The sequence below is a fragment of the Bos javanicus genome, chromosome 8 (genome assembly GCF_032452875.1).
Source record: "Bos javanicus breed banteng chromosome 8, ARS-OSU_banteng_1.0, whole genome shotgun sequence".
In the NCBI taxonomy this organism is placed as follows: Eukaryota; Metazoa; Chordata; class Mammalia; order Artiodactyla; family Bovidae; genus Bos; species Bos javanicus.
Genome location: NC_083875.1, coordinates 5,412,050 through 5,556,228, shown reverse-complemented (window position 1 = coordinate 5,556,228; position 144,179 = coordinate 5,412,050).

Sequence of the window (144,179 nt, the reverse complement as noted above, 5' to 3'; positions counted from 1 at the left end):
AAAGGCAATGCCAAAGAATGCTCAAATTACCCCACAATTGCACTCATCCCACACCCTAGCAAATGTAATGCTCAAAAATTCCAAGCCAGGCTTCAACAGTACGTGAACCATGAACTTCCAGATGTTCAAGCTGGATTTAGAAAAGGCAGAGGAACCAGAGATCAAATTGCTAACATTCGTTGGAATATCGAAAATGCAAGAGTTCAAGAAAATCATCTATTTCTGCTTTATTCACCATGCCAAAGTCTCTGTGTGGATCACAACAAATGGTGAAAAATTCTTCAAGAGATGGGATTACCAGACCATCTGACCTGCCTCTTGAGAAATCTGTATGCAGGTCAGGAAGCAACAGTTAGAAGTGGACATGGAACAACAGACTGGTTCCAAATAGGGAAAGGATATGTCAAGGCTGTATATTGTCACCCTGCTTATTTAACTTATATGCAGTGTGGATCATTCAAATGCCAGACTGGATGAAGCACAAGCTGGAGTCAAGATTGCTGGGAGAAATATCAATAACCTCAGATATGCAGATGACACCACCCTTATGGCAGAAAGTGAAGAAGAACTAAAGATGAAAGTGATGAAAGTGAAAGAGGAGAGTGAAAAAGTTGGCTTAAAACTCAACATTCAGTAAACTAAGATCATGGCATCTGGTCCCATCACCTCATGGCATATGGATGGGGAAACAATGGAAACAGTGAGAAACTTTATTTTCTTGGGCTTCAAAATCACTGTAGATGGTGACTGCAGTCATGAAATTAAAAGAAGAAAAGGTATGACCAACCTAGATAGCATGTTAAAAAACAGAGACATTACTTTGCCAGCAAAGTCTGTCTAATCAAAGCTATGGTTTTTCCAGTAGTTATGTATGAATGTGAGAGTTGGACTATAAAGAAAGCTGAGCACCGAAGAATTGATGCTTTAAAACTGTGGTATTGGAGAACACTCTTGAGAGTCCCTTGGACCGCAAGGAGATCCAACCAGTCCATCCTAAAGGAGATCAGTCCTGGGTGTTCATTGGAAGGGACTGATGCTGAAGCTGAAACTGCAATTCTTTGGCCACCTGATGCGAAGAGCTGAGTTATTGGAAAAAACCCTGATGCTGGGAATGATTGAGGGTGGGGGCAGAACGGGATGATAGAAGATGAGATGGTTGGATAGTATCACTGACTGGATGGAGATGAGTTTGAGTAAACTCTGGGAATTTATGATGGACAGGGAAGCCTGGCATGCTGCAGTCCATGGGATGAGAAAGAGTTTGACATGACTGAGCAATTGAACTGAACTAAAGCTTTGTACAGTTCTTCTGTGTATTCTTGCCACCTCTTCTTAATATCTTCTGCTTCTGTTAGGTCCATACCATTTCTGTCCTTTATCAAGCCCATCTTTGCATGAAATGTTCCCTTGGTATCTCTAATTTGTTTCAAGAGATCTCTAGTCTTTCCCATTCTGTTGTTTTCCTCTATTTCTTTGCATTGATCGCTGAGGAAAGCTTTCTTATCTCTCCTTGCTATTCTTTTGAATTCTCCATTCAGATATTCACGATGGTGTGATCACTCACCTAGAGCCAGACATCCTGGAATGTGAAGTAAAGTGGGTCTTAGAAAGCATCACTACGAACAAAGCTAGCGGAGGTGATGAAATTCTAGTTGAGCTATTTCACATCCTAAAAGATAATGCTGAGAAAGGGCTTCACTCAATATGCCAGCAAATTTGGAAAACTCAGCAGTGGCCACAGGACTGGAAAAGGTCAGTCTTCATTCCAATCCCAAAGAAAGGTAATGCCAAAGAATGCTCAAACTACTGCACAATTGCACTCATCTCACTTGCTAGTAAAGTAATGCTCAAAATTATCCAAGCCAGGCTTCAGCAATACATGAACTATGAACTTACAGATGTTCAAGCTGGTTTTAGAAAAGGCAGAGGAATCAGAGATCAAATTGCCAACATCTGCTGGATCATCAAAAAAGCAAGAGAGTTCCAGAAAAACATCTATTTCTGTTTTATTGACTATGCCAAAGTCTTTGACCATTTGGATCACAATAAACTGTGGAAAATTCTTAAAGAGATGGGAATATCATACCACTTCACCTGCCTCCTGAGAAATATGTATGCAGGTCAGGAAGCAACAGTTGGAACTGGACATGGAACAACAGACTGGTTCCAAATAGGAAAAGGAGTACGTCAAGGCTGTATATTGTCGCCCTGCTTATTTGACTTATATGCGGAGTACATCATGAGAAACGCTGGGCTGGAGGAAGCACAAACTGGTATCAAGATTGCTGGGAGAAATATCAATAACCTCAGATATGCAGATGACACCACCCTTATGGCAGAAAGTGAAGAGGAACTAAAAAGCCTCTGATGAAAGAGAAAGAGGAGAGTGAAAAAGTTGGCTTAAAGCTCAACATTCAGAAAACTAAGATCATGGCATCTGGTCCCATCACTTCATGGGAAATAGATGGGGAAACAGTGGAAACAGTGTCAGACTTTATTTTCTTTGGGCTCCAAAATCACTGCAGATGGTGACTGCAGCCATGAAATTAAAAGACGCTTACTCCTTGGAAGGAAAGTTATGACCAACCTAGATAGCATATTCAAAAGCAGAGACATTACTTTGCCAAGAAAGGTCCATCTAGTCAAGGCTATGGTTTTTCCAGTGATCATGTATGGATGTGAGAGTTGGACTGTGAAGAAGGTTGAGCACCGAAGAATTGATGCTTTTGAACTGTGGTGTTGGAGAAGACTCTTGAGAGTCCTTTGGACTGCAAGGAGATCCAACCAGTCTATTCTGAAGAACATCAGCCCTGGGATTTCTTTGTAAGTAATGATGCTAAAGCTGAAACTCCACTACTTTGGCCACCTCATGCAAAGAGTTGACTCATTGGAAAAGACTCTGATGCTGGGAGGGATTGGGGGCAGGAGGAGAAGGGGACGACGGAGGATGAGATGGTTGGATGGCATCACCGACTCGATGGTCGTGAGTTTGTGTGAACTCCAGGAGTTGGTGATGGAGAGGGAGGCCTGGCGTGCTGCGATTCATGGGGTTGCAAAGAGTCGGACACGACTTAGTGAGTGAACTGAACTGATTGGCCAAAAAGTTTGCCAGCTGAACAAAACTTTTGGCCAACACAATATATTCATGAGGAAAATTGGAGTGTTACTTACTTATAATGTTTTTGCCTAGTTTTAGAATCAAGGATAACGTTGGTCTTCTAAAATGAGTGGGAAGCAGTAAAATGTATAGCAACTATTGTAAAATGGGAGGGGCCTTATTTTAGGTGTACTGATACAAGACACTACTTCCAAATAAACTGTGATAAATCAAAGAGCTGTATTTAAAGTTTAAAACTATAAAAGTAAACAAAATTTAAGAGTTCATAAATCAATAGAAAAGACAATATGAAAACACTCAATCTGCAAGAAGTTAGGGAAAGAGAAGGGAATAAAGAACAGCTGGCTCAAAGAGAGAATGTTAAGAGGGTAGTTTTAAACTAAACCAGACTGAATTTTATATTAAATGAAAATTGTCCAAATACTCCCATTAAAAGAGATTATCTGATTGGACACAAGAAAAAAAAAAAAGCAATAAACCATATATTGTCTATAAGAATTGTACTTTAATGTAACAGATGCAAAAAGATTCGACATACAAAAAGCAAATCCTAAGAAAGCCAGAGTATTTATATTAATATCAAGCATAGTGGACTTTAGAATAAAAAATATCAGCTGACATAAATAAGAATATTTCATAATGATGAAAGGTCAATTAATCAAGGAGACATAACAATTCTAAATGTGTGTGTACGTAATAACACAACTTGAATACACATAAGAAAAATAAAACAACAGAAGCAAAAGAAAAAACTGGTAAATACACAGTTATAATTGAAGATGACATCCTCCTGTATCAGTACTTCATAGAGAAATAGGCAAAAAATTTAATGATACAGAATATTTGAATAATAGCATCAACCTTCTTGATCTGTCTTAAAGTTGTTTTTTGCCAATTGCATCTTTCTGGTTTTAATCCTATTAACTAATGTTCTTCTTGACTATAAATCACAATTTACTGTATCTTCACATTTCTAATAATTTTTAATTGGATGGATATTATGCTTTTCACATTGACAAGTATCTTAATTTTTGTTGTCTTCCTTTACCAAGGAGCAGGTTTTGTTCTGGCAGATATTTAAGTCACTCGGGGACCATCTTGACATTTTCAAGGCTGATTTTTAAGCTTTAATATAGTCAGTTTGGAGTTGCCTTTGCAACTCCTTGACATGTCTGTCCTAATGCCTGCATTTTTAATGAGGTTTTATCCACTTCAGTTGGCCAAGTGTGAATATCTCTTATGCCTCTGCCATCTTGGCAATTGTTCCCCTGACTGAGCCCTAGAATTAATAGTTGCTGTTTGCTTAGAATTAAGTTGTTTTTAAATTTTCTATTGGAGTATCGTTCATTGACAATGTTGTGGTAGTTTCAGGTGTACACCAAAGTGATCCAGTTATACATATACATGTGTCTATTCTTTTTCAAAATTTCCCATTTAGGTTACTACAGAGCATTGAGCAGAGTTCCTGTGCTATGTAGTAGGTTCTTCTTGATTGTCCATTTTAAATACAGCAGTGTGTACATGTCAATTCCAAACTTCCATTCTATCCCTTCCACCCACCTTCCCCCCTGGTAACCAGAAGTCCTTTGTGTAAGTCAGTGAATCTGTTTCTGTTTTGTAAATAATCATTTGTATCATTTTTTAAGATCCAACACATAAGCGATATCATATGGTATTTGTCTTTCTCTGTCTGACTTACTATGATAATCTCCAGGCCCATCTGTGTTGCTGCAAATGGCATTCTTTTTTATGACTGAGTAATATTCCATTGTATGTATATTCCAAATCTTCTCTATCCACTCATCTGTTCATGGTTATTTAGGTTGCTTCCTTGTCTTGGCTATTGTAAACAGTGCTGCCATGAACACTGGGGTGCATGTATTGTTTTGAACCACGATTTTCTCTGGATAAATGTCCAGGATTGGGATTGTAGAGTCATATGTTAGTTTTTTAATATATGTATATCAGCTGACTATTTGGCAAAATACTCACAAGAACCTCTATGCGGATTCTGGGGGGCTTTTCTCTGCACAGTTGTTTCTTTTTCTCCGTTATGCTACTCCTTAGATATCAGTCACTTTGATCTCCTTTAACCCTGATCCATCTTCCTTCAGTCCAGCAAACCTTCTGTACTGTATCAGGATCTCCCTTTCCTTCACTGTGGTTCTAAATGGGCTTCTAGGCAGAAAACAACGAGCTCACCCCATTAGTCCCTTTTTCAGGATCACAGCTCTGGGCTGCCTGTTTCCATTATTGAAACTCTTTCATGTATTTGTCCAGTTCTCTAGGTTTTATTTTTAAATGGCAGAAAGATAAAGCTAGTATTAGTTACTCTATCATGGCTATAAACCAAATGTATTTCAATAGGAAAACAACTTTTTAATGATATTTCCCATCATATACCACTTTGTTTTACTGGAAAAAAATAGGGTGGTCAAATTTTTAAAACATCTCTCCTAAGGCATTAGAGCCAGGAAAGACTTTAGAAATTTATCTCTTAACCATAAGAAAAAATTTAGACACTATATTTGAGAGCTGTTTTAAATAGGTTAACAGCATAATTAGCAGGAATATAGGTAGTTTTTCAATATATCCCTACCTGCACACATGCATAGCCTCTTCCATTATCAACCTCCCCACCAGATGGTATGTTTCTTAGAACTGATGAACCTACATGGACACACCATACTCTCCTGAAGTCTGCAGTTTGCTTTAGGGTTGACTCCTGGTGTTGAATAGTGCATGGGTTTAGATGAGTGTACAATGCAGGGATCCATCATTATAGTATCATACCATATATTTTTTGCTGCCCTGTAAGTCCTCTGTGCCCTGCCTATTCAACCCTTTTCTCACTGCTGGTAGCCACCTGATCTTTTTATTGTCTGCAGAATTTTGCCTTCCCTATTATGTCATATGGAGAAGGCAATGGCACCCCACTCCAGTACTCTTGCCTGGAAAATCCCATGGATGGAGGGGCCTGGTAGGCTGCAGACCATGGGGTTGCTAAGAGTCGGGCACGACTGAGCAGCTTCACTTTCACTTTTCATTTTCATGCATTGGAGAAGGCAATGGCAACCCACTCCAGTGTTCTTGCCTGGAGAATCCCAGGCATGGGGGAGCCTGGTGGGCTGCCGTCTATGGGGTCGCACAGAGTCGGACACGACTGAAGCAACCTAGCAGCAGCAGCAGCAGCAGCAGCAGCAGCAGGATGTCATATACTTGGAATCTTACATTATTTAGTATCTTCAGAGCTTTCACTTAGAAATATGTGTTTGTTTACTCCATGTGTTTTCATGGCTTGATAGTCTAATTCTTTTTAGCCCTAATGGGAATACTCCATTATCTGGATGTAAGGTTCCCTCGTGGCTCAGCAGTAAAGAATCCACCTGCAATGCAGGAGCCGCAGGAGATGTGGGTTCGATCCTTGGGTCAGAAAGACCCCCTGGAGGAGAAAATGGCAACCCACTCCAGTATTCTTGCTTGGGAAATTCCATGGACAGAGGAGCCTGGCAGGCTACGGTCCATGGGGTCACGGAGAGTCCGACACAGCTTAGCAAGTAAACAACAACAACAGTCTGGATGTAACACAGTTTATCTATTTGTTCACATACTGCAGGCCATTGTAGTTGCCTCCAGGCTTTGACCATTATGAAGAAAGCTGCTACAAACACAGATATTTGTGTGGACATAAGTTTTCAACTCGTTTGAGTAAATACCAGGGAGTAGGATTGCTGGGTAGTGTGGTAAGAGTGCGTTTAGTTTTTCTAAGCAACTGCCAACCATCTTCCAAAGTGGCTGCTCCTGTTTGTAGCCCCACCAGCAGTGAATGAGACTTCCTGTTGCTCCACAGTTTTGCCAGCATTTGGTGTGGTCAGCATTCTCAGAACTGTTCATTCTGATTGCAGTAGAGTGGTGTCTTACTATGTTTTACTTTGCATTTCCCTGATGACATATGACTGGAGCATCTTTTATGTGCTTATTTACCATCTGTATATCTTCGTTGGTTAAGTGTCCATTAAGGGTGTTGCCTATTTTTTTTTTGTTTACACAGGTAGTTTGTTTTCTTACTATTGACTTTGAGTTCTTTGTATATTTCACCTAACAGTCTTTTATCCAATGTGTCTTTTTCCCTGTTGATTTTGTTGTTTTCAAATTTTGCCTTGTATTGTCCCAAACTTTTAGTAGAAAATTCTTTCAGAAAAGGAAAAAGAGATTTCTTTTTAGAGACACTTTAATTAGCTGCTAAACTGGGTGAGAAGGAACACATCCATTATAGGCAGTGGCTAAATGGGGAAGTAATGTTTTCTAGCTTAGTGATGCCACGCTCAGATAAACCACACCTGCGTTTCTGAGAGGAGCAGAGTTAATGATCCTCCTTGCGGGCACCAGACACACTTGCCAGATGGTAGGGCTACAGTGAGCTTTACAGAAGAGAAATAGTGAAAATGCTAAGAAAGGAAAAACGTTCTCAAGAAGTCATAACTGTATCTTAAAATTTTTAAAGATCAGTATATGATTGGATTGGGCTTCCCCTTGTGGCTCAGCTGGTAAAGAATCTGCCTGCAATGCAGGAGACCTGGGTTCAATTCCTGCATAGGGAAGATACCCTGGAGAAGGGAAAGGCTACCTACTCCAGTATACTGGCCTGGAGAATTCCAGGGACTATATAGTCCATAGGTTGCAAAGACTTGAAACTTTCACTTTCATACAATTGGACTAATATTTAGATGATTAATGGAGATAAATTGTTGTTTGTTAATGATAGAATATGGAACAAGAAGAGTTTTATTCTTAACTCAGCTGTACTCCAAATTTCTTTACCAAGTTAGGCCATCCAAACCATCTTGTCTAATTTTTCTTTTGCACATGAGAGTCCTTTTTTTTTAAGAACCCCCATGTGTTGAGAGTTTTACATTTTGTAAGGATGATTTGTTGTCGTTCAATTGCTCATTCGTGTCCAACTCTTTGAGATCCCATGGACTGCAGAATGCCAGGATTCCCTGTCCTTCCTTCTCTCCCGGAGCTTGCTCAAACTCATATCCATTGGGTCGGTGATGCCATCCAACCATCTCATCCTCTGTCACCCTCTTTTCCTCCTTCCCTCAATCTTTCCCAGCATCAGGGTCTTTTCCAATGAATCAGTTATTTGCATCAGGGGCCAAAGTATTGGAGCTTCAGCTTCAGCACCAGTCCTTCCCGTGAATGTTCAGGGTTGATTTCCTTTAGGATTGACTGGTTTGATGTTCTTGTGATGCACCAGTGATGTAACATGATACATGATGCCAAAATAAGGTTTCCATTGCACTGTATTAATTACATAAAATCTGAATTTATAAAGGAGCAGTACATAATTTGTTTGGTCTAGTAGCACAGAAACCACAGATCCACTGGAATTAACTGGCTTGCCAGAGCTGGTGTGTTCATGAGCCCCATGTACTAAGGTTAATTGGGCCCATGGTTTTAAGAGAATTTCCAGGACTTCAAATTCAATACATACTTATTTTCTAAAATCGCCCATTCCCACTGCTGGGCATACACACTGAGGAAACCAGAAGGTAAAGAGACACGTGTACCCCAATGTTCATCGCAGCACTGTTTATAATAGCCAGGACATGGAAGCAACCTAGATGTCCATCAGCAGATGAATGGATAAGAAAGCAGTGGTACATATACACAATGGAGTATTACTCAGCCGTTAAAAAGAATACATTTGAATCAGTTCTAATGAGGTGGATGAAACTGGAGCCTGTTATACAGAGTGAAGTAAGCCAGAAGGAAAAACACCAATACAGTATACTAACGCATATATATGGAATTTAGAAAGATGATAACAATAACCCTGTGTACGAGACAGCAAAAGAGACACTGATGTATGGAACAGTCTTATGGACTCTGTGGGAGAGGGAGAGGGTGGGAAGATTTGGGAGAATGGCATTGAAACATGTAAAATATCATGTATGAAACGAGATGCCAGTCCAGGTTCGATGCGCAATACTGGATGCTTGGGGCTAGTGCACTGGGACGACCCAGAGGGATGGTATGGGGAGGGAGGAGGGAGGAGGGTTCAGGATGGGGAGCACATGTATACCTGTGATGGATTCATTTTGATATTTGGCAAAACAAATACAATTATGTAAAGTTTAAAAATAAAATAAAATTAAAAAATAAAATAAAATAAAATATCCATTATAAAAAAAAAAAATAAATAAAATCACCCATTTAGGATGCACAGCAGTTGTTAGATGGCTCCCTTTCACAAATGTCATTCTGCATTACAAAAGAAAGGTGTGGTTTTTATTCTTCCTTACGATTCATGCTTCTCTGGTGGCTCAGATGGTAAAGCGTGTGCCTATGATGCAGGAGACCTGGGATCAATCCCTGGGTGGGGAAGATCTCCTGGAGAAGGCAACGGCAACCCACTCCATTCTTGCCTGGAAAATCCCATGGACAGAGGAACCTGGTAGGCTACAGTCCATGGGGTTGCAAAGAATCAGACACAACTGAGCGACTTCACTTTCACCAGTGCGTGCTAAGTCACTTCAGTCATGTCTGACTCTTTGCAACCCCATGGACTGTAGCCTGCCAGATTGTCCATGGGGATTCTCCAGGCAAGAATTCTAGAGGGGGTTGCCATGTTATCCTCCAGGGGATCTTCCCCACCCAGAGATCAAACCTGTGTCTCTTATGTCTCCTGCATTGGCAGGTGGATTCAGCTCAGCCTTAAAGAATCCATCTGCCAGTGTAGGAGACATGGGTTCAATCCCTGGGTGGGGAAGATCCCCTGGAGGGGGGAATGGCAATCCACTCCAGTATTCTAGCATGAAAAATCCATGGATGACTCAGTTCAACACAATGTTAGTTGAAAAACTTGAGTCTTACTGTGGTACAACATTAAAAAAGGATCAATTTGAAATGTTGATAAAGTGATAAATGTTAATGACTAATATATTTTTGTTGCAGGTAGTAGGATAAACAATAGGCTTATAAGCAAAAAATTTATAAGGATATTGGAATCAAAAGCATAAGTAAGGAAGAAGAAAAAACTGTGAGATTTCTGATTGATTTTAAAAAAGAATTTGTCCAAGTATTTATTTTTTAAAAGGATGGTAGGTATCCAATTATTTAAAACTATTGAAACCCCTCCATGAAACTTAGAAATACTGGTGGCTCAGATGGTAAAGAATCTGCCTGCCATGCAGGAGACCCGGGTTTGATCCTTGGGTCAGGAAGATCCCACAGATAAGGAAATGCCAACACACTCCAGTATGCTTGCCTGGGAAATCCCATGGACAGAGGAGCCTGGTGGGCTACAGTCCATGGCGTTGCAGAAGAGTCGGAAATGACTTAGTGACTAAAACTTGAAGGAATAAATGCTGAGTGCTGCAGGAGACAGAGCGTTTAGCTGTTGATTGTTCATTCTGTGTCTCTTACAAGTGAAAGGGCCAAACTAGCCTTGGGCTCTGCATGATGGGTTTCTGGCTACTTAGCGCGGTAATCAAGAGCCTGGCATGCACGGTGCAGCCCACAGCCTATTTCTCATGGCAGCTATCTTCCAAATCCTCATTCTACTTTGCCGTTGGATGTGAGCCACTTGGAATTTGGAAAGCAAGAAATAATTATGAGTGTTATAGAGAGGTCACTTGTTTCAAACTTCTAAGGAAAAAAAAGAAGGGTGTGTCATTTGATTTTCCTCCCAACCCTGGGGTCGAATCCAGGTCTCCCACATTGCAAGCAGATTCTTTACCATCTGAGTCACCAGGGAAACCCAAGAAAGTGTTAGTTGTTCAGTTGTATCTGACTCTCTGCAATTCCATTGACCATAGCCTGCCAGGCTCCTCTGTCGATGGGATTTTCCAGGCAAGAATACTGGAGTGAGTAGCCATCCCTTCTTGAGGGGATCTTTCTGACCCAGGGATCGAACCCAGGTCTTATGCACAGCAAGCAGATTCTTTACCATCTGAGCCACCAGGGAAGCCCCAAGAAAAGTATAGAGATGTCACTTGTTTCAAACTTCTAGGGAAAAAAGACAGGTGTCTCAGCTGATGTTTCAAGGAAAAAAAAATAGCCACAGTCGGTATGTCTGGACCACGCATTTTAGAATTTTGCTGTTTTCAAATCTGTTTAGCTTAGCCAAAGCAGATGGTCTGTTTGTTTCAAAGAAGAAGCAGCTTTTCTATTGTTTAAATTATATATTGTGCAGCCAGAGATCATTTTTTCATGCAATCAGGCCAGGGAATTTGCCTTCTGTTCCTAAATACCAAAGGTGGTGATGTCATGACAGATGTGATTATTTGACAATGGAAGAAAATGCTATGGAGACAGAACATTTGAAGGAGCAAAATTTTCTCCAACATTCACAACTGAAATGTGACCCAAATATCCTACCTTAAAATAAAATAAAGACAGCAGCATTCAAACTAGGACTCTGATTGCCTGGGGCTTTCGTAAGTTTTGTGGAGGAAGGGGACATGTTAATAGAACAGTAAAGAATGATCAGATGCTTTTTGTGTGGCTTAATTAGCGTCTCTGCACTGAAGCAGTCTTATTGATAGTCTAGTGTTCTCTGAATGTGTGCTGAAAGGCTTCAAAGCCCTGTCTCTATGCTATGTTTTCAACAAATTAAATTTGACTGAATGTGGATATTCCCTTGTTGTGAGGTCTCAGTGACTCAAATTGCGGGCACTGGTTTATTTAGATGATCAAATCCTTCCTGACCAGAATTTTACTTCATAGAAAACTTGAACTCTGGCCTGCACTGTAATTGCTACATAGTTTTCCCCCAAAGCAAGATAATGTAAGCTCTCTTCTACCTCTAGCAAAGCACAAATAACTATTATTGAATGGCACGGAAGATGCTGAGCCTGAAGTGTTTCCTAACGTATGTCTCCAGGGTTGGTAAGAAACAAAAAGAACAACTATATTAACTCCAGTATAGAGATAACAAGGATTTTGATTAGTAACAGGCTTCACTACAGTAACTTGGTATAATGTAATTTGTAGAATCGGATGACAAGCAATCATGTTACAATAAAGAAAACTGGATAAGAGTGTGCAGAGAACGGAGGCAGTGTCACACCCCAGCAGTGGCCCTGGTGACAAATTCATTACTTTTGAGATTCCTGCCCATGTGGATGGATGCTAATGGGGCAATACCTTAGAACGTGAATAAAATCAGGCAATATTTGAGTAGCTAATAATCTCATTCATTTTTGCTAAATGGTTAGCATTGACTTAAGCAATTAATTTTTGGAGTTTTCACACAAGGTTAAAAGAAGATAATTTTTGCAAATTATACATTTGCTCCAATTGCTGTTTTTCATTTTATGAAAGAGCAATGTCAGTACTGAAAAAATAAAACCCAATTCAGTGATAATTATGTAAATTTTGCCTCAAATAAAAGTACTCAACTGAAAAATAATTCTGTAGAAATTTGAATAACAACATGTTCTATATATGTTTACTTGTTATTCCCCAAACCTACACACACATAATGAGGTAGGTAGGTAGCTAGGTAGAAAGGTAGGTAGCTAGGTAGAAAGATGGATGGCATTTTGATGGGACATGGAAAAACTAATTTGCAGTCGATTCATCACTAAAGACATTTATGAACTCTGCTGTTACCTTCCTTTCATGCACTTTATTAGCCTAAATGTATACTTTAAATATGGGCTTCCCGGGTGTCTCAGAATCCACCTGTGATGCAGGAGATGTGGGTTTGATCCCTGGGTTGGGAAGCTCCCTGGAGGAGGAAATGGCAACCTGCTCCAGTATTCTTGCCTGGAGAACTGCATGGACAGAGGAGCCTGGTGGGTTACAGTCCATGGCGTTGCAAAGAGTCAGACATGGCTGAGCAACTAAACAGCAACAGCATGCTCTATGTTTCTCTCTTAGCTAGGCTTTCTCTCTGTTGGTCTGGACCAGAGGAATGTCTAGATAGGGAGTATGTATACAGGGTTTTTTAAATGTGGTCTTTCACCAGATTGAATCATTGATTCCTATTCACAGGCCTTCGTATGTCAGTGGTATGAGGCCAGGGTCCCCAAGGACTTCAGGAGAAGTAGGTACGCTTAGTTTATAATGACTCATGTTTCTTAAAAGTCTCACTTAAAAAGGTATGAAAATGGGCATTTCTAACACTGTCCTGTGATTTCTCCATGGAATATTGTTTATCCCAAACCCACAAATAGTCAAAAAATGGTTTTTCCCCAGTGATATGAAATATATATGTCTCCTTTGATTTATAATATAAATAAACTGGATTTATATCTGATTTTTAAAATCTGGATAAAATTAAAACGTAATATGGGTTTCCCAGGTAGTGCAGTGATAAAGAATCTGCCTGCCAGTGCAGGAGGCACAAGAGATGTGGGTTTAATCCCTGGGTCAGGAAGAGCCCCTGGAGGAGGAAATGTCAACCCACTCCGGTATCCTTGCCTGGGAAATCCCATGGACAGAGAAGCCTGGCCAGCTACTGTCTATGGGGTCACAAAGAGCTGGACGTGACTTAGCAACTAAATACAACAACAACAAAAAACCCACAAGAGGCTGTTTTTAAAAGTAATCATGTTTTGAGATCCTTTGGCAAATAAAATTATTCTTTAATATGTAAGAAGATATACTAAATTGAGTAGGACTGTGGAAAAGAAAATTGAAATCTATAAAATTCTGAAATTTACATAGATAGTAAATATTTAGCATCAAAGTAGAACTAGGATTTAACACTTTACACTTGAAAAACTAGTTTTGAGCAAAAGTATTACAGTAAAGACTTTCTCAGACATTATGGAGGTCTTGCCATAAAAGTGATAAAGATGATGTACAGATATGTCATAGAAGAGTTACCATGAGTGGAGATAAAGAAATAGTCATTGATATAAGTTAAAATGTCTGACTCCTAACATTAAACACTTAAAGGTTTTTTTTTTTGTTTCTTTTAATGGAGTAAAATCTCGCTTTACCAAACACTTTCTGCTGCCATGCTGCTGCTAAGTCGCTTCAGTCATGTCCGACTCTGTGCGACCCCATAGACGGCAGCCCATCAGGCTCCCCCGGCCCTGGGATTCTCCAGGCAAGAACACTGGAGTGGATTGCCATTTCCTTCTCCAATGCATGAAAGTGAAAAGTGAAAATGAAGTCGCTCAGTCGTGCCCGACTCTTAGCAACCCCATGGACTGCAGCCTACCAGGCTCCTCAGTCCATGGGATTTTCCAGGCAAGAGTACTGGAGTGGGGTGCCATTGCCTTCTCCGTTCTGCTGCCATAGTAGGCAGGATATTCATCTACCTCAGAGTGGTGTCACTTCAGTTTCTCTTAAGAGCTGTTTCAAGGATGGTGAAATAATGCACGGGAGGCTTAGGGATCAGTGCGTCTGCCATTTGATAGAATGTATAAGTTATTATCTACCAGGAATCTCACATCATATTAACATTCATGTACATTATCTGATGTGTTGCTTAGTTGTTCAGTCATGTCCGACTCTGCAATCCCATGGACTATCGCCCACCAGGCTCCTCTGTCCATGGGATTCTCCAGGCACGAATACTGGAATGGGTAACCATGCCCTTCTCCAGGGGATCTCCCCGACCCGGGGATTGAACTTGTGTCTCCCGCATTGGCAGGTAGGTTCTTTACCACTAGTGCCACCTGGGAAGCCCAGATTGTAATGCAGAAGAGACCACAATTGAAGAAGGAGTGCCCTCCCTCCCAGAGAATGAAGGATTGTCTTGCAAAGGGTCTTGCTGCCCCTTCAGGGTGCAGGGTTTCCTAGGAATCTTTTGTCTAACAGACACCATTCCCAGCCCCCTTGCACCCATGGGACTACTATTCAACCGCAAAATAAAGAGTGAAGTGTCCTGAATCATTTCCAAGTCAAAGAGTTGAGCAGTGGTACACGATGGAGGTGATGGAGTCATGAGACGGAAGAGGCATTGGTTCCGACAAGCAAGTAACTTGCCACTGGGAAATGAATTTTCTGTCAATCAGGAAAACTGGTTTGGGACTTTATATGAATGAGAAATGAATGTCTATCAGATTGGCCATTATATACTTGGAGATTTAAGACAGTGGTCAATATCACTGTCATGCTAAGTATCATATCATTTTTCAAGAACCAAAAGGGAATTATTTAAACAAAGGGTATTCAGATTTGATGGTCTTACTCTATTGTTTTTATTGTGTTAGTTGCTCAGTCGTGTCTGACTCTTTGCGACCCCATGGACCATAGTCGGCCAGACTCCTCTGTTCATGGAATTCTCCAGGCAAGAATACTGGAGTGGGTAGCCATTCCCTTCTCCAGGGGATATTCCTGACCCAGGAATTGAACCCATATCTCCCACATTGTAGGCACATTGTTTACTGTCCGAGCCCCCAGGGAAGCCCCTTGCTCTATTAGGTAGTGAAATAACAATGCTTAAGGGTTTCTGAGAAAAGCTACCAATCAGGGTGTATCTGGCTGAGTTTTAATGCTAGTAACTTTTACTGAAGGCATAGCAGATTATCTGAAAATTTCATCATAACATTTATTTACAGACCTAGCAATTTTTAACTTTTGGATATTAATGTGTGTGCTAAATTGCTTCCGTTGTGTCTGATTCTGTGTGACCCCATGGACTGCAGCCCGCCAGGCTCCTCTGTCCATGGGATTCTCCAGGCAAGAACACTGGAGTGGGTTGCTGTGCCCTCCAGGGGATCTGCCCAACAAAGATCAAACCCATGTTTCTTATGTCTCCTGCACTGGCAGGCGGGTTCTTTACCACCAGGGCATACTTTATTAAAAACTGTATTATTGTGATTCTTTATGAAATCATGTACTGAGAACAGTGACTTCCTAAAAGTCAACTTTGATTTCTCAACGTTAAGCAACAATAACAAAGAATGAGGCTAAATCCTGGTTAAACCTATTACAGCAGAGGCATACCTTCACAGTGGTCCTCCGTGAGCAGCAATAGAAATTACACTGCTTTTTCTGAAACACTGACTGACTGTTTAGCTGTTTCAAGAAGCCAAGACATCCCGGAATTGTTTCAGCTGTCAGTTTTCAAAATGCCTTGCTAATGTGAATCTCTCTTTCCACACATTCGTGAAGCATTTCATGACGCAGTCATAGCAAACAAGAGACCACAGATTTCCCCGTACACATATCATGCACTATTGGATCAAACATCATTTGTAATATTATTGGATTCCACAGGAGCTATTATGACTCCCTTTTGTCAGGAAAGCATTGAGTTTTCCCAAGCAGAAATAAGTCTTGCAGCTCTTCATTTGCATTTCAGAAGCCTCATTTCCAGGCATTTACTCTTTGTAAGTAAACAGATGGATTTTAAATATTAAAAACCCATTTGGTATGACTGCAAACTTAACCGCCTACATTCCCCCCATTACAGAATCTTTGGGTGTGAAATTGAAAAGTAAATTATACTGTGTTCAGTCTGAACAGAGTTCATTGAGAGCTTTGTCTTTGTTAAATTGAGGGGGAGATTTATTTATGGACAGAGACCCCAAAAGGACCACCTTGCAGGCTAGATACTGACCCCAAATCACTAAGTGGTAACTGAAATTGATTTCAGAGAATGTAATTTGGGGACATCTGAGAATACCTTTTTTCCATGGGTCTGCTACAGGCATGGAAATGATAAATGAGTGGCAAAAGCCACGTGGGTTTCCCTCTTGTGAGCGTCCCCAAATGGGCATGTGGATCCACAGTCCATCTGCTAAGGCCTCTCCCTGCTGCCATTTCAGCAAAAGTTTGTTGAGAAGTTTTTGATGGGAAGTCAGCCAATTCTGATGGTTTATTGCCTTTTAAAAAGGCAGCACATGGGCACCTGGGTCATATTTTCCCCATTAACCAACTGTTAGGTCAGAAAATAGAGATGAGTGATTGGAGGTGGAGGAGAGTGAGCAACTGGAGTTGAGACAGGTTTAAACAAAACACCTGTTTTGTGCAAAGATGCATTACTAAGTAGCAAGAAGGACAGGTGCCATGGGCCTCCAGGTTCCCTTCCTCCACTGCTCTTTGGCTTAGAAGGGCAGATCTGATTGCACTATTAGATGGTAGACATTTCATCTAGAGTTACACAGGGTAAAAAATGTGTCTGTTACACACATTCTCAGAAGCAGTAAATTTTGCAAAAGAGACAGTACAATTAGAGAAAGAGAGATCGTGGGCAGTGACGCACAGAAAGACATTCAGAGTTAATAAAATGGGACAGGAAACAATGTCGTACTAAGACATGCATTTAAACTAATCTGCAAATTATCTGGAAACATAGTAAAGAGATATAGGAAAATATTCTGTTGCATACCACCAGAATTGAGTGGCATGCATTTAATTTTTCAGACTGCAGAGTTTAGATTCATGAATAAACTGCTGTTTTTTTTCAGTGAGAGCCAAGTTTCTCTTTCTGGGAGGTAAACATGCAGACCATGACTACAGATTCATTGGTGGCTGGCTCAGTTATTTAACCTCTCTGAGCCTCCGCATCCTGGGTCTCAAATGATGCCTCTTTTCCCCTAAAAAAGATTGTGAGATTGTTGTAAATTATCTAAGAGGTTGATTGGGAACTCAGTCAATGCCCAATTTACCTTTCCCTGTGAAGTGATCATATACCAATAAAATAGCCTTAAATTAAAAATAAAGCAGAAGCATTAAGTTCAAGTTTTTCAGTTTTTAAGAACTGGTAAAATTTATATACACACAGGTAAAAAAAATCTAAGGTGTATCCACTTTTGGGAGCTTAGAACTAGCTGCCGTCTATGGGGTCACACAGAGTCGGACACAACTGAAGCGACTTAGCAGCAGCAGTGTTGGTTTGACTAGCCTTGACAATTAGAAAGAAATGAAGAATTTTTCCCTGCTCAGTTTAGTAAGACTTGACTATTACTCACTGGGTGCCTAAATGTAAGACAAACACAGGTGATTAAAGTTCCATGAAGATTTTTAAATAGGCCAGAAAGAAGGTATAACTTTCTAAATTAGATAAAATAGCCAAATGTCTAGATGGAATCTTTAACTCTTTATTTACAAGTAATACATATTTCAAATCATGCCCATATTATATTCACTTAGAAATAATGCTTTTTCTAATATATCTGCATTTCAACACAAACTCCTGTCTACTTTCTAGATCACTCTCTTTGCTGTGATGAGAACTATAGAGTTACAATTTTCTACAGCTGGTCATCAAACCTGTCTCAGTAGTTAGAGATACAGAACTTTTAGGTTCCCTGTATATCAGGGCTCCCCTGATGGCTCGGATGGTAAAGAATCTGCCTGCCAGTGCAGTAGACCTGACTTTGATCCCTGGGTCAGCAAGATCCCCTGGAGGAGGAAATGACAACCCACTCCAGTATTCTTGCCTGGAGAATCCAGGGACAGAGGAGCCTGGGGGGCTACAGTCCATGGGGTCACAGAGTCAGAAGTGACTTAGTGACATCCCTGAAAGTGTACTCCCACATATTTGGAGAGTAGTTTTTGCTGAACTTTTTGGTAGCATTCATTTATGACTTACACATTGTAGCCACTTACTGTTTTGCTGTCTAGAGTGATCTCTGAGAAGATCATTATAAAGACACCCAACATGAAGGCAACCTTATAGTTTTCACTGACACTTTCTGGGGGGGCTTCTCTTAGGTGTCCACAGCGAGCCATGATTATGAGGTCTTTGTGATGAATCTCTGCCACATGCTATTTTATTTTTGAAATAAAAAAATAATAGACAAAATTGGCTGTGACAGGAGAATCTTGGTGAGAACTAGAATAAGTCTACTCTACTTTACCTTTTGGGAGCAGCAGGGGAGGGTACTACTATTTTGCATTTGGACACAGAGGGCAGCAAGGAACTTCTTAAAAAAAAACAAAACAAAACACCAATGTATCCTCCCCCCTGCATAAGAATTTTCACTATGCTGGGTTGCTTGGTCGGCCAAAGTCTGTTAGTATCAACCCAATCTTTGGTTTCCTTGTCAATCAGTTATTCACCTAAATATTCAGTAAATACCTTTTGAGGACCTACTATATGGACCAACCAAACCTCAAGTAGTTCATGATCTACAAGGAAATGAGAATTGGGTAATTATAATTTCTTGGATAAATGCCATAGTCAAGCATGGGCTTAGTGATCGGTCTATGTGTGTGTGTGCATGTTCAGTCATGTCCAACTCTCTGTGACCCCATGAACTGTTGCCTGCCAGGCTCCTCTCTCCATGGGATTCTTCAGGCAGGAATACTGGAGTGGATTGCCATTTCCTTCTCCAAGGAATCTTCCTGATCCAGGGATTGAACTCGAGTCTCTTACATCTCTTGCATTGGCAGGCAGATTCTTTACCAACTACGCCACCTGGGAATGATGGCGATAGGTAATAAAATGCAGTTTTGTGTGTGTGGACTTGATGCGTGTGCACACACATGCACACGTTCATACTCTTGCACACACATGAGAGTGGGTGGTGAGAGCAGTCATGTTTCACAGAAAGCTTCTTGGAGGAGGCATTGCTTGAACCAGGCCTCGGAGGATAAAGGGGAAACCATGAGTTGGAACAAAGTAGGTGTGGAAGATCTGAGCAGGGTACATGCGCTACTGAGAGATGCCAACTCCTGTTACCATTGAATGTAGGGTGTGTTTGGGTGGTGATGACGTCAGGTGAGAAAAGTTGGTAGGACACCACTTGAAGAGCACTTATGAGTCACAGGAATTCTGACTCTCTCCTAAACAGGGAGCCATCACTAATGGAATGTGGCAAGATCAGATAAGGTCTATGTTTAACAGAGATTGCTCAGCTATGTTGTGAAGGAAGGACAGGAAGGGATGGAACTGAGATGAGGAGATCATGTCACAAGTCAGGGATGTATGTGCTGTGTCTTTGTTGTTTCTATAGCAACCTCAAAGCCAGTGGTCCTTTAACATTCATCTCCTACGTAGCATCTGCACAGCTCAGGGCAAGGTCCAGATGCTCGAGCCTCCATCATCTCTGTTAGTGTTCTTATGAGAACATGAGACTTCACAGGTTTCTTTCAGATTTTTCACAGAACACAGATATTTCTGCACCTACACACATTCTGTTCTGCACCTGCACACATTCTTTTTTTTTTTTTTTTTAATTTCTAAGCCTATAGATGTTACACTAATTTTTCACTTGAGAGAGATAACCTTGTAGCTTATTAAAATAAATTTCTCCACTATACATTACATTATACTATATTTATGTTACAATCTATGTTGCATGACAAACCTAGAGAGCCTGTTAAGAAACAGATACATCATTTTGCTGACAAGGGTCTGTATAGTGATAGCATGATGGTTTTTCTAGTCGTCATGTACAGATGTTAAGAGTTGTATTCTAAAGAAGGCTGAGCTCCAAATAATTGATGCTTTTGAATTTTGGTGCTGGAGAAGACTCTTCAGAGTCCCTTTGACAGCAAGGAGATCAAATCAATCAATCCTAAAGGAAATCAACCCTGAATATTCATTGGAAGGACTGATGTTGAAGCTCCAATACTTTGGCCACCTGATGTGAAGAGCCAACTCATGGAAAAGACCCTGATGCTGGGAAATATTGAGGGCAGGAGGAGAAAAGGATGAGTTGTTTGGATGGCATCACCAACCCAATGGACATGAGTTTGAGCAAACTCCAGGAGATGATGAGGGACAGGGAAGCTTGGCATGCTATAATCCATGAGGTCGCAAAGAGTCAGACAGGACTTAGCAACTAAACAACAACAACAAAAATATCTTATATTGTAAAATGACCTTGTTAATTTCCATACAAAGTGTTGTGAGGTCTGCCTTCCAAATATGAAGGTCAAATTTTCAGCAAGGAATCAAGAGATGTTTTTAGGCTGACATTTGATCTCCCCAGAGTGGACATCCATTCACAGGATAGGAGAGCAACTTAGCCTCCATGCTCAAGTACTGTCTGTTGTTAAGTTCATATAACATCCCTGCACAATAGCAAGTGCTTAAACACTCTTTTAAACAATCACTGTCTTAAAAGTGCATTTTTTTCTGATCTAAACAAGGATGCAGAATGAATTAAGCAGTTTGAAGTTTCTTTTGGACTAATCTCATTGGTTTAGTCACCATTCCTGACAGCTAAACTGTGTTCATGCCTTCCTCCCCACCACCCTCAATGTCTTCCTAGAGATTCTCCAAAATACCCTGCAACAACTTCAGCCTGAGCTCTTTCAATAACTATTCAGAGTTGATTTCCTTTAGGATTGACTAGTTTGATCTCCTTGCTGTCCAAGAGACTCTCAAGAGTTTTCTCTAGCACCGAAGTTTGAAAGCTCAATTAGCATCTCAGTGATAATTCCCACACTTATATTCCCAGCTCAAATTTACCTTCTGAGCTCCTGAATCGTAAATCCAGCTACAGATTCACTTGGATGATTTTCTGTTCCTCAATCTCAACTCATTCAAAAAGGAATTCATTATTTCTCCTCCGAAACCAGTGACAGTTCAATGTTCCCTATTTTCATAAATAGCTCCCCTTAAATCTATTGCTAAAAACCTGAAATCTGGTAGTCTTTCTTGACAGCTCTGTCCATTTCATCACAGCAAATGAATCTCTTAATATTCCTTATCTGTCCCTTCTCTTCAAATGGAGTCACCACCCTGTAGGAGCACTTTTTAATTAGGCAGTTTCTATGTGATATTTTCCCACCTTTGTCTGTTTGGAATGAAAAATATTGCAGTCATAGCAGTAGACAAAGGATCATGTAGCCATCAAGTCTCTACATTGCTCCCTGCCCCCAAATGCACCCTGAAGAGACTCAGGATGAATAACAGGATGCTGTCCCAGAGAGCTGAGGTGTACTTCAAAGGAATGATTTCAGTCATCCTGACTCTTGTATCTTCCCATTAGTCGAAAATCACTAAATTTCTTAACTTGAGATGTCTGGTTTTCTTTAATTAATGGTAATCTGTTGATGTTATAATTACTTGATCTTTGTTGCAAAAACTCTTACATATCCTGGCTCCTCCCTTACCTCTTGGGAGCAGCACCTCAGACCTCTCTGAGATACTGTGTCTCAGGCTTATGCATGCTAAGTCACTCCAGTTGTGTCTAACTCTTTGTGACCCCATGGACTGTAGCCTGCCAGGCTCCTCTGTCCATGAGATTCTCCAGACAGCAATACTGGAGTGGGTATCCATTTCCTCTCCAGAGGACATTCCCAACCCATGGATCAAACCCATGTCTCTGCATCTCCTGCATTGGCAGGTAGATTCTTTAACACTGTGTCACCTGGTTAGCCCAGAACTTTGGAGAAATCTTCTCTAAATCTCAACAAGCTAACGTTTTCTAGTGGTATTTCCACAGACCCTTCATATCAATTATTCATATTTTATTGCAATTATTTGTCTCTGTTCTCCTTTCACTCTATGTTTTAGCTTATCTCTCATTTCCTCCTATATCCTAGGTCCTTACACAGATTCAGGTCCTTCAACAAACATTTGCTAAACATGAATAAACAAATGTTATTAGTCATTAAAATTTTCTACAGTTGTTACAAGAGAGCATATAAGGAGAACAGTTTCTGTTAGAGACAATGGAAGTTTTTCAGAAAGAATGGACCCTAAAAACAGATGAAAATGAAATGTAATGTTTCAACACAATCTAAAAGGAGTTAAGAAAATGGTAGTATGGAAGAACAGCATAAATCACAATAATAAAGACCCACAGCTGAGATCATCAGACAAGAGGTAGATGTGGGAAGAGAGGTGGCAGAAAGGATTAGACTTGGAAAATCTCATTTCAGAAACAAAGACTAAATTTGCAAGAAAACAGATGGATGAAAAACTGGAAAGTTTGCTTTAAATTTTTCTGTGCTTCCATGCTGGATAATTTCTTCCACTCTGTCTTGTTCTTGGGTTGTTGATGAGGTTACCAGTTAAGGGTCCTAGAATTGAGCATCAGTTCAGTTCAGTCGCTCAGTCATGTCCAATTCTTTTTTGCAAGCCCATGAACTGCAGCATACCAGGCCTCCCTGTGCATCACCAACTCTTGGAGTCCACCCAAACCCATACCCATTGAGTCAGTAATGCCATCCAACCATCTCATCCTCTGTCATCCCCTTCTCCTCCTGCCCTCAATCTTTCCCAGCATCAGGGTCTTTTCCAATGAGTCAGCTCTTTGCATGAAGTGGCCAAAGTATTGGAGTTTCAGCCTCAACATCAGTCCTTCCAATGAACACCCAGGACTGATCTCCTTTAGGATGGACTGGTTGGATCTTCTTGCAGTCCAAGGGACTCTCAAGAGTCTTCTCCAACACCACAGTTCAAAAGCATCCATTCTTCAGCGCTCATCCTTCTTTATGGTCCAACTCTTATATCCATACATGACCAGTGGAAAAACCATAGCTCTGTATTTGGACCTTTGTTGGCAAAGAGATATCTCTGCTTTTTAATATGCTGTCGAGGTTTGTCATAGCTTTTCTTCCAAGGGGCAAGTGTCTTTTAATTTCATGGCTGCAGCCACCATCTGCAGTGATTTTGAAGCCCAAGAAAATAAAGTCTGTCACTGTTTTCATTGTTTCTCTGAATATTTAATTTGTTATATCATCAGAAATGTGGATAAAATCTTCAAGTTGAACAAAGTTTGAGTATATACTGAGGCTATATTATGTAAAATAACCTGGTGTGAAGTTCACACTCAACCTACCTGATTTGCCTCTAAATCATGAAAAGTAGCAAAACTTCTTGATATCACTGCACAAACAGATTTCTGTCTCTACTGAGGAGTACATAATGTGTACACAATTGCACTCCTCTCACACACTAGTAAAGTAATGCTCAAAATTCTCCAAGCCAGGCTTCAGCAATACATGAACCGTGAACTTCCTGATGTACAAGCTGGTTTTAGAAAAGGCATAAGAACCAGAGATCAAATTGCCAACATCTGCTGGATCATGGAAAAAGCAAGAGAGTTCCAGAAAAACATCTATTTCTGCTTTATTGGCTATGTCAAAGCCTTTGACTGTGTGGATAACAATAAACTGTGGAAAATTCTGAAAGAGACGGGAATACCAGACCACCTGACCTGCCTCTTGAGAAACCTATATGCAGGTTAGGATGCAACAGTTAGAACTGGACATGGAACAACAGACTGGTTCCAAATAGGAAAAGGAGTACGTCAAGGCTATATATTGTCATCCTGCTTATTTAACTTATATTCAGAGTACATCATGAGAAATGCTGGACTGGAAGAAGCACAAGCTGGAATCAAGATTGCTGGGAGAAATATCAATAACCTCAGATATGCAGATGACATCACCCTTATGGCAGAAAGTGAGGACCTAGAGAGCCTCTTGATGAAAGTGAAAGAGGAGAGTGAAAAAGTTGGCTTAAAGCTCAACATTCAGAAAACGAAGATCATGGCATCTGGTCCCATCACTTCATAGGAAATAGATGGGGAAACAGTGGTAACAGTGTCAGACTTTATTTTTGGGGGCTCCAAAATCACTGCAGATGGTGATTGCAGCCATGAAATTAAAAGATGCTTACTCCTTGGAAGGAAAGTTATGACCAACCTAGATAGCATATTGAAAAGCAGAGACATTACTTTGCCAACAAAGGTCCATCTAGTCAAGGCTATGGTTTTTCCAGTGATCATGTATGGATATGAGAGTTAGACTGTGAAGAAAGCTGAGCACTGAAGAACTGATGCTTTTGAATTGTGGTGTTGGAGAAGACTCTGGAGAGTCCCCTGGACTGCAAGGAGGTCCAACCAGTCCATCCTAAAGGAGATCAGTCCTGGGTGTTCATTGGAAGGACTGATGCTAAAGCTGAAACTCCACTCCTTTGGTCACCTCATGCGAAGAGTTGGCTCATTGGAAAAGACTCTGATGCTGGGAGGGATTGGGGGCAGGAGGAGAAGGAGACGACAGAGGATGAGATGGCTGGATGGCATCTCCGATTCAATGGACATGAGTTTGAGTGAACTCCGGGAGTTGGTGATGGACAGGGAGGCCTGGCGTGTTGCGATTCATGGGATCGCAAAGAGTCAGACACGACTGAGTGATTGAACTGAACTGAACTGAACATAATGTGAATGTGCTGAAGTTAAAATTTTCCCCACCAAGAAAAAGTTCACTTTCTAATCAGCATCTCTGTGAAAATGCTAGTTGTTAAGTTTTACAAAATCATATCCTCACATTCAAGTCAGTTGATTTTCTATAACTGGGTGTAAAATCAAGTCATCAGCAGTTTTCTGAAGAATGCTAAGGAACATGTGTATCACTTCCTTGTCATTCAAGGAGATACCTTTGATTACAGTGTTTCAAAACCTCAGTCATCATTTGCCTTAATTAAAACAGGCTCATGGAAGTTTGCATTTCTTTGTCACTAATATGTAATCACCATATCCATAAGGAGAATCAGAGGGACTAACCCAGTATAGATACTGGTTAAGTGAGAATGTAAAAATGTGCTGGTTTATAATAAAATTAATTTAAAATTTGGTGGAGAAAAATGATTCTTTAAGGATTTTGTGAAGTCATGGAGTGTCAGAGGAAATCTAGCCATCAGGTCATTCAATAAGTGAGCTCTTTGTCAGAGTAAATAATTAAACACATAGACGTATTTCTTGTATAAAAACCACCCAAGTTACCCTTGCTATTGCAAACATGAAGGGATGAATTTGAGGCAGTATCTAGAGACATTTCTATTCTTTGGGCATGGTGGTGCTAGTGTTAAAAAACCGGCCTGCCAATGCAGGAGACTTAGGAGATGTGGGTTTGATCACTGGATATGAAAGATCCCCTGGAGGAGGGCATGGCAACCCATTTCAGTATTCTGGCCTGGAGAATCCCCATGGACAGAGGAGCCTGGTGGGGTACAGCCCATGGGATCACAGTCAGACAGGACTGAAGTGACTTTGCATGCATGCAAAGAACTGAAACATAGTAGCAGTATTTAAACATATATTGGTGGTTCTAATACTATATCATATGCTGCTTTTGAGACCAGAAGCCTGGGCTGAAAAACACATATCTTGTGTTTTATTCTTACGTTATTTAATAGAAAGATGCCATGTCCAGAGCAGCCTGGTAAATCTGAAATCAAGTGTGGTGAAAAGACCCCATTATTTCAATAACTGATAATTTAGCAACTGCGCAAAAGGTTTTAGTTTTATAAGTGAACAGGCACTAGGAATAAAATCATGTTTAGCTTTTGTGAGAAATCATCATTTTTTTCCTTATAAAAGACACAATCAGCCATTCTATGACATCGGAATTTTTACGACGTATTGTATTGAGTGTGTGTGTGTATGTATGCGGTCAGTCACTCAGTTGTGTCTGGTTCTTTACAACCCCATGGACTTGTAGCCCAGCAGGCTCCTCTGTTCATGGGATTCTCCAGGCAAGAATACTGGAGTGGGTTGCCTTTTCCTTATCCAGGGGAATCTTCCTAACCCAGGGATCAAACCTGTCTCCTGCATTGCATAGGATTCTTTATTACTGAGCCACTGAGGAAGCCCCAGGATATGGAATGAGGGTGGACAGTGTTTTACAGTAGCATCACCTGTGTCAGTTTCAGTCTCTTCAGAAGAAAATGTGTTCAAAGGGATATTATCTAGGAGGATATACCTAGGATATGTATCTAGGATAATAGTATGTCTAGGATAATATTACCTATCATCTATCTTCTTTCTGTAGAAAGAAGAAAGCTCCATAAAATTAGAGGGCAATGCTTCTGTCTTTGCCATGCTCTCGCTACGGCTTTCTTCCCCAGGAATTAAAAGACCAGCATATTATTTGTAACATGGCAGACTCCTGTATCCTGTGTCAGTGGCTGTGATTATTTTGGGAGGAGGGGAGGGGTTTATATGGATTGATTGATCTTGACTGACATTTTCTAATACCTGTGACTTTTTGTAATCCTTAGGATCTGAGCTCATGAGAGGAGACTGACTCCTGGTGCCTGGCATGGATTAACTCAGAGGTTCATCTCCTGAACTGAGACCACACGAAGGCAGAGGCAGCTTGCATTTGCTTGGGTCACGTGGCAAGCAGAAGTCTCCATTATGAAATGTCCTTGGTCGTTCAGTCCCTAAGTTGTGTACCTGCGACCCCATGGACTGCAGTTAAATAAGCAGGGTGACAGTATACAGCCCTGACATACTTCTCTCCCAATTTTGGGGATCCACGTAAACAGCCACCAGGAGAAACCACCAAAGGAGGATAAAGTTAACCACAGACCACCACCAACCAAAAGGAAACCATGGTCCACATACTGGAAAACCAGAGAAAGGCATTCGAGATTACAAAATGAAACTCAAAAAGGATGAGGTCTTTGGGGACCTCTTCATGTGGGGGCTTCCCTGGTGGCTCAGACAGTAAAGAATCTGCCTGCAATGCAGGAGACCCAGGTTTGATTCCTGGCTCAGGAAGATCCCCTGGAGAAGGGAATGGCTTCCCACTCCAGTACTCTTGCCTGGAGAATTCCATGGATGGAGGAGCCTGGCGGGCTGCAGTCCATGAGATCACAAAGAGGCAGATATGACTGTGTGACTAACTTTCACTTTTCACTTTCATTTAAAGAGAACAGTTGTATATTTGGCAGTCATTGTGTGCAGATCAATTTTCTGAAAACAGAAGCAGATCAGTGTAAGATGGGTTGCTATTTCGAATGCAGGAGAGGAAACGTACAAAGGGATCACCGAAATGCATAATTTCATGTCTTTTGGATTTTGAATCCCTGTCACTAAATTTCATGATCTCTTAACTTATTCTCAGAAACCTAGTTTTCAGAGTTGATTGTGGTGAAAGCCCACCCAAAATGACTTTCCTATGGAAACGGTTGTCTATTTCCTTGGGAAGAGAGATTAAAATATTCATTCAACAGTTGTTTTAGATGACCCAGGAAAATTAGACTTGTCCAAATCATCCAGCTGTTAGAAATGGCCTTTCTGGAGCCTGAGGAAATAGCCCTTCCTACTGGCCTTCTCTGGTTCTGGCGTTGTCTCCAGTCACTGACTGGACATACAGGCGGATTGACAGGCCATCGCCAGTGACAAGACTGTGATGCACACTGTTCTCTGCTTTGCTCAGGTGTGTTCTCCAGCCCACTCTTTACCTGTGTGTCCCTGAGGCAAGGGTGCTCTGACCCGCCAAACCCATACTGACAACCAGCCACTTTAAATTCCATGTACGGAACTTCTGTTCTGTCACTGCATCAGTGGTTATCCTGAACTTTTCCTCAATCTCCTTGGACAACAATTTCTTCATGAAGCCTTTTTGTAGTAATACAATTTATAATAGAAACCATTTTAAAAATTGTATTGACATATACTTGATTTACAGTGTTGTGTTGATTTCTAACCTATAGCAAAATGATTCAGTTATACATATGGTTTCCCTTGTGGTTTATCATAAGATTTTAAATATAGTTCCCCTGTATATATGTATATAAACAACAGTAGGACCTTGTTTTTTATCCATCCTATATATAATAGCTTGCCTTTGCTAATCCCAAACTCCTAGTCCTCCCCTTGCACACCCTCTTCTCTCCCTTGGCACCACAATTTCCTTCTGCATCTGTGAGTCTGTTTTTGTTTGTTAGAAAATTCATTTGTCATATTTTAGATTCCACATATAAGTGATATCATATGATATCTATCTTTCTCTGACTTCATTCAGTATGATACTCTTTAGATGTATCCATGTTGCTGCAAATGGCATTATTTCATTTTTTTTCTATGGCTGAGTAATATTCCATTGTATATATGTACCACATCTTTGTCCAATCATCTGTCAATGGACATTTAGATGGTGTCCATGTCTTGGCTATTGTGAACAGTGTACTATTGAACATCGGGGTGCATGTAGCTTTCTTTTCTAATTAGAGTTTTGTCTGGATATATGTGCAGGAGAGGGATTGCTGGATTAGACACCAACTCTATTTTTAGTGTTTTGAGGACACGTCATACAGTTTAGACTCTATTTCCTAAGTCTAGAATGTATCGGGTATTTTATTCAGTGCTTCATGTGTATTATTTCACCCCCTCAATGATTCGAGGAAGCAGATGTTTTTACTCATATCTTACAGATAAGGTTAAAACTCAGAGAAGCTCGGTCACCTATGTGTAATCATTGTATGTACTCAGTTCAGTCATGTCTGACTCTTTGCGACCCCATGGACTGTAGTCTGCCAGGCTCCTCTGTTTATGGGATTCTCCAGGTAAGAATACTGGAGTGGGTTGCCATTTCCTCCTTCAGGGGATCTTCCTGACTCAGGAATCGAACCCAAGTCTCCTGCGTTGCAGGCAGATTCTTTACTGCTGAGCCAAAAGCATTATAGTAAGGCTCCAACAGTTTTAAGATAATAAGAAATGTCACAGAGGTCAACACGAATGACACAGAATAAAACTTTGTAAAGGGAGAGGACAGTCTGAACCAGATGTGTAAGTCCTAAAAAGGGAACCCTCAGGAGGCAACCTGAGTATCTTCCACAAACATCACCCTCCAGCCTTAGCAACAGCAACAGAAAGGAACACGTTTGTTCAGCTTGTCGGGAGAGTAAAGGCAATAGCAATAAACTGAACGTTTCATGGGAGACTTTCTCCAAAACGCTCTATGGACAAATAAAGTAACTGGGATAACCTCCCCCGCTCCCCATCACCCAGTACTAGGAGCGAGTTAACCCACGCCATAAACTATAAAGATAGAGGTGAGTGCAGTATGTATTGGACGTCACTGAAGAAATTTGTATGTTAAAGTTCTGTTTGTTTCCACATTTATTTGGCTAGTGTATATCTTTTTGGTTTCTGAAATGTTAATGGCAAACTGAGTTTAAATTGCTAAACCAAAAAGCCAAGAGATACCCTGAAAAGACTACAGTTACATATTCATAGAAATTCAGAGAATCGGAATCCTGCAAGAGAGCATGTTGTAATTTTAAAATCCTAGTGAGTATATATCTTAAAGTATTAGGTTTTTTTTTTTTTTTTTTAATAATGTAGGACCATGGAAAACTCAGCAGTGGCCACAGGACTGGAAAAGGTCAGTTTTCATTCCAATCCCAAAGAAAGGCAATGCCAAAGAATGCTCAAACTACCGCACAATTGCACTCATCTCACACACTAGTAAAGTAATGCTCAAAATTCTCCAAGCCAGGCTTCAGCAATACATGAACCGTGAACTTCCTGATGTTCAAGCTGGTTTTAGAAAAGGCAGAGGAACCAGAGATCAATTTGCCAACATTCGCTGGATCATTGAAAAAAACAAGGGAGTTCCAGAAAAACATCTATTTCTGCTTTATTCACCATGCCAAAGCCTTTGACTGTGTGGATAACAGTAAACTGTGGAAAATTCTGAAAGAGATGGGAATACCACACCACCTGACCTGCCTCTTGAGAAACCTATATGCAGGTCAGGATGCAACAGTTAGAACTGGACATGAAACAACAGACTGGTTCCAAATAGGAAAAGGAGTACGTCAAGGCTGTATATTGTCACCCTGCTTATTTAACTTATATACAGAGTACATCATGAGAAACACTGGACTGGAAGAAACACAAGCTGGAATCAAGATTGCCGGGAGAAATATCAATAACATCAGATAAGCAGATGATACCACCCTTATGGCAGAAAGCAAAGAAGAACTAAAAAGCCTCTTGTTGAAAGTGAAAGAGGAAAGTGAAAAAGTTGGCTTAAAACTCAACATTCAGAAAACTAAGGTCATGGCATCTGGTCCCATCACTTCATGCCAAATGGATGGGGAAACAATGGAAATAGTGAGAAACTTTATTTTTTTGGGCTCCAAAATCACTGCAGATGGTGATTGCAGCCATGAAATTAAAAGATGCTTACTCCTTGGAAGGAAAGTTATGACCAACCCGAACAGCATATTAAAAAGCAGAGACATTACTCTGCCAACAAAGGTCCATCTCGTCAAGGCTATGGTTTTTCCAGTGGTCATGTATGGATGTGAGGGTTGGACTATAAAGAAAGCTGAGTGCTGAAGCATGGATGCTTTTGAACTGTGGTGTTGGAGAAGACTCCTGAGAGTCCCTTGGACTGCAAGGAGATCCAACCAGTCCATCCTAAAGAGATCAGTCCTGGGTGTTCATTGGAAGGACTGATGATGAAGCTGAAGCTCCAGTACTTTGGCCACCTGATGTGAAGAGCTGACTCATTGGAAAAGACCCTAATGCTGGGAGGGATTGAGGGCAGGAGGAGAAGGGGATGACAGAGGATGAGATGGTTGGATGGCATCACTGACTCAATGGACATGGGTTTGGGTGGACTCCAGGAGTTGGTGATGGACAGGAAGGCCTGGTGTGCTGCGGTTCATGGGGTCACAAAGAGTCGGACATGACTGAGCGACTGAACTGAACTGAACTGAGGATCATAAGAGCACACAGCTATCATTAAAAAATGGAGAAAAATTAACAAAACGTCTGCCTAGTTCTTCTTTTCAAATCTTCTAAAACAGGAGTACTTAATTAAATGAGTAAACACGTTGTTGTTAAGTTGTTCAGTCACATCCCACTCTTTGGGACCCCATGGACTGCAGCATGCCAGGCTAGTTTGTCCTTCACTATCTCCCAAAGTTTGCTCAAAGTCATGTCCATTGAGTCTGTGATGCCATCCAGCCATCTCATCCTCTGTCGTCCCCTTCTCCTCCTGCCCCCAATCCCTTCCAGCATCGAGGTCTTTTCCAGTGAGGCAGCTCCTTGCATCAGGGGCCAGAGTAAATACATCAGCCTTGACTAGAACTACCAGTAGTGAGCTTCCCTGGTTGTTCAGTGGGAAAGAATCTGCCTGCCAAAGCAGGAGACAGGGTTCAATCCCTAGGTGGGGAAGATCCCCTGGAGGAGGATGTGGCAACCCACTCCAGTATTCTTGCCTCTGAAATCCATGGACAAAGGAACTTGGTGGGCTGCAGTCCATGGGGGTCACTGAAGAGTCAGACACAATGGAGCATGCACGCATGCACCAGTAATGGAAACCATATTTACTGATTCTCTGTGAGTATGTGTGTCTATTTAGTTTCATCATTTTAAACCAGGCAGTCAAGTTGTACACTGTAGATTAATTGAACACTAATCAGAACAGACAAGCACTCTTTAACAAGAGTCTACAGAACTGGAAAGCTCTGTGTTTCCATAGATTAAGTCACAATGTCATTGATAATGATGTGTACTGTGAAGGAACCACTGCGTGGTTAAAAACCATTGTAAAAGTAGGTCAGCCTACAAAAGAACATCTTTCCCTCTGCCCAAGACCTTGCTTAATTTAAGTGGGGTAACACACTCCTGACACCACAAAATTCAGTTCTGATGGTCACACATCATGTCAGGGTTCCTTGAATCTAGGTATCTGTTAGAAACAAAAACCCCTTCTCAACAGTGCATGGCACTGAGAATGGAGACCACAGATGCCAGTTTCAGGTTTGTGGGACCTGCCACCAGCAACTCTGCATCACCTTGAAACTCATTTTTGTAATTCTGATGAATTAAGTGACATAAAATGACATCCAAGCACTCACGGGAATAAATTGACAAAATGTGAAATGCTCAGTCGTTGTTTGGAGAAGCATTTTCTAAATGAGGTAGTGTCTTTAAGAGGTAGTGTGGTTAAAACAGGTTACTACTTTAAAAGTTGTAACAGAGGCACAGCTGGAAATTCGTGTCAGGAAACTATGTAATCAAAATCACAGATCATGATTTGGCAACCCGGGCAATGCTTTGTTGTTGTTGTTGGTTAGTTGCTAAGTTGTTTCTGGCTCTTAAGACCCCATGGGCTGTAACCCACCAGGTTCCTCTATCCATGGGATTCTCTAAGCAAGGATACTGGTGTGAGTAGCCATTTCCTTCTCCAGGGTATCTTCCCGACCCAGGAATCGAACCCCAGTCTCCTACATTGGAAGGCAGATTCTTTGCCACTGAGCTACCAGGGCAATGCTACAGCCATCATATTAGAAAAGGCAACAATAAGCTGAGAAAGTGTTAGTTGCTCAGTCATGTCTGACTGTTTGTGACCCCACGAACTGTAGCCTGCCACGCTTCTCTGTCCATGGAATTCTCCAGGCAAGAATATTGGAGTGGGTTACCTTTTCCTTCTCCAAGGGGTCTTCCCAACCCAGGGATTGAACCTGAATCTTCCACATTGACAGGCAGATTCTTTACCACTGAGCCACTTGGGAAGCCCCAGTAAGCTGAGGTTTTACTAACATTTTGAAACAGATCCAGATGTCATGGCAGTTTGGGAGTCTCTCATAGCAGCAGGGAGGCAGGAGGATTTTGTGGAAAGCTCATTGTGTGGGTTTGGAGTCCGATTTCTTTTCAGATATCTCTGTCTTTGCTGGTCAGGTGAACAGGACAGTCTTCTTAAATTCTCTGGGCTGGTTTCCTTATTTATACAAGTAGGACTATCTCACAGGACCAGAAGGGACTGGTGATGGTTGATGTGAATTAGCTACATGAAAGTACATACCCCTCAAATTCCCTAAGTAACAGATGGGCGTTTCACTATGATTGTGAAATACCTGACCTACAATAGAACAATAAAAATGAGGTGTTACTGCTACTACAACATTGGTTGCCAGAAGTAAAACTCATTAAAGTGGATAAGCTTGAATCTAAAAACAAGTAAAGGTGATGCTAACTTTAATAAGTTAGCTCATTTAACTTTTAATAATTTAACTCAAAAATATTTCTGGAGTTAATTAATAATAGTATATGCCACATGCTTAATAAATATTTCATGAATGAAGACTTGAATTGGCAAGGCTAGGAATCCGCTAAGGAGTTTTTCTTCCCCACGCCCGAGTCTGCACTTGTTATGAGTGACGTGTGGGCGCACACAGTGGTGATGGCCCCCTGCCCCCAGTATCGTGTCCTCTCCATAGTGCAAGTCATCAGAAAAAAGAGGAGTCTTTCCATGCAAAGTGTGTATGGTTATACACGTGTACACCTCTTCAGTAATCTGCAGTACTGAAAACACGTCCACACAAAAGTCTGCACACTCACACTGCTATATTTTGAATGGATAACCAACAAGGGCCACTGCAGAGCACAGGGACCTCTGTGGCAGCCTGGATGGGAGGGGGTTGAGCAGAGAATGGATGCATATGTATGGCTGAGTCCCTTAGCTGTTCACAGGAAACTATCACATCGTTCTTTGGCTGTACTCTAGTATAAAATGGGCTTCCCTGACAGCTCAGTGAGTAAAGAATCCACCTGCAGTGCAGGAGACCCCGGTTTGATTCCTGGTTCAGGAAGATCCCCTGAAGAAGGGATAGGCTACCCACTCCAGTATTCTTGGGCTTCCCTTGTGGCTCAGCTGGTAACGAATCTGCCTGCAATGTGGGAGACCTGGGTTTGATCCCTGGGTTGGAAAGATCCCCTGGAGAAGGGGAAGGCTACCCACTCCAGTATTCTGACCTGGAGAATTCCATGAACTGTATAGTCCATGGGGTCGCAAAGAGTGGAACATGACTGAGCAACTTTCACTTTCAGTATAAAATAAAAAGTTTTTAAAAATTTGTAAATACTGAAAGCAGCATTATTCATAATAGCCCCAAAGTGGAAACAACCATAATGTCTATCAACTGATGAGTGGATCAAGATAAATATGTGTGGTACATCCACACAATGGAATATTATTCAGCAATATAAAGAAATGGAGTATTGACACATGCTACAACATGGATGAGCCTGAAAACATTATCCTACATGAAAGAAGCCAGTCACAAAAGATAACATATTGTACAGTTTCATTTCTATGAAATTCTGGAATAGGCCAATTGACAGAGATGAGACGTAGGTTAGTGATTCCTTAGGGATGGGGTAGAGAGGGGAGTGGAGTGATTGCTAATGTGCATAGGTTTCCCCCCACCTTTGGGGGATGATGAAAATGTTCAAAAGTTGTAGTGATTGTTGAATAATTCTGTGAATACAATTTTTAAATTTAATTGTATCTTTGAAAGGATAAGTTGTATTGCATGTGAATTAAATCTCAATGAAGCTCTTATGTTTAAAAGAAAAAAATATAGTATTTTTTCATGTAAACACAAAGAAGTAGAAACAGAAATAGGAGATGCATAGTTCTGTATATTTTAGATAAAATGCAAAGAGGGTAGATGGATTCAGCTATTCTTTTCCCTGCTGTTCAATTATAATTTATATCTGTTGGATCTAACCCCATCACTGAAACATGAGTCTGTAAATCCGTTAAGCTACTTAGTTTCTTTTTGTTGAAAGCTGTTTCAGTTTTGATATTGCTATTTATTAGTTTAATTTCTCCTTTATAGCCATCATTCTCTCTTAATTTTATTTTTGCATATTGTTTATGAAAGGCTTTTCCTTTTGTCTGCTATAAATTTCCTAATAACTATCACAGCATTGTTGATTGGCTATATTCCAATACAAATTTTTAAAACATATTGAAAGAGGGAGCAATTATGATATTTTAAAAGTAAACTTACTTTATCCCCCCAGAGCTACTTCTCGTTAGACATGTGAAATTGTACTGTGAGTGTGAGACGTGGTATGGTGGTGGAGAGCATGGACAGCCTACATTCCAGTAAAGGAGAGGCTGTGTCCTCTGCTCTGGTAGCTCAGTTTCAGGACCATCCTTGGAATGTGAGTATTCCTTAAACTAATCATGCCGGCTTACTTTCATAAGGTATTATTGGCTGCAATCCTGAAACTGAGGTTGTTTCAATAGTGCTAGATTATGCACCAAATAAAACATTTTACATTCTTGAAAATGTGATGTGTATCGTCCCAGTCCCCAGGCATTCTTGAGGACCATGGCTTATCCACATGTGAGTTTCCATCCTGAGAATAGCATGGAAACATATGCATTCCCGTGTGTAAAACAGATAGCCAATGAACTTTCTGCAAAGTTCCGCACATACCTTTATCTGAGGCTGAGTCTCGGATAGGTCAACACTCAGAAGAGGACTCGATGGAGGCGAAGCCTAGAGGGAAGCTTAGCTAATGTTTCCTACAGATTACCATACCACTTAATTGTTTATTAGAATAATTTAGTGAAATAATTCTTTTTTAAAGATTGTTTTTGATGGGGAATTTTTTTTAAGTCTCTGTTGAATTTGTTACAATATTGCTTCTATCATTTATGCTGGGGTTTTTTGGCCACAAGTCATACAACATCTTTGCTCCCCAACCAGGGATCAAACTCCCATGCCCTGCTTGGAAGACAAAGCCTTAATCATTGGACTGCCAGGGAGGTGCCACAATGGCTTCAAGCCCTTAGCTATGAGACATTCAGCAATAGTTTTCTCAATAGTTGATAGAAATATGAATCTATGTCTTCAAAAACCTAATTGAATGTTTATGAGAATCACTCACACAATGTTGATAAGTAGGGAATCCAAACTTTTCTTACATTCTAATGACCTTTACAAACTTTTGTGAGGAAAAAAGAATTTTGGCCAATAGCAACACAATCCGAACATGGTTATTTTTGTTTATTTCACTGTGTCAACAGTAAAGCCTAGTAGTTTGATGAGTGTGCATTCATGCAGAAGAGGGAAAAGGCCACATTTGCATGGAAATTCAATTTATAATTGTTTTTATTTTTCATCAATGCTTAGTGAATTGCATCTAAAAGGAGACTTTTTTTTCCTTTTAAGGAGAATCAAATTTGACAAATAACCTATCTGGATAAACACTTCCAGTGATTTTTAATGGTAATTAAACTCTGCTCTATTGAGTGATATAATGGGGTAAAAAGAAAACATCAGCTTCAACTTTAGTAGTTCTGGGATATTAGTAAGGAGAGGTAGAGAGACTTGTGTCATAGGACCTGGTTTACTCATTAACCAGAGTTAAGACGAAACCCAATTAGAAAGATTAAATTCAAGAAACTGAAGACTTAGTAATCAGGGAAAGAGCAACCAGTCCAACACACCTTGACTTTAGCAAGGTTTTGATAAAACTTAGACTAATACCTATGAATAAAGTGTGGTAACTTTTCTGTAACACCTTATGGAAAAACCTGAGTGAAATTTTTAGCCAATCCAAGAAAACAGCTCATGAGTTTTTCAGACAAACTATTAGGAAAACCTGGAACCGCAGCATGCATCACAGACCAGAAACAAGGAAATGAAGATAATTTGGAAAAGAGTAATTGGCTTGCCATGTTGCACCTTAGATTATACAGAGACAGAGGAGTTTAAGGGGTGACAGGAAAGGCTTTGAGAGTCACATGGAAGAGACTTTCTCAGACACTTTTACCTAGAGAGCTATGATGATCAAGAGTGAGAGGAAGAATACACAGCAGAGATTTAGTCTTCAGGGTCTGAAGTCAGACTTGAATCTCAGGTACATGCACTTAATTATTAATACGGTGTGACCCTGGTTAAGTTACAGAACTACTCTGAGTCCTAGTTCCCTATCTATAAAAGGGGATTGATAATCATTATTTCCTGATTGTGTTTTAGAGTTCAGTACAGCAATCCACATGAAGCCCTTAGCATTCTGGCTGTGTAGAATGCTCACCATCATTGGCATTATTACCTTTTAGAAGCATCACATGGAGGGGACGTGGAGACTAGATGCCAGGAAGGCTATACTGTGGGCAGAAATTGTGTCTGTGGGTCCATATTGAACAGAGAGCACAGACTGGCAGGGAGATGGGCCTGCAGAAAACAGAGGTGACGGACTTGGCGGCATCTAATGACTGGTTGCTGGGCTTCTCTGGTGGCTCAGACAGTAAAGAATCTGCCTGCTACTGCAGCAGATGCGGGTTTCATCCCTGGGTGGGAAAGATCCCCTGGAGGAGGAAATGGCAACCGACTCCAGTCTCCTTGCCTGGGAAATTCCACAGACAGAGGAGCCTGGTGGTATACAGTCCATGGGGTCACAGAGAGTCAGACACAGCTTAGTGACTGAGTAGCAAGAACATGATGACTGGTCAGCAAGGTACATATAGTGTTAGCCACGGTCACCATTCAGTCCAGGAGAGATAAGCGCAGGTCAGTCCAGAGATTCAGCCAGTGTTTGTGGAACAGGGCGAGAATCCATAGGAATTTTGACAGTCAGAGAGAAGAGCCAGTTCATGGGGGTGGAGGTAGGATGCTGATGGATGAGCCGTGTAGAGCAGAGAGAGGCCGTGAGAGAGCCAGGGACTGCAAACATGCCTGAGAAACTAATGCTGTCTGTGGGTGAATAAAAGGCCTGGCACGCTGCTTCCAAGAAACAGATGATGACAGTCTTTTATTAGAGGCCATAAAAACCTGTCCCATAATTTTTTTCATGTGGTCCTGAATTATTTAAAGGAGGCCTCCATAATATATAAAAGAAACATGATGGACGTTTTGTCTTCAGTCCAACAATAATAGTGGTTCTACCTTTCCCCCAACTATTTTGAGTTTCTTTTTAAAAAAACATTTGATTGGAGTGGAGTTGTTTTACAGTGTTGTGTTAGTTTCTGTTGCATACACATATACATATACACATGTTGTTGTTGTTTAGTCATGTCTGACTCTTTACGACTTGTGGACTCTAGCATGCCAGGCCTCCCTCTCCCTCACCATCTCCCAGAGTTTGCCCAAGTTTATGTTCATTGCATCAGTGATGCCATCCAGCCATCTCATCCTCTGAAGCTCTCTTTTTATTCTTCCCTCAGTCTTTCCCAGCATCAGGAACTTTTCCCATGAGTCAGCTCTTAGCATCAGATGACCAAAATCCTGGAGCTTCAGCACCAGTCCTTCTGGTGAATATTCAGGGTTGATCTCCCTTAAGATTGACTGGTTTGATCTCCTTGCAGCCCAAGGGACTTTCAGGAGTTTTGTCCAGCACCACAGTTCAAAGGCATCAATTCTTAGGTGCTCTGCCTTCTTTACAGTCCAGCTCTCACAACCACGCGTGACCACTGGGAAGACTGTAGCCTTGACTATACAGACCTTTTTCTTTTTGGCAGAATAATGTCTCTGCTTTTCAACACACTGTCTCAGTTTGTCATCACTTTCCTGCCAAGAAGCAATCATCTTCTGATTTCATGGCTGCAGTCACCATCCACAGTGATTTTGGAGCCCAAGAAGAGGAAATCTCTCACTACTTCCACCTTTCCCCCTTCTATTTGCCGTGCAGTAATTGGGCTGGATGCCATGATCTTAGTTTTTTCAGTTTAGTATTTAGTCTTAAGCTGGCTCTTTCACTTTCCTCCTTCACCCTCATCAAGAGGCTCTTGTTTTCACTTTCTGCAGTTAGAGTGGTATCATCTGCATATCTGAGGTTGTTGATATTTCCTGCCTATCTTGATTCCAGCTTTTAACTCATCCAGCCTGGCATTTCTCATGATGTGCTCAGCATATAGGTTAAATAGACAGGGTGACAGCAGACAGCCCTGTCCTACTCCTTTCTCAATCTTGAACCAATCAGTCATTCCCTACAGAGTTCTAACTGTTGCTTCTTGATCTACATACAGGTTTCTCAGGAGACAGGTAAGATGGTTTGGTAAACCCATTTCTCTAAGAGCTTTCCACAGCTTGTCATGATCCACACAGTCAAAGGTTTTAGCATAGTCAGTGAAACAGAGACAAATGTTTTTCTGAAATTCCCTTGCTTTTTCTATAATCCAGCAGATGTTGGCAAATATATACATATGTACATATACATATATCCCCTCTGTTGGATTTCACTTGGGCTTCCCTGGTGGTTCAGTGGTAAAGAACCAGTCTATCAATGCAGGAAATGCAGGAGATACGGGTTTGGTCCCTGGGTCGGGAAGAGCCCCTGGAGGAGGAAATGGCAACCCACTCCAGTATTCTTGCCTGGAGAATCGAATGGACAGAGGAGCCTGGCCGACTACAGTCCATGGGGTCACAAAGCATCAGGCATGACTGAGCACACACGCATGCGCTTCCCATTTGGGTCACCACAGAGCACTGAATAGTGCTCCCCGTGCTGAATGGTGGGTTCTCATTAGCTAGCTGTTTTATATGCAATTGGGATTAGCATATGCTGAGTTTCTTGAATTCAGTGGAAGCCTTTTAAGCCCAAGGGATTGAAATCCTAAGAAAATACTGCTCTTCTTGGCTCATTCCTCCCATCCTGCTTAACCCTGACTCTTCCTTCCATCAGGGGCATTTTTAAGACCTGGGCTGGCAACATCTGCTGGTTTTGGATCACCCACTTCCTTTTGGAAACCACAGCAGTCTCTTATCCTTTTTTAATTGTGTGGCATCAGTTGTAATACCTTCTCTTTCATTCCTAATTTTTTAAATAAGCATTCATTTTTAATTGATTGCTCTACAATATTGATTTGATTTCTGTCATATATCAACATGAATTAACCATAGGTGTACATATGCCCCTCTGTCTTGAATTTTCCTCCCATCTCCCAGCCATTCCCAACCCTCTCGGTTATTACAGAGCCCCAGTCATTTCTAACTTTATGTGAGTGTTCTTTCTTTTTGCCTTGTGCCAGATAAATGTTCGTCCATTTTGTCGATCACTTCAGAAGACAAACTCCTAGTTTTATTGGCTTTTTCTGTCCTTTTTCCTGGTCTCTATTTCATATTTCTGCTCTGATCTTTATTATCTCCATCTTCATGCCAAATTCCAGCTTGATGTGTTCCTTTCTAGTTCCTTGGGGTGAAACATTAACTAATGTGTCTGAGAACTTTCTTCTTTGTTACTGCATTTATTACTACAAATTTCCCCTCTTAGTAGTGCTTTTGCTATGTCTCGTAAGTTTGGTTATGTTGTGTTTTTGTTTTCAACAAAGAAATTTTCTAATTTCCCCTTTTGGGAATGTTCTTTTGCCTATTGGTTGTTCAGGTATGGATTGTTTAGTTTCCACATATTTGTGAATTTATCAGTTTTTCTTCTTTTGTTGATTTAGTTTCATTCTGTTGTGATTAGAAAAGTCAGCTGGTATGATTTCAATATTCTTAAGTTTGTTGAAACTTGTAATTTATCCTGAAGAATGTCCTGTATGTACTGAAGAATGTATTCTGTTACCTTTGCATGGGATGTTCAGTAGATGTCTGTCAAGTACATTTTGTCTGTGATAATGAAAGTGAAAGTGCTAGTCACTTAATCATGTCTGACTCTTTGTGACCCCATGGACTGTAGCCCACCAGGTTCCTCTGTCCATGGGTTTCTGCAGGAAAGAACACTGGAGTGGGTTACCATGACTCCTCCAGGGGAGCTTCCCAACCCAGGGATTGAACCCTCGCCTCCTGCATTGCCAGGCAGATTCTTTACCATCTGAGCCACCAGGGAGACCCACATTTGTCTACAGCATTGCTCAAAATAAATAAATAAACTGCGTGGGGCAGCAGGATGCTTCTGGAGGTGACGGATATGTTAATTATCTTGGCTATGGTGATAGTTGTACAGGTGATTACAAATGCCTACACTCATCAAATTGTATACTTTAAATATGTGCAGTTTCATGCACATCTGTTATACCTCAGTACAGCTGTTTCATAGAAAAAGAAGGAGGAATTGGCAAGGACGAAAGCACCCCGCAACAGCTGATGCCAGGGGACCAGAATAATTACAGAGCTGCAGGCGATGGCCGTTTGCCACCATTCATGTGTAGGACTTCCTAGCAGGTGATGCCAGGGTGAAATATGCACAAAACATTTTCTTTGGTGGGGGGAGGGTGCCAAGGAATAGCAACTTTATTTGCAAATCCAGCAGACCGAAAAGATGGTGGACTTGTATCCCAGAAAACTATTTTTTTTTAACTTTTTATTCTGTATTGTGGTATCACTGATTAACAACTTTGTGATAGTTTCAGGTGAATAGCAAAGGGACTCAGCCACACATATACATGGATCCATTCTCCCCCAAACTCCCCTCCCCTCCAGGCTGCCACATAACATTGAGCAGAGTTCCCTGTGCTGTACAGTAGGTCCTTGTTGGTTATCCATTTTAAATGTAGCAGTGTGTACATGTCCATCCCTAACTATCCCTTCCCACCATCCTTCCACCTGGCAACCATAAGTTCATTCTCTAAGTCTGTGAGTCTATTTCTGTTGTCCCTTGTGGTTCAGCTATTAAAGAATTCGCCTGCAGTGTGGGACACCTGGGTTTGATCCCTGGGTTGGGAAGGGAAAGGCTACCCACTCCAGTATTCTGTCCTGGAGAATTCCATGGACTGTTTGGGGTCGCAAAAGAGTCAGACATGACTGAGCGACTTTCACTTTCAAGTTTGATTAAGTAAAAATTATGGGGGAAAAAAATGACCGATAGTATAGATGTAAGTGTAGCTGGGGGTGTGAAGAGGGCAGAGCAGGTTCTTAGCTGAACCAGAAAATAAGGATGAGGGAGGAAAAATGAGCTGAGAGTACTTCCTCTTGGCCATACCTCCTTATGTTGCCAGGTTGCTGGGTTTAAGACCCTAATTTATTAGGTCGTCAGTATTTTCCTCCACATATTTGACTATGTTATGAATAGAAATTGTAAGCAATTTTATTTCAATTTTATTGTGGGACCTTCCCACCAACCTCTAGTCTGGTATTTTAAGCAGTTCCCTTTAGGATGAAAAAAACTCCCTGAAGCTTGTCTTTTCATCTACACAGATGACTTTCAAGGATGTTCTCAAATCCACCAAAGAAACTCCTGTCTGATTTAATTCAGAGAACCTTTGTTCTACACAATTGGCTTGTTTTGTTCTTTTGGTTACTAAGAATGATGGGATTGACTTGGTTTACTGTTTTAAGTCTTTACTGAATTTGTTACAATACTGCTTCTGTTTTAAGTTCTGTTTTTTTTTTTTTTTTTGCTGCAAGTCATGGGGGAATTTTAGATCCCCAACCAGAGATCTATCAAATCTCCCGCTGCATTGGAAGGTGAAGTCTTAACCACTGGACCACCAGGGAAGTCCCTGACTTTTTATTCTTTACAGTGCTGTCAAATGTCAAACTTACCAGAAGCAAAAACAAAGGTTGTCATGAGAGTATACTTGCCTCCACTTGGCCTAAATTTATTTTCATTCAACTTTTAATTTATACTAACCTGCTTATTAATTCCTGAGAAATTGGTATGCAGGTCAAGAAGCAACAGTTAGAACTGGACATGTAACAACAGACTGGTTCCAAATTGGGAAAGGAGTACGTCAAGGTTGTATATTGTCACCCTGATTATTTAACTAACATGCACAGTATATCATGAGAAATGCCAGGCTGGATGAAGCACAAGCTGGAATCAAGATTGCCAGAAGAAATATCAATAACCTCAGATATGCAGATGACACCACCCTTATGACAGAAAGCAAAGAAGAACTAAAAAGCCTCTTGATGAAAGTGAAAGAGGAGAGTGAAAAAGTTGGCTTAAAACTCAACATTCAGAAAACTAAGATCATGGCATCCAGTCCCATGACTTCATGGCAAATAGATGGGGAAACAATGGAAACAGTGACAGACTTTATTTTCTGGGGCTCCAAAATCACTGCAGATGGTGACTGCAGTCATGAAATTAAAAACACTTGCTCCTTGGAAGAAAAGCTATGACCAACCTAGACAACATATTAAAAAGCAGAGACATTACTTTGGCAAAAAGTAGTCATGTATGGATGTGAGAGTTGGACTATAAAGAAAGCTGAGTGCTGAAGAATGGATGCTTTTGAACTGTGCTGTTGGAGAAGACTCTTGAGAGTCCCTTGGACTGCAAGGAGGTCCAACCAGTCCATCCTAAAGGAGATTGGTAGCTGAAGCTCCAATCCTTTGGCCACCTGATGTGAAGAACTGACTCATTGGAAAAGACCTTGATGCTGGGAAAGATTGAGGGCAGGAAGAGAAGGTGGTGACAGAGGGTAAGGTGGTTGGATGGCATCACCAACTCAATGGACATGAGTTTGAGCAAGCTTTTGGGAGTTGGTGATGGACAAGGAAGCCTGACATGCTGCAGTCCATGGGGTCGCAAAGAGTCGGACACGACGGAACGACTGAACTGAAGTGAACTGAACTTGCTTGTTTTGAACATCTTTCTAATTTGCTTTAATATCCATCTGGAAAATAGTGGGAGTAAAACTGAGTAAAACTTTTTTCCGGCTTTTTATTTTTTTAATTTATGTCTTTATTGGAAGATAATTGGTTTACAATGTTGTGTTGGTTTCTGCCATACAGCAACGTGAATCTCTCATAATTACACATATATCAGCTCCCTCTCTGTTGAGCTTCCCTCTCCCCTACCCGTCCCATCCCTCTAAATCATCACAGAGCACCAGGCCGGGCTCCCTGTGCTGTAGAGCAGCTTCCCACTAGGCGTCTGTTTTACCCGTGGTGGTGTGTATATGTCAGTGACTCTCTCAATTTGTCCCGCCCTCTCCTTCCCCCACTGTGTCCCCATGTCCATTTCCTATGTCTGCGTCTCCATTCCTTCCCTGCAGATAGAGTCATCAACACCATTTTTCTAGATTCCATATACATGTGTTAATGTACAATATTTGTTTTTCTGACATTATTCTCAATGGTGAAAAACTGAAAGCATTTGCTCTAAGATCAGGAACAAGACGAGGGTGCCTACTCTCACCAAGGTTATTCAGTATAGTTTTGGAAGTCCTGGGCATGGCAATCCGAGTGAAACTTTAGGTAATAAATTCACTTAGTGTTCAGTTTCTGTATTTCTTTCTTGCTCAGTGGTCACATATATGAAATCTTTTCCCCACTGGATAGACTTTATAGATAAATGGGAAAGATGTGCTATATTAGCTATTTCTCTCTCCTTTTTTCCCCTCTGCACCGTCACTGAACCATGTATGGGTTAAAAACAACTGCTCAGAAATATAATAGCATGTTTCCTTTGGGAATATCAAATTAATTCTGTAATTTAGTATTAATTACTTGTCTGTATTACCAACAGAAATCAGAACTCTCCATAAAGGAAAGAACCATGAGATTTTCTTAAAGAATGAAAATATAATGACTCTTTTAAAACTACAGGGTGATAGACAATGTGGTCTAACAATAGAAAATAAAACTTAATGAAGCAGAGTTAACCACAAGGGAATCTAAATATCATCAGAGAAAAACAAATAGATTATAGTATTAAGAACAAGATTATAATCACGAGACAAACACATTTGCAAATATTGAGGAAGTCCAAAATGAAGTAGATCTGTAGAGACTTTGTTCCTCTCTCATCATGTGAAATATATAGATGCTTTCCACTTCCAAGACAGCAAATGGTTAGGGACTGAGGTAAATTCAATCATGGAAGCATATTCGAAGGGATGAGCCTCTGTAAATATTTTCAATTTTATTCTGCTATCCTCATTTGCCAATGGCATAGCTAGAACTCTAAGTCATAAATTCAGAATTATATTTTCCTCAAAACATGAAAAATGGAGGTCTGACTGTTGTAGTAGTGATTGTTTGATTGTTGACAACACACAGCCATGCCTTGAGATGAAAACTAATGCTTATTTTACTTTCTTTTCTTAACTTTATTTCTTTTCTTTTTTTTTTTTTGTTTCTGTATTGCTCCTTACCCTAACTCTGCCCCAGCCTTTTTGCTTTTCCTGTATTAGACAACTTCCACCCTTGGGACACTTCCCTGTTCCTGGAAGGCTCTTCACTGCACCCCATCTCCTTGGCTTCTTCTCTTTCTACTTTCAAGTCGTTGCTCAGGTGACACCTTCCTGGTGAGACCTTTCCTGATGCATCGTTTTTTAAAAAATTAATTTATTTTTAATTGGAGGATAATTGCTTTACAATATTGTGTTGATTTCTGCCATACATCAACATGGTATACATACGTCCCCCCTTCGCCTTGAATCCCCCTCCCACCCCTCTAGGTTTTCACAGAGCACAGGTTCCAGTTCCCTGAGTCATACAGAGAATGCCCACTGGCTGTCTCTTTTACATGTGGCGATGCGTATGTTTCCATGCTCCTCTCTCGGTTCATCCCTCCCTCTCCTTCCCCACTGTGTCCACAAGTCTGTTTTCTATGTCTTCCTCTCCAATGCTGCCTGCAAATAAGTTCATCAGTAACATCTTTCTAGATTCTAAATACATAGTTTCTAAACTTCCTGGTGCATAAGATGCATTGAACACTATCAAATTTAAGTGTAGAAACTAAGAATGATAGTAAAAAATGATGATAAATAGTAGTAAAAAGAAATTTTAAAGACTTAATAAATAGCCAAAATATCTTACAGGCTATGTTAACTGTAATATTCTTCAAAATGGAAGAATCATAAATTAAATAAAAAACCTCAAGATTTTCTAAAGACATATTTACCTTCTGACACTTTAACATAAATGATAATTAAGCCTTAAAAGCTTCTGTGGTAGACCAAGTCATTTCATATATTTCTTGGTGACCTTTTGTTACCCTGAAGAGTTTGATGTTCATCTTTTAGGCAGTAGCAGTGGTACATTATATTTTCCTTTCCGAAGGATCATGCTAGAGTCATTTCTCTGTTACCCTCAGCATTTGGTAAAGCAAGACATTTGTGAACTCACTCATCATGTTTGGTAGCCAGCCCCTCCTCTTTATCCACCACCAGCTGAGTTTAGATGCTAGTCATCACTTCTGGGTGATGGCGAGGATGTCCAGGAAGTATTACAGCATCCAGTCCTGCAGCATGAGAGTCTGTCTCCAGCTAAACCCCAGGATGACCTTTCTAAAATGAAAACACAGGACCTCCCTGATGACTCCGTGGTTCAGAATCTGCCTGCCAATGCAGGAGACACAGGTGTGATTCCTGGTCCTTGAAGATTCCACATGCCACAGAGCAACTAATCCTGTGAGTTCTAGAGCCCCCGAGCCACAACTCCGGAAGTCCACGCAGCCTGGAGCCCATGCTCCATGACAAGAGAAGCCCCCAAAATGAGAATCCCGAGCCCCGCAACTAGAGAAAGCTTGCACACAGCAATGAAGACCCAGCATAGCCAAAAATAAATAATTTGAAAAAATAAAGTGAAAACAAAATCTGGAACAGGTATTACCTAGAGGTAGAGCAGAGATAATGGGTCAGCCCACTCACTACCTGTAACCCACCATAACGTCCTTCTCTGCATACTATAGCAGCTGGAGTTAAAACCCTGCATTAGTCAGACTGCTTCAGCTATAGAGTAGCATGCTTAGCGTAGATTTCTCCAATTAGATGTGCATAGTCAAGGCTTTGATTTGCGACTGAATTTGATGCGAAGAAGAAAAACTGCCTTTTTGTAAGATAAAGACGTGGATGATCTATCCAGATTAGCATGATGATGGAGCAGGGACATGCGCTGGTGAATTCCTGAATTGGCGGAGTATTTCTTGAGGAAGCAGAATTCTTGATCAAGGCAGACAGAATACTTTTCCAGAGTTGGTAGTTGTGGTGGAAAATTCTTGACTCCAGCTTTCTGATCATGACAGAGGCTTGAATTCTCTTAAGTTGGGAAATAATTCCTGGAATGTAACATCTAGCATGTTTCTTCATACTAACCCTATAATCTAAATAAATCCTTTTGAGCTTAAACTATCTAGAATGGATTATTCTGTCTTCAATAGAAACCCCAGACTTTGATGGACATAATCACAGTCTGAGGGTGGGCAATGCATCTGGAAAAAAAAGTCTGAGATGAAGTATGTAACCTGGTTATGTTTCAGGGCAGCAAGTTTCATTATCTTTAGAAGTTGGGGCACTAGTATTCCATGTCTCACAGGACTAAATATTTACTAATTTTTTCAACTTGACATTATCTGTAATGAAATGTGTACTGAAAGGAAGTCTTGGCCAGAAAGAATGGCTATCAATGTAAACAGGATATAGGGCATAAGGTAGAGACATAGGAGATACAAGGCTGGCCAATTGTAACTACATTGGAGAATGTAAAGAAAAAGGTGACAGAATCCACATGTCATACAAACTCATCCAGAGAAACATGGATTTTCATGCCTACCCAGAAGGAGTAGCATATTATTTGTTCTAGCATAAGGATAGTGTAGTTAAAAACTAAAAATGGAATCTTGGTGTATCTTTATTAAAATGCAGTGCCAGTTGAATGCACAGTCGTAATGTGCTTCTTATGTGAAAGTTAGTGTAGATTAGGAGAGCATATGGCCCTTGGTTTTGAAGTGGTGATGATTACACAGATGACAGCCCACTGAAGGCTGTCTCTGAAACTCCAAGAGACTGTCTCCAAGTGACAAAACTTTGAGCAGTGTATCCGATCATGTACTTTATGTGTTTGATGACACAGATGTGCACTGATCCGCACGTGGCAGCTAAATATTTGGTTGGTAGGTCATGGTCTTGCAGGCAACAAAAGGAGATTTGGGGAAATGTTACTTGGAGGTCTTTTTAGAATAGGCCAAGAGTGCAAGGTTGTTAGGAGCCTGAGTGCTTAGCAAAAGATTCTCTTTTACAAAAGATTTTAATAATCAGAAGCATCAAATGATGCCCTCTGTGGATGCCACTTCTTTCTGAAGTCGCCTCTGTGCTTGCTCAATGGCACACCAACAAGTTGACCGCCGTGGTGGGAATGGAAATATAGAAAGACATAAGGGTGTGAAATGCCCTCTTGCTCGTGTTAGGGTATTTCTGGCTGCTGCTCTTCTGGCCATTCCTCTGTTGAGTGCCCAAGCTGCACACACAGAAGCCTAGGCCAAACCCAAGTAGAATTCCATTCTTTGGTGGGAGGAAAAGCTCCCAGCTTAATGGGCACAGGACAATGCCACTCAACTCGGTAGAGTCTGAAAGGGGCGGTGACTTGTCCTCACTGGCACAGGCACATATTTGAGGTGGGCTGGCCTTCCAGCTCGCCACTCTTCTTCAGAGCCTCTTCTTCAGCTTCCTACTCATGCCTGTGATAGCCACATATTATAGGAAAGTGAAAGGGAAGTCGCTCAGTCATGTCCGACTCTTTGCAACCCCATGGACTGTAGCCTATCAGCCTCTCCATCCATGGGATTTTCCAGGCAAGAGTGTTGGAGTGAACTGCCATTTCCTTCTCCAGGGGATCTTCCTGACCCAGGAAACGAACCTGGGTCTCCCACATTGCAGGCAGACGCTTTATCTTCTGAGCCATCAGGGAAGCCCGCATACTATAGGAACCTTACCAAAAACAGAAAGACATAGTTGTGTATATATATGTCCATCCCAATCTCCCAACTAATGAGACCCTGCTGTGTAGCACAGGGAACTCTACTCAGTGCCCTGTGGTGACCTAAGGGGAAGGATCAGATACATGATACCTCTTCTCTAAGGACGAGGATGCATGGGACAGGGAGTTAAGGGGTTAGAGTAGGACTAACACTTCTCACTGTGACTAAGAATCATTATAGATGGGTAGTTAATTCCATGCTTTTGAATGGAATCTGCTATGAAATTGTCTGAGAATCACAGACTGACCATCTAATATCTGTGCAAGTTACTTAACATCTGTGTGTCTTAGTATCTAAGGGGATCATAATAGTACTGTGGGTTAAATAAATCAGCATGTGTCAGTCACGTTGGAGACTACCCAACTCTACCTGAACATTGCTGTTGTTCCGTTGCTAAGCTACGTCCGACTCTGCAACCCCATGGACTGCAGCACACCAGCCTCCTCTGTCCTCCACTGTCTCTCAGAGTTTGCTTAACCTCATGTCCATTGAGTTGATGATGCTATCTAATCATCTCACCCTCTACTGCCCACTTTTCCTCCTGCCCTCGATCTTTCCCAGTGTCAGGATCTTTTCCAATGAGGCAAGGGGAGGGGCAGGAAGGGAAATGTACAAGGGAGCTCCTATGGGTCATGCATGAGAGCTTCCCAGGAAAATTCAAAAGATCAGGGAATCAAGCTAATTGATGCTTTAGCACAATTAACATCAGCAAGTGCCTTAGTTGAAGGTTGGGAGGGCAGAATATTTTGGTTTCATGTTAGTTTTCCTATTTAATTCTTATTAAAATTCAGAGAGGATAATTACTATCCTATTCCCTTTACAGATAAGGAAACTGAGGTTCATAACATGTGATTTTCTTAGGGTCACCAAGCTGTGAAATAGTCCAGTGGAAATCAGAATCACAGTTTGCTTGACCTCACTGCTAGGGAATGTTACCAATTCAGATAATTTAACACTTATACTTTGCATTAATATTCATGTTGGTAATGGAGCATTTGGGGCTATTCTACAGAGTTTACTAATTAAAATAATTCTCTAACACAGTGGCTCCCAAAGTTTGCCTCAGACTGAATTTTCTGGGTAGCTATAAAAAATAGTAATGCCTGAGTATCACCCCAAGAGATTTTTTTTTTTTTTTTTGGTCTGGTGTGCAGCCTGAATGGGCTTCCCAGGTGGCTCAGTGGCAAAGAACACGCCTGCCAATGCAGGAGATGCAGGTTTGATCCCTGGGTTGGGAAGATCCTCTCAAGAAGGGAATGGCAACCCACTCCAGTATTCTTGCCTGGAGAATCCCATGGACAGAGGAGCCTGATTGGCTACAGTCCATGAGGTTTTAGAGTTGGACACGACTTGGTGACTAAGCGCACAGACACACAGCCTGAATACTGGAACTTTAAAAGTTTTTCCAGGTGATTCTAAAATGTGACAAGTTTTGAGATCCAATGAAATAGTGTGTTGATGGAGGGAATGGAATAGCTTTTCTTTTCAAAATACTTTTCTGACTGAGCATTATGGCCAGCCTGCCTAGAGAGATGGTCTATACTGGCTAGAAGAATGGGGGCAGAGAGGAGTCTAAATGAAATGACTACTCAATAATAATAATAATAATGACTACTCAATAACTGGTAAATGACTGGAAGAAATAATACTCAACACGTGGTAGGCATTGCATAAGACTTGTTGGTTGAGCAAATTAGTCCATGGTGCTAGAAGTCTTCAACTCACGTCCCTTAATTGACAACAATGAATCCAGTTAAAGAACAGAGGGTAGGAATTAGGACCCCAGATTTAGGACCCAGGTTGCCAGGGTTCAGACCTGTCTCCTTCCACTTCTTAGCTCTGTGAACTTGGCATGTGTTTTCACCTCATCTGTAAAATAAAGGTAATACTAGTATTACCTTCTGATGAAGCAATCAAACATATTTACTTCATGAAGTTGTTGTGAAAATAAAAAGAGGTAAAGACTTGGAGATTGGGGAGGCAGCATACAAGAGCTTATTTCATTTCAATTATTTACATGTGAAAATCGTGGCAACTTTCCCTCTATAAGGACTTAAAGTCTGTAAAAAATTTTAAATTTCCTATTTTATTTTTACTAGTCATTTTATCATCACTTGATTCTATCATGTGTATAATCCCATCTTTTAAAAAATCTTACAAAGTACATATGCATTTAGTAAACTTTTTGTCTACATCACCCACCCTGAAACCCTGAAATCTGAAATACTTAATGATTTAAGTATTTCATTAAATACTTTTAATGACAAATTTTATTATCCTGAAACATCAACAGATAAACTTCTGAACAAGATAGTTTTCCTACCTCATGGTCTAAATTATAACCTATCTTGCTTCCCACTGATGAAGTATCAAGAAATGGTCATGCATTTATTTAAGCAAAAAGTGTGAAAGTGTAAGCACATGCCAAAATCACTGTTATGGGCAAAAAATATAAAATAAATTTTAAAGAAAAAAAGCTGACAGTTTCTATATTTTCTTTTATTACAGTAATTTTAACTGAGAAAAAGTAAAATCAAAAATGAAAAACCAAAGAGAATAATTAAAAATTAACTCATACAGCAGTTATCAAGGGATAGTCTCAGAGATTCTGTGAGAGAATTCTATATAAATATACAGGATGGCTCAATGTCAAGTTAAGTTTATTTGCACTCGTTTCTCTCTTCAATTCACAGCTACGTGCAGATGCTACCAAACACAACTTTGGTTCTTTTAAACAAAGTGTTAGTGTCAGAAAGGAGTCTTGAGGATGTCACAGATGTACTGACTGAGTCTGAAATTTTGATGGCTGCATTTCCGTACGATTGCAGCCATGAAATTAAAAGATGCTTACTCCTTGGAAGGAAAGTTATGACCAACCTAGATAGCATATTCAAAAGCAGAGACATTACTTTGCCAACAAAGGTCCGTCTAGTCAAGGCTATGGTTTTTCCTGTGGTCATGTATGGATGTGAGAGTTGGACTGTGAAGAAGGCTGAGTGCCGAAGAATTGATGCTTTTGAACTGTGGTGTTGGAGAAGACTCTTGAGAGTCCCTTGGACTGCAAGGAGATCCAACCAGTCCATTCTGAAGGAGATCAGCCCTGGGATTTCTTTGGAAGGAATGATGCCAAAGCTGAAACTCCAGTACTTTGGCCACCTCATGAGAAGAGTTGACTCATTGGAAAAGACCCTGATGCTGGGACTGGGGGCAGGAGGAGAAGGGGACGACAGAGGATGAGATGGCTGGATGGCATCACTGACTCGATGGACGTGGGTTTGGGTGAACTCTGGGAGTTGGTGATGGACAGGGAGGCCTGACGTGCTGTGATTCATGGGGTCACAAAGAGTCGGACACGACTGAGCCACTGAACTGAACTGAACTGAACTGAAGTGTCCTAATAAAGTTTCTCTAAAATCAGGATGTGAGTTGAATGTTAATTGCAAGTTGGAAAATATACATTTACTGATTCTAGATAAGTATGGTATTCATAATCTTATCCTTTACTATATTTGAATATCAAAATTTACTTATGTGAATGAAGCAGAATGTACTTCTGAGTAATAAACTGGCATCAAGTACATAACATCTTACATGGGGCCATTTTAGGAACAGGTGATGAAAGAAAGAAATGGCTACCACTGTCATGACTGTATATTCCTTAAAAATCAGTGTGATTAGGTTTGGGTAGAATTTTAAAAATTTGATCACTTATAACAATGATTTTTATCCATTTTAAGAAAAATATCAAGCTTAGATATCTGAAAGCATTTCAATTAATTGGTACTGCTAGATTCAGTGACAAGAGTAAAGACCTATAACTTCCTAGAAAATGCAAAAATATTATTACTATTTTAAATCATATTTTCCTAGGCTCCAAACTCACTGGAGATGGTGATTGCTGCCATGAAATTAAAAGACACTTGCTCCTTGGGAAGAAAGCTATGATAAACCTAGACAGCATATTAAAAAGCAGAGACATCATTTTGCTGACAAAGGTCTATAGAGTATAAAAGCTATGGTTTTTCCAGTAGTCATGTGTGGATGTGAGAGTTGGACTATAAAGAAAGCTGAGCGCAGAAGAATTGATGCTTTCAAACTGTGGTGCTGGAAAAGACTTTTGAGAGTCCCTTGGGTGGCAAGGAGATCAGTCCTTAATATCCATTGGAAGGACTGATGCTGAAGCTGAAACTCTAGTACTTTGGTCAGCTGATGAGAAGAACTGACTCACTGGAAAAGATCCTGATTCTGGGAAAGATTGAGGGCAGGAGGAGAAGGGGATGACACAGGACAAGATGATTGGATGGCATCACCGACTCAATGGATGTGAGTTTGAGCAAATCCTGGGAGATAGTAAAGGACAGGGGGGCCTGGTGTGCTGCAGTCCATGGGGTCACCAAGAGTCAGACATGACTTAGGGACTGAACAACAACAAAGATTCTAAGGAACATTATTCATATTCACAGATTATGAGAATTTATGGTAATATTATAGAAATCATCATCCAGATTGTGATGTTCTCATGAGAAGAATGACAATTTAGCAGCACCCTAACTTTGAAAGACGTTGGATTTTGGTACAGCAGCAGAGTTTATCTGCTTATTCATCCATTTGAAAATTTAGCCCAGTCAACCACATAAAAGTAAAAGGTCTCCACAGAACTATATAATTTCATCACCTGTGCCCTCAAACTGCTTTAAATTCACCATCATCTTCATCACCTTAATTATAATCTAAGGGAATTTATATAATTTGTTTAGCTCTACAATCTCATTCAGCAGGTAAAGAATCTGCCTGAAATGCAGGAGACACAGGAGATATAGGTTCAGTCCCTGGGTTGGGAAAATCCCCTGGAGGAGACAATGACAATCCAGTATTCCTGCCTGAAAAATCCAATGAGCAGAGGTGCCTGATGGGCTACAGTCCATGGGGTCACAAAGAGTCAGACGTGACTGAGTAACTAAGCAAGCATGATCTCAAGCCATTTAGGATTTCTCCATTGCAAAAGCATTGACCAGAGAAATAGTGTAAAAGGGTAGAATTTAGAAACATTTCCAAATCCCTCCCCAACTCTAAATATTATTATAGGAAACACAAATGTGTGTCATAGTTTTAATCAAATTCTCTTCTTGGCAACTGAGAGATGACATTACAACCTCTTTTCCATTTATTTTCATATTGAAGTCTAATTTGCATGCAGTGAAATCCCTGATTATGTTAATATGTAGAGAGATTAATGAGTTCTGACAAATATGTACCATCATTTAATATAAGATTTTCTTTCAAAAATTGTTTTCTTGACCTTTGGAGTAATTCAGAATATTTACATGACAAAAAGGCAAATACTGCTTGGTTTCCATCATCGTTTAGTCCTTGCCTATTACAGAACTCCATGTGAATGAGATTTTGTTTAGCAAAGTGTTTGTAAGATCCATCCATGTTATGCTGTGTTTCAGTCCTTTTACACGGTCTAGGTAGCACCGCGTTATGCAAACATACCATGATTTCTTTATCCACTCTTCCACTCTTGATTACTTAGGTTGTGTCTAGTTTGGGTGGAGAAGGCAATGGCAACCCACTCCAGTGTTCTTGCCTGGAGAATCCCAGGGACGGGGGAGCCTGGTGGGCTGCCGTCTATGGGGTCGCACAGAGTCAGACACGACTAAAGCGACTTAGCAGCAGCAGCAGTCTAGTTTGGGGTTTTTATGATTAAAGCTGCTAAAAGAGCATTCTAGTGCAAATTTTTCTCCCCCCCCCCATAGATATCTATCTTCATTTTGATAAATATCTAGAAGTGGATTTTCTGGGTCATAGGGTAGATACATGCTTAACACTTTTAAAAAACCTGCTAGGTTGGTTTTATTTTTTTCTTCAATGTAATTATACCATTTTATACTCCCACCAATAATAAGTGAGGAGTTCCATTGCTTCAAATCATTGTCAGCAATAAACACTGTAAGTTTTTGTAGTTTGGACTGTTATGGTATGTGTGTGGTGGTATCTCATTACGGTTTTAATCTGCAATTTCCTGATGACTAGTGGTATTACATAAATTTTCTTATTTTTAGACCCTCTATATACCTTTTTTGTGAAGTTTCTACTTGAGTCTTTAGTCCATTGTTCTTATTATTCTGTCCAAGTCTTTTATCTTTTTATTACTGAGTTCACAGAATTATTTATATACTCAGGATAACAATCTTTCATGAGATAGGGATACTACAAACATTTTTCTCCTAGTCTGTGCTGTGCATTTCCATTTTGTTAATGGCACCTCTGGATGGACAGGCATTTGTAAAATTGGGATACAGTTGCCATACAATGTTGCATTAGTGTCTGTTGTACAATAGAGTGAATCAGCTATGTGTATACATATATTCTAGGAAGCAACAGTTAGAACTTAACATGGAACAACAGACTGGTTCCAAATAGGAAAAGGAGTACGTCAAGGCTGTATATTGTCACCCTGTTTATTTAACTTATATGCAGAGTACATCATGAGAAACGCTGGACTGGAAGAAACACAAGCTGGAATCAAGATTGCCTGGAGAAATATCAATAACCTCAGATATGCAGATGACACCACCCTTGTGGCAGAAAGTGAAGAGGAACTCAAAAGCCTCTTGATGAAAGTGAAAGTGGAGAGTGAAAAAGTTGGCTTAAAGCTCAACATTCAGAAAACGAAGATCATGGCATCCGGTCCCATCACTTCATGGGAAATAGATGGGGAAACAGTGGAAACAGTGTCAGACTTTATTTTTGGGGGCTCCAAAATCACTTCAGATGGTGACTGCAGCCATGAAATTAAAAGACGTTTACTCCTTGGAAGGAAAGTTATGACCAATCTAGATAGCATATTCAAAAGCAGAGACATTACTTTGCAACAAAGGTCCGTCTAGTCAAGGCTATGGTTTTTCCTGTGGTCATGTATGGATGTGAGAGTTGGACTGTGAAGAAGGCTGAGCACCGAAGAATTGATGCTTTTGAACTGTGGTGTTGGAGAAGACTCTTGAGAGTTCCTTGGACTGCAAGAAGATCCAACCAGTCCATTCTGAAGGAGATCAGTCCTGGGTCTTCTTTGGAAGGAATGATGCTAAAGCTGAAACTCCAGTACTTTGGCCACCTCATGCGAAGAGTTGACTCATTGGAAAAGACTCTGATGCTGGGAGGGATTGGGGGCAAGAGGAGAAGGGGACAACAGAGGATGAGATGGCTGGATGGCATCACTGACTCAATGGACGTGAGTCTGAGTGAACTCCAGGAGTTGGTGATGGACAGGGAGGCCTGGCGTGCTGCGATTCATGGGGTCGCAAAGAGTCGGACACTACTGAGCGACTGATCTGATCTGATCTGATCCCCTCCTCTTTGGCCCTCCCTCCCATCCCACTCTTCGAGGTCACCTCAGAGCTCTCTTTTTCTGAAGAGTCTTCTCCAGCACTACATTTAGAAAGGGTCTTGTCTCAAGAGTCTTCTCTAGCACCAGAGGCTATCAGGCTATACTAATGCTAAAAAATGATGTTCATTTATTGAGTAAGTACAAAACAGAAGACGTTTTAGGAAACCTGTGGCAGTAATTGACTTGATAAGCCAGTGCTCTTCTCCTGAGCTCTTGTGGAGGGTAGAGCTGCCAGATAAACATGCAGAATAGCCAGTTACATTTGAATTGCAGATATGCAAATAGATTTTTTTTAGTATGTTTCATGAAATATTGGGAGTGTACGTATAATAAAAACTTGGCAAATTTGGCCTTGGAGTACAGAATGAAGCAGGGCAAAGGCTAATAGAGTTTTGCCAAGAAAACGCACTGGTCAAATCAAACACCCTCTTCCAACACCACGAGAAGACACTACACATGGACATCACCAGATGGCTAACACCAAAGTCAGACTGATTATATTCTTTGTAGTCAAAGATGGAGAAGCTCTACACAGTCAGCAAAAGCAAGACCAGGAGCTAACTGTGGCTCAGATCATGAACTCCTTATTGCCAAATTCAGACTTAAATTGAAGAAAGTGGGGAAAACCACTAGACCATTCAGATATCACCTAAGTCAAACCCCTTATGATTATACAGTGGAAGTGAGAAATAGATTTAAGGGACTAGATCTGACAAACAGAGTGCCTGATGAACTATGGACTGAGGTTCATGACATTGTACAGGAGACAGGGATCAAGACCATCCCCAAGAAAAAGAAATGCCCAAAAGCAAAATGGCTGTCTGAGGAGGCCTTACAAAGAGCTGTGAAAAGAAGATAAGCAAAAAGCAAAGGAGAAAAGGAAGAAAGAAAGAAAGAAAGTGAAGTCTCTCAATCGTGTCCAACTCTTTGCAACCCCATGGACACCAGGCTCCTCCATCCATGGGATTTTCTAGGCAAGAGTACTGAAGTGGGTTGCCATTTCCTTCTCTAGGGAACTTCCCGACCCAGGGATCAAACCCAGGTCTCCCACATTGTAGACAGACGCTTCACTGTCTGAGCCACCAGATGGAGACAGGGATCAAAACCATCTCCAAGAAAAAGAGATGCAAAAAAGCAAAATGGCTGCCTGAGGAGGCCTTACAAATAGCTGTGAAAAGAAGGGAAGTGAAAAGCAAAGGAGAAAAGAAAAGATATAGCCATTTGAATGCAGAGTTCCAAAGAATAGCAAGTAGAGATAAGAAAGCCTTCCTCAGTGATCATGCAAAGAAATAGAGGAAAATAATAGAATGGGAAAGACTAGATATCTCTTCATGAAAATTAGAGATACGAAGGGAAAATTTCATGCAAAGATGGGCTCAATAAAGGACAGAAATGGTATGGACCTAACAGAAGCAAAAGATATTAAGAAGAGGTGGCAAGAATACACAGAAGAACTGTACAAAAAAGATCTTCATGACCCAGATAATCACGATGGTGTGATCACTCACCTAGAGCCAGACATCCTGGAATATGAAGCCAAGTGGGCCTTAGGAAGCATCACTACAAACAAAGCTAGTGGAGATGATGGAATTCCAGTTGAGCTATTTCAAATCCTGAAAGATGATGCTGTGAAAGTGCTGCACTCAATATGCCAACAAATTTGGAAAACTCAGCAGTGACCACAGGACTGGAAAATGTCAGTTTTCATTCAAATCCCAAAGAAAGGCAGTGCCAAAGAATCCTCAAACTACTGCACAATTGCACTCATCTCACATGCTAACAAAGTAATGCTCAAAATTCTCCAAGCTAGGCTCCAGCAATATGTGCACCGTGAAATTCAAATGTTCCAGGTGGATCTAGAAAAGGCAGAGGAACCAGAGATCAAATCGCCAACTTCTGCTGGATCATCAAAAAAGCAAGAGAGTTCCAGAAAAATATCTATTTCTGTTTTATTGACTATGCCAAAGCCTTTGACTGTGTGGATCACAATAAACTGTGGAGAATTCTGAAAGAGATGGGAATACCAGACCACCTGACCTGCCTCTTGAGAAACCTATATGCAGATCAGGAAGCAAGAGTTAGATCTGGACAAGAAACAACAGACTGGTTCCAAATAGGAAATGGAGTATGTCAAGTCTGTATATTATCACCCTGCTTATTTAACTAATATGCAGAGTACATCATGAGAAATGCTGGGCTGGAAGAAGCACAAGCTGGAATCAAGATTGCTGGGAGAAATATCAATAACCTCAGATATGCAGATGACACCACCCTTAGGGCAGAAAGTGAGGACCTAGAGAGCCTCTTGATGAAAGTGAAAGAGGAGAGTGAAAAAGTTGGATTAAAACTCAACATTCAAAAAACTAAGATCATGGCATCCTGTCCCATCACTTCGTGGGAAATAGGTGGGGAAACAGTGGAAACAGTGTCAGACTTTGTTTTTTGGGGCTCCAAAATCACTGCAGATGGTGATTGCAGCCATGAAATTAAAAGACGCTTACTCGTAGACTTTTGGATCGCAGCCATTCTGACTGGTGTGAAATGGTACCTCATAGTGGTTTTGATTTGCATTTCTCTGATAATGAGTGATGTTGACCATTTTTTCATGTGTTTGTTAGCCATTTGTATGTCTTCTTTGGAGAAATGTCTATTTATTTCTTTGGCCCATTTTTTGATTGGGTCATTTATTTATCTGGAATTGAGCTGTAGGAGTTGCTTGTATAATTTTGAGATTAGTTGTTTGTCAGTTGCTTCATTTGCTATTATTTTCTCCCATTTTGAAGGCTGTCTTTTCACTTGTTTATAGTTTCCTTTGTTGTGCAGAAGCTTTTAAGCTTAATTAGGTCCCATTTGTAATAAATGCTGGAGAGGGTGTGAAGAAAAGGGAACCCTCTTACACTGTTGGTGGGAATGCAAACTAGTACAGCCACTATGGAGAACAGTGTGGAGATTCCTTGAAAAACTGGAAATAGAATTGCCTTATGACCCAGCAATCCCATTGCTGGGCATACACACCGAGGAAACCAGAATTGAAAGAGACACATGTACCCCAATGTTCATCGCAGCACTGTTTATAATAGCCAGGACATGGAAGCAACCTAGATGTCCATGAGCCGATGAATGGATAAGAAAGCCATGGTACATATACACAATGGAGTATTAGCCATTAAGAAGGATACATTTGAATCAGTTCTAATGAGGTGGATGAAACTGGAGCCTATTATACAGAGTAAAGTAAACCAGAAAGAAAAACACCAATACAGTATACTAATGCATATATATGGAATTTAGAAAGATGATAACAATAACCCTGTATACAAGACAGCAAAAGAGACACTGATGTATGTATAGAACAGTCTTTTGGACTCTGTGGGAGAGGGAGAGGGTGGGATGATTTGGGAGAACGGCATTGAAACATGTATAATATCACATATGAAATGAGTCACCAGTCCAGGTTCGATGCACGATACTGGATGCTTGGGGCTGGTGCACTGGGACCACCCAGAGGGATGGTACGGGGAGGGAGGGGAGAGGGGGATTCAGGATGGGGAGCACGTGTATACCTGTGGTGGGTTCATGTTGATATATGGCAAAACCAATACAATATTGTAAAGTTAAATAATTAAAAAAAAAAAGCATTAGAAAAAAAAAAAAAAAGACACTTACTCCTTGGAAGGAAAGTTATGACCAACCTAGAAAGCATATTCAAAAGCAGAGACATTACTTTGCCAACAAAGGTCCATGTAGTCAAAGCTATGGTTTTTCCAGTAGTCATGTGTGGATGTGAGAGTTGGACTATAAAGAAGGCTGGGCGCTGAATAACTGATGCTTTTGAACTGTGGTGTTGGAGAAGACTCTTGAGAGTCCCTTGGACTGCAAAGAGATCCAACCAGTCCATCGTGAAGGAAATCAGTCCTGAATATTCATTGGAAGGATTGATCCTGAAGCTGAAACTCCAGTACTTTGGCCACCTAATGCGAAGAACTGACTCATTTGAAAAGACCCTGAGGCTGGGAAAGATGAGGTCACGAGGAGCAGGGGTCAACAGAGGATGAGATGGTTGGATGGTATCACCTATTCAGTGGTCATGAGCTTGGGTAGACTCCAGGAGTTGGTGATGGACAGGGAGGCCTGACGTGCTACAGTCCATGGGGTCGCAAAAATTCGGACACGACTGAGCGACTGATTTGACTGACTGACTTATACAAAAGTGTTACTCTGAAATTCCAATTTAACAGGATGTCTCTTATGTTTACTTGTCGAACTAGGCAACCTTAGTTAGAGGGATAGGTGTGTATCTAGTACATGGGGAGAGAGCTTTTACTCTTTGATGTAAGACATCTATATCTTTAGGGTGAGCGTATGTCCCCTCTGCTGAAAGGTGATCCTACCAAGGAGAATAACATTGTGTTCATTAAAATGTTTAAAGATGTTCTAAGGCTATTTTGCACTCAAGTCTCCTCAGAATGGTGAAGTGCCTTATTATACTACATTACTATTGTAAGCATCAAGAAGGGATGGAGTGCAAGATGAAAATAATGCAGTAGTCTATATTAAAGCACATTTAAGTTTAAAATCATGGGATGAAACTTAATTAAGTGCCAGAAGGTATATTAACATAAATGTTGAGTTTGCAAACTTAAATACACAAAAGTGAAAATGTCTAGACACTAAAAGTTCCCTGGCAACATTAACTCACCTACATCATGCACCGTGCATAATAAAATTAACATTTAGCAGCCAGAAATGTCGTTTAGAGCACAAAATATGTGCAATTCAAGATCATTAACATTTTCCATATTTTCATACTTATTTCAAAGGTTCACTATTCTCATTAAACTAATGTAGAAAAAATTACTCAGTCTCAGAGTTAAAAATCATTTTAAAACATATTTGTTTATTTCACAGTGTTTCATTAGAGTCCTAATCAACCTGGGTTGCATTCTGTTATAGCAACACAGGAAAAAATCATTTTTACATCAAGAAAATGTTAAGTATAGTATAAATCTTCAGTGTACATGTCTTTAAATTATTGCAAACTTGCTCTCACTATAGATGTTATTCTAAAAATATATCTGTATGTATTATTCTAGTATAATTCCTGGTATTTTAATAAAACCTGGGGATTGTTTATAGCATGGTAAACCTGCCAACTTATTTCATCTCCCTGCACCTCAAATTCTTCCTCTGTAGAAGCAATCTAATAATAGTACTTGGTTCATAGTGGTGCCATGACAATTAAATCAGTTACTATCTGTAAAATGATGGCAGTGAAGAATGGTACGTGGTTATTGTTGTTGTTTAGTTGCTAAGCAGTGTTGGACTCTTTTGGGACCGTGTGATAACTACAGCCTGCCAGGCTCCTCTGTTCATGGGATTTCCCAGGCAATAATACTGGAGAGGGTTGCCATTTCCTTCTCCACGGGATCTTCCTGACCCAGGGATCAAACCTGTGTCTCCTGCATTGCCAGGTGAATTCTTTATAAAGAGCTAAAACATCATAGTGTTTATAAATTGCAAGATTCCAGATAAATAGGTACAAGGAGATTTTATATCACCATTCTTAGACTTCTACAGTAAAAATACTAAGACAACTGAAAGAATGTTAGTGAGTCTATAATATTTCAACATTTAAAGGCATCCTTTAAGCTTACAGTTTAGAGCAAAATAAATCTGTTGATTGTTCAGGCTAAAAAAAAATTTCTCAAATGAGTGTTCTTGACTAGTAAAATATGAAAAAACTATTCAAATTTATTAGTAAAAATTGGGGGAAAAGCCATGAAAATTAGTTGTTTTTGCAGGTGTATGATAGAATATAAACTGAATCAGACTGGCAATAGCAAGTGCTGGTAAGAGTCTGCAGCCAAAGGAATCATCAAAGGTTGCTGGTATGAATGTCAATTGCTACAACCATTTGGAACAACTGTTTGGCAACTGTTGCCTCCTAAATTTGCCACAGCTACATCCTGTAATTTTGCAATTCCAGAAATGCATGTACTTGTGCACCCAAAGAAATTACAGGGTGATCACAGCAGCAGTACTCAGCATAGCTAAGAACTGGAAACCACCCAAATTTCTGTCCACAGTAGAACTAATTGGACAAATTGTGGAATAGTCATACAATGAATTCCTGTAGAGAAATGAGAATTAAGGTGTGACAGCAGTGCTCACAACATGGATGATCTTCACGATGTTTAGCAAACTGTATAACAAAAGAGCATACATAGTGTGATTCCCATAATAAGAAGCTTAATATGGGGAAATTTAGTGTAGTGTGTTTTAAATGAAAATATTTCTTTTCCTGGATGTTGGTTACCACATGATGATTCATTGAGATGAAATCTTATCATTTGACCACTCTTCTGTATATATTACACTTCAGTTAAAATAATTTTTTAATTCAGAAAAGGATTTTAATTGGAGATGCAAAAAAGTACTGTGACCTCTATTGTTAATATGTCTAGTTCCCTGTGTTGTTGTTGTTTAGTCTCTAACTAGTGTCTGACTCTTTGCAACCCCAAGAACTGCAGAACGCCAGGCTTCCCTGTACACCGCTATCTCCCAGAGATGCTCAAACTCATGTCCATTGAGTCAGGGATGCTATCTAACCATCTTACCTTTGTTGCCCCGCTCTCCAGTCCTACCCTCAGTCTTTGCCAGCATCAGGGTCATTTCCACAGTGTTGGCTCTTTTCATCAGGTGGCCAAAGTTGATTTCCTTTAGGACTGACTGGTTTAATCTCCTCTCCAAGGGAGTCTTAAGATTCCCCAGCACCATAGTTCAAAAGTATCAGTTCTTCAGTGCTCAACCTTCTTAATGATATAATTCTCACATCTGTACACAACTATTGGAAAAAGTATAGCTTTAACTCTATAGACCTTTGTCAGCAAAGTGATGTCTCTGCTTTTTAATATGCTGTCGAGGTATGTCATAGCTTTCCTTCTAAGGAGAAAGCATCATTTAATTTCATGGCTGCTGTCACTAGCCACAGTGATTTTGGAGCCCAAGAAAATAAAATCTGTCACTGTTTCCACTTTTTCCCCTTATATTTACCATGATATGATGGGACTGGATGCCATGATCTTAGTTTTTGAATGTTGTTTTAAGCTACCTTTTCCACTCTCCTTTTTCACTAGACCCCTATAGGATGCTTAAAAACAACAACAACAACATCCATTTAGGAAAGAACAAAATGATCCTAATTGACATCTTTGCCATACCAATTTGTCAAAATAATTCATTAGAACTGGAAGAAAGATATGTAGTGCATTGATGAGAAATATAGGGTCTTCCCTGGTGGCTCAGAATCTGCCTGCAATGCAGGAGACCTGGGTTTGACCCCTGGGTTGGGAAGATCCCCTGGGGAAGGGAACGGCTACCCACTCCAGTATTCTTGCCTGTAGAATTCCATGGACAGACCATGGGTTTGCAATGAGTTGGACATGACTCAGCAACTACGAATGAGGTAAGTCTAATTTTTAAATACTTTCAGTTTTAGAATGATCCAAAGGTGAATCAGAATGGAGACTTGAAAACTGCAATTGGAAAGAGAGAAACTTGGGAATGGACCATTAGAGGTCATGACATTTAGAACAAGGGCAGGACAGACATAAGAAGCTGAGCTCAAGCTGCTCCTTTGGGAAACCAAGGCAACAGCAGAGCTTCTAAGGCTATCTCAGAGCTGTGCTGCAATGTCTTCCATTCTAAGTGTATTTCATTTAATATTACACTGTATAGTCAGGAAGATATTGTTAATAGAAGCACATAACTTGTATTAGTGAAAATTTGGGCTTCTCGGGTGGCACTACTGGTAAAGCACCTGCCTACCAATGTAGAATTCATGGGTTAGATCTCTGAGTCAGGGAGATCTGGAGGAGAGCACGACAACCCACTCCAGTGTTCTTGCCTGGACAGAGGAGCCTGGTGAACTATATCCACGGGAGTTGCAAAGAGCTGGACATGACCTAGTGACTGAGCATGAACATCTTGATATATACACAACTGTTCAATAATTGTTAATGATAGAAAACGATGGAAAATACATGCTGACCTCAGCGAAGGCAGTCTACTCTTTTGAGAAATGTGCCGACAACATCTGGTTTGCACACTAAAACACACTTGTTTCATACGCTTTACTGGTGTTGTGTATTTAATCCAAGATAATAAAAACCTTGAGGAAGGAAGTTTGTTAATGATGGAAGGAAGTTAATGATGCAACTTCACCCAGAAGTTACAGTGACATTTGCCTTACCGCTCATGTGATTGAGGGGAAAAGGATAGAGGGTTTTTTTGTTTTGTTTTGTTTTGTTTTTTACTTTAAAAATTGAGTCTTTAGATTAACTTGGACACCTAAGTTTTTCAGAAAGGGGTGCCTGATAGATTTAGAAATACATCTCATGAAATACTTCATACAAAAGAGAAGTTGATATATTTTGATCCTACAAACTTATTTTGTCATTCAATATTGATATTAAACAAACAAAACAATTATGAATTACGGGCTTCATTATTTCTAGTAAATGAAAACATCAGTGTTTTCTGGAATAAAGATTGTATGATAGAAAACCTTCAATATTAACTTCTCTTTTCTTGAATATTTAAAGGGCAATATTTCCTTGTTGTTGTTTAGTTGCTAAGTCCTGTCCAACTCTTTGCAACCCCATGAACTACAGCATGTCAGGCTTCTCTGTCCTTCACTCTCTCCCAGAATTTGCTCAATTTGCTCTTGTCCATTGAGTTGGTGATGCCATCCAACCATCTCATCCTCTATCGTCCCCTTCTCCTTCTGCCTTCAGTCTTTCTCAGTGTCAGGGTCTTTTCCAATGAGTCGGCTCTTTGCATTAGGTGACCAAAGTACTGGAGCTTCCACTTGAGCATCAGTCCTTCCCATGAAAATTCAGGGTTGATTTCCTTTAGGATGGACTGTTTTGATCTCCTTGCAGTCCAAGAGACTCTTAAAAGTCTTCTCCAGCACCACACTTTAAACGCATCAATTTTTGGTGCTCAGCCTTCTTTACAGTCCAACTCTCATATCTGTACATGAGTACTGAAAAAATCTTGGCTTTGACTCAATGGACTTTTATTTGTAAAGTGGTATCTCTGCTTTTTAATACACTGTCTAGGTCGGTCATAGCTTTTCTTCCAAGGAGCTAGCAATATTTCTAGGTTAACAGAAAAAAAATACTTTTACTTTGTTAACCCCAAAAGCTATTGTCCTTTGAACACCAAGAATCTTGGGCTATAGACGTTAATTACTTAGCTTCAGAAATTCTAAACAAAACAGTTTCAGATACCAAAGGAGACTGAATCTCCAGCTCAAGACATTGCATTTTGTTAAAAATACATGAAATATGGAGCTGAGCATTGGTGACCAATTTCTTTAAATGAGCTGTGAGCTGTACTGGAAAAAAAAAAAAAAAAGACACATATTTATTGAGTTCCCAAGGGCTAGATTATTCAATGGAGATTTATTCCTGCTAGAATATCATAATGGAAAATAGCCAGGCTAAATTAGGAAAATTCATGCTGCTGCACAACTCATTTATTCAATAATCATTTATCTCTTTAGAAAAAAGTATTTACATAGTGAGATAATTTGACTTAGGTTATAAGACTTCCTTCTTTCCATTTTCCTTTTTATTTATACACCTGATATACCAGCTTCTGTTATTTAAACTCTTATATATTTGAATTTCTCCTATCATTCCTGCATTAAATATTAGGTACAAAGCAATTCCACTGTTTACCCTATACATATCAGCCTCATTGACATCCTAGTAGAATCACTTGAAAATCCTCAAGTTATTGTAGCTTATTTGTGTATTATGGTACACATAAAGTGCTGGAAGGAAGACCTGGTGCCCTGAGTTCAGCAGAAGATGGTTCCTGTTAATGCAGTTCTCCCAAACAGCATTCCCACCACTGAATTACTGCTCCCAAATGAGCCTGTCACTGGATCCTCTGGTGTCAACAAACATTGATTAAAAATGGAAACTCAGACTTATGATCATATCCTCCATGCTTTTTTTTTTTTAATTTGGCATTGAATTTTAAATCATATTTAAGTGAGGAAAATAAACATATTTGAAATATAAAGAGCACACAGTACTGAAAAAATCCTTGGTCTTAAAACTAATTTCAAGGTATAGGTTCCTTCCCAAAACAAAATGAATTAAAAAAAATTAGACTCTGTATTATTTAAATAATCAAAAATTATACTTTTTTCAAGTCTGAGTTTTCTGGAGACTTAAAAAAAACAAGAATATATTATATTGAATTGTATCAACCCATTAAATGAGGTGGGTCCAATTTGATTCTGATGAAAAACAAATAGAAATTAGATCTCTATTGTTAAAAAAATGAAAATCCAGGTGGATTTATGATCTCTAAAAAATTATAAAGAGTATTAGAAAAAATACAGGATAAAATCAAGTTTTATAATTTTGAGCAGAGAAAGTCTTCTTTAGCAAGAACCAAAATCCAGACACCACTCATCCTTGCTACTCACCATATAGACTGTAGACCAGTGGTGTGCACATCTCCTGGGAGCTTATTAGAAATACAGAGTTTCAGGCTTCACCCCAGGACCTGTGCTTCAACCGAGCCCCCAAGTGATCTGTATGCACAGTACTCACTGCTTGTCAACTCGGTCTGTATATTGGCATCGCCTGGGGGACTGTGCTCCACGGTCACCCCAAACAAGTGAACTTGAACCTGTGCTTGGGGGGTAAGGGGCAGGCTGCAGTCTCATTATGAAGGCTCCACCATGATCGTAATCTGTAGCATGAACTGAGAATCCCTGCTCTTGAGAAAAACATGAATAATGGACTCACTGATGCTTGAATAAACTTAAAAGGAGGAAGGAAGATGGTGACAAAATATTTGTAACGTATGTATAACAGAGCACTGGTTTTCATAAAATGCAGAGGAATTCTTTAAATGAATGATGCAAAGGCTCATAGCCCAGTCAGCATAACTAGTCGCTGATCAGGTTCTGAGCCTTCACAGAGGAGTAAACACAAGTCCCTAACAAACTTCTAACAGATGTCAGCCTCCTTAGTCATGAGGAAGCTCTGACTTTATACAATAGTGATATCCTGTATTCTCCCAAACTGATGGGCTAAAATGGAAAGAATTGATGGCATCCTTTATTGCTTTCCAGGTGGCACTAGTGGTAAAGGATCCACCTGCCAATGCAGAAGACATGGGTTCAATTCCTGGGTCAGGAAGATCCCCTGGAGAAGGAAATGGCAACCTACTCCAGTATGCTTGCCTGGGAAATTCCATGGACAGAGGATCCTGCCAGAGTACAGTCCATGGGGTTGCAAAGAGTTGGACACAACTGAGCACACAGCACATCCTTTGTTGGGAAGGGGATAAGAAAGTGGGAACTCTCACAATACGGATGGGAAGAGAACCAGTATCTCCCTTTCAGAAGGCAAATGGACAAGACCTTCCCATATTTTAAGTGTTCAGATGATGAGTAACAACAATTACCTCTTGGGATCTTTACAACTCCAAATATTCATACAGTTGTATAATGTGTATCTGGGATGGAGGAAAAAAATCGAGGCAAACCCACATGTTCATCACTAATGTTAATTATGGCAAAACTGTACTATGGCCATCTGGATGTCTTCCTTGGAGAAATGTCTGTTTAGGTCTTCCACCATTTTTTTTTTTTTTTTAAATTGGGTTGTTTGCTTTTTTGATATTGAGCTGCATGAACTGCTTGTATATTTTGGAGATTAATCTGTCAGTTGCTTCGTTCTCAAATATTTTTTCCCACTCTGAGGGTTGTCTTTTCATCTTGTTTACAGTCTCCTTTGCTATGCAAAAGCTTTTAAGATTCACTAGGTCCTACTTCTTTATTTTTGTTTTCATTACTCTAGGAAGTGAGTCATGGAAGATAACTAGAGCCTACTATATAGCACAGGGAACTCTACTCCATGCTCTGTGGTGACCTACATGGGAGGGAAATCCAGAGGGGAGGGGATATATGCATACATATGGCTGATTCACTTTACCATCCAGCAGAAACTAGCACAGCATTGTAGAGCAACAATACCCCAAGGGCTGGGCAGTGGGGACTGTACTGTGGGAAACTCTTTAGTAATTAAGGGAATGTATAAGTCTAATGTTACTGACACAGAAAGATATTTATGACAAATCATTGAATTAAGAGAGCAATTTATAAATTTCACATTTCTCTTTTTCTTTCTGCATTCTGTTTACACATGGTATCCATAGATGGAAAGTCTGGCGGAATACTTACCAAATTGTTATTATCCATGTCTTCTGCAGTGGAAGGTGAAATGGTGGGCCAGGTACCCTCATTCCCAGCATTTACACCCCGGTCTGTCTGATTGCTAGCCTGCCTTTAATACTTCTGTACTTAAAAATATATCTATATTATTGCTTAGATAGTTGATTACTCAGAAGTAGCTTGTACACATGGCTGGAGAAGGTGATGCAGGAGACTGGGGTTTGATCCCTGGATCGGGAAAATCTGAGTGGCATGTCTAAGTTCAAAGAAGTGAAATTAAACCACAAAAAATACATGAGGTAGCAGATATTCTCATGGAGAGACTGAGGCCAGCAAGTTTAAGCTGCATCACAGCAGAGTGGGACTGGGGTTAGAGTGTTGGGGAGAGATAGGTGTGCAAAACTCACGTGAGTTACCCCCTACAGAGTACTCATCAGCCTTGAAACTAGTCATAATGCCCACTTTAATAATAGTATGAATTTTTAAGAATTATTCGGGGATCATATATGTTTTATTTTTTCCAATAATCTTGTTATTTATTTTTTTTTTGATCACACCATGAGGCTTGTGGGATCTTAATTTCCTGACCAGGGATCAAACCCATGCCCCTCACCACATTGGAAGCCTGGAGTCTTAAACACTGGACCTTCAGGGAAGTCCAATAGTATGAATTTTAAAACATCAGTGATTTCCAGGGTGTGGGGTTGGGAGAAAGATCTGACCTCAAAGAGGCATGAAGAAAATTCTTTCCATGATAAGAATATTCTATATCTCAGTTTTGAGGGGGGGGGTGGTTACATGACTAAGCATTTGTCAAAATTCCTAGAGCTATACTATTTACAAAAAGGAAATTGAAATCAATGTACTTGGCTTTAGAAATAAAATACCGAGACAGCAAAAGAGACAGTGATGTATAGAACAGTCTTATGGACTCTGTGGGAGAGGGAGAGGGTGGGAAGATTTGAGAGAATGGCATTGAAACATGTAAAATATCATGTATGAAACGAGATGCCAGTCCAGGTTCGATGCACGATACTGGATGCTTGGGGCTAGTGCACTGGGATGACCCAGAGGGATGGTATGGGGAGGGAGGAGGGAGGAGGGAGGAGGGTTTAGGATGGGGAACACATGTATACCTGCGGTGGATTCATTTTGATATTTGGCAAAACTAATACAATTATGTAAAGTTTAAAAATTAAATAAAATTTAAAAAAAATAAAAACAACAACAACAACAAAACTTCTACCTCATAGTTCAATATCTACTTAGTAAGTTGATATAACCTGAAAGGATTGAATGTTAATATTTTATACTATAAAACTTATTTTAAAAACAGTATGCCTAAATTCAGGCTTCCCTCATAGCTCAGTTGGTAAAGAGTCTGCCTGTAATGCAGGAGACCCCGGTTTGATTCCTGAGTCAGGACGATCTCCTGGAGAAAGGCTCATTATTACATTATTAGTGAAATTCCCCAGTGATTAGAACTCTGTGCTTCCACTGCAGGGGGCATGGGTTTGATCTCTGGTTGGGAAACTAAGATCCTGCAAGCCATGTGGTATGGCAAAAAAACACAAACAAATGTAATAACATTATTGGGGAAAATACCAAAAATATATGTACATGAAGATACAGAGGTCTTTGGATTTTCTCATTATTGACAGATGTAACAGTTTTTTTGATACTAGTTCCTGGAGACACTTGGCAAACTAAGTCTCAATATAAACAGAAATATGAATAATAATATGTATTGTATTTTTAAAATATGTTCTTCTGTATTAGCAAGGCAGTGTGGACTTAGGAAAGGATGTTATAAATAGAAACGCAATCATTGAATTTTTACTTTGTTTAAATTTATAGAGACTGAAATTGCATTTTCCTGGATAACGGTGTCTCAAGGATCACTAAAATGTAATTTAAACTTCAGATGACACCAAAATTAAACCAGGTACCAGGTATTTTGGCTTAAAATCATTTGTGAACACTGACAGTAGGCATTCTTGTAAAAATCTTGTTAATATCACTGTCCTGACTTTCATTCTCTTAAATAAACAGTTAATTTGTCCATGAATAGCCCATTTTATTATGTAAATGTGCAGTGATTTCCATCAATAGACACAGGTCACCTCAAGTGCTGGAGGTCTCGTACTTGCAGATTTTATGTTTATCTTTTATGAAGTTTATTGCTAAACTCTAAGAGCTTTGGAAAAATTAAAATATTTCCCCAGGGAAGTTCTAAGGTCGGAGCATATTTCTGTTGCGCCTTTCTGGATGATGATGCATTCAAAACCAAAACCACCAGAAGTTGCTTATGGGGCTTCCAAAAGAATGATTCTTTAGGAGTGATTTGACTTGGGGTCCTCACATCCCCTGTGGATGAATACAGCAGCCATTTCCCCTGTGTTATCTAGGGCAGACAGACAAAGTCATTATTTCCAAGACAGCAGGACAAGCCCTATCCCAAGTGACTGTTAATCCCCTGTAACCTGAACTGCACAGGAGCTCTTTACTGCCAGAGCATCAAGCCAACTTCAAGAGCAAGGGCACTTGAGAATGACAGATGAGCTTCTGGGAAGGCTGACTTAGCTCAGTGGGGAGCTGGCTTAAATACCAAGAGGCAACGCAGAAATACAGATTTCCCCAGATGAAAAGTGATTCTTCTATCTTTGTTGTGAAGGAGACAAAGAGCTATAGGGTCACAGACATTAGCACTAGAGATTTTTATAGCTCAGTTGAATAAAAAATGTCATAGAGAGATCAGATCACATTATTAGTTCTGGAGAAAGAAAAAGAGACGGAAAGTATAAGTGAGACTGCCTTCAGGATGAAATAAGAAGTGATACAAAGAGAGCTGAGTTACTCCTAAACTTTTTATGTGATGGTCGGGGAATAAAAATAGAAACCAATGAATCAGTTCATATATATCAGTGCGTACATATGTATGTATGTATGTGTGTGTGTGTGTATATATATATATATATATGTATATATAATCCCACTGACAGAACTTATAATTGAAAGGTACTCCTCAGATCTTTATTCTTTGATGAAGTACTTTTTATTGTTGTTGTTCTATCACTAAGTCATATCTGACTCTTTGTGACCCCATGGACTGCAGCACGCCAGGCTTCCCTGTCCCTCACTGTCTCCCGGAACTTGCTCAAACTCATGTCCATATCACTTCTGTCACTGAGTTGGTGATACCATCCAACCGTCTCATGCTCTGTTGCCCGCTTCTTCTGCCTTCAATCTTTCCTAGCATCCTGGTCTTTTCCGACGAGTTGGCTCTTTGTATCAGGTGGCCAAAGAATTGGAGCTTCAGCATCAGTCCTTCCAAAGAGCAGTCAGGGTTGATTTCCTTTAGGATGGACTGGTTTGATCTGCTTGCTGTCCAGGTCACTCTCAAGAGTCTTCTTCAGCACCACAGTTTGAAAGCATCAACTTTTTTGTGCTCAAGTCTTCTTTACAGACTGACTCTCAAATCCATACATGAGACTTATAGAGAAGAGCGTGAGGACTTGTATTTTGAAAAGCAAGCTGAGTTTGAGAAAAGTTTACTCATAATAAATGAATAGCCACAGGGAGGCATCTTTAGTCTGGCATAATGAAGAGAGAGCTGGCTCACACAGCAGCTTCTGACAGGTCTGAACTGGAGTCCTGGTCTCAGTCCTGTCAATACTGGTACCAAGTCTGGGTTTGACTTGGGGGCTGTCATGAGGGTATGGTGGCCATGGACCCCCCCGACAAAGCTAGTATCTGAGCTGCTGCTTACACTCCCACCCATGAGAGGCAACTAAATCCAAATGGGACACATGTGACCAAGTTGGCAAGAGCTAAACCCCATCGATGTTCCCTAATGGATGGCTTTCCTATGGAAGTTGCCTTGGTTCCTAGATGAGTCAAGTGCATGCAGACAAGAAGCAGATTGCGGTTGCCAGGAGTCAGGGGTGCAGGACAGGGAGGTTCAGTTTTGAAAGATGAAAAGTATTTCTGGATGTGGTAATGGTTGCACAGCCATGTGAGTGTATTTAATCCCAATGAATGGTACTTTTAAAAATGGTTAAGATGGTAAATTTTATGTTATGTGTATTTTACCACAATTTGAAAAAAAACTGCTGAAGTTGAGTTGAAAAGTCTATAAAGCCCTGTGATTTAAATGAAGACTCTTACTTTTTAAAAAATTTATAGAAGTATATTTTATGTTGAAGCTGAAACTTCAATATTTTGGCCACCTGATGTGAAGAGCTGACTTATTTGAAAAGACCCTGATGCTGGGAAATATTGAGGGCAGGAGGAGAAGGGGACGACAGAAGATGAAATGGTTGGATGGCATCACCGACTCAATGGACATGGTTTGGGTGGACTGTGGGAGCTGGTGATGGACAGGGAGGCCTGGTGTGCTGCAGTTCATGGGGTTGCAAAGAATTGGTCATGACTGAGGGACTGAATTGAACTGAACTGATTATGTTATAGGCGTACAACAACGTGAATCACTATTTTCAAGGTCACACTCTATAGTTATAAAATATTGACTATAGTCCCTGTGTCATACAATATATCCTGGTAGCTTATTTTGTACACAGTAGTTTCGCTTAACCCCTGACACCATGTTGCCCCTCGCCCTTCCCTGTCCCCACTGGTAACTACTGATTTGTTCTCTAGTAATCAGTATTTTGTTTTTATATCTGTCAGTCTGTTTCTTTTTTGTTTTATTGACTCAGTTCAGTCACTCAGTCGTGTCCAACTCTGTGTGACCACATGGACTGCAGCATGCCAGGCCTCCCTGTCCATCACCAACTGCTGGAGCTTCCTCAAACTCATGTCCATCAAGTCAGCGATGCCATCCAACCATCTCATCCTCTGTCATCCCCTTCTCCTCCAGCCTTCAATCTTTCCCAGCATCAGGGTCTTGACTAGTTCATTTAATGTTTTAGATTTCACATGTAGGTGATATCATACAGGATTTCCTTTCTCTTTTGGACTTACTCCATTAGCATAATATTCTCTAAGTCCATCCCTGATGTTGTAAAAGGCAAGATTTCATTCTTTTTTAAGGCTGAATAATATTCCACTGTATATATGTATCACGTCTTCTTAATCTATTCATCTGTTAATGGACACTTTTGTTGCTTCCGTATCTTGGCTATTGTAATTAATGCTGCTGTGAGCATTGAGGTGTACGTATCTTTCAGAATTTGTATTGTCATTTTTTTCAGATATATACCTAGGAGTGGAATTTTTGGGTCATATGGCAGTTCTATTTTTAGTTTTCTGAGAAACCTCCATACTGTCTCCACAGTGGCTGCAACAATTTACATTCCTACTAGCACTGTAGGAGGGTTCCCCTTTCTCCATGTCCTCGCCAACACTTGCTTTACTCTTCTTTTTGCTGATAACCATTCTTACAGATGTGAGGTGCTTTGTCATTGTGATTTAGATTTTCATTTCCCTAATGATTAAAAAAAAAAAGCCATGCCATGTGGGGCCACCCAAGATGGACAGGTCATGGTGGAGAGGTCTGACGGAATGTGGTCCACTGGAGAAGGGAATGGCAAACCACTTCACTATTCTTGCCTTGAGAACCCCATGAACAGTATGAAAAGGCAAAATGATAGGATACTGAAAGAGGAACTCCCCAGGTCGGTAAGTGCCCAATATGCTACTGGAGATCAGTGGAGAAATAACTCCAGAAAGAATGAAGGAATGGATCCAAACCAAAATCAATACCCAGTTGTGGATATGACTGGTGATAGAGGCAAGGTCTGATGCTGTAAAGAGCAATATTGCATAGGAACCTGGAATGTTAGGTCCATGAATCAAAGCAAATTGAAAGTGATAAAACAGGAGATGGCAAGAGTGAATGTCGACATTCTAGGAATCAGCGAACTAAAATGGACTGGAATGGGTGAATTTAACTCAGATGACCATTATATCTACTACTGTGGGCAGGAATCCCTAAGAAGAAATGGAGTAGCCATCATAGTCAACAAGAAAGTCCAAAATGCAGTACTTGGATGCAATCTAAAAAATGACTGAATGATCTCTGTTTGTTTCCAAGGCAAACCATTCAATATCACGGTGATCCAAGCCTACGCCCCAACCAGTAATGCTGAAGAAGCTGAAGTTGAATGGTTCTATGAAGACCTACAAGACCTTTTAGAACTAATACCCAAAAAAGATGTCCTTTTCATTATAGGGGACTGGAATGCAAAAGTAGGAAGTCAAGAAACACCTGGAATAACAGGCAAATTTGGCCTTGGAGTACAGAATGAAGCAGAGCAAAGGCTAATAGAGTTTAGCCAAGAGAATGTACTGGTCATAGCAAGCACCCTCTTCCAACAACACAAGAGAAGACTCTACGCATGGACATCACCAGATGGTCAACACCGAAATCAGATTGATTATATTCTTTGCAGCCAAAGATGGAGAAGCTCTATACAGTCAGCAAAACAAGACCAGGAACTGACTGTGGCTCAGATCATGAACTCCTTATTACCAAATTCAGACTTAAATTGAAGAAAGTAGGGAAAACCACTAGACCATTCAGGTATGACCTAAATCAAATCCCTTATGATTATACAGTGGAAGTGAGAAATAGATTTAAGGGACTAGATCTGATAGATAGAGTGCCTGATGAACTATGGACTGAGGTTTGTGACATCATATAGGAGACAGGGATCAAGATCATCCACAAGAAAAAGAAATGCAAAAAAGCAACATGGTTGTCTGGGGAGGCCTTACAAAAAGCTGTGAAAAGAAGAGAAGCGAAAAGCAAAGGAGAAAAGGAAAGATATAAGCATCTGAATGCAGAGTTCCAAAGAATAGCAAGGAGAGATAAGAAAGCCTTCCTCAGCGATCAGTGCAAAGAAATAGAGGAGAACAACAGAATTGGAAAGACTGGAGATCTCTTCAAGAAAATTAGAGATACCAAGGGAACATTTCATGCAAAGATGAGCTCGATAAAGGACAGATATAGTATAGACCTAACAGAAGCAGAAGATATTAAGAAGAGGTGGCAAGAATACACAGAAGAACTATACAAAAAAGATCTTCATGACCCAGGTAATCATAATGGTGTGATCACTCACCTAGAGCCAGACATCCTGGAACGTGAAGTCAAGTGGGCTTTAGAAAGCATCACTACGAACAAAGCAAGTGGAGGTGATGGAATTCCAGTTGAGCTCTTTCAAATACGGAAAGATGATGCTGTCAAAGTGCTGCACTCAATATGCCAGCAAATTTGGAAAACTCAGCAGCGGCCACAAGACTGGAAAAGGTCAGTTTTCATTCCAATCCCAAAGAAACGCAACGCCAAAGAATGCTCAAACTACCACACAATTGTACTCATCTCACACACTAGTAAAGTAATGCTCAAAATTCTCCAAGCCAGGCTTCAGCAATACGTGAACCGCGAACTTCCAGATTTTCAGGCTGATATTAGAAAAGGCAGAGGAACCAGAGATCAAATTGCCAACATCCGCTGGATCATCAGAAAAGCAAGAGAGTTCCAGAAAAACATCTATTTCTGCTTTATTGACTATGCCAAAGCCTTGCCTGTGTGGATCACAATAAACTGTGGAGAATTCTGAAAGAGATGGGAATACCAGACCACCTGACCTGCCTCTTGAGAAACCTATTTGCAGGTCAGGAAGCAACAGTTAGAACTGGACATGGAACAACAGACTGGTTCCAAATAGGAAAAGGAGTACGTCAAGGCTGTATATTATCACCCTGCTTATTTAACTTACATGCAGAGTACATCATGAGAAACGCTGGGCTGGAAGGAACACAAGCTGGAATCAAGATTCCTGGGAGAAATATCAATAACCTCAGATATGCAGATGATACCACCCTTATGGCAGAAAATGAAGAGGAACTCAAAAACCTCTTGATGAAAGTGAAAGAGGAGAGTGAAAAAGTTGGCTTAAAGCTCAACATTCATAAAAGCAAGATCATGGCATCTAGTCCTATCACTTCATGGGAAATAGATGGGGAAACAGTGGAAACAGTGTCAGACTTAATTTTTTGGGGCTCCGAAATCACTGCACATGGTGATTGCAGCCGTGAAATTAAAAGATGCTTACTCCTTGGAAGCAAAGTTACGACCAACTTAGATAGCATGTTAAAAGCAGAGATACTACTTTGCCAACAAAGGTCCGTCTATTCAAGGCTATGGTTTTTCCAGTGGTCATGTATGGATGTGAGAATTGGACTGTGAAGAAAGCTGAGCACTGAAAAATTGATGCTTTTGAACTGTGGTGTTGGAGAAGACTCTTGAGAGTCCCTTGGACTGCATGGAGATCCAACCAGTCCATCCTAAAGGAAACCAATCCATGGTGTTCTTTGGAAGGACTGATGCTGAGGCTGAAACTCCAATCCTTTGGCCACCTCATGCGAAGAGTTGACTCATTGGAAAAGACTCTGATGCTGGAGGGATTGGGGGCAGGAGGAGAAGGGGACGACAAGGATGAGATGGCTGGATGGCATCACTGACTTGATGCACATGAGTTTGGGTGAACTCCTGGAGTTGGTGATGGACAGGGAGGCCTGGCGTGCTGTGATTCATGGGGTCACAAAGAGTCAAACACGACTGAGTGACTGACCTAAACTGAATGATAAAAAAAGGAAGAAGTAAAAATGTCAACAATTTGCAGATGATATCATACTATATATAGAAAATCCTAAAAGTGCTACCAGAAAGCTACTAGAGCTCATCAGTGACTTCAGTAAAACCTCAGGATACAAAGTTAATATACAGAAATCTGTTGCATTTCTTATACATTAACAGCAAACTGTCTGAAAGAGAAATTAACACATTTTTGACTGGAGACATATTACAGCCAGTCACTACTTTCTGCAAAAATCCCCTGGTCAATACTGTGTTAAGGAAACAATCCCATTTTGCATTCCATCAAAAAAAGACCAGTATTCAGAAAACTATAAGATGCAGATGAAAGAAATTGAAGATGACACAAACAGATGGAAAGATACACCAGGTTATGGATAGGAAGAATTAATATTGTTAAAATGACCATATTATCCTAGGTAATCTATAGATTCAGTGCACTCCCTAGAAAATTTCACAAAATTGAAGCCTCCTACTTTTTTTTTCTTTTTATATCAGTTTTTATTTGTTGCTATACAATGTTGTTAGTTTCTACTGTACAGAAAATGAATCAGCCATACATATCCATATATATCCCTTCATTTTCTGGACTTCTTTCCCATTCAGGTCACCACAGTACATTAAGTAGGGTTTCCTGTGCAATATAGTAGATTCTCATTAGTTACCTATTTTATACATAGTATCCATGTGTCAATCCCAATCTTCCAATTCGTCCCAACCCCTGCTCCCTCTTCCTATCCATATATTTGTTCTCTACATCTGTGTTTCTATTTATGCTTTGCAAATAAGGTCACTTATACCATTTTTCTAGATTCCATATGTATGTTAATATGCAATATGTTTTTCTCTTCTGATTTACTTCACTCAGTATAACATTCTCTAGGTCCATCCATGTTGCTATAAATGGCATTATTTCATTCTTTTTAATGGATGAGGAATATTCCGTTATATAGATGTACCGTTTCTTTATCCATTCCTCTGTTGATGGGCACTTAGGTTGGTTCCATGTCTTGGCTATTGTAGACAGTGCTTCTGTGAACATTGGGGTACATGTATCTTTTTGAATTATGGTTTTCTCAATTGGTGCTAGTGGTAAAGAAGCCACCTGCCAATGCAGGAGACATAAGAGATATGGGTTCAATCCCTGGGTAGTGGAGATCCCCTGGAGAAGGGAATGGCAACGTACTCCAGCCAGTATTCTTGCTTGGAAAATCCTATGGACAGAGGAGCCTGGCAGGTTATAATCCATAGTGTCACAAAGAGTCGGACACAACTGAAGCAACTTAGTATGTGTGCTGGGTATATACCCAGGAGAGGGATTGCTGGATCATATGAAGCCTCCTACTCTTAACACACTTTTAAGGGATTCATTTGTTCAAAACAAACCTTGTTGAACTTCACAAAATATGTGTGAAGGAAACAGGAAAGAAAGAGATCTGGCTGGGAGCTACCCCCAGAAAGCAGTTCTCACCCAGGTTGCTGTATTAGACGGATGCTGGAGGTCAGAGGCAGCAGCAATTATGGGCTCTGCAGTCATCTTTCAGGAGGAAGAAATCCTGTTGTTGTTTTATCAACATTGTTTCCTTCCAGCTAGCATAGATGTTGGAACATGGTCAGGTCTCAATAAAATTTTGCTATATAAATAAGTAGATTTGTCCTATGGTGGAACATGGCTCTGTTAAGGGCCTGCAATTTTCTAATCTAATCACGTTAGAAAGGACCTGTGTCCTGTGGAGATGTGGGACTAAATCGCTCTGTTTCTGTGAGACTCGTTTCATCATCCACAGAATGTCCACCCTCCACGACCACTCTCAAGGTTGTCACATTTTATGTGTGTGTGTGGGTCTGTGTGTTTCTGGGCACATATAAAGATGCATTTAAGACATCTAGAAAACCCAGAAAACCTCTCCACAAAGGTGATAGTGGTGGTGGTTTAGTCACTAAGTTGTGTCCGACTCTTTGTGAGCCTGTGGACTGCAGCCCACCAGGCTCCTCTGTCCGTGGGATTCTCCAGACAAGAATACTGGAGTGGGTTGCCATTTCCTCCTCCAGGGGATCTTCCCAACCCAGGGATCGAACCCACATCTCAAACCCAAGTCTCTTTGATTTTAGGCAGATTCTTTATAGCTGAGCCTCCAGGTAATCCCTGGTTCCGTGTCCTTATGAATATACATTTGAAACATATACTTTAAATAATGTATTATAAGGACATTATGCCTCCTTAGGGGCTTCCTGGTGGCTCAGATAGTAAAGAATCTGCCTGCAATGCAGGAGACCTGGGTTCTATCCCTGGGCCTCAATAGACATACACCTCATTTCACACATTATAGGTACTGAATACATAGTGAGTACTATTATTTCTTCCTGTTGCTATTGTAACAAGCTTATTTTAAACCAGTGTGATATAGATCTTGTCTCGTTCTTTTTGTTTATTGGAGTTTTTTTTTTTTTTTTTAATAATGTCGTGTTAGTTTCTGCTGTTCCGTGAAGCGAATCAGCTATATGTATACATACATATTGTCCTTCTTGGACCTCCGTTCCCCGCCCCCCAACCATTCCACCCCTCACATTCCACCCTTCACAGAAACCAAGCTGAGCTCCGTGCTATACAGCAAGTTTCCGGTAGCTATTTTGCACGTGGCAGTCTATATATGTTAATGCTCCGCTCCCAGTTTATCCCAGCCTCTCCTTTCCCAGCCTTTGTCCACAGGGCTGCTCTCTACCTCAGCATGTCTATTCCTGCCCTGCAAATAGGTTCATCTGTACAATTTACTTAGCTTGTTATGAAAAGGCTTGGTCCTTCTGCCACTCTTATGCAGTCCGCAGGTTTATCCCTGATCTATAAACAGTTTAGGGTCACAGCTCTAATGATAAACCTGCAGAGTGAATACAGGTCAACATGTACACCAATTCACTGATGTCTTCACTCGTCCACCTTCCACCCTTCTACCAAAGGCCCACTGTGTGCTGGCCTCCACGCTACGATCTAAGTGGTCCTGCTCTCCAGGTGTTTAACCTGAGGAAAGAAACACAAAGGCAGAAGACTGTGGTTAGAAGTTCAGGCTTTCATCTCTGGAATAAGGGAGGGGTCAGAGTTGTGGAGTCCTCCGATTCCAGGGTTGTCTGGGAGCTCAGTGCACAGGCTGCAGAGATCCATACAGGCTTCTTCGGCTGGCATATAGCGGAACTGTGGGGGTTAACTGGGCAGATTTCTTTCCAAATGGAGAGCAGAGAGGCTGGGAGATTATAACTTCTATCTTCTGGCACAAAGTTAGTAGCACTTTGGTTCACTTGCTTTCGCTCCTCCCACACATCGTCCTGTTTCTCCTTCACAGCTCCCATGAGTAGTATGATAAATTACATAGTGATGTACAGAAGGGAACTTGGTAGCCTCAGGTACTGTGAACCGCCATGGCATTGTCGTATTCCCTAACTGGGTCCTCATTACTTCCCCAGTTGTATACTTAGTAATGGCTGTGCTATCCATGCAACACTTATTTTTTCAAACTAAAATTATTATAAATTGCATTATCAATATTGAAGCATTTTAAAAACTATGTACTGTAGGAAGAAAGAATTCAAGATGGAAATGCAGGTTCAGCAAAGATATATCATACATACGTAAGTGGCAGACCACACAGGCACGCATAAATCTTGTCTCCCTCTGTGACTATACATTTACTGATAGAAGTGTTGGGGATAAATCTGGAGGACTTTTGCATGAGTATAATTCATGATTCAATGAACAAAAATCAAAATCTCAGGAATGCAAAACTTCAAGAATCCCTTGAGTAGTATGTAACAGATTTCTAGCTAGATTTCACAGGCCTCTGATTGTATGTGTTGAGGTTTTATTGCTTCACAGTACGATTCCACAGCTACGGCTTACCTCCTCACTGCACATTTGGTAGAGCTAAGATGCTTGAAGAATCATTAAGATCTATGCATGTCAGAAAAGCAAAAATAACCTGATTTTATTGAAAGTAGGTCACATTTTAAAAAATAACAGAAGGATCTTCTGGGGAAAATATTTGCATTTTTCATAAATCCTCTTCTTAGATGAAGAGGGAGATAAAACATATGTATGGTAGGAGAAGGAGAGAATATAAGGTGAAAGTGTCAGCCACTCAGTTGTGTCTGACTCTTTGCCACCGTGTGGACTATAGCCCACCAGGCTCCTCTGTCCATGGGATTCTCCAGGCGAGAATACTGGAGTGGGTTGCCATTTCCTCCTCCAGGGGATCTTCCCAACCTGAAGATCAAACCCAGGTCTCCTGCATTGCAGGTAAATTATTTACCATTTGAGCCACCAGGCAAGTCCCAGAGAATGAAAACTACTCCTTTAAAAGGTATTCTGCTCACCCATCCAACTGTCCTCCCCCGAGGCACAGTCCCAGCTGGGTGGGATGACAAGTGAGTCTGAATGTGGACTGTGGCAGGTGGTATGGACTGTGTGGGGATATGAGTTGGTCAGAGAGGAAGAGAACACTGAAGACTAGTTGTGTCTGATTTTGCCAGGCTCCTCCGTCCATGGGGATTCTCCAGGCAAGAAGACTGGAGTGAGTTGCCATTTCCTACTCCAGGGGATCTTCCCAACCCAGGGATCAGACTGGCATCTCCTGCATGCAGGCAGATTCTGTACCACTAGCATCACCTGGGAAGCCCCACACAGGGAGCCACCGTGTGAAAACTTAACATAGTGATGATACTAATAACCTTGCATTAGGATTGAGATTGGATCAGGAAAACCAGAGAGGGCAAGAGGCAAGGAGAGAGAATGGATCTCAATCCAGTTCCAGAAAACCTTCCTCCTGAGTCCTGTGGAGGAAGAAACCAGCCTTGACTGTCAGGAGCCACGTGAAACAGCAGCTTCCAAGAGCTGTTGGAGGGGATGGCAACATGGGCACAACTCCCTGGAGCTAGGAATGCCGTCTCCTGGAGGGGCGCGCCTGGCTGTACCCCTAGGTGGAGAGTCATGCCTGCTTGTATGTACTTCCACTTATGTATGTGTGACAGATCCCTAATGAACTTGCATTTCCGTCTTGAATTCTTTCTTCTTCCAGTGTATACATTTTAAAATGCTTCCATATTGGTAATATGATTTATAATAATTTTAGCTTTAAAAAATGTGTTAAGTGGATAGCACAGTCATTACCCTTACTCACCTGAATCTGTTTTTTTGCATAAAAATAGGAATAGAAAATAACAAAAGGAAGGTGGTTTTATCATTTTCACAGGGTGGTGAGAATCCAAAAAAATGTATACATGCTAGCACTTTGTAACATGCAAAATTCTTTACAAGTGCAAAGTAATAGTATCATCTGGGCAATGTATTACCCTCACCTGCAGCCTCTCCCTTAATGTCTTTCTGACAGAATGGGGAAGCAGGCGGCACACTTCTGGATAGCTTCTCCATTTCCAGTATTGGTGGTGTGGACAGTGTCAAGGAAAACAGAAAAATAAGAGGGTTAGTTCTGCCCGTGAGAGATGAGGGAGGAGACCCTTGCCAACCCATCTCTCTGTCCCCTGCCTTTCCTAAGAGCATCTTCTCTGTCTCTTTGAAATGTGTCCAAATCTTTTCCAAAGCTAAATAAGCCTCTTGTCAGCTTCAAGACCCAGGAAATGTCTTTATCAGGGATCTGAAAAATAGCTCTTGAAAATGCAATCATGGGAAGGATAAGGCCCTCAACATTCCAGATTCCTTGAAGGCAGAAGCCTAGCCTTGAAGAACAGCTAGCTCTGTAACTGCCTCCTGTAATAAAGAGGTGGAAAGGTGACTTTTCCTTTATATAAAGTCAAGTGGCTAACACCAGTGGTCACCCCATCTACCAAGCAGATTTAGAATGAGCTGTGTGTATGCCAAATAGTACTGTCATATCTTGAACGCTCATTACTGTCCGTCCTGAGAACTTGATATAATGGATCACACCTGTTGACCATGTTGCTCTTCCTTGATGGAGTTACATTCCAATAAACCCATCATGAACTGAATATCATAAATTAATATCATTAATTCTAAAATGCACTGAGTATACCTAACATACAGAACATCACAGCTTAGCCCAGCCTACCTTAAATGTGCTCAGAACATTTATGTTAGCCTCTAGCCATGCAAAATTAACTACCACAAAGCCTATTTTATCATGAAGTGTTGAATATCATCTGTAATTTATTGAATTTTGTACTGGAAATGAGAAATAGAATGGTGGTAGGTGATTCAGCTGTTGACCCTCATGATTGTCGGGCTGTGGGAGCTGCCCAACATCACAAGAGTATTATACCCTGGATCACCAGCTGAGGAAAAGGGCAAAATCTAGAATTCACAGTATGGTTTCTAGTAAATGTGCAGTACTTTTACACGGTAAAGTCAAAAAACTGTAAGTGAAACCACTGAGTCCTGTACTGTCTGTGTAATAAAAGGGTGGGATTTCTGTCTTTGAATCTCCTTTGAGACTTGCCTTGGTGCCCATCACATTCTGATTTAATAGTTATCCAAGAGAAAAACTGTTTTGTTCCCTCCCACCTTTGTGGAGGAGGGTTCCCTGGTGCCTCAGGGATAAGGAATCCACCTGAAATCTAGGAGACATGGGTTCGAGGCACTAATCCCTGGGTCGGGAAGATCCCCTGGAGAAGGAAATGGCAACACACTCCAGTCTTCATGCCTGGAGAATCCCATGGACAGAGGAGCCCCGGGCTACAGTCCATGGGGTTGCACAGAGTCAGACACGACTTAGTGACTAAACCTCCACCATCTTTGTGGAGAGGTTTTCTGAGTTTAAAGGAGATTTTGTTTTTAATTCTCTTTCCCGGCAATAGCACAGTGTTTAATATCATGGAGTGGTACTGGGCTGCCTGGGTTGAGGGGCCTAGTATTTATTTTCGCCCCCAAATTCACAGTGCAGCATGTGGGATCTTAGTTCCCTGACCAGGGACCAAAGCCCTCTGCGTTGGAAGTAGAGTCTTAACCATTGGAGCACTGGGGAAGTCTCATAAACTGGGTAGGTCTAAGTCATAGCTCTTGCCATGACTCGCTATATGATCATTGCCAAGTCACCTAACAGCTCTCTACCCAAGGTTGTGGATTTCTAAAATGAAGATACTGACATCCAGCTCACAGTGATAGCATAAGAATTATTAATAAATGGGATGATACCTATCAAGCATTTTAAACAGTACTTGGGACCATGGATAGAACATATGGCTTAGTTATCAATGTATCTCCAATTATGGCACATGGTTTATTTAGTTATGACTGTGGTAGGCTAATTCAACTGTTCATGAAATTTCAGAATTTGAAAGGACATCAGGAATTGTCAGATCTAACTTCTTTCCTAATAGTGAAATTATTGGAAGAAGGTTGTGCGGTTGGGCTGAGCTGGGAATGATACATCATCTTCTGACACCAGCCCAGGCCTGCCACCCTCCTTTTCTCTGGTGGTTTGTTGCAGGCTGACATAGGGTTGAAAACACTGAAGTAGAGAGGCTGATCTTTCCCTTCCACGTGTGCTCAGTTACTAAGTTTTGTCCGACTCTGTGCGACCCCATTGACTGTAGCCCGCCAGGCTTCTCTGTCCATGGCATTTCCCAGGCAAGAATACTGGAGTGGGTTACCATTTCCTCCTCCAGAGGATCTCCCCCACCTGGACATCACACCTATGTCTCTTGCCTCTCTTGCACTGGCAGGCAGATTCTTTAGCAGTAGTGCCAATATTTTTCCAGATTAGCAGAATTATGCTGAGTGAAGAGAAAAAGAATGTTGAAACATAAAAAAAAATCCATCCCACTCACCCTTGCTTTTTCCCATGTCAACAGCAGTTGGTGGAAATTTAGTAGCAGATCTATATAAATCAATTGATTGCTAATAATAATGATCATATATATTGATAAGGGTGGTGGTGCAGTTGATGGGGATAAGTTGCAGTGATTAGAAAGTACTCCTGGAAAGAAAGACAAAGAATCATTTATGTACAGTTTTCCTAGTTTGGGAACCTTCACCAATATCCATTACAGATTATCTTTCTGACCCTGATGATATAGTTCTGGTGAATCTAAGGATCTCTGAATGAAGTCGTTTAGGTAATATTTCCCCTCTCCTTTGAGCTTTTTCAGGTACAAAAAAAATCTTCCCTGGATTACACCTTTAATTCTTTTTTTGAAAGTTGGACTAGAAGTTGCTTTAAAAATTATTTTAGTTTCTGCTGTACAACAATATGAATCAGCTGTGTGTATACATATATATATATATATATCCCCTGCCTCTTGTGTCTCCTTCCCACTCCCCCATCCCACCCTTCTGTGTCATCACAGAACACCAAGCTGAGCTCCCTGTGCTGTTCAGCACGTTCACACTAGCTCTCTGTTGTACACAATTAGTGTATATGTGTCGATGCTACTGTCTTTATTCGCCTCACTCTCTCCTTTCTCTACAGTGTCCACAAATCCATTCTCTACATCTGCATCTCTATTCTTGCCCTACAAAGAGGCTCATATGTACCGTTTTTCTAGATTCCACATATATGCATTAATATATATTTTTCTCTTTCTGACTTACTTCTCTCTGTGTGACAGACTCTAGGTCCGTCCACATCTATACAAGTAACCCATTTTCATCCCTTTTTGTGGTTGAGTAATATTCCATTTAAGCTGAAACTCCAATACTTTGGCCTCCTCATGGGAAGAGTTGACTAATCATTGGAAAAGACCCTGATGCTGGGAGGGATTGAGGGCAGGAGGAGAAGGGGACGACAGAGGATGAGATGGCTGGATGGCATCACCGACTCGATGGACGTGAGTTTGAGTGAACTCCAGGAGTTGGTGATAGACAGGGAGGCCTGGCGTACTGTGATTCATTGGGTCGCCAAGAGTCGGACATGACTGAGCGACTGATCTGATCTGATCTGAACATTAGGGTGCACGTGTCTGTTTGAATTATGGTTTTCTCAGGGTATATGCCTGTGTAATTCTGTTCCATCTTTGGGGCCACTAAGACAGCTTTCATTGATTCCTTTTCACATAACAATACTTTTGGGTGTTTTTAACCTCTATGACTATTATTGTAATTTATATAGACATCATATATTGGAGAAGGAAATGGCAACCTACTCTAGTGTTCTTGCCTGGAGAATCCCAGGGACGGGGGAGCCTGGTGGGCTGCCGTTTCTGGGGTCGCACAGAGTTGGACACTACTGAAGCGACTTAGCAGCAGCAGCAGCAGCAGCAGCAGCAGCAGCATCTTTATATGGTCCCCTACATCCCAAATTTCATAGTCCAGCTTGTGGAATGATAATTCTGACTTTCACTCTTAGAAGGGAAGTATAGTTCCATCTATACTTTGAGTTCTGGACCTTACTTTGACTCTTTGAAGTTTTATATGATATCTAGATCTATATCCATATCCATATGTACCTATATTACTCTCAGTAGAAACCGATGGCATTGAATATCTGTTCCTTAAATTATTCCACTGACACTTCAGAACCACCTTGAGGAGATGCTTTTCTCCATCTGGGCGTCTTCTGCTCACCATGGTTTGAAGTCTTGCTGTTTGTTCTGTTTCATTTTTCTTAGGTATCTAAATGTAGCCAGTGATATAATGTTAATCCTTTTTCCTTGAAGGTCTATGTCTTGCATGTTTGTTACCCTTTTCATCTCTGCTGCTGCCCCTCATTCTGATGTGAGTAATCTGCATCTCCTGCAGAGTCTTCTCATTTATTTCCCTGACTTGGTCCTCCCCAGCCCTAAACTGGTCCATGAACCATTTACTGACCACTTATTCAATCCCTGGGTTGGGAAGATCCCCTGGAGAAGGAAATGGCAACCCACTCCAGTACTCTTGCCTGGATAACCCCATGAACATAGGAGCCTGGTGAGCTACAGTCCATGGGGTTGTAAAGTCAGACACAACTGAGGTTATTTAGCACAACACAGCATGTGTCAATGAGGCTTTCTAGAAAAAGTTGTATAAAATAATCAGTGGCCCCTTTTGCTTATATATAGTCACTTTGGGGTCCTTGTCAAGGTCTTCTACTATCTTGGTTCCAATAGGTTTGTATGATCTGATTTCCATTATTTTCTGAAACACAGTAGCCTCAGTATATTCAGACTTTTTATTGTTGTTTCCTTTTTAGAACTCTCCAATACAGATTGTTCATGACTAATCTTACATCCTGTATAACAACAGCAAAACCCACACAAACACACTATCTGTTACTAGTACACTGAATTGTAACCCTGTTGATGAGTCAAAATCTCATAATTGTTCAGGGTTCAACCTGAGTGCCACCTCTCCCATGAAGCCTTCTGTGAGTGTTCCATGAGTGCTGAAACTGTTCAAGAACATTCTGTGAAGGAATTAGAGAGATATTTCTTTCTTAAAATTTTCCAGAATATGGTCTTTGCTGATTGATTCATATACAATAACACATTTTAAAAATCAAAGTACTGAAATATTTGTATCAAATATGTATTGTCTTCTCTAAAATCATTCAGGAAACTATATAATGATATGGCTATTGTTCAAATGCTTCCCTGGTGGCTAACTGGTAAAGAACCTGCCTACCAATACAAGAGATGCAGGTTCAGTCCTTGGGTTGAGAAGATCCCGTGAAGGAAATAGCAATGCACTCCAGTATTCTTGCCTGGGAAATCCCATGGACAGAGGAGCCTGGGGAACTATATAGTTCATGGAGTTGCAAAAAAGTTGGACACAGCTGAGTGACTAAACAACAAAAACAAATTGTTCAAACACATACCATTTTAATATTGTGAGTGATAAAAATCATCTCTTGAGAATGGATAAGATTTTTGAGCACAATGACAGTAATTCATAGTTACATCTGTGGAACATAGGTGATTGGCTTGGCTGACACATTTCTGCAGGGTAAAACAAAGTGTCATGCTGAAGCAATGAGTTTATTTAGCTAATTTTTTGCAGAAATTTTAGACCAGCTCTAAAGCTGAATTCTGAGTGGCAGAGTCGCTGGAACGAATAAACTATTTCTGTATGCCTAGTTAGAAGAGGATTCTTCCTCATCCCCGGGCTGGCGGTACCACTGTGCACTCCGTGGGTCACCCAGCAAGGCTGGGACTTTTAGATTCAGGTCCTGAGTAAAGCCTTTGGCAGAGGTCCCCATCCTGGGCATCATTCACCCACCGGCTTCTGGTGGGAGCCGAGGCAGGGCGAAGACTGGCTTGACTGGGTCGGGCCAGCCAGCCACTGTCCCCTGACAAGGGAGTCAGGTGGGAGGATGTGTCAGCCTGTGGGTGGCAAGCACCAGGTTGGGGGCCAGGGTCCCCAGGGCCTGCAAGGGTCTGTACCTGTTTAGAAAGTATACTGAGGCATGAGGGGTATAAATAGCCAGTAAAAAACTGCCATCACTGGTACCAGTGGAAGAAAGGAAAATGTTTATGTTTTAATTGAAAAAAGAATTTTAGGAATCCCTTTTTCTTGTCTTTTGATGAAAGAGTCTTATATTTTTGTTTTGCACTGGGCAAGACAAGTGAGGTAACTGGTTCTGCTTTAATCATTACTGTTAAGTGGCTTTCCAGGAATTCACTAGTTTTTTTTTTTTTTGGTAGATTTTTACCCATTTGGACTAATCTGGTCGCTATTATATTTGGCTCTCAGTTAAGTACCTGATGACTGATGGTAATATATATATTTTAAAAAGACAGAAAAGAAAAAATACAAAAGCACATGAGAAACAAAACACAGCACTTAATGTGTGCGTTAGTTGCTCGGTCTTGTCTGACCCTTTGCGACCCCATGGATTGTAGCTCCCCAGGCTCCTCTGTCCATGGAATTCTCCAGGCAAGAAATACTGGAGTGGGTTGCCATTCCCTTCTCCAGGGATCTTCCCAACCCAGGGATTGAACCTGGGTCTTCTGCATTGCAGGCAGATTCTTTACTGTCTGGACCATGAAGAAACTGGTAGTAAAGGGAAATATTTTGGGTATTCTGAGTACTTCAAGAGCAGTTGAAATGATCACTCTCAGAAAGTTTTGCTTAAACTGTGTTAGTTGTCAAGACTGTTTGAGGCTGACCTCTGAGAAAGCAACAGATAAACAGATTGCTTAGGAATCACAGACGTGTTTACATACACATTAGATAGAATGTTCCAATAGACAGAATAATCCTGAATTCTGAAAAAAAAAATCTACATTGTAGAGATTCTAAGAATCCATTCATGCTAATAGTGTTAAAGAAGTCTATCATATTGACTAAGAAAGAAGCAGACAGATTCTCATAAGCTAAATTGCATACCAGCTGTCAAACTAAAGTAACATGTTAGCTCCAGTTTTCAAAGTCAGTTCTTTACTCATAGATAATTTTAGTGAATTAGGACAGGAACGTGAGTTTTTTTCTTTTTAAATTTATTAATTTTTAATTGAAGAATCATTAATTTACAGTAATTGTGTTGGTTTCTGCCAAACATCAACATGAATCAGCCATAGGTATACCAATGTCTTCTCCATCTTGAACCTCGCTCCCACCTTCCTCTTCATCCCACCCCCTAGGTTGTTCCAGAGCCCTAGTTTGAGTTCCCTGAGTCAGACAGCAAATTCCATTGACTATCTATTTTACATATGGTAATGTATGTTTCCATGTTACTCTCTGCATACACCCCACCCTCTCCTTCCTCCCCCCACCCCATGTCCATAAGTCTTTTCTCTATGTCGTTGTCCCCATTGCTGCCCTGCAAATAATTTCATCAGTGCCATCCTTCTAGATTTCATATACTTATGCATATACAATTTTTGTTTTTCTCTTTCTGACATACTTCACTCTCTATAATAGGCTCTAATTTCATCCACATCATTAGAAGTGAATCACAAGCCTTCCTTTTTATGGCTGAGTAATATGCATTTGGAAAACTCAGCAGTGGCCATAGAACTGGAAAAGGTCAGTTTTCATTCCAATCCCAAAGAAAGGCAATGCCAAAGAATGCTCAAACTACCACACAATTGCACTCATCTCACATGCTAGTAAAGTAATGCTCAAAATTCTCCAAGCCAGGCTTCAACAAAAACCGTGAACTTCCAGATGTTTAAGCTGGGTTTAGAAAAGGCAGATGAACCAGAGATCAAATTGCCAACATCTGCTGGATCATCAAAAAAGCAAGAGAGTTCCAGAAAAACATCTGTTTCTGCTTTATCGACTATGCCAAAGCCTTTGACTGTGTGGATCACAATAAACTGTGGAAAATTCTGAAAGAGATGGGAATACTAACCACCTGACCTGCTTCCTGAAAAATCTGTATGCAGGTCAGGAAGCAACAGTTAGAACTGGACATGCAACAACAGACTGGTTCCAAATAGGAAAAGGAGTACATCAAGGCTGTATATTGTCACCCTGCTTATTTAACTTATATGCAGAGTACATCATAAGAAACACTGGGCTGGAAGAAGCACAAGCTGGAATCAAGATTGCTGGGAGAAATATCAATAACCTCAGATATCTAGATGACACCACCCTTATGACAGACTCTGAAGAAGAACTAAAGAGCCTCTTGATGAAAGTGAAAGAGTAGGGTGAAAAAGTTGGCTTAAAATTCAACATTCCAAAAACTAAGATCATGGCATCTGGTTCCTTCACTTCATGGCAAATAGAGGGGAAAACATTGGAAACAGTCAGACTTTGTTTTGGGGCTCCAAAATTACTGCAGATGGTGACTGCTGCCATGAAATTAAAAGACACTTGCTCCTTGGAAGAAAAGTTATGACCAATCTAGACAGTATGTCAAAAAGCAGAGACATTACTTTACCAACTAAGGTCTGTCTAGTTAAAGCTATGGTTTTTCCAGTAGTCATGTATGGATGTGAGAGTTGGACAGTAAAGAAAGCTGAGTGCCGAAGAACTGATGCTTTTGAACTGTGGTGTTGGAGAAGACTCTTGAGAGTCCCTAGGACAGCAAGAATATCAAACCAGTCCTGATTTTCTTTGAAAGGATTGATGCTGAAGCTGAAGCTCCAGTAATTTGACCACCTTATGGGAAGAACTGACTAATTGGAAAAGACCCTGATGCTGGGAAATATTGAAGGTGGGAGGAGAAGGGGATGGCAGAGAACGAGATGATTGATTGGATGGTATCACTGACTTGATGGACATGAGTTTAAGCAAGCTCTGGGAGTTGGTGATGGATAGGGAAGTCTGGTGTGCTGCAGTCCATGGGGTTGCAAAGAGTCAGACATGACTGAGCGACTGAACTGAATATTCCATTGTGTAAAAGTATCACAGTTTCTTTATCCATTCATCTAGGACATCTAGATGGACATCTAGGCTGTTTCCATGTCCTAGCTATTGTAATAATGCTGCCATTAACATTGGGGTACATGTGTCTTTTTCAATTTCAGTTTCCTCAGGGTATTTGCCTCATTGCTGGGATTGCTGGGTCACATGGTGGTTTTGGGCTTCCCTGGTGGCTCAGAGAGTCAAGAATCTGCCTGCAATGTGGAAGACCTGGGTTTGGAACATCCGCTGGTGAAGGGAATGGCAACCCACTCCAGTATTCTTGCCTGGAGAATTCCACGGACAGAGGAACCTGGAGGTCTATATAGTCCATGGGGCTGCAAAGAATCAGACACGACTGAGCAACTTTTACTCACTCACATGGTGGTTTTATTCCTAGTTTTTTAAAGCATCTCCACACTGTCTTCTATAGTGGTTGTATCGATTTACACAGGAATGTGATTTAATTGATCTGGTTATTTTTCCTTAGGCTTCCCAGGTGGCAGTGGTAAAGAATATGCCTGACAATGTTGGATATGTGGGTTCAAACCCTGGGTTGGGAAGATCCCCTGGAGTAGACAATGGCAACCCACTCGCATATTCTTCCCTGGGAAATCCCATGGACAGAGGAACCTAGCAGGCTACAGTCCATGGGGTAGTAGAAGAGGCAGACACGACTGAGTGACTGTGGACTCGTGCACATCCTTGTCCTTAGGAAAGTTGACTCTGCAGAAAACGTGACATGACCAGAGTTTTAAGACTTGCAAACTTCCTCTAGCAGATAGGGTTCTCTGAAAATGTGCAACCCTCTGGCCAGAACAGAAAGAAATCACATAGCCCTTTAAGTTGTGAAGCAGCTAATGAAAGCTGGAAGAAGAGTCTGGTTTTTGATTCCATGCTGCACTTTTCAGTGCTGTGGAGAGAGCCCACACAGATGGCCATTAGCCTTTTCATTTACTCTTGCATGACCCTTTTTTTTTTTTTTTTGCTGGCTGCTACAGCTCCACTCTGCTCTGAAGAGTGCCTTCTCCACAGACAATTGCAGTAAGTGGTGTTCCTGAGAAACAGTTGGAACTCTCACTGAAATATAATGGAATTTCTAAAAACCTATCAAGGTCTCTCATGCCATTTCTGGGCTCTTCTAGTGTTTAAAGTCTATTGATGACCATTGGTATTCATTTAAATACAGACTAGCCAAGTGGTTGATGCCCACAAACCAAGGGCTTCCTGTATCTAAAATTGTGATGAGGTTTTTTTTTGGGTCATTATCAGACTTACATTCTGTTCCTCCTCATTTGTGCCACACAGCAGGTGTGATTACAGGTATTTAGATTTTCTAGGAAAATCGTTTACATTCAGAAAACTTTTATAAGTTCGCTAACATGTTATCTTTCCTTAAAGCAAGATACTTTCATGACATTAGAAAGGATGTTTTCATAAAATTGTCAATATTATTTCTATTTGTAGAGAGTAAATCTATACATTTTTTTCTTAAGTTCCCATTGTTTCATTTATACTTAAAGAAGGAAACATACCGTATATAATTGAGACACTGAGATTATTATCAACAACAGGAAGCTACGTGTGTGCTCAGTCATGTTCGACTCTTTGGGACCCCATGGACCATAGCCCGCCAGGCTCTTCTGTCCATGGGATTTCCCAGGCAAGAATACTGGAGTATGTTGCCATTTACATCTCCAACTGGAAGCAATGGATGCTTTATAATAAAAAAAAAATTTAAGGCCATCTTAAGCATTGAATCTTCTGATATCCATGAGGAAACACTAGTATTCTTATTTACAAAAAACTGTGATTCAGAAAAATAAAGGCCATCTGTCATAGAACACAGGGATAGGAAGTAGTAGGTAGAATGTAACACTTTAGTTTGTCTTATTAAAAGCCAAGAATTGATGACTTAGAAACATAGTTATAGATTAGCAGCATTAATTACATAATAAAGGTAAGATGACATCTACATGCTAGAGGCAGAATCAAAATACAGAATGAAATAAGTCAGAAGAGAAAAAGAAGAAAACTGTACATGCTTGTATGTATGTGGAATCTAGAAACATGGCACAGAGGAACCTATTTGCAGGGCAGGAGTAGAGACACAGATGTAGAGAATTGACGTGTGTATACAGAGGGGAAGGGGAGGCTGAAACCAACTGGGAGAGCAGCATTGACACGAAGAGACTACCTAATGTGGGACGCTGCTGTGCAGTCCAGGAAGCACAACTCAGTCCTGGGGGGAAGAAGTGTCAAGATGGAGGGGATATATTCATGGTTTTGGTTGGTGATTTAGTTGCTAAGTTGTGTCTGACTCTTATGACCCCGTGGACTGTAGCCTGCCAGACTCCTCTGTCCATGGGATTTCCCAGGCAAGAATACTGGAGCAGCTTGCCATTTCCTTCTCCAGGGGATCTTCCTGAACCAGGGGTTGAACCTGTGTCTCGTTCCTGCTTTGCAAGTGGTTTCTTTTCCACTGAGCCACCTGGGAAGCCCAGATATATGTATCCATATAGCTGATTCACATATTATACAGCAGGAACTAACACAACAACATTGTAAAACAACTATACTTTAAAAAGAAAAGAATGGTCTTGGACCAGAGAGGATAGGCAGATGAATTTTCCCTTAATACATAAAGTGAATATTTGGTCAAGATAGAGAAGCATTTTGTGTAGGTGACCTGCAAAGGGCTGAGGCTCTGAAGATTAATTCTGGGAGGAGGCATATCTTGGACTGGGCGCCTTTGCCTGGGGGGTTGTTTTGATTCTGTGATATCAGTTAGGACAGGATGGACACGGTGGTCGAGTGTGGGGTGAGCTCTGGGCTAACGGAATTGTTTTAGGTGGGAAATCCACACCTCGCTCCAGCGTCTCTAGCCCAGTGACCTGGCGTATGGAGGGAGTTGGGGTTTCCAGTCCTGTATGTGTGCTGCCTCTTTCTCTGGACACGCAGGACCAAAGACAAAGAAATCCTTCAATTTCTTGTGAGAGCAATATATATTTTAGAAACCTAATTATTAGAGGGTACATTTTGCAAGAAGAAAAGTGCTGTCAAAACATTCTGTGATATCACACATACACACACATCTCTTTTATTTAAAAACTAACTGGTAAGCATCACACAGAATGAAAACAACAATGTCATCAACACGTCTTACATTACTGATCATTATTTAACAGTATCATGGTCTAAGTCATATGGAGAGTAACTTAATAGTTATCAAACAGTCAACAGAGAAAATGTTATTTAAAATGTCTAAACTAAACCACTGTGAAAGTGAAAGTGAAGTCGCTCAGTCGTGTCCGACTCTTTGCGACCTCATGGACCGTAGCCTACCAGGCTCCGTGGTCCATGGGATTTTCCAGGCTAGAATACTGGAGTGGGCTGCCATTTCCTTCTCCAGGGGATCTTCCCAACCCAGGGGTTGAACCCGGGTCTCCTGCATTGCAGACAGACACTTTACCGTCTAAGCCACTGTAATATACCACGTATATTTTTAAAATTAATTAATTTATTTTAATTGGGGAGGCTAACTACTTTACAATTTTGTGGTGGTCTTTGCCATACATTGACATGAATCAGCCATGGGTGTACATGTGTCCCCCCATCCTGAACCCCCTCCAACCTCCCTCCCTACCCCATCCCTCTGAGTTGTCCTAGAGCACCAGCTCTGAGTGCCCTGCTTCATGCAACTTAGATGTCCATCAGCAGACAAATGGATAAGGAGGTTGTGTACCACATATATTTCAATGAAATATACCAGGTATATTTAAAATCGCTCAGTTTAGAAATGCTATCTTTTAGATTAGTGATGTGCTCAGCTGCTAAGTTGTGTCTGATTTTTTGTGACCCCATGCGCTGCAACCCACCAAGCTCCTCTCTCTATGGGATTTTCCAGACTAGAATACTAGAGTAGGTTGCCATTTCCTTCTCCATAGATTACTGATAACTCCAGCTAAAAATGTATTTTTTTCCCCATTTCCTCACTCAGTGTTGGGCATGCAGTAGACGCTTAACCAGTACTCAAGTCAACAGGCATTACTTATCTACATTAATATCTGAATGTCATATGAATGAAAGGCCATTAGACTTAAAATTTTAAATATGGGTTAAAATCCTGCCTCTGCTGTTTGTTAGATATGAGCCTTTGGATAAACACTTAAAAATCTCCGAGGCACGATTTCCTTACCTTCAACATGAGGATAAAAGAATATTAGGGTGCAGGGTTCTTGTGATGATTAAATATTACTTCTCTTAAGTATGTGAAGGTGCCCAGTATCGTAAAGGAGTCAGAATAGGATTTCTGTAAATCTTTATTAAGAACACAGTAAAACAGAAAGCATAAAAGGCTTAAATTTCAAAAACATTTTCAATTCTATACACATATCACTTTCTAAAACATGACAGTTTTTCAGCAAATTCTTAAAAAGAAAACAAAGTGGATTGGCGGAATGTTTGTTTGGGTTTTTGGCCAACCGCATACGACATGGTAACCTTTTTTTTGTGGCGAGCTTGATATACTTTTGTATTGTGTCACCTTTTGTCCTTCCTCACATGCTGTTACCAATGACTAAAAGCTGAATCCTGGAAATGAGAGCAAACCTAAATTCAGCTTCCACAAAGTGTTGGTCTATGAGTCAAAACTCAGAAAATGGTTTTGTTCTTTTTGAACTTTGAAATTAAAAGATTTCTAGTAAAGAAGGACCAGAGCTCTGAATCTTATAGCTGATTGAACACTTTGTACTTTCACAATTAGGTACTATCTATAAATTATTTAAATACCACGTGCCTGTTTGGTTTAAATGAACATTGACGATTAAAATCATATACAATTATATCAGAGAAATGTAAATTTAGTAACTGAATAGAAATTTGAGTTTTCTTTTAATTAACTAGAAATCTATGAACATTTAGTACCAGGCTAAACTGCTGATGACAGAAATAGCAATCCCACTGCTAATAGGCTGATATACCCAATTTGTGGAAAATAATAAAGTTATTGTCTAAGGCTCCTTGAAAAAGCCTGAAACTTGTTCAAACACAGTGGACATTTATAAGAAAAATAGGAGAAAGGTAGCAAACCTCTGTTTTGGATTTGCCCTAGAATTATAACTTATTAAGTCAGATACAGAAATGAATTGGGTTTAAATGCCCAAGATTAAAGTGTTGCAATGGACTCTTAAAGGCAAGAAGGCTATAAAAGCAACTCACAATGTGATTGTATGAAAAGCAGTGTCGTGCATTGAGAGGAGAACATTGCACGGGCTTCCCACGCCCTGAGAAGCTGTGCTTGTGTTGTGGTTGTTTAGTCACTAAGTTGTGTCTGACTCTGTGGCCCTACGGACTGTGGCCCTACGGACTGTAACCCTCCAGGCCCCTTCTGTCCATGGATTTCCTAGGCAAGAATACCAGGGTGGGTTGCATTTCCATCTCTGGGGGATCTTTCTGGACCAGGGATCGAATCCGCATCTCCAGCATTGGCATCTGGATTCTTTACCAATGAGCTATCTGGGAAGCCTGAGAACATGCACAGGCTACTTAATAGATGACACAGAATCACCATGGTCCTCGTTCACTTGGCTAGCAAATCTGCCATCATCTCCTAGGACGTATCTACATATCTGTTATGGTCAACTGTCTTTCAGTCTTTACCAGGTCAATTATGCAAACATAATTTATAAGAATTGTAAGCAGACCAGTCAATATGCTAGTGGCAATCAACATATTCCCTCTAACCCAGGGTCAGCGCCCACAATCAGTTCCCTCCCACCCTGGCCCCTTGCATCAATAGAAGGAAAAGGTTCTCTGTAGGATCAGAATTCTAAATAAGATGTGTCTCCATCAAAAAGTACTTTACATGCACAAGTATCCCCACTAAGATCTTATTATGATTCTTCCTTTTACCTCACATACAAAGAAATTACTTTAAAATTACCTAATTTGCCTTGCATGTCACTCTTACACTGCTGTAATTCAGACTTGTGGTTATTTCTGTCTATAATTACACAGCAGCAAAAGGAAGGGTTAGACATCCATCAAAACCCTTGTGAAATCATGAACATAAGACAATGGAAGCTTCCTGTAGTGACTGCATGCATCCGGGCGCCATCACTGACAAAATAATGCAGTGTTGGCTCTGGATTCTAGTGACGTTTTACTATAAAGTGAAGCCAGATCTCTCTCCTTGTCAGGCCAGCTTACCAAAGTGCTGGCTCATGTATAGGGTAAGGAAGGGGTGGAAGGATTCTGGTTGAGTGGAAGGATGGGGCTGAGAAGGGAGAAAGTGAGAAGTGGTGAGGGACCTAACTTCCTTGAATATATGCTGTGCTGTGCTTAGTTGCTCAGCCACGTCCTACTCTTTGCCACCCCATGGACTGTAGCCCAATAGGCTCCTCTGTCCATGGGATTCTCCAGGCAAGAATACTGGAGTGGGTTGCTATGCCCTCCTCCAGGGGATCTTCTCAACCCAGGATTGAACCCAGGTCTCCCACGTTGCAGGCAGATTCTTTACCTTTGAGCCACAAGGGAAGCCCATAATAAAGACAGATAAATACAGAGCAAAGCATGCAGAAACAGGATTCTGGATAAAAACCCTTACAAGAAATTCTGCTTAACTTCTACACAGGCCACAGCCTTCACTTCTCCACATGTTGGCATGGGGTTGGGTTAAAATCTTCTCCTTTTAGATTCCTTTAAAACCTGGAAATAAAAATGCCATGTGTGACCTAGCAATCCCACTACTGGGAATTGACCCTGAGAAATCCATAATTGAAAAAGCTGCATGCACCCCAGTGGTCATTGCAGCACTATTTAAAATGGCCAGGACATGGACACAACCTATATTCTACGACAGATGAATGGATGAAGACGATGTGGTGCATATATATGACATATATACACATATACAATTAGCCATAAAAAAGGAAAAAATTCTGAGTCAGTTGAACTCAGGTTGATGAACCTAGAGCCTGTTATATGAGTGAAGCAAGTCTGAAAAAGAAAATCAAATATCATGTATTAATGCATATATATATATATGTATAGAATCTGGAAAAATGGAGATGCAGACATAGAGAATGGACTTTTTGACACAGCAGGGGGAAAACAGCATGAGACAAATTGAGAGAGTAATATTGACATATGTGCACAGTGGTGGTGGTGGTTTAGTAGCTAAGTTATGTCTGACTCTTGCGACCCTGTGAACTATAAAGCCTGCCAGGCTCTGCTCTGTCCATGGGATTCTCCAAGCAAGAATACTGGAGTGGGTTGCCATGCACTACCATGTGTAAAATAGCTAGCTAGCAGGAAGACGCTGTATAGCACATGGAGCTCAGCTTGCTTCTCCGCGATGAAATGGACAGGGGGTGGTGGGAGGGCCGGGCTCAAGAGGGAGGTGATACATGTATGCATATGGCTGGATCACGTTGTTGTCTAGCAGAAACCAACACAGCATTGTAAAGCAACTATCCTCCAATTAAAATTTTAAAAAGAAAAGGTTTCTGTTGAAAAACCAAAGACTTATTTAAAACAAGTTAAAGCAAACCTTGCTAACAGGTTCACATAGTATTTTCATGTGAATGTATACAGTATGTATGTGTATTAGTCCTTCAGCATGTCTGACTCTTTGTGACCCAATGGACTGTAGCCCGCCAGGCTCCTCTATCCATGGGATTCTCCAGGTAAGAATACTGTGTGTAACTATTCCCTTCTCCAGGGGATATTCCTGACCCAGTGGTCAAACTCAGGTCTCCTGCACTGCAGGCAGATTCTTTACCATCTGAGCCTCCAGAGAAGCCTGTAAATATGTAGATGGTCTTATCCAAATAGATGTGGAGGACTTAAGCCATCATAGTTAAAAGGGAGGAGCCAGGGTGGACTGCCAGAGCTTGTCCCAGCTCCACCACTGACTTATGTTGTGACCTTCAGGATACTCTTAAAATTGTCTGATTCTCAATTGCCTCTGTTGGGCTTCAATTATGAGATGGGACTATTAAAACATCTTTGCTTATAGAGTTACAGTGAAGCGGTACAAGAAGCCCCAATAATGAGTAATATTGAACCTGTCAATGACTGTGCTGAGTTCAGCAGGATTTTACTTAGGAAAAAAGTAATAAATAAATAAAAACTAAATATGACATATCTTACAACATAAATTTTTACATACATAAAAGATATAAATGTGTATTTGGTATTTATTGAAGATAATATTACAACTTACTGTTAAAAATAATGAGTTATTGATGAGTTAGTTTCTGCCAAGCAGAGAACTCTTACTAAACTGCACACAACATAGCATCAAGGTAATAATACTTCTGTTCAGTACTGCAACAAATTTAAGAAAAAGAAATGCATAAGAACGTGAAAGGAACAACTAAGACATTATTTGCGAAATTGATAGATGGCTTGCTATGTAATCAGAAAATCCTAAACAATCCAAACCTGAACTATTATAATTCTTAGAAGTAAAATGCTGGATGCAAGCTCAATATATAAAAATCAATTGTTTGTATTCCAGAGACTAGTAATTTAAAAATTAAAAAAGTTTCCAAGCCCACTATCTATAATAGCATCAAGTCTAGCAAAATTTTACAAATAAAGAAGACATAAACAAAATGAATGCTGTGCTTACAGATCGGGAGATTCAATACTATAAAGATGTCAAGTTTCTCCAAATAGGTTTTGGGGCTTGAAAAGGTGCTCTTAAAATATTTGTGTGGACACATAAATGGTCCTTCCTCAGTGATCAATGCAAAGAAATAGAGGAAAACAATAGAATGGGAAAGACTAGAGATCTCTTCAAGAAAATCAGAGATACCAAGGGAACATTTCATGCAAAGATGGGTTCAATAAAGGACAGAAATGGTATAGACCTAACAGAAGCAGAAGATACTAAGATGAGGTGGCAAGAATACACAGAAGAACTGTATAAAAAATATTTTAATGACCCAGATAGCCATGATTGTGTATTACTCACTTAGAGCCAGACATCCAGGAATGGGAAGTCAAGTGGGCCTAAGGAAGCATCACTATGAACAAAGAGTGTGGAGGTGATGGAATTCCAGTTGAGCTATTTCAAATCCTAAAAGATGATACTGTGAAAGTGCTGCATTCAATATGCCAGCAAATTTGGAAAACTCAGCAGTGGCCACAGGACTGGAAAAGGTCAGTGTTCATTCCAACCCCAAAGAAAGGCAGTGCCAAAGAATACTCAAACTACCACACAATTGCATTCATCTCACATACTAGCAAAGTAATGCTCAAAATCCTCCAAGCCAGGCTTCAACAGTACATGAACCAAGAACTTCTAGATGATCAAGCTGGATTTATAAAAGGCAGAGGAACCAGAGATCAAATTGCCAACATCCACTGGATCATAGAGAAAGCAAGAGAGTTCAGAAAAACATCTAAGTTTGCTTCACTGACTATACTAAAGCCTTTGACTGTGTTGATCACAACAAACTGTGGTATATTCTTAGAGACAGGAATACCAGACCACCTTACCTAATTCTCTCCTGAAAAATTTATATGCAGGTCAAGAAACAACAGTTAGAACTGGACATGGAATAACAGACTTGTTTCAAATTGTGAAAGGAGTATATCAAAGCTGTATATTGTCACCCTGCTTATTTAACTTATATGCAGAGTACACCATGGGAAATGCTGGTCTGGATGAAACACAAGCTGGAATCAAGATTGCTGGGAGAAATATCAATAACCTCAGATATGCAGATGACACCACCATTATGGCAGAAAGTGAAGAAGAACTAAAGAGCCTCTTGATGAAAGTGAAAGAGAAGAGTGAAAAAGTTGGCTTAAAGTTCAACATTCAGAAAACTAGGATCATGGCATCTGGTCCCATCACTTCATGGCAAATAGATGGATTAACAATGGAAACAGTGACAGAGTTTATTTTTTGGGGCTCCGAAATCACTGCCGATGGTGACTGCAGCCATGAAATTAAAAGAAGCTTGCTCCTTGGAAGAAAAGCTATGATCAACCTAGATAGCATATTCAAAAGCATAGACATTACTTAACTATAAAACTCCTAGAGGAGAACATAGGCAACACACTCTCCGACATACATCACAGCAGGGTCCTCTATGACCCACCTCCCAGAATATTGGAAATAAAAGCAAAAATAAACAAATGGGACCTAATTAAACTTAAAAGCTTCTGCACAACAAAGGAAACTATTAGCAAGGTGAAAAGGCAGCCTTCAGAATGGGAGAAAACAATAGCAAATGAAGCAACTGACAAACAACTAATCTCAAAAATATACAAGCAACTCCTACAGCTCAACTCCAGAAAAATAAATGCCCCAATCAAAAAATGGGCCAAAGAACTAAATAGACATTTCTCCAAAGAAGACATACAGGTGGATAACAAATACATGAAAAAATGCTCAACATCACTCATTATCAGAGAAATGCAAATCAAAACCACTATGAGGTACCATTTCACGCCAGTCAGAATGGCTGCGATCCAAAAGTCTACAAGCAATAAATGCTGGAGAGGGTGTGGAGAAAAGGGAACCCTCTTACACTGTTGGTGGGAATGCAAACTAGTACAGCCACTATGGAGAACAGTGTGGAGATTCCTTAAAAAACTGGAAAAGAACTGCCTTATGATCCAGCAATCCCACTGCTGGGCATATACACTGAGGAAACCAGAAGGGAAAGAGACACGTGTACCCCAATGTTCATCGCAGCACTGTTTATAATAGCCAGGACAAGGAAGCAACCTAGATGTCCATCAGCAGATGAATGGATAAAGAAAGCAGTGGTACATATACACAATGGAGTATTACTCAGCCATTAAAAAGAATACATTTGAATCAGTTCTAATGAGGTGGATGAAACTGGAGCCTATTATGCAACGTGAAGTAAGCCAGAAAGAAAAACACCAATACAGTATACTAACGCATATATATGGAATTTAGAAAGATGGTAACAATAACCCTTTGTACGAGAGAGCAAAAGAGACACTGATGTATAGATCAGTCTTATGGACTCTGTGGGAGAGGGAGAGGGTGGGGAGATTTGGGAGAATGGCATTGAAACGTGTATAATATCATGTATGAAATGAGTCACCAGTCCAGGTTCAATGCACGATACTGGATCCTTGGGGCTGGTGCACTGGGATGACCCAGAGGGAGGGTATGAGGAGGGAGGAGGGAGGAGGGTTCAGGATGGGGAACACAGGTATACCTGTGGCGGATTCATTTCAATATTTGGCAAAACTAATACAATATTGTAAAGTTTAAAAATAAAATAAAATTAAAAAAAATAAGCTACAAAACAAACAAACAAACAAACAAAACAAAAGCAGAGACATTACTTTGCCAACAAAGGTCCATCTAGTCAAGGCTATGGTTTTTCCAGTGGTCATGTATGGATGTGAGAGTTGGACTATAAAGAAAGCTGAGCACCGAAGAATTGATGCTTTTGAACTGTGGTGTTGGAGAAGACTCTTGAGAGTCCCTTGGACTGCGAGGAAATCAACCAGTCCATCCTAAAGGAGATCAGTCCTGAGTGTTCACTGGAAGGACTGATGATGAAGCTGAAGCTCCAATACTTCGGCCACCTGATATGAAGAACTGAGTCACTGGAAATAGTATAGTATAGTCACTGGAGTATACAGTCCATGGAATTCTCTAGGCCAGAATACTAGAGTGGTAGACTTTCCCTTCTCCAGGGATCTTCCCAATCCAGGGATCGAACCCAGGTCTCCACATTGCAGGTGGATTCTTTACCAGCTGAGCCATAAGGGAAGCCCAAGAATACTGGAGTGGGTAGCCTATCCCTTCTCCAGAAGATCTTCCCTACCCAGGAATAGAACCAGGGTCTCCTGCACTGCAGGCAGATTCTTTACCAACTGAGCTATCAGGGAAAGTGTCATAGTAGCACTATTTACAATATTCCCAAACTGGGAAATCTAATAATCTCTATAAATAGAAGGAAGAACAAGTGCACTGTGTGATATTCATTCAATGAAATGCTACCCAGTAATAAATGAGTAAAATACAGCTATTCACAAGCAATATGTTGAGCAAAACTTTTCCAATAGGGTAGTACAGTTACTGTGTAACTTCATTTATATAAAGTCTAAAAAAAGGCAAAACTAAATGATAGATTTGAGGCATGTTCACTTATGTGGTAAAATGATAAATAAAACTAAGGATTTACTTGCCATAGGACTCAGATTGCTTTGAGCAGAGTGAGTGGCAGTGACTTGTGTGGTCAGAAGTAGGTGTTCAAAGTGGTGCCCTGGTGCTGCTTCTTGCCCTGGGTGGTGTTCCCCTAAGAATTCTTTTTATGATAAATTATGGAATGGAATATTTTGGCCACCTGCTGTGAAGAGCTGTCTCCATGGAAAAGACCCTGATGATGGGAAAGGCTGAGGGCAGGAGGAAAAAGAGGCAACAGAGGAGGAGATGATTGGATAGCATCACGGACTCAATGGACGTGAGTCTGGGCAAACTCCACAAAATAGTGGAGGACACAGGAGCCTGGCGTGCTGCAGTCCATGGAGTGGCAGAGTCAGACAGGACTTAGTGACTAAACAACAAGTGTATTTGCACATCATTCTGAATGTATATTATATATATTTTTAAATTTTTATTGGAATATAGTTAATTTACAATCTTAGTTTAAGGTGTAAACCAAAGTAGATCAGCTATATATACACATATATCTACTCTTTTTAAAGATTCTTTTCCTATATAGGTCATGAATGCATATTATATTTTGCAGTACTAAGAATCTTAAAGAAAATGATGTAAAGATGAGTTGGAGAATGCGCAGATACCAAGAAAGGGCTGTGCTATGGGCACGACTGTGTCCTTCCTGGATTTATACATTGACATCCTAACTTCCTAATCCCTAATGTCAGGGTATTTGCAGATGGAGACTTTGGGAGGTCATTAGGTTTAGATAGGGTCCTGAGGGTGGGGACCTCATGGCAGGATTATTGCCTTCATGAGATGAGACACCAGAGGGTTTGGTGCTGCCCCTCTCTGCCATCTGAGGACACAGTGAGGAAGCACCATCTCTAAGCCAGGAAAAGAGAAATCCCAGAGACTGAGCCCTCCCAGAACCCTGACCTCGGACTGTCCTGTCTCTGGACTGTGAGAAACCAAGGTCTGTCGTTTGAACCACCCGCATTGTCTTATGGCAGCCCCAGCCGCCTAGTACAGACTGTGAGAAGATAACTGCAATACTCAGGCCATATGACAGCCTCAAGTCTAGAAGAGAAAAAGAATGTTTACAAAACCAGTAAGAAAAAGATGAACGATGCCATCAAATGATGGAGTGAAGGCACTTCACAAAAGGGAGTATATCGATGGCCAATGAAAATGTAAAGTTGTACTTAAACGGATTAGTCATCAGGAATATAAATTAAAACACACTACCACGTGTGAAATGAATGGCTAGTGGGGAGCTGCTGTGTAGCACAGGGAGCCCCGCTCAGCGCTCCGTGATGACCTAGAGGGTGGCATGCGGGTGGGTGAGAGGGAGGCTCAAGAGGGAGGAGATACATGTATGGTGGTGGGGGTGTAGTCGCTAAGTCGTGTCCGACTCTTGCGACCCCATGCACTGTAGTCCGCCAGGCTCCTCTGTCCCTGGGATTTCCCAGGCAAGAACACTAGAGTGGGTTGCCATGTCCTTCTCCAGCGGATCTTCCCAACCCAGGGATTGAACCCATGTCTCCTGCATTGAAGGAGGATTCTTTACCTCTGAGCCACCAGGGAAGCCTGGACACATGTATACATACAGCTGATTCACTTCATTGTACAGCAGAAATGAACACAGCATTGTACAGCAATGATACTCCAATAAAAAATGCCATGTTATAGCTCTGTACTTCTATTAGGAGGCCTAATTAAAAAAAAGTACTGCAAGGACTGGAAACAGTAGGACACTAATAAACTATGAGTGTGCTTGTAAATTGTTTCAAACACTTTTTAAAATTGATTTGACATTATGTTCCTATCTTATATTCTATGTTATGGCCCAGCAATTCCAATGTTAGATAGGTATTCAACAAACATGTATTAACCTATGAACGAGAGACAGGCACAAGGTTATTTTCAACAGCATTATTTATAATAATCTCCAAGCAGGAACCACATACAGACGCATCACTAGTCACAGTCCCGACCCATACCATGTGTGGGGTCCAGGGCCAGAGTACAAGCAAAGATGTGATGCACTCCGTGTCTAAGAAGTTAAAAGCTAAAATCAAGATACCATGTGGTGTTAGTTTTTACTGCTGTGGAACAAATCACCACAAAGTTAGTGGCTTAAAAACTAGTTCAGAGTGTTGCAATCAGAAGTCTGGATTGATATGCATGGACTCTGAGTCTCACTGGCCTGATACCAACTGTTGCTGGGGTCATGTTTCTTTTAAGGGAATCAGGGTTGTGTAAACTCACTGGTCATTAGCATAATTTGTTTCCTTGAGGATGCAGGACTGAGGTCCTGTGTCCTGCTGATTGTCAGCCTGGGCTGTTCTCAGCCCCCAGGGGTGGGTCACCACGTGTCCTGCTCCACTTCAAGCCTGCATCGTGTTTCAGGTCCTTCTTGTATTCTGAATCTCTGACTTCTTTTTCTGCAACCAGCCAGAGAAAACTCTCTGCTTATGTGATGGGCAGGCCCACCTCGTTAACCTCCTCCTCATAAGGTGAACTGTGTGCTGTGTAACAAAAATGAGTTTAGGCAGTAAAATCCACATCGACAGCCCCAGGGTTACACAGCGAGTGTACACCAGAGGCGAGGGAAGGATGGGGAATCTGATCCTGCACACGACAGTCTGTCCTTCGGCCCCCAAAGATTCATGTACCTTCCAAATGTAAAATGTAATCATCACCTCCCCAGAATCCCCAAATTTTCATCAAGTTGCTGTATCCATTTGAATCCAAAATCTCATCAGTGTAATAGTCTGAAATCTCATTATCTAAATCATCTAAACCAGGTATGGATGAAGCTCCTGGGTATAGTCTGTTGAATTAAGGATCACTCCTGGGATACACTTACTCTTCCTCTTTAGACCATAAAGTGAAATAGATAACCTACATTCCTCCCGTACTCAGCATGCAGTGATGAGATAGGAGTAGTTAAAACGGAGGGAATGAAAAAGCAAAAAGTAAAAGGAATTCATTGGTCCAAGGCATTTTGTTTTTGAGATGTATTAAATTGTTTTGACTGTGCTGGGTCTTCACTGCTGCGCGGGGGCTCCTCTCTAGTTGTGGTGTGCAGGCTTCTCCTTGCAGGGGCCTCTCTTCTTGCAGGGCACAGACTCCAGTTGCAAGAGCTTTAGCAGCTCCAACAGGTGGGCTACAGAGCACGTTGCTTGGTGTCATGCGGGATCTTCCAGACCAGGATTGAACCAGTGTCCCCTGAATTGCAAGGTGGATTCTTAACCCCTGGACCCCCAGGAAAGCTTCTCAAGGCTGTTGTCAAATGCAGCCTGCTCACCTCTAGCCCTTGTCCCTTGATTAGGTGTCAAGGTCTGCTAATTCTGTGTCTCTCAGCTCTGTTGTCTCATTCTTGGCTTCTGATTCTTCCATCTGAGTAGTTCTTCTGTTTCCATAACACTCAGCACATGTTTGCTGCTGAGAAGTTTACTTCACCTGCTAGTATTATCTGTATCCTTTTTAGCCCACGTCTGTCAGTATTTATGCTGACATAATATTCTCCAGAACTATATAAACCTTGCATGGATTTCGCTGGTTTTCATTCTGTTAAGCAAATATATCTCCACAGCTATTTTAAAGATAATTCATTCTTTATCTTTGGCTTCTGCTGAGATGTCTGAAGAGCAAAGCCCTTGTTTCCTAAGAAGTAGCTCTCTAGGTTCTGTGTCTCCAGTTCTGTGAGACACACCCTTAACTCTAGAGACAACAGTACATAGGATTGAATACCCTGATCTTTGATTTTTCTCAAGTTTTACCAGAAGGTCATATAGTCATGGAGAATTCCATGGACTCTATCCATGGGGTTGCAAAGAGCTGGACATGACTGAGCAACTTTCACTTTCATACAGTCATAGTCTTGGCTTTTTCTCTGTGCATGCTCTCTGAATCAATCTCATCGTTTCTGTCTGTTTTCCTTTTGAATAATATATATTCCCTCACATCACTAACTATACCTGTGCCATTAACTGTACATGTATCCTCAGTCACTCAGTTGTGTCTGCCTCTTTTGGGACCCCATGGACTGTAGCCCACCAGGCTCCTCTGTCCATGGGATTCTCCAGGTAAGAATACTGGAGTGGGTTGCCATTTCCTCCTCCAGGGGATCTTCCTGACCCAGGGATCCAACCCACATCTACTAAACCGGCAGGTGGATTTTTTACCATTGCTCAACCTGGGAAGCCGGCAGTTAACTGTGCTGCCCTATGATAAAACCTGATTATGGGAGTAAAATCCATCACATCCATGAGGATTACACCAGGCAAGGACACCAGGGTGCGATGGGAAATAATGGGTCACCTTAGAGTTCCGCCTCTCAGGTACAGTGTTGAGAAACAGATCCCGTCCTTTCCCTGCTGCCCTTGAGTCTCTGAAGCCTCAGGAGGGTCTGAGCAGGTGCCATTCCTGCTCAGGAATGGGGAGTGCTGCTGGGCAGTAGATGCAAAAACACACCTTGTACACTCAATAAAATAGTGTTTAGCTTCCCTGATGGCTCAGATAAAAAAGAATCTGCCTACAATGTAAGAGACCCTGGGCTCGATCCCTGGGTTGGGAAGATCCCCTTGAGGAGGGTATCACAACCCACTCCAGTACTCTTGCCTGGAGAATCCCATGGACAGAGGAGCCTGGTGAGCCACAGTCCATAGGGTCGCAGAGTGTCAGCATTAATTCTAAGCATTAATTCTGATTGAGCACTGAATCTGAATCTGATTCTGATTCTGATGTCTGTGTGTGTGCTAAGTTGCTTCAGTCATGTCCGACTCTTTGTGACCCTGTGGATTGTAACCCACCAGTCAGGCCCTGGTGGTCGCCCAGTAGGTGGTGATCTAATATCTAAGTGATAAAATTGCAAATAAAAGCAAGAATTTATTATCATGAATTCCAGATAGCAGTTACCTGATGAAATGGTTAGAGAAGTGTTCCTTCTTAGAAGCAGTCAAGAGAGGGATTGAGAATGCTGTAATGTTCTTTGTTTTCTTTTTTAAAAAAGTGTATTTCTCCTAAGTTATGAACTTACAGAGAGGGGAGAGAGTGAGAGGGAGGGAGAGGGATAGAGAGAGTGTGTGTATGTATGTCTGTGTATGTGTGTTATATGTGTATGTGTGTGTATGTCCACGCGCACGTGATTTTTTTCCCTATTTTTTTGGTTGCACCATGAGGCTGCGTGAATTTAGTTCCCTGATCAGGGACTGAACCTGGGCCCTCAGCACTGAGAGCTCTGAGTGCTTACCACTGGACAACTAGGGAAGTCCCTTTAAAATTTAACTTCTTGACCTAGACAGTAGTTATACAAGCATTAGGTATACAATAAGTTATTTGCTGCTGCTGCTGCTGCTGCTAAGTTGCTTCAGTCATGTCTGAATCTGTGCGACCCCATAGATGGCAGCCCACTAGGCTCCCCTGTCCCTGGGATTCTCCAGGCAAGAACACTGGAGTGGGTTACCATTTCCTTCTCCAATGCATGAAAGTGAAAAGTGAAAGTGAAGTCGCTCAGTCGTGTCCAACTCTTCATGTCCCCTTGGACTGCAGCCTAAGTTATTTAGCTGGACACAAAACAAAACTTCTATACTGTTCTGTACCCATGTGTCATAATAAGAAAGGTTAAGTCATATAATTGGAGAAGGAAATGGTAACCCCCTCCAGTATGCTTGTTTGGAGAATCCCGTGGACAGAGGAGCCTGGCAGGCCACGCTCCATGGCGTTGCAGAAGAGTATGACACGACTTAACGACTAAAAAAATCATATAATGAATTAAAAAATACATTGTAAATGACAAATGATTTGGTAATGAATCACACCGAATTAAAACTCTCATTCTCATAATTAGGTTGATTATAGTCAAACAAACTGTATCCCTGTGACTGGAGGAAAAAGATAAACCTCTAAAGAGAATAATAAGTTACAAATTAAGAGAATGCAAGTTTTAAGGTATTCTGATAAAATTATGCTTGTGTCTTTTAAAAATGACTTTTTTATGAAAAGTAAATCAAATGCAATTTCGTTAGTGTTTCTGTTAAATCTTTCTCTGTAGAAGTATATTTGTTATGGTTTTAATCATCTTTTTTGGATACATTTAATCAACATTTCACTTGTGACACAGAGAACTGTTTTTTTTTTTTTCCCCTGAAAAGTCTGTTTATTTTAAAAAGAAGAATTCCCTGTGTTGGGTCTAACTGCATATTTGAATTATCTGATTTAACGTAACATGTACAGCTGAGTCTCAGGGACACTTCATTTGAGTCCTTTTGGGGAAGTCCCATAGAAATGAAATGCCAGTTTTAAAATTCTGTTACACCCCACATGGTATAATTGTCCTCCTATAAATGCTAATGAGTATGATCACATAGAGAGGACTTCATTGAAATTTTTTATCTTCTACTACACTGACTGTGCCTTATAATTTAATTTCACTTTATTTCAGTCCCAGATAAAATGAAGAATTCTATTGTCTGCTTCGCTGCCATTTCTCTTGATATTTCAAATATATTTAATTATACAAGGTCACATCTGAAGAGATAAAACTCTGGAGAGCATGCAAATGAACTGTCCTCTATGGGATCACTTATGAATTCTTTATGACCCTAGAATTACATGATGTGTTATTATCCTAAAGTGACACAGGATGTCTTACTTCTTGTCTTGCCCATTCTTGAAATAAAACTGGAGTATTAAAGAAAACTAATGACTCTGAGAATTGGCTACTCCGGAGGGTACAGTTTTTCGTTACTCATGCTTTGTAAGTGACAGGGCGCAGCAGGAAAGCAGTGAGAATGTGCTGGTTACAATGGAGACTAGATTTATGGGTTTTCTTTTATGACAGGGTATTAAAGACTATGGCAGATTGTAGCAGCTGTTTGCAACGTGTGAGAGATGCCCAAGATCTGTTTATGAAAAATGTTTCCTACTGTTTTTTTTTAACCTTCTCAACATTTTTAAAAATTATTTTTTTATTGGAGTATAGTTTCTTTGCAATGCTGTGTTAGTTTCTATTGTATAGCAAAATGAATCAGCTCTACATATACACACATCCCCACCCTTTTGGACTTTTTCCCATTCAGGTCACCATAGAGCATTGAGTAGAGTGCCCTGTGCTATACAGTAGGTTCTCATTAATCATCTATTTTATACACAGTATCAATGGTGTATATATATTTCAATCCCAATCTCCCCATTCTTCCCACCCTCCCATCACCAACTATTACTGAGAAAACTTTATGGATCATTCAAGTGCTGAGAGGCTCTTTGCAGATGGTCTTTGAAAACTGCAACAATGCCATATACAACATAGCTCTTTCAGAGCTTAGTATTCACATCGTAAATACTGAATGATGAATAAAATGTGCCATCTCTTTATGCTTTGGTCTATGCCATACATTTGGTATATGCTTTACATTCTTATTCCATGTATTACAATCAATATTTCTCTATTCTTAGCAAACAGCTTCCTTGAAACTATATGGACTTTGAGAAAAATTACAGTCTTGCAAATGAAGGCAACACCTTTTCAGTTTTCTTTTTCTCTATACTCCTACAGCTTTCAGTTTTTTATGCTTGTTTGGGAAAGAAATTAATTTTCAGCTAATAAGTTCTTAATGGAACTTTCACTCAAAATGAATGTTTGAAAATAACACTTTGCTGCTTCGGTGTGTTTGTGCGGGTGTGTTTGTAAATATAGGTAAATAGAACATCTGTAAAATATCTCTATTGGACAGCAAGTTAGACTATTTCACAATAAAGGAAGTAATTGGATCTATAATATGACCAAATATAGGAATACCTTAGTTGAATTTACACATTAGAGTACTGAACATTCATTCACCAAACTACTACTGCTTCCTAAGAAAAAGTTTAATTTTGAAATCAATATGAAACTCTGATTATGCAGAGTTGGCAGTTTTGTTTTTTACAAAACTAAAAGTACTCTTGACCTATGTTGTAGCAATCATTCTCTCCGATATTTACTCAGAGTGGAAAATGCATGTCCACATAAAAACCTGCACACAGATATTTGTAGCAGCTTTATTCATAATTGCCAAAACTTGGAAGTAGCCAAGATGTCCTTTAGTAGGTAAGCAGTACATCCAGACATTGGAATATTATTCAGAGCTAAAAAGAAATGAGCTATCAAACCATGGAAATACATGGAGGAAACTTAAATGCATATGACTAGGTGAAAGAAGGGAATCTGAAAGTGTATATACCAAATGATTCCAACTATAGAACATTCTGTAAAAGGCAAGTCAGGGGGACAGTAAAAACATTAGGGGTTGAGGGATCTTTGAGTGTTGATCATGTGCTACTTTGGTTCATCAGTTGTAACAAATGTATTATCTGGTAGAGGATGTTGATTGTAGGAGATGCTACTGATATATACGGGGTAGAGGACCCATGGAAAATCTGTACCTTTCCCTCAATTATGCTGTGAGCCTAAAATTGTTCTAGGTACATAATGACTTAACAACAATAGCAAACCCCCTGCATTTAGGGTAGGATAAAGGTAAGTTTTCATTCCAATCCCAAAAAAAGGCAATGCCAAAGAATGCTCAAACTACTGCACAATTGCACTCATCTCACACGCTAGCAAAGTAATGCTCAAAATTCTCCAAGTCAGGCTTTAGCAATACCTGAACCGTGAACTTCCAAATGTTCAAGCTGGTTTTAGAAAAGGCAGAGGAACCAGAGACCAAATTGCCAACATCCACTGGATCATCAAAAAAGCAAGAGAGTTCCAGAAAAACATCTATTTCTGCTTTATTGACTATGCCAAAGCCTTTGACTGTGTGGATCACAATAAACTATGGAAAATTCTGAAAGAGATGGGTGTACCAGATCACCTGACCTGCCTCTTGAGAAACCTATATGCAGGTCAGGAATCAGCAGTCAGAACTGGACATGGAACAACATACCTGTTCCAAATAGGAAAAGGAGTATGTCAAGGCTGTATATTGTCACCCTGCTTATTTAACTTATATGCAGAGTACATCATGAGAAACGCTGGGCTGAAAGAAGCACAAGCTGGAATCAAGATTGCCGGGAGACATTTCAATAACCTCAGATATGCAGATGACACCACCCTTATGGCAGAAAGTGAGGAGGAACTAAAAAGCCTCTTGATGAAAGTGAAAGAGGAAAGTGAAAAAGTTGGCTTAAAGCTCAACATTCAGAAAACTAAGATCATGGCATCTGGTCCCATCACTTCATGGGAAATAGATGGGGAAACAGTGGAAACACTGTCAGACTTTATTTTGGGGGGCTCCAAAATCACTGCAGATGGTGATTGTAGTCATGAAATTAAAAGACGCTTACTCCTTGGAAGGAAAGTTATGACCAACCTAGACAGCATATTCAAAAGCAGAGATATTACTTTGCCAACAAAGGTCCGTCTAGTCAAGGCTATGGTTTTTCCAGTGGTCATGTATGCATGTGAGAGTTGGACTGTGAAGAAAGCTGAGCACTGAAGAATTGATGCCTTGAACTGTGGTGTTGGAGAAGACTCTTGAGAGTCCCTTGGACTGCGAGGAGATGCAACCAGTCCATCCTAAAGGAGATCAGTCCTGGGTGTTCATTGGAAGGACAGATGCTGAGGCTGAAACTCTAATACTTTGCCACCTCATGTGAAGAGCTGAGTCATTGGAAAAGACCCTGATGCTGGGGGAGATTGGGAGCAGGAGGAGAAGGGGATGGCAGAGGATGAGATGGGATGGCATCACCAACTCGATGGACATGAGTTTGGGTAAACTCTGGGAGTTGGTGATGGACAGGGAGGCCTAGCGTGCTGTGGTTCAAGGGGTCGCAAAGAGTGGGCCACAACTGAGTGACTGAACTGAGCTGAACTGAATGTTCACAAAAGGGGTTTCCTGGTGGCTCAGATGGTAAAGAATCCTTCTACAGTGCAGGAGACTCAAGTTCAACCTGTGGATCAGGAAGATCCCCTGGAGGTGGGCATGTCAGCCCACTCCAGTATTCTTGCCTGGAGAATTCCATGGACAGAGGAGCTTGGCGGGCTACAGTCCATGGGGTCACAAAGAGTTGGACATGACTGAGTGACTAAGCACTCATGCAGTGTTCACAGAATGCAGTTTATTTTATATTGGTGGTGGTGGTTTAGTTACTAAGTCATGTCTGACTCTTGCAACCTCATGGACTGTAGCCCACCAGGCTCCTCTATCTATGGGGTTTCCCAGGCAAGCATACTTGAGTGGGTTGCCAATTCCTTTTCCAGGGGATCTTCCCGACCCAGGGGTCAAACCAGGGTCTCCTACATTGGCAGGCGATCTCCTGCATTGCAGGCAGATTCTTTACTGACTAAGAATATCCAGAAAGGCCCTAGTTAATATTAAATTGATGTAAGTAATAATTCACTTTATTGGTATTCAGAGTAATTTCCATGAACAATAGTCCAGAGAGGACTGTGTATAAAAAGAAAAAAAAACAGAATTAAAATGAAAAAAATTGCTCTCTCCATATATCCATTTTAAGTATTTCAGAAATGCAGTGTACAATACAACTAAGAATGTAGCATGGCCATTTGAAGAAAGGAAACAATATTAAGAGATCTGTGTGCTGGTCCTTGCTGTGACATTGAGACACTGACATTGACTTCATGTACTATTAGATTATTCATCACAAATGAGAATAACACAGCCTGCCATGTTTTTGTAGAGTTTATGTGAGATGATGTTTTTTATATCATTTTAGATTAATAATACTCCATGCATAAAACATTACTATTAATAGACACACATCATTAATTTTATTGTATTTTGCTTTATGATGCTTTTCAGATTTTCCATTTAAAAATTTTTTTAAAAATATAAATTTATTTATTTTAATTGGAGGTTAATTACTTTACAATATTGTATTGCTTTGGCCATACATCAACATGAATCCGCCATGGTATACACGTGTTCCCCATCCTGAAACCCCTCCCACCTCCCTCCCTGTACCATCGGTTTGTGGCAACCGTGCATGGAGGAAGTCTATTGTTGCCATTTTCCCAGTAGCATTGGTTTACTTTGTGCCACATTTTGCTAGTCCCTGGAATATTTCAAACCCTCTGCCAGCAAAAAGATTAGTTTGCTGAAGGCTCAGATGATGGTTAGCAGTGAAATACTTTTTGATTCAGTTGCAGGCTATTTAAAAATATATAATGCTATTGCACACTTACTAGACAATAGGGTAAATGTAACTTTTATATGCACTAGGAAACCAATACCTCTGCAACTGGCTTTATTGCAGTGGTCTGGAATTGAACCTGCAGTCTCTTTGAGGTCTTCCAGTAACAGGTCACTTTAAAAGTGAAATATTTCTCTAAAGGGTTATAACTTAAGTCTTTATGAGTTCACACTGTAATTATCAGCTAATCTTTTCACTGAAAAGTTTGGTTCAAGGAGAAGGCTTACCCTTGATGTTCTTGTGATAACATCATAATTTAGGAGGACTATTAGAGTGAAGTTTCTATTTTCTAGCTGTGACATTTCCTAAAGTTCTTAAATTTATTACTTTGCTTGACAGGTCATCAAGTACTGAACCATATAAAAATCACTTTACCAAACAGGAGGGGAAAAAAAGCGGCAGGAAAAAGCAGTGGGGATATTTGACAATCTAAGACTGGCAAGGAACCCAAGTCAAATTAGGTCTATTTTACCCAGTGCTTCTTTAAAAATTAGTTTAAATATAGCCATAATTATTCAAGTTAAATGAAATACAGATCAAGACAGAGAGCCAACATATCTTTTTAAATGGAAGAGACCATGCAATTCATAGAAAAAGGTTGGGGAGAGAAAGAAAGGACAAAGAAAACATTCATTTTTCATTAATGGCTAACGCATTCACTGGTGAGATGCCACAAGTACTGTTAGTAATACATTTTCCTCACTGACCTTCAAGAAGTTTGGTCAGCTACTAGTTAGGGAAAGTAGTTACGCACGACTTTGTTCTGAGCTACGTTGCTCCTTGTTTTTGGTAGAACCTATGTTATTTCTGCTTATTTGCCACTGCTATAAGGAAAGTGGCCTTTTTCAAAAAATGTTTTTCTTCGGAGGAGTCAGTAAAGCGTGTGTGTCTGTGTATGTGTACATGTCCTAAAATACATGATTGAAACATTAAGTTGTGAGAGGCCCTGGTACTTGCTCATATATTTCACCGTAACCAACCCTGAGCTTCAGGTGGGACTGTAGGTTCTCTGGGCTTCCCAGGTGGCTCAGACGGTGAAGAATCTGCCTGCCAATGCATGAGACATGGGATCAATCCCCGGGCTGGGAAGATCCCCTGGAGAAGGAAATGTCAATCCACTGCAGTATTCCTGCCTGGAGAATCCCTGGACTGAGGCGTCTGGCGGACAGTCCATGGGGTCACAGAGAGTCGGACACGGCTGAGTGACTGAACAACAACGAGGTAGGCTCTTCGCCACGGACTGTGAAAGCCATTGTCTGCTTTGCTCTCCACCACTCTTCCAGGACCATAAAAGTGCTCAGTATGCACTGTGTGCTCAATAAATATTTGCTGTTTGTGTGAACAAATGAGGGTCATTATTGTAAGAGTTAAAAAAATAACCGTGGATCGAGTAGCAAGTGCGTAATTACTGACATGGTCCTGGAAGAAGTAATGAAAATTAAACCCAGAATTAAAATAGACATGAAAAGGAAAGGATGTATGTGTGAGCTGTTCATTTTGTAAAAGCAACACTACCTGGAAAACATTTCTGTGAGGGGCTGAAGACTGTAACATGCATTTAGACACGTGTTAATCAGGATGGCCTAGAAGCCCCATTGTCCTAAAGAACCTCGGAGAAGCAGTCTTTATGTTCAATAAATAATTAGTTGGTCACTGGTGGTCTGCATGGCCTTTCCTAACATCTTAAATTTGCAGACAGGAAAATAGACACTGGAGACTATGACATTTTTTTGCTACACGCAATCTTACTTCTAAGATAATGCAATAAGCAGAGCAGAATGAATGTACATTAGTTACTTCATCTCCTGTTATATTATCCTCTCATACAGTGACTTTATTTTTATATGGATTTTTAAATCACTTTCAAAAGACTTCAGCAATTGTTTAGGTAATCATTTTAAAAGTTGACCTATGAGAAGTTCTAATGAGTTATAAATTTAAAAATGTGTTTCATGGATAAATATCTGACCTGAAAAATCTGAGACTGAAAAATCAAGGATGTCCTGAGGAAGACCTGAATCATTGTAATTAACAGAGAAGAGGATGGAGAGCAAGAGAGCAAGTAAGCTTTGGACTCTCCAGAAATGACACATAATCTGTATTATGTTGTACTTCCTCAGATTTTCAGAAAATCAGGAAAATCTTGCATTTTGTCAGTACAGGTTAGAAAACGATATATGCTGTTTTCCTAAAACACAGGAGATGCTTAAGAATTCATTAAATCAGGCCCACACATATCTCATTTAAGGCCAAATTATTTACCCAGGAACTTTTGCTTCAACTTATTCACTTTGACTTGCTAGTTTTTATGTATTGCTGAAATGTTTCTGTAAGAATTAAGAAAGAAAATAGATTAAATAGTGATCGAGTTCTTTCTGTTTCTTACCAGTTTCCCTGAGATTTTATGATCCTATGGGTTAGAAATTATTAATAAATCTCCAGGATCACTTGGTGACTCAAATTTTATTATTTAAAAAAGTCAATATTCATACATAGTCTTATAAAGATTTTATGAGTATATCAGGGAAGAATATTTGACATTGAAACTATTCTGGAAAACTCAACAAATGTGGATGCCTCTAGGAATCACCTATAGGATTTATGACTATAGTGGGTAAAGAATCCACTTGCAATGCAGGAAACACAGGTTCAGTTCCTGGGTTGGGAAGATCCTCTGGAGAGGAAATGGCAACCCACTCCAGTATTCTTGCTTGGGAAATTCCATGGACAGAGGAGCCTGGCGGGCTACTGTCCAAAGAGTCACAAAGAGTTGAACACAACTGAATGACTAAGCATGCATACCTGTGTGTGTGCACGCGCGCACACACACACATGCAGCCTTTCACTTTAACCTTGGCATACATTTAGATCAATAGGAAGACTAAAATGGTTGTGAAAGTAGGGATTTAGTTAAGTTGTGGATTTAACTTTTTTACGTTTTCCTTTATCTGCTGCAGCCTGGAAATTGATTTTGTTATTAATAAAAATTGATATTAAAAAACTCTTTATAATCCATTTGCCCTCAGAAACTTCTAATCTCAGTAGCAAATACTAAAAACAAGTTGTTTTGGTACAGCAGTCACTCCAGCTATGATGGAGAGCTGATGCATTCTGCTTGAGTCACCCACACGATTGCCCATGCCTTGACTCTGAAAAGAATACATATATTCTACAAACTAAATGGCAGGGGATTTTTCTTTTTAAATCCCAGGTTGAGCAGGTGGTAAAATATCTATGGACAGTGAAAGCCATTAATAGAGAATAAATGAGAACCCCATGAACTCATTTTACAATGACTTGCCCAGTTGTACCAGTTTCTAATGGGTTAAAAAAGGAATAGCATTAACCTTCATATTCCTGCAGACACAGCCTCAATATGAGTCTATTCATAGGTGACTGGTGAATCTTAAAAGATCAAAATATTAACCAAAATTTTATTGTTGAAGTCATGATTGGCACGTGTGATGCTTCTAGTGTGAAAGCAAAGGTTAAACGACCCTTTCTTTCTTTTTCTTTAAAGTTTATCGAGGCATAGCTGATTTATAATGTTGTGTTTCATTTCTTCTGTACAGCAAAGTGAGTCAGTTACACAGAAAGCAAACATTCTTTTTTAAGATTCGTCTCCACTATGGTTTGTCACAGGATATCGCATGTAGTTCCCTGTGCTGTGCATGAGGACCTTCTTCTTATCCACTCTCTGTATAGTAGTTTGCCTCTGCTAATCCCAAACTCCCAATCCATCCCTCCCCCACCCTCCACCCCTTGGCACCAACACATCTGTTCATCGGTGAGTCTGTTTTAGTTTCCTTAATAGGTTCATTTGTGGCATATTTTAGAGTCCACGTGTAAGTGATATCATATAGCATTTGTCTCTTTCTGACTTCTCTTAGTATGATAATCTCTGGATCCATCCATGTTACTGCAAATGGCATTCTTTCATGCTTTTTGGTGACTGAGTAATATTCCATTGTACCTGTGCACCACAACTTCTGTATCCATTCATCTGTCAGTGGACATTTAGGTCGCTTCCATGTCTTGGCTATTGTAAACAGTGATGTTACGAAGAGAGGGGTGCATGTATCTTTTATAATTATATAAACTCCTATTTCTTATCAGCCACTGTATGGACAGCTGAAATGAGATGTGGGTTGTATGACCCTAATGTAACTTTCTTTGACGATTTCAGTTTAGGTAAAATATACATAACATTCAGTGAACCATCTTAGACATTTTAAGTGTACAGTTCTTTAGTGATGAGTATACTTGTGTTGCAGTACAACCAATCTTTAGAACTTTTTCATCTTGGAAAATGAGGCCTATACCCTTCAAACAGCAACCCACCACTCCCCATCTTCGCCCCTGACAATCATTATTTGTCTATGAATTTAACTATCCTTTACCTCCTATGAGGAGAACCATATATGTCCTTCTGTGACTGGCTTATGTCACTTAGCATAATGTCCTCAAGGTTCATCCACACTGCATTGCATATCAGAATCCTCTCCCTTTTAAAGGCTGGATTTTAAAGGCTCCACTGTCTATACAGACCATATTTTGTTTATCCAGTCCTCTGTCAGTGATCACTTGTGCTGCTTCCAACTCGGCTACTGTGATAAATGCTGCCATGAGCATGGGTGTACAAATCTCTTTGAAACCTTGCTTTTAATTCTTTGGGCTACATACTCAGAAGTGGAATTGTTTGATTATATAGCAATTCTGTTTTTAAATATTTGAGGAACCACCATACTGTTCCCTTATGTAATTCTCCGTATGTAATTTTTAAATCTTTTGAGTGAGAACGAAGTGTAGAAAAATCTGCGTAAGGAATGCAGAATCCTTCTAAGATATTTGTAGGGAAGCATTGTATAAAACAGGACTTTGGGAGTAATTTCCAACATGTGTTGTTTTTAAGTCACTTAGTCATGTCCAACTCTGCAACCCCATGAACTACAGCACGATAGGCTTCCCTGTCCTTCACCATCTCCTGGAGTTTGCTCAACTCATGTCTATTGAGTTGGTGATGCCATCCAACCATTTCAGCCTCTGTCACCCCTTTCTCCTCCTGCCTTCAATCTTTCCCAGCATCAGGGTCTTTTCCAGTGAGTCAGCTTTTTGCATCAGGTGGCCAAAGTATTGGAGCATCAGCTTCAGCATCAGTTCTTCCAATGAATATTCAGGGTTGATTTCCTTTAGGATTGACTGGCTTGTAGTCCAAGGAACTCTCAAGGGTCTTATCCAACACCACAGTTAAAAAGCATCACTTCTTCATCTCTCAGTATTATGGTCCAGCTCTCACATCTGTACATGACTACTGGAAAAAAACATAGCTTCAACTATATGGATCTTTGTCCAACATGTCAGGAGCCATGAAAATTGAAACCCAATGGGAATTTCTAAGTAAATGTTGCATTTAGCTTAAATGGGGAGCTGGTTATCCATACATCTGTGCTTCCAAGAAGGGCCCCTGGGAATTCTGATTCAGTAGGTCTAGTTGGGATTCAGGAATGTGTTTTTAACAAATATATCATGTAACTTGGATGCTGCCTAGACACTGAATAGCTATGTACACAACTAATAATTAGACAGTGACTTTCACATTTGTCAGGTTAAAATTTTAGTAAATATCTATTATCTGCTATGAGAACAATGTGTCAAAGTAATGGGTACATTGAAGTGATTAAAGCAAACATTACATTTCTCTGCATGCATATCACAATGTTAGTGGACAAGAGAATATAATACAAAAAATATATATGTATATGTATTTCCATGAATTATCACAAATTGAGAGCTAGGAGCTCATTGGCTCCCCCAGTGGTCGGCGAGGGTAGTGCATGGAGGCACGTTTTTGACCAGGGAGACCAGCTGTAGTGGCTACTGCGCTGTCATCTGAAGCTGACTATTTTTAAAACCAGAAGCAACTGAGTTTTTTTGAGCTGACAAGATAACGCTTTTCTCCCTCACTATAAATGAAGGCTGTGAGCAAAGTTTGGTTTAACTTAAAGACAATTAGAGCTTCGTATGTCTACATCTTGGGCTTCCTATGTGACACTAGTGGTAAACAACCTGCCTGCCAGTGTGGGAGACGTAAGAGCCGTGGGTTGGACCCCTGGGTGGGGAAGATCCCCTAGAGGAGGGAATGGCAACCCACTCCAGTATTCTTGCCTGGTAATCCCATGGACAGGGGAGCCTGGTGGGCTGCAGTCCATGGGGTCTCAAAGAGCTGGACATGACTGAAGGGACTTAGCACGCAGGACACATATCTACATCTATCGTTGTTTAAGAGTCATCTCTCCAACTCATTCAATATTAATGAGAAATGCTGCTGTATGTCTATTTCATCAACATTTCTTCGCAAAGGATTTTTCTATACTATTCCTTCCATTTTATTTTTTTCTTAAGCATTTCTCCACTAGCAGAAATCATGCTTGTGGCCTGGGGTGATTTTGAAAATACACAAGCAAGGACCCCAGCCCAGCTCATATTGGTGTGTACTGGCTATGAGTCAACCCTGATTGCTCCTCATTTTGCTGAAAAGAGCATCTTGGAGACCACCAGTGACCAACTAATTATTTATTGAACATAAAGACTGCTTCTCCAAGGTTCTTAGGACAGTGGGGCTTCTAGGCCATCCTGATTAACACGTGTCTAAATGCATGTTACAGTCTTCAGCCCCACACAGAAATGTTTTCCGGGTAGTGTTGCTCTTACAAAATGAACAGCTCACACATACATCCTTTCCTTCCCATGTCTATTTTAATTCTGGGTTTAATTTTCATTACTTCTTCCAGGACCATGTCAGTAATTACGCACTTGCTACTCTATCCATGGTTGTTTTTTTAACTCTTACAATAATGCCCCTCATTTGTTCACTCAAACAGCAAATATTTATTGAGCACACAGTGCATACTGAGCACTTTTCTGTTGCTGGAGGAGTGGTGGGGAACACGACAGACAATGGCCTTGCTTTACAAAACCTGCAGTTTAGTAAGATGTCTTATCATTTAACCAACAAACTAAAAAATACAATTATGATAGGCAGGCAGAAAGTTAAAACAGTGGAGTGAAAGTGATGTCATAACTGGGTAGCTGAGCAGCAAAGTTGTCTAGTGGGATGTGATCATTAATGAGGACTTAAAAACTATTCACAACCTAAAAATTGAGAGTACTATTTTATTCGGTGGGAATTTTTAGAACTTCAAGTCAGGGAGGCAGCATTTCAAGTAACCCTGAGAGAACTGCTCCAATGTGGTGGGGAGGAGCCACACCATATAGGAGTTTTGCAACAAAGGGCAGGTGGTCATAACATCAAAAGATAATTATTAATTAAAAAAACACAGATATCCCAAGTTAAGGAATTTAGTGCTTTTCTGTGTATGGGAAGATGCAAGAGTCTGGGCTCACTGAAGTCATTCCTTTCACATGCACCTCAGCTGTCTGGGGCCAGTGTCCCGTGTTTTCACCCCTGAGTTCCTCAGGGCTCACAGTGGGGAGTGGCTGCAGCCTGATGGCCAATATAGGGCAGGTATTCTTCCCTTCCTGAGCTCCCTCAGGGGTCACCAGCTCACCATCCATGGTGGCTGCGGTCACTGATGACTGTGACAACCTTTGTCCACTGATATGGCAGGAAATATTCCATTTCTCCATTTCTCATTAAGCTGAGAGCTGAGAGAATGGCCTTATCTTGCTCTCCAGGAAGAATGTCCCTTGGAGAGGAGACCATTTATGCAATGGCCCCAGAGAAGAACAAGCTGGGTTCATGTGAGGACCCAGAAGACCCCTGACTGATGGTGAGGAGGGTAGAAGCAGATGAGATCAGAGCAGGAGAAGGAGCTGGATAATGCACTGCTTAGGGGATGGGGCAACGGCTTGGGTTTTCAGTGCATTTTGAAGTTCAGAGGTGACTTTAATCAGGGAAATGCATAGAAAAAAATCTTATTGGATGCTTCTTGCTGCTGCGTGGATAACTGACTGCATGCCAGATTGCTTCAGTTGTGACCAACTCTTTATGACCCCATGGACCATAGTCCACTGAGCTCCTCTGTACATTCTTCAGGCAAGAATACTGGAGCTGGTTGCCATTCCCTTCTCCAGGGGATCTTCCCAACTCATGGATCAAACCCACCTCTCTTACATCTCCAGCATTTGCAAGAAGGTTCTTTACCACAAGCATCACCAGATGAGCAAAAGGGGAAGCAGAGTTTGGCCAGGATTCTGTCCGTCATCCAGGGTACAGATATGATTGGCATGGTGACAGTGATGGGGTTCATGGGTGAGCATTTAGGGTGTTTCAGATGTAGAGTCAGCAAGACTTGCTGATAAAGTAGTTTTAAGCAGAGCTCTGGAACTGTCTTCCCTGCTGCAGTTGTGTTTTGTTGCCGAGTCCCTCCATTGTCTGGCTCAGCCATTTGTGTGAACCTGAACTTGAGTACAGACTTCAACGTGCCTAACCTTTCAGAGAGCACTGGCTCACCTCGTTTCCTGTACAGCTGCTTTTCTCAGAATCTGAGCTCTTTCAGGCCAGGCACACAGTTTGTCCCTGTATTCACACTGTGTAGAAAACACCCAGGACAGATGGTGATTCTAATTCTGGATTAGAGAGCTTCCCTAGTGGCTGAGATGGTTAAGAAGTCACCTGCAATGCAGGAGACTGGGGTTTGATTGCTGGGTCGGGAAGATACCATGGAGAAGGGCATGGCAACCCACTCCAGTATTCCTGCCTGGAGAATCCCATGGACAGAGGAGCCTGGTGGGCCTCAGTCCAGTTCAGTCCAGTTCATTTTAGTTTCTCAGTTGTGTCTGACTGTTTGCAATGCCATGGACTGCAGCACGCCAGGCCTCCCTGTCCAACACCAACCACCGGAGTTTACTCAAACTCATGTCTATTGAGTCAGTGATGCCATCCAACCATCGCATCCTCTGTTGACTTCTTCTCCTCCGGCCTTCAATCTTTCCCAGCATCAGGGCCTTTTCAAATGAGCCAGTTCATCTCATCAGGTGGCCAAATATTAGAGTTTCAGCTTCAGCATCAGTCCTTCCAATGAATATTCAGGACTGATTTCTTTTAGGATGGACTGGTTGGATCTCTTTGCAATCCAGGGAACTCTCAAGAGTCTTCTCCAACACCACAGTTCAAAAGCATCAATTCTTCAGCATTCAGCTTTCTTTATAGTCCAACTCTCACATTTATACATGACTACTAGAAAAACCATAGCTTTGATTAGATGGACCTTTGTCAGCAAAGTCTTTGCTTTTTAATATACTGTCTAGGTTGGTCATAACTTTTCTTCCGAGGAGCAAGCATCTTATAATTTTATGACTGCATTCACCATCTGCAGTGATTTTGGAGCCCCCAAAATAAAGTCTATCACTGTTTCCCCATCTATTTCCCATGAAGTGATGGGACCAGATGCCATGATCTTAAGTTTTCTAAATGTTGAGTTTTAAGCCAACTTTTTCACTCTCCTCTTTCACTTTCATCAAGAGGCTCTTTAGTTCTTCTTCATTGTCTGCCATAAGGGTGGTGTCATCTGCATATCTGAGGCTATTGAGATTTCTCCCAGCAATCTTGATTCCAGGTTGTGCTTCTTCCAGCCCAGCATTTCTCATGATGTACTCTGCATATAAGTTAAGTAAGCAGGGTGACAACATACAGCCTTGATGTACTCCTTTCCCAATTTGGAACCAGTCTGTTGTTTCATGTCCAGTTCTAACTTTTGCTTCCTGACATGCATGTAGGTTTCTCAAGAGGCAGGTCAAGTGATCTGGTAGGCCCATCTCTTTCAGAATTTTCCACAGTTTATTGTGATCCACACAAAGACTTTGACATAGTCAATAAAGCAGAAATAGATGTTTTTTTGGAACTCTCTTGCTTTTTTCAATGATCCAACGGATGTTGGCAATTTGATCTCTGGTTCCTCTGCCTTTTGTAAATCTAGCTTGAGCATCTGGAATTTCATGGCTCATGTACTGTTGAAGCCTGACTTGGAGAATTTTGAGCATTACTTTACTAGTGTGTGAGATGAGTGCAATTGTGTGGTAGTTTGAGCATTCTTTGACATTGCCTTTCTTTGGGATTGGAATGAACACTGACCTTTTCCAGTTCTGTGGCCACTGCTGGGTTTTCCAAATTTGCTGGCATCTTGAGTGCAGCACTTTCACAGCATCATCTTTTAGAATTTGAAAGAGCTCAACTGGAATTCCATCATCTCTTCTAGCTTTGTTCGTAGTGATGCTTCCTATGGCCCTCTTGACTTTGCATTCCAGGATGTCTGTCTCCAGGTGAGTGATCATATGGGTTGCAAAGAGTTGGACACGAGTGAGCAAGTAACACTTTCACTTCACTTTCAAACAGCAGAGGGAGAATAAAGCTGACCAGGGAGCAGAGTACTTGAAAGATTCCATGCCCTGCTCTGGGGGAATAATTTCAGTGTCTGAGGAAAATAATTTTACATCCAGGAGCATTTTAAATGTGGAGTGGCACTAGCTAAAATAATTCCACCCTAGGCCGTGGTGGAATTTGATGGAGTCATACTAATTCTAAAGGTATATGCCTCCTCCTAGAGAAAAAAAGTGAATCTTTGCAAGTGTTTTCTTGAAGTAATGACACCTGGGGTGGCCACTCTGTCTGAATATTGAAAGTCCTAATCATTACCTGTCTGTACATTATTGTGAATTCACAACACAAAGCATTGGAGTGGTCACTTCGTAATTGTCTGCTGTAACCAGCTCATGGTAACAGAATTATTTTTCAAGCTCCTCAAACATTTGAGATATGGGAAATAAGTTATTAACCCAAAATGCACAGTTTGAAAATGATGTTATAATCATTTAGAAAAAAAATTTCATCTTTCTTGTCTTTCCCCAAACCCATATTACCAGCATTGTCCTCAGACAAAAATTCATGCCTGTTCTCATTTAGCAAGATAAGTTAAAAAAGAAAAAAAAAGAATGTAAATGAAAGAATAGAAGCATAAATTCAATTATTAAACTTAACTGTACATCCAGGTGTCATGTCCAAAGTTTCCCTATTCTCTGTGGGGATATACACATTTACAAGCTGCGAGAAAGGAGATAAAATACTATTTAGTAGGTGTGACTTGAATTGTGTGTGTCAAGCTCAGAGTAGAGTGCTGTGTGTTGTAATTTTAAGGGCAAATACATGTGGAAAGTAAGGGACAAGACTTCCCTCCACTTCCTTTTCTTAGAGCATATACTTTAGAAAACTTGTAAATCCTTTCTCTGCCTTTCTGAAATGTATGCACATCTTTTTAAAAATGAAAGGAACCTGTTGTCAACATGATGACCTGATGTCTTTCTCAAGAAAGCCTGGAGAGCCATCTCTGAAAGGTACACCTCATGGCCGACAACGGCCCATCTCCCAGGTATGTGGGAGGATATGAGCTTATGTTTGAACATGCCTTTCTCCAAACTCCCTTCCACAAAGTATGTTCTACAGGTCGAACACTTTGTGCTGCTACTCCAAGGAAAAGTGTGATTAAGTTTTAACTGTGTAGGACCTGGATTAGTTGAGCAATGAGCTGATGAGCAGGATATGTTAGAACAACAGAATTCGATCTGCTTGAAAATTAAGGTCTGCATTACTTATCTCTCTGAGTAGATCAGTACCAAGGGATGAGCAAGTTTTATAATTGCAATTCTTTTGCTTTTCTTACTTCATCTTAATTATAATGTTGCATGTTTCTTTTATTTAATATAGCCTTTATTATGCCCCTTTATTTTCCCTTTTGAATTCTGTGCAATTTAAGTTTAAGAACCTCAGTTCGGTGACAGAAAGTGAAGATATTAGTCGCTTAGTCATGTCCGATTTTTCAACACCATGGACTGTAGCCTGCCAGGTTCCTCTGTCCACGGGATTCTCCAGGCAAGAATACTGGAGTGGGTTGCTGCTTCCTCCTTCAGGGTATCTTCCCAACACAGGGATTGAACCCCAGCTCTCCTGCATTGCAGGCAGATTCTTTACTGTCTGAGCCACCAGCAAAGTACTTCAAAAAGAATGCAATAGATGAGATTTTGTAAGATTTGTGTCTGCACTTAGACTCTATTGCCCTTAAACCAGTTTCCCCTTTGACAACAGAATTTTCAATGGACATCACTTGCACACTCTGGGGCAGTCTTTCTTGCCTCAAGCACTTTGTTAAAACTGCCTCTTAATGCTGGTAGTTTTCTGTTCAGAATACTATTTTGGTGGTGTTATAGCTACAGATACAGATAAAGTGTGCCTGTATATAGATAGTTGAATTCACTTCTGGGACATTTTGAGACTTCTGATAATTCCACAATAGTGCATAATGTCCTTAAAGTATCTGCATTGATTCTACACATTAAAAATTGTATAATGTGCCGATCAGAAACATGGATTTCTCACATAATGTATACAGTAAGAGCATATGCAGAGATGCGTAGTTTGTAATCTTGGGCTTACAGAAGCCTAATCGGAAATTTGGATTCATTCTGAAAAAAGACTTGATGGTCTATGTATCTGTCAGTAGTGCTGAACAATGATATCTCATGGTCTTCTATAAGCATGCTATATTCTCTAGGTATATCTTACGTGGGGTGCCAAAACTGATGCTGAAATCTCAGTTTCTCTGTGCACCATTGCCAAATTGAATCTCAGAGACAGAATTTTGGGTGAAGTAGAAAAAATTAGCTTTATTGCTTTGCCATGCCTAGGCGGACACAGTGGGTTTCTGCCTTGAAAAACTGTGTGTCCCCACCCTGGAGGATTTGATGAGGAGTTTTATAAAAATGCTTCACAAGGGTGGACTTGATGACAAGGTTAGGGTGTCTCCAAGATTTCATGTGGTCTCCTAATCTTGAGATTCTCTGGTCCCTTTAATCTCACCTCAGGTGGTTTCTTGGCCCTTGTTTAAGCAACTGTTTGAATCTGCCTTTGGGGACTCAGGGAAGGTCATGGAGGCTAGGGTCTTGCCTACAAAAAAGGGGGAAAAGGGGGCATCGCTCAATTTCAATTTCATTTTTATGATTCATTTTAAGTTATCTATGTAAATTTCAAATGTGGAAAAAAAAAATCACCACCTTCATTCCCACCAACATCATTTTCATACCCCCCACCACCATTTTCTGTACTGCTTATTTGATTCAAACACAGTGAGCTCTGTTGCAGGGGAATGACTATCTATATTATTTTCTTTTAATTACACCCTGTGATGTTTTATAGCATACTAGGATGGAGAAAGAAATGGCAACCCACTCCAGTGTTCTTGCCTGGAGAATCCCAGGGACAGGGGAGCCTCGTGGGCTACCGTCTATGGGGTCGCAGAGAGTCAGACATGACTGAAGCGACTTAGCAGCAGCAGCAGCAGGATGGTGTTTCAGAGAAGGCAATGACACCCCACTCCAGTACTCTTGCCTGGAGAATCCAGGCGGAGGATGGAGGAGCCTGGTAGGCTGCAGTCCACGGGATCACTAGGAGTCAGACACGACTGAGCGACTTCGCTTTCACTTTTCACTTTCATGCATTGGAGAAGGAAATGGCAACCCACTCCAGTGTTCTTGCCTGGAGAATCCCTGGTGGGCTGCCGTCCATGGGGTCGCATAGAGTCGGACACGACTGAAGTGACTTAGCAGCACCAGCAGGATGGTGTTTGCTTTATCCTTTATCAATTTTTAGGAACTCATGGTCCTATATTGTTAATGTTGTTCGAATATTATTTAAGGAGGAACATTTTATGGTCATTCAATTGCTTGGAAAAAATTAAGAAGGCACCAAAATCAGGATGAGTGAATTCAAGTAAATAGGTGTAAGTGTTATGATGAACTATGTGGATTCTCTTGCTATAATTAGACTATTTGAGCAGTGTGTGGGCCACGTCCCTTTTAAATATTTAATAGGATATTTTACTTCCATTTTGTTGTTGTTCAGTCGCTAAGTCCTGTCCAACTCTTTGCAACCCCATGGACTTCAGCATGCCAGGCTTCCATGTCCTTTACTATCTCGTGGAGTCTGCTCTAATTTATGTCCATTGAGTCAGTGATGCTATCTAACCGTTTCATCTTCTGTCATCCCCTTCTCCTTTGCCCTCAATCTTTCCCAGCATCAGGGTCTTTTCCAATGAATTAGCTTTTTGCATCAGGTGGCCAAAGTATTGGAGCTTCAGCTTGAGCATGTCCTTCCAATGAATATTTAGGGTTGATTTCCTTCAGAATTAACTGGTTGGTCTCTTTATAGTCCAAAGGACTCTCAAGAATCTTCTCTCACATCACAATTCAAAAGCATCAGTTCTTTAGCACTCAGCCTTCTTTATGGTCCAAATCTCACATCCATACATGACCACTGGAAAAACCATAGCTTTGACTATACAGACCTTTGTCAGCAAAGTGATGTCTCTGCTTTTTAATATGCTGTCTAGGTTTGTCATAGCTTTTCTTCCAAGGAGCAAGTGTCTTTTAATTTCATGGCTTCAGTCCATCTGCAGTGATTTTTGAGCACAAGAAAATAAAGTCTGTCACTGTTTCCACTTTTTCTCTATTTGCCATGAAATAATGGGACCAGAAGCTAGCTTTTTCACTCTACTTTCTCACTTTCATCAAGAGGCCCTGTAGTTCCTCTTTACTTTCTGCCATTAGAGTGGTGTCATCTGCATATCTGAGGTTGTTAATATTTCTCCCAGCAATCTTAATTCCAGTTTGTGATTTACCCAGCCTGGCATTTCACATGATGTACTCCAGAAGTTAAATAATCAAGGTGACAGTACACAGCTTTGTCATATTCCTTGCTCAGGTTTTAACTCGTCCATTGTTTAATGTCTGGTTGTAACTGTTGATTCTTGACCAGCATACAGGTTTCTCAGGAGACAGGTAAGGTGGTCTGGTATTCTCATCTCTAAGAATTTTCCACAGTTTTTTGTGATTCACTTTTGTTTCCATACATTTTCCTTAAAGGCTAATGGCCAATTACTTTTTCTTGAGGTTAAACTAGGAAATAAATAAGAACGAAATAGCCATTCTTAGGAAAGAGTTGTATTAAGTTTTGATGACCTCTTCCCAAACAAGTTAAAGTAATGCCACATCATGACAATGTGTTTAAGGAGTTTTGACTTTTAATGTCATAGTCTCTTATCCTTGTGATCCAAGCAGCCTTTTTTGTATCTTGATTCCATTTGTGTACCTGGAAGTTTTAAGCATTTAAAACAGTGGTCCCCAATCTTTTTGGTACTAGGACTCAGTTTCCTAGAAGACTATGGAGGGCATGGAGGGTGGTTTCAGATGATTCAAACACATTACATGTATTGTGGACTTTATTTCTGTTATAATTATTATTATATCAGTTCCATCTTGGGGCATCAGGGATTAGATCCCAGAGGTTGGGCATCCCCTAAAAGATTAACTAGGATTTCTGTAATATTTAGTTCATTATATTACCTCATAAATATTTATAAGCTTTCTATGAAATGCAAACCTCTAAGAGGATGGATTTGGGTCTCTACTGAAAGAGCAGAGAGACCCTGCTGGTCCTGACCCCCTGAAGACTCTCACTGTGCTCTGGGGAAAGCAGAGTTTGTACCATACTATGTACAAACTATAGATAAGGCAATGGCACCCCACTCCAGTACTCTTGCCTGGCAAATCCCATGGATGGAGGAGCCTAGTAGGCTGCAGTCCATGGGGTTGCTAGGAGTCGGACACGACTGAGCAACTTCACTTTGACTTTTCACTTTCACACATTGGAGGAGGAAATGGCAACCCACTCCAGTGTTCTTGCCTGGAGAATCCCAGGGACGGGGGAGCCTGGTGGGCTGCCGTCTCTGGGGTCACACAGAGTCGGACACGACTGAAGCGACTTAGCAGCAGCAGCATGTACAAACTATGGAAAGTTTGTACCATAGCAGGCCAACAATCAACATGGAAACACATTGAGTTCTTCTGAATACAGTGTAAGTGCTCAAGAGCTGTTTTTGTCTTCATGACACATTGTTTCTCCTCATTAAACCATGTTGCTTTCTGGAAAATTCACCATGTCTAAACTGAGCACTTCCCATTCTTCAGGGCACATAGCTTAGTCCACGGTCATGGCGCTTCAGGGTAGAGAGTTTGTCTTGCACTAAAACTCAGCTTCTTCAAGGCATACTTCCAATTTTCATTATCCCTTAAATGAAGAGTGAACAAGATGAAGCAAAGTGTCCTTAAACATGATTTTAAGTTGTGATTTGAGAAACAAGTAATTTTACTCAATGTCTATTTTAATTACCACTTGATGTTGGCGTAAACCAACCAAACTAAAACTCAAATCATAAAGAGATGCCTCATGAAAACTGTCAGAGCACTGGAATAATTTACCTGTCTGTTTTCTATCCCAGTAGTTCCTGAATCTATAAGGCAACCGTAAAATAATACTGAGTTTTTTAAAGGCACATCTGAATGAAGTAGATTTAGTAATAGGCGAGTTGGAGTTGTGAGAAGTTTCGGATTGAGTTTAACACAGTAGCCCACATTACACAAGACTGACATAAAGCTGTAATTTATGATACAAATATTTTAACAAGTCACTAGCGTAAATAACCCACTCCAGTACTCTTGCCTGGAAAATCCAATGGGCGGAGGAGCCTGGTAGGCTGCAGTCCACGGGGTCGATAAGAGTTGGACACGACTGAGTGACTGGACTTTCACTTTTCACTTTCATGCATTGGAGAAGGAAATGGCAACCCACTCCAGTGTTCTTGCCTGGAGAATCCCAGGGACGGGGGAGCCTGGTGGGTTGCTGTCTATGGGGTTGCAGAGTCGGACATGACTGAAGTGACTTAGCAGCAGCAGCAGCAGCATAAATAACAGGAAGGAGTATGTACATGCTCTGTTTATAAGGTATTCATTATGGTATATTGTGTAGCAGACTTACATAACACATGTGTTTATCCATTATGTGTATAAAATACATTTTAACTAATAAGACTCTTTAATAAGAAGTGGGTGGCTTATTAGTCATTTAGAAATTAGAAATTTTTATATTATTTACTGTTTTTAAGATGCTGATTCTCTGACTGGTGCTTCTTTTAAAACTACAATTGTATCTGTGTCCAGATATGTCATTATATTAAGATAATGTGGTAAGACAGCTCTGGCAGTTACAGCTACTGTAGTGCATGCATGCATGCTCAGTCGCTTCAGTCATGTCTTATATTAATGTGTTTTGGGATAATAGTTAAATTAAGAATTAAGGCAAATTAAAACTTTATTAGTTACATCTGGTTATGCTTATTTAAGTAAATTATGGCTATGAGGTCTGTGGACGGAGAACAAGTGCCAACACATTATGCCTTCAGCTTTGCTCTTCTTGTTCAAGGTTTCATTGGCTACTCAGTGTCTTTTGTGGCCAGCTCCATATAAATCTTAGGATTTTTTTTCTATTTCTGTGTGAAAATTGGCATTGGAATTTTGATAGGTATTGCCTTGACTCTATAGATGGCTTTGCAAAATATAGACAGTTTTTTTTTAATTTATTTGCTTTTAATTGAAGGATAATTGCTTTGCAATATTGCTTTGGTTTCTGCCATGTATCAACATGAATTAGCCATAGGTCGGAGAAGGCAATGGCACCCCACTCCAGTACTCTTGCCTGGAAAATCCCATGGATGGAGGAGCCTGGTGGGCTGCCGTCTATGGGGTCGCACAGAGTTGGACATGACTGAAGTGAGTTAGCAGCAGTAGCAGCAGCAGTACATATGTTGCCTCCCTCTTGAACCTCTCCTAGCCCTCTAATTTTTGAGTTCCCTGAGTCATACAGCAAATTCCCACTGGCTGTCTGTTTTATATATGGTAGTGCATATGCTTCATGCTACACTGTCTGTTCATCTAACCCTCACCTTCCCCCACCACTCGTGTCCACAAATTGTTCTCTATGTCTCATCTCCATTGCTGCCCTGAAAATAGGTTCATTAGCAGATTCCATATATATGCGTTAATGTACAACATTTGTTTTTCTCTTTCTGAGTAACTTCCCTCTGTATAATAGGCTCTAGGTTCATCCACCTCATTAGAACTGACACAAACGCATTCCTTTTTATGGCTGAATAGTCTTGTGTATACTTAGATTGTGTATATGTACCACGATTTTTGTATCCATTCATCTGTTGACGGACGTCTAGGTTGCTTCTATGTCCTAGCTATTGTAAATACTGCTGGATTGAACATTTGCGGTACTAGTGTCTTTCCTCAGTTTGGGTTTCCGCAGGGTGTATGCCTAGAAGTGGGATTGCTAGGTTGTATGGTACTTTTATATGGAAAACAGGATGAAGATTCCTTAAAAAACTGGACATTTTAACACTATTAATTCTTACAAGCCAAGAACAAAAGCTATCTCTCCATTGGTTTCCCTTTTCCTCCATTTCTTCCATTAGTGTCTTTCTCAATATCTCTGCCTCTCAGACAGACCAGCAACCTTGGCATCGTCTGAAAGCTGCTTAGAAGGTCAGACTCACAGTTCTTCTCCAGATTCACCAGATCAGAATTTGCCTTTTAATAAGATGCCCCTGGATGAGTAGTCTGTCTGCACATAATATTTGAAACACAGAGGATTCAAGGTGTTTGCCCACCATCTGCCTCCAATTTCAGGATCTGAAGCTCTGTTTATCTTCCCAGCAGAGGAAATGATAGAGAGCTAAATGACCCGCACAGGAGACCATGTTCCCTAGAGGCCCTGTCGGGGGTGAGAGGCCTGAGGTTACAGGGACCCACAGATGTGGTGGCAGAGGGAGAGGGCCTGAGAGAGGGTTTGGAGACCTCACATACGTGGACAGTTCTGTTTACTGAGCTGGAAAGTCTGTCATTAACCAGCTGATGGTAACTGTTTCCGATGTTGATTTTTCTTTTGCGCTTCAACCATAATGGATACAGAGCTGGAAAAACACTTTGTCTGTACAAAGTTCCGTCTGAGCCACCATCCTGCCTCTTGACCTGCCTCTTGCAACTATTCTTTTTTTATTTTATTAATTTCATTTTAATTTCACATAGGATTTTTGTCAAACTTAATCAGTTTTAAATGATTAACTCATAATTACCATGTGAAAACAAAATTCCCTCTCAACTAATGGTTCTCATTCTACCTACAGTTCAACTTTCCTTTTTTTCTACAATATAGCCATATTTCATTTTATAGGATCTGAAATAAACAATTAAGACAAACTAGTTTCCAATCTGCTTTCAAATTATGCCTATAAAGGGAAGATCAAGTTTTTAAGTTTACATAAAACCATACTACACCAATTTATCATTAAAAAATACAAGTCTTCATAACCTGTTCATTCCATTCTATTTAGACAGCAATGCTAACAAAATTCTTAATGCACACCCCCAACCACCACCTGTAAGTCTTTCCCTCTGCTATCATTTTGACACTGAAAAAGAATTATAAAAATGTAGCATCATAATTATATTCCTAATTAGAATCAGACTGCAAGGAGATCCAACCAGTCCATTCTGAAGATCAGCCCTGGGATTTCTTTGGAAGGAATGATGCTAAAGCTGAAACTCCAGTACTTTGGCCACCTCATGCAAAGAGTTGACTCATTGGAAAAGACTCTGATGCTGGGAGGGATTGGGGGCAGGAGGAGAAGGGGATGACAGAGGGTGAGATGGCTGGATGGCATTACTGACTCGATGGATGTGAGTCTGGGTGAACTCCGGGAGCTGGTGATGGAAAGAGAGGCCTGGTGTGCTGCGATTCATGGGGTCGAAAAGAGTCGGACACGACTGAGTGACTGAACTGAACTGAACTGATGTCTATTTCTGTATCTTTAACACTTAGTATCACTTAAGTTGGGCTTCCCTGTGGCTCAGATGGTAACACATTCGCCTGCAATGTGGGAAACCTGGATTCGATCCCTGGGTTAGGAAGATCCCCTGGAGGAGGGCATGGCATCCTACTTCAGTATTCTTGTCTGGAAAATCCATGTGGATGGAGGAGCCTGTCGGGCTATGGTCCATGGGTCGCAAAGAGTTGGACACAACTGAAGTGACTTAGCGTAGCACATCACTGAAGTTATTTTTCTTTGGTTAAAAAATCGCTCAAGTAGAAAAGTGGTCTCATTCATATTAAGACAGTTTACACAAAACTGTAAAATGTGTACAATGAACTGTCTTTTGGAAACTAGATTTGTCCTTTTATTTCTCCATATTTGTAGAAGGAATCTGTACTTCTTACTGCAAGGCAGTCTCTATTATGTCTTCGCTTTGAAGTGTCCTCCAAGTGAACAGCATATATTTGGAGCATTAGTTTGATTATTATGTTTATTTTCATTAAATGTGGCTACCTTTTTTTTTAAAATAAACTAAGGCACTGTCCTTCAGTCTTCGGTATATAATGTACTCTTAACATGTTAAACTCATGAGAATTATGACCTTGGTGCATCACCATTTGTGTGGTAGGGCTAGTAGTTGTAACTCTTGGTTGCTAAATTGAGATATTCTTATTTAAGCAACCATTCTTTGAGTCTCTGTATTCTTCATAGTTTTGCCTGTTATCTTACCTCTGCATATGTTTTAGCCTTTTCTCATATATTTCTAGATAGATAGATAGATCTTATATAGATCTATCTATCCATCTATCTAGATATATATGGGCAGGCTACATACAGTCCATTGGGTCACAAAGAGTTGGACATGACTCAAGCGACTTAACACACACACACACACATATATATATAGAAGTATAGTTGACTTACAATACTGTCTTAATTTCTGGTATACAGCAAGGTGACTCAGTTATACATATATATATTCTTTTACATCCTCTTTTCAATTGTGACTTATCACAGGATAGTGAATATAGTTCCCTGTGCTAGACAGTAGGACGTTGCCATTTATCCATCCTATCAGAGCCTTTTCTTGGTTTCTGGTTCTTATTCTAGGGCATGTAAGCATGCTTAACCTGTTCTTCTGTAAACATCTTTTAGGTCTCAGCTTTGATGCCTCCCCTTCCATTAGCTGGGTTTCCTGGGATTTGTCTGTCTTCTTTGGTTTTCAGTCTCCAGTTGCATAGCTCCCAGGACCCTCTGAGTGGTGCTGGGTGAGGTGTAAGGAGAGGGTTCTGAGAAAAGACTTCGTTATTTGACTAAATGTTATGTGGTCAAAAGAAAATGTCATTTAGAGTATGGAAAACAAACTTTCATTTGTATCCTGACCCCTGAGACTCGTATCTTGGTATCTGGTTTGATTGACTTAAATCTCAGCTTTTACTCCTATATAATGAAGCTATAAATACTTTCATGAATATTATAGAACTTAAAAAGGTAATATATTTCAGAGCTTTGAGTAGTGCTGGAAAAAAAGAGAAGATGGTCAACAAATTTTATTTTCACCTTCCAGTTTTTGTACAAGTGGTATTGCTTTGCTCTATACAAAGTAGAGGATTTGATTCTATGGGATAAATGGTGATGGTTTAGTCACTAAGTTGTGTCCAACTCTTTTGTGACTCCCATGGACTGTAGCCCATCAGTCTCCTCTGTTCATAGGATTTCTCAGGCAAGACTACTGGAGTTGGTTGGCATTCCCTTCTCCAGGGAATCTTCCTGATCCAGGGACAAAACACACGTCTCCCACATTGCAAGTGATTTCTTTACTGACTGAGCCACAAGGTAAGATATTTTAACTATTTTCCCTGTGAAAAAGCTATGCTAGGAATACATAACTTCCTGCATACATACAGAATATGAAAGTTAAAAATACAGAAAAACTAAACTTTAACAAGGAAGAATTTCAGAATGAGGGAGAGATTTGAAGTGATCCAACCAGTAAGATGAATCTTCAAAAGGTGAGTGATACTTTGTCAGAAGGACTGAGGTTAAATGAGGAGGTTGCAAGGGAAGATGGCTTTGCCCTAAGAAAGAGCATTCTAACTGAGGATTCATTGACCTGCAAGCTATTAAGAGCCATAGCACAGGTTCTAAGATTAAGCTAATAACTGTATTTCTAGCAATACTTTCAGGAAAATTTCTAAACAGAGGGTATGGACCAAAATGCACCACAGAACCCACTGTCTATTGAGTGAAACTTGCTGATAAGCACCCATGAGAAAGAGTTGTGGATCTGTTTCAGAAAGTTTTCTCTGAGGTCAGATTTTTTTTCTCTGAGTTAAGGTTGTGAATACACCTTAGCCATACACCACATTTTTCTCACTTAAGGGTGGTACCATATAAGTGTTGGGATCATTGGTCATATCAGTTTAGGAACAGAATCTATAATCTCTGTGAAGGAAAACTCAGTTGTGCAATGTAACTGTCCTTTCAAATGAAATTACTTTCCTCTTTGTAGACACAACCTTTCTCTGACACAAAAACTAATATCTTTTACTCAGTTTCCTTAGCCAAGCTTCCAAAGTAGTACCTTTGTTGAGTTTTTGAGATACTTTCTATTAAGGAGAGTAACCCATTGTATCTTTCAAATTATCCTTTACATTTGAGTTAGTAGGAAACAGAAAATATTTCTTGTAAATATATCTAAGTTTCAATCATTTAAGACCTATTGAGAAATCTTAATATATATAGAAATTGACCAGACTCTAAACCAAAGAAATAAAATCAAATAATCATTAGCTCTGAGTATATATGACATTCTCTAAATAATAAGTTTGACATTCTCTTAAATATTATATATAAAATGTTCTGACATTGATTACCTCTTACTAGTAAACATGAATTAAATTCAAATATAAATGCCTGCAAGTTGTGACAGACTTTATTTCTTTGGGCTCTAAAATCACTGCAGATGGTGACTGCTCTAAAATCACTGCAGATGGTGACTGCTGCCATGAAATTAAAAGACGCTTGCTCCTTGGAAGGAAAGTTATGACCAACCTAGACAGCATGTTAAAAAGCAGAGCCATTAATTTGCCTACAGAGGGCCATCTAGTCAAAGCTATGATTTTTCAAGTAGTCATGTATGGATGTGAGAGTTGGACTATAAAGAAAGTTGAGCAGTGAAGAATTGATGCTTTTGAACTGCGGTGTTGGAGAAGACTCTTGAGAGTAAGACTCTTGGACTACAAGGGGTTCCAACCAGTCCATCCTAAAGGAAATCAGTCCTGAATATTCATTGGCAGGACTGATGCTGAAGCTGAAACTCCAATACTTTGACCACCTGATGTGAAGAACTGACTCATTTGGAAAGACCCTGATGCTGGGAAAGATTGAAGGTAGGAGAAGGGGATGACAGAGGATGAGATGTTTGGATGGCATCACCAACTCAATGGATGTTGGTGATGGACAGGGAGGCCTGGTGTGTTGCAGTCCATGGAGTTGCAAAGAGTTGGACACAACTGAGCAACTGAACTGAACCTAGGAATTCACATTTAAAGTTATAATATTTCAAAACAAAATGCATGGTGATGTTTGGCAATGTAAAAACAATAAACTGGACAAAAAGGGATCATCTCCAGATTAGGGAAGTGAGAGAGATGTGAAAACCCATGTCTGTTCTCTACACCTGAATCTCTATTCCTGCCCTGGTTGGGGAAGGCAAGGTGAGATGAATTGGAAGATTGGGATTGACATATATAGACTACCATGTGTAAGATGGGCTTCCCTGGCGGATCAGATAGTAAAGAATCTGCCTGTGATATGGTTTCATCCCTGGGTCAAGAAGATCCCCTGGAGAAGGGAATGGCTACCCACTCTAGTATTCTTGTCTGGAGAATCCCATGGACAGAGGAGCCTGCCAGCCTCTAGTCCATGGGGCCCAGACAGACAGATACAACTTAGCGACTAAATGACAATTCCAAACACTGCCCTGTTATTCATGGGTCCCATCATATGTGTAGCTGTTTTCACCCAGGGATGGTGAATAGGGTAGCCAATGTTCCTGATGCTTCAGTTAAGAAAGAGATGCCTCATCCAGTGCCTACAACAGGAGGCTGGCTGTTCTGTGTGGCGCTATGACTGGCAAAGTCCAGGAGATTAATTTGTTGTATCCAGCAGCCCACATCTTAAACACATTTCTGTGGCTCGTCATTCAGAAGATGGCCTGGCTGAGACTTCACTGGACAGTAACCTGGCCTTTGGGGTCTTCATTCTGTCATCTTGAATCAGTTTACACAGTCTTTGCTGTTTTACTATAGTGGAGCTTACTTACACTCTAAACTAGACTTATTTCTAAGATTAAGAACAAGAGAAAAAAAATTTCAGGAAATGAAGCTCCATAGATTCCACTGTTCCCTATATTTTCTATCAGAGGATACTAAGAAAAGTTCGCATATTATGGATGTTCCCTTTTCAGTTCAGTTCAGTCACTCAGTCGTGTCAGACTCTTTGCGACCCCGTGAACTGCAGCACAACAGGCCTCCCTGTCCATCACCAACTCCTAGAGTTTACCCAAACCCATGTCCAGTGAGTCGGTGATGCCATGCAACCATCTCATCCTCTGTCATCCCCTTCTCCTTTGCCCTCAATCTTTCACAGCATCAGGATCTTTTCCAATGAGTCAACTCTTCGCATCAGGTGGCCAAAGTATTGGAGTTTCGGCTTCAGCATCAGTCCTTCCAATGAACACCCAGGACTGATCTCCTTTAGGATGGACTGGTTGGATCTCCTTGCAGTCCAGGGGACTCTCAAGAGTCTTCTCCAACACCACAGTTCAAAAGCATCAATTCTTTGGTGCTCAGCTTTCTTTGTAGTCCAACTCTCACACCCATACATGACCACTGGAAAAACCATAGCCTTGACTAGATGGACTTTTGTTGGCAAAGTAATGTCTCTGCTTTTTAATATGTTCTCTAGGTTAGTCATAACTTTCCTTCCAAGGAGCAAGCATCTTTTAATTTCATGGCTGCAATCACCATCCACAGTGATTTTGGAGCCCAGAAAAATAAAGTCAGCCACTGTTAGCCTTTAGCCTTTCTAAATAAAAAATTATTCTGAAGTTCTGGGAAGTCTAAGAGCCATCAGAGCTGGCATGATTCATCATGGAGGGGGGAGGGTATACCTGGCAGCTGCGTAGAAGTGGGACTATTTCTGACCCTTTGTCGTCTCTTACTTGGGATGGAAATGGTTAGGAATGACATCATCTAGTTATAATCCTATTAGCTTATCAATGCCAGGAAATCTGACCTCACTTGATAGATTCACTTTCCTTCTTTCTTTTTATAGTTGATTGATAATGTGTTAATTTCAGGTATATAGCAAAGTGTATATACCTGTATATACAAATATACACAGACACACACACACATATAATTTAACACATAAATATATAAGTGAATATATATGTATAATTTAATATGTATGTATATAAAAATAAATTACTTTCCTTTATTTCTGAAATTAACACATTGTTAATATATAAATTCTTTTCAGATTCTTTCCCATTATAGTTTGTCACAAGATATCGAATATAGTTCCTTGTTCTACACAGCAGGACCTCGTTGTTTATTTATTTTATATATAGCAGTTCAATTCAGTTCAGTCGCTCAGTCGTGTCCGACTCTTTGCGACCCCATGAATTGCAGCACGCCAGGCCTCCCTGTCCATCACCAACTCCCAGAGTTCACCCAGACTCACATCCATCGAGTCAGTGATGCCATCCAGCCATCTCATCCTCTGTCGTCCCCTTCTCCTCCTGCCCCGAATCCCTCCCAGCATCAGAGTCTTTTCCAATGAGTCAACTCTTCGCATGAGGTGGCCAAAGTACTGGAGTTTCAGCTTTAGCATCATATATAGCAGTATGTATATGTTAATCCCAAGCTCCTAATTTATCCCTCTCCCGCATCTTTTCACTTTGGTAACCATAAGTTTGTTTTCTATGTCTGTAAGTCTATTTCTGTTTTGTAAATAATTTCATTTGTATCATGTTGTAGATTCCACTTGTAAGTGGTATCATATGGTGCATGTCTTTCTCTGACTTAGTGTGATAATCTCTGGGTCCATGCTTGTTGCAACAAATAGCATTATTTCCTTCTTTTTTTATGGCTGAGTAATATTTCATTGTTATATATGTACCACATTATCTTTATTTATTCATCTGTCAGTGAACATTTGGGTTGTTTCTATGTCTTGGCTATTGTAAACTGTGCTGCTATGAACACTGGAGTCCATGTATATTTTTCAATTATGTTTTTCTCCAGATATTTTCCCTGGAGTGGAACTGCAGGATCATACACTAGTTCTATTTTTAATTTTCAGAGAAACCTCCATACTGTTTTCCATAGTGGCTACACTAATTTATTGTACCAGACCTTCTTAATGAGAAAATAATTGCAGACTTTCTCTTCTTTCCTTAACTCTCTAGTACTTGCCCACTTAACCCTCCACCCATCAACTTACATTTTTCATTAAAAAAAAAAAAAAAAGAAAACTAGTCATAAGAGGACCATGCCATCTTCCCACTACTAGTTCCACAGCCTGAGTCATGGGTATACCAGGTATTATTTCTCATAGAGACAGGAGAGTGGACTGGCCTCCATCCCCCCATTTCTTCTCAGGATGCTCCCCCTTGTTCCTTTTGGAGGAAGGCCCTGTAGTATTGCTCTTCTGCAACCAATATCTCTTCCTCTCCAAGTCATTGCATCTGTATCCTAAACATGTCTTGCTGCTGCTGCTAAGTCGCTTCAGTCATACCTGACTCTGTGCAACCCCATAGACGGAAGCCCACCAGGTTCCCCAGTCCCTGGGACTCTCCAGGCAAGAACACTGGAGTGGGTTGCCATTTCCTTCTCCAATGCATGCAAGTGAAAAGTGAAAAGTGAAAGTGAAGTCGCTCAGTCGTGTCCAACTCTTACCCATGGACTGCATGGCTACCAGGCTCCTCTGTCCATGGGATCTTCCAGGCAAGAGTACTGGAGTGGGGTGCCATTGCCTTCCCTGAAACATGTCTTAATACTATCTAATTTGAAAATGTTTTTATACTGCTACCAATACCACTATATTGAAGGTGCAGAGCTCATTTTCACAGCAAAATTTCCTTTAAAAAAAGTCATCAGTACTAGCTATTGATACCTCTCTACCTCCAAGCAACTTCCCACTCTCACCAGCCCAGTGGAATGCCTAAGGTTACCCACGTCTCACATTTTTCCAAAGTCAGAGGACAGTTTTCCATCCTTGAACTCCAACACTAATGACACGGTTGAATATCAGGTGAATGTCAAACACTTTCCCTCTAGGTTCATTAATCTCCAGTCTCTTGGTTTTGCTTCTTCCTAAGTGACTCTTCTTTGTCTTTTTCCTTTGCTTCCATCCTATCTGACCTCTAAACATTATCCTAATCAAAGATTTTACCCTCTGTTCTCTTTTATTTTTGATTTAAGCTTCCTTCTTGGTAAACCTCAAACCTGTGTGCTGTGCTTAGTCATTCAGTTTTGTCCCACTCTTTGTGACCGCATGGACTATATAGCCTGCCAGGCTCCTCAGCCCATGGAATTCTCCAGGTAAAAATGCTGGAGTGTGTTGCCATGCCGTCCTCCTGGGAATCTTCCTGACCCAGGGATGGAACCTTTGTCTCCTGCATTTCAGGTGGGTTCTTTACTTCATGAGCCATCAGGGAAGTCATCATCCCTACTTACGTCTTTAAATACTACGCATGCATGTACTAAGGTCTTCAGCCCAGAACCCTCTCCCACACCCCAAGTCTATGTATCCATCTACCTTGTCAGCATCTCCACTTGGGTGCCCAAGCCTCACATGCTTCCCTCCAGGATTTTTGCCTGGGAAATCCTGTGGACAGAGGAGCATGGTGGGCTACAGTCTGTGGAGTCACAAAGAGGTGGACATGACTGAGTGACTAATACTTTCACTTCCTGTGTAAAAGAGATAGCTAGTGGGAACCTTGCGGGGGCTCAGCTCTGTGCTTTGTGATGATCTAGAGGGGCGGGAGGGAGATCCCTGAGGGACAGGGTACAATTCTGCTGCTGCTGCTAAGTCACTTCAGTCGTGTCCGTCTCTGTGCAACCCCACAGATGGCAGCCCACCAGGCTCCCCTGTCCCTGGAATTCTCCAGGCAAGAACACTGGAGTGGGTTGCCATTTCCTTCTCCAATGCATGGAAGTGAAACGTGAAAGTGAAGTCGCTCAGTCATGTCTGACTCTTGGCGACCCCATGGACTGCAGCCTACCAGGCTCCTCCGTCCATGGGCTTCTCCAGGCGAGATTACTGGAATGGGGTGCCATTGCCTTCTTGGATATTTATAGATATAGCCAATTTACTTTGTTGTACAGGGGAAGCTAACACAGTGTTGTAAAGCAGCTACACTCCACTTTAAACAATAGGTTTTGAGAGGCAGGGTTTCAGTAATTGTCTGTGCTCAGGTGTCTATGAAGCAAGCTTTTTAAGCGGCTGTGGTGCATGGCTTTGTCAGGTATCCTAAAAATCTTGGATTACACTAAAAAAGTTATTTATGGAAATTAGTTAATAAATAATAAGCAGTGTCCAGTTTCAAATGAATTATGGTATAGAGAAAATTTAAAATGCTGGAGACAAATAGCATGCCATCTTGTGCTACACTATCTTGTTTTTAAGGCTATTCCCTTCAGCAGTCTCCCACTCTCTATGGTGACAGTTTAAAAGGTACCTTAGAACATTGACTTCAATTACTCAATTTTCCCTCTGTGTACTCTTCTTCACAACAGCTGACTTTATCTTCTTTAGAGAGAAAATAAAGCCTCAACATTCCATCACACTATTCCCCCACAAGAAAGCACTCAAATCTCAGACAGCTTTCATCATGTTTCTCCCCCTGCTTGAAGCCAGTCTCCTGCCTGTGCTCTGAGACAGGCCTCCTCTTGCTGCCTCCCTCATCCCCACTCCCATCTATGTCTTCAGCTTGGCTTTTCTGTTCAGCCCTCCCAGGAGCACTTCCGGCTGCTCTGGTCTCTCCAGTCTCTGAAACAAGGACTCAAAACCTCCCCCTGACCTTGTGATCTCCTCTAGTTATCTCATACATCCCCCTTTCACAGAAAACACCTCAGAGAAGCCATTCACTTATTTTCCTCACTTTCTATTGAGAATTCAACCCATCACAGGGTAGATTCTGCATTCATCACCTCATTGAATCTGCATCCAGGTCATTAAGTCCAGTGAATGCATTTCAGGGGCTATGGGTAGGTGTCTTGGGAGTGGTTTACCATTAGTTGGCCATTCTTCTGAAAATAGTTTTCTCTTGACTTTTGTGAATTCTCACACACTTAGTTTTTATCTTTCC